This window comes from Crassostrea angulata, chromosome 8 (genome assembly GCF_025612915.1).
Source record: "Crassostrea angulata isolate pt1a10 chromosome 8, ASM2561291v2, whole genome shotgun sequence".
In the NCBI taxonomy this organism is placed as follows: domain Eukaryota; kingdom Metazoa; phylum Mollusca; class Bivalvia; order Ostreida; family Ostreidae; genus Magallana; species Magallana angulata.
Window position 1 is genome coordinate 16,918,742 of NC_069118.1, and position 144,179 is coordinate 17,062,920.

General features: G+C 33.2%; 4 protein-coding genes and 1 long non-coding RNA gene across 7 annotated transcripts; 1 reads left to right on the forward strand and 4 right to left on the reverse strand.

Moving 5' to 3' along the window:
- Window positions 1-11,736: 11,736 nt before the first annotated feature.
- LOC128161756 (uncharacterized) lies at window positions 11,737-24,470 on the reverse strand. 3 transcript variants are annotated; one of them, XM_052825146.1, is made up of 9 exons: window positions 24,304-24,470; window positions 21,430-21,499; window positions 18,343-18,398; window positions 18,074-18,235; window positions 17,883-17,990; window positions 17,698-17,808; window positions 13,780-13,894; window positions 13,541-13,640; window positions 11,737-12,951 (listed from the first exon to the last, which is right to left on the reverse strand). In XM_052825146.1, the coding sequence occupies exons 1-9, from the start codon at window positions 24,317-24,319 to the stop codon at window positions 12,586-12,588; spliced, it is 1,104 nt and encodes a 367-aa protein (XP_052681106.1). In that variant the 5' UTR covers window positions 24,320-24,470; the 3' UTR covers window positions 11,737-12,585. The 3 variants fall into 3 exon arrangements, with proteins under 3 accessions (XP_052681106.1, XP_052681107.1, XP_052681108.1); XM_052825147.1 differs by lacking the exon at window positions 21,430-21,499; XM_052825148.1 differs by lacking the exon at window positions 17,883-17,990.
- A 16,427-nt stretch (window positions 24,471-40,897) lies between these two features.
- Window positions 40,898-43,168, reverse strand: LOC128159128 (uncharacterized). The gene is made up of 3 exons (XR_008240119.1): window positions 43,125-43,168; window positions 42,327-42,401; window positions 40,898-41,026 (listed from the first exon to the last, which is right to left on the reverse strand). It is a non-coding gene; the product is annotated as an uncharacterized LOC128159128 (long non-coding RNA).
- Window positions 43,169-45,709: 2,541 nt separating this feature from the next.
- Window positions 45,710-48,262, forward strand: LOC128160731 (uncharacterized). Its single transcript, XM_052824076.1, has 6 exons — window positions 45,710-45,717; window positions 46,107-46,244; window positions 46,416-46,555; window positions 46,839-46,945; window positions 47,316-48,134; window positions 48,257-48,262. Exons 1-6 carry the CDS (start codon window positions 45,710-45,712, stop codon window positions 48,260-48,262), a joined length of 1,218 nt encoding a protein of 405 aa, XP_052680036.1.
- LOC128161649 (uncharacterized) lies at window positions 47,883-51,652 on the reverse strand. The gene is made up of 8 exons (XM_052824969.1): window positions 51,414-51,652; window positions 50,803-50,906; window positions 50,431-50,573; window positions 49,676-49,991; window positions 49,308-49,447; window positions 48,854-49,057; window positions 48,337-48,559; window positions 47,883-48,001 (listed from the first exon to the last, which is right to left on the reverse strand). The coding sequence occupies exons 1-7, from the start codon at window positions 51,585-51,587 to the stop codon at window positions 48,342-48,344; spliced, it is 1,299 nt and encodes a 432-aa protein (XP_052680929.1). The 5' UTR covers window positions 51,588-51,652; the 3' UTR covers window positions 47,883-48,001; window positions 48,337-48,341.
- Window positions 51,653-56,388: 4,736 nt separating this feature from the next.
- Window positions 56,389-111,691, reverse strand: LOC128159763 (uncharacterized). The gene is made up of 10 exons (XM_052822947.1): window positions 111,615-111,691; window positions 97,595-97,648; window positions 90,389-90,427; window positions 83,680-83,775; window positions 83,127-83,207; window positions 77,755-77,850; window positions 70,476-70,556; window positions 58,130-58,262; window positions 57,832-57,925; window positions 56,389-56,902 (listed from the first exon to the last, which is right to left on the reverse strand). Exons 1-10 carry the CDS (start codon window positions 111,637-111,639, stop codon window positions 56,633-56,635), a joined length of 969 nt encoding a protein of 322 aa, XP_052678907.1. The 5' UTR covers window positions 111,640-111,691; the 3' UTR covers window positions 56,389-56,632.
- Window positions 111,692-144,179: the final 32,488 nt, after the last annotated feature.

Genomic DNA, 144,179 nt, shown 5'->3' on the forward strand with positions numbered 1-144,179 from the left:
GATCAATATTGTCCCCAGTGATTTCAAATGAAGTATATTTTAGCTGATTGGCCAGATGATTGCTGCAGAGGGTGATAATCTTTGCTGTCAGTGATGTCAAGAGTATTCAAAACTGCAATCGCAGCTTTTGTCCTTTTGATTAGATACATGTCCTTTTCCTGTTGTACTTCTTTCAAAAGTGTTGATTCGATCAATTTCTGTTGAGCATCTAGTATGGCCTTCCGTTTCTTCTGAAATGCATCAGATCCAACACAAACACCCAGGCGAGAGAGCAGCTGCAGAGCCTGAAAGAAATACCCAATTTAAAGATGATGTCCCTTCATAACAATATTTTTGTCAACACACACACACACACATATATATATATATATATATATATATATATATATATATATATATATATATATATATATATATATATATATATATATATAATACCAGTATTACAATTCAAGGTGGCTCAATATACCTAAAAATAGTTTTTCCAATCAGCAGAAATATACTAAATTAGGAAAAATTATGCATAAGGATTATATTTGTTAAATACTAAGGCGAAAAAGTAAAACTTATGGGGAAAAACTATAATTTTCTAAAATCTCATTCCGAAATTAAGAACAAAAGTCTAAGGCAGATTTGAACTCAGGATCTCAGGCTCACACGCATGAAACTTTAACCACTAAGCTATCAACTATTAAATAAAAAACATTAAATACAAACCATTCCTTAAAGCAATTTGTGACGTTGTGTCATAAAAAGTTAGCATTGATGTAGTGAGCCACCTTAACTGTTTGAATATGTAATAAGGTATTCTAAAGACTGTACCTCATCTGTAGCACCACTGATGTCGAGTATCTGTCCTATGTTATGCTGTATTCTAGACATTGTCATGCAGGTGTACCAAAGAATTAATGAGCAAAGCATTTTAAGGGCAACATCACGTCCTTTCTTTAGTGCTTTATCCAAAAGAGTGTAAAGGGTTTGTTTGCATTTGCTCCTTATTTTCTGCAGCAGTCTTTTTGAATGATAATGTTACCATTTCAGCTGGGGTTTTCTTCTGTAGGATTGATTGATCCCTCTTTGTCATGCTTTTACATTCATTCCTTACAGAATTTGCAACATAATGCACTAGTTCACTGTTAAGATCTGGAATGTTGCATAACTTGTTTGCTATAGTTCTGAAACAGTCACCACGTACAGTGCTCACTATTACACTATACATCATGGCAGTTTAATAATCTTAGATCTCACCCTCTGCTCTTTTTCTGAACAAAAGCTGACCTGAAGTAATAAGAGTGCTTAGAATAATTGGGTATCCAAATCTCATCAGACACTGCTTATAATTCAATTTATTGGAATAATTCTACTAAAATAATTTTACAGAATAATAAAAAGTTTGATCCATTATTTGGCCTTATAAATATTCTAGCATGAACAGAAAACAATATCTTTCATAGATAGTATTATGTTGATGTACCAGTATGATTTCAAATTATAACTTTATGCATGTATGTACCTTTGCGTTATTTATAGTTCTTGCATATTCTGTTTCTTTGGTTGGTTAGACTCATTCCTCTCATAGCCAGCAGAAAACAAAATCTTCTTCAATTTGACTTCCTTGGAGTTGGGGTGTGCACAAGGATCTTTTTTATATTTCCTAGTGATGTTCTCCTGATTCCTTTTCCAGGTGTTGATTGGGACACATTTATACTGCTTGTCAATTGTTCATCTTTTCTTCAAATATGGTATTATATTGCTCCTTGCACTGCAAGTCAACATACAATATAAATAATGATAATGTTGGCATGAAACAATTATGTCAGCATACATCTAAGTTAACATGCAAGAATCTTCAATGCTGATAAGAATCTATAAAATATATTTGGTAATGCATGAACAAATGATTGCCTCATATTTCATTTAAATTATATGCTATGGCTCCTTTATGTATAAATGCAAGTTATATTGATGTTGACAGGCAAAACAATTCAGAAATAATTATTAGAAAGAATTAATTAAATAACCATGTTTTTATGTCACTCTTGTCAAATATTAAGATACACAACTGTATATAGGGGACATAACAATAGACAACTGTCATTAAAGTTATTGATTATTGAATACAGTTGGTGTTCCGTTACCAACTAAAAGAATTAAATAACATCAGAATTGGAATACTAATAATAATTAATATAAACGAAATCCCTATCTACCACACATACCACTACTTGTGCTGTGTATGTGCATGCATTATGCATGATGAGTTACCTTTGGTTATGAGTAGCATGTAAATATTAAAAAAAAATTGATTCTCATATATCTAATCATTAAACTTGTTGAATGTCAACAACTTGTACATTTTTCACATTTCCCGAAGACCCAAAATATATTCAAAGGTGAACCAATGCTGTAAACAAGAAGTTGTATATGAAAGTGGCATGAGAACAAAGTGGACGATATCATCATACCAGAAGCTATGTAGTCATCATTTTGAAATTGACCGGTGCCAGGACCCCAAATCAAGAAAATCGGGGAACAAAAACATACTGTAATTCATAAGATATTTTCTTTTATATATATATATATATATATATATATATATATATATATATATATATATATATATATATATATATAATCATCGAGGAATATATGCCTCAACATTACGTAGGCTTATGCATGCTTTTTAAACTTTATCTTGTACTTTTGTGCACTGTTTACAAGTCTTATGCATATAAAGAATAATCCAAGAAAACGGTATTGCCATAGCCCATGGCATAGGTGTTGATACAGTTCTAATATTAATTTTAAATTTCATGGATCATTGGTGTTTCTGAATTAATATATGGCATTGACGCTTGATGGTCAGTGCCAATTAATTCACTGTGGCATAATTATTCTTATCATCTTTTAAAAGAACTCAAATATTTAAATATAAGTATTTTGCATTTTATTTCGTTTTTTTTTCAGTAATAAAGAAACACCAAAGAGAAGGCGCCCAAATAGACTTATGATCAGATCATATGATAAGGTACATGAAGTATCAGCAACTGCATCTTCTATTTCTGAAAGTACAGGTAGTCAGTTTTGCATAATCAGCGGTAAGAGTCAATTATTTTATAGATCTTATTGTCACATTGCCATTGAAAAACATAGTTTTTATTTAAAGAGCCAATGTTAGTAGATTACTGCATATATTCTAGGGAATTAGAAATTAATCATAAATGGTTTTTTTTTATTTTCAGCTTCAGACGTCACTGCATCAGAGACTACCATTTTTTTTTCTCATTTCAAAATTTGTATTTTAAAAAAAATCGACTACTGTAGATTTCTGAAAAAATATATACAGAATATATATCTGTATAATTTTGCTTACTTACTCTAGCCATATATGTTTTAGGGTTATGTTATGGGATTAATCACTGACTCTATTAATTTAACAGGCATCAGAGATGAATGGTCATGATTATTTACGAACACTGTCTGAGAAGAAGAGTTTCCAGTATTTTGAAGATCTTAGTTTAAGTGACCATGATTATACTGAATTTTTCAATTCTGTTGTGAAAAACTCTAAGATTTACCAAGAAATGTGTTAAAAATCAGATCTTGAAGCAAAAAAAGCAGTTATTTATTTGTACACTGAATTGGATCTTGATGTTTGCAACTCATTGCATTATTCACTTATCTTCAACGAAAAGCTTCATTTATGCAGTTCTTCCATGGTGAAAGAACAAAATATGTCCACCCATTTAATCTGGATGGCTACGATGTGACAACTAAGTCTTCAAGAGGAAATCTACAGTGTTTTTGTATCGTTTACAGACAGGACATTTACTTGAAGAATGTAGTCTTCGCTTTGGTGTGAGCTCCAGTCAGTTCTAAGAAATTTTACAACCTGAATCAATCTCTTATCTATGGACCTAGAACTTTTATGTAAAAATGCAGAGATGTTGCAAGCAAGTTGCTTCAAACCATTTCCAAACTTAAGAATTATTTTGGACTGTACAGAACTGTTCAGTGAGACACCTCCAATGTAAAGTACTATAAACAGGCTCACAGCATTTATAAACATCATTCCACAATAATATTTCTAGTCGGGATCCATCCCTCAGGAGCATTGACATACATCTCTAAAGCTAATCCGGGAAAGTCGTTAGACAAACAGATCACAAAAGAAAGCCTGGACCTAATTGACTCCCTTATACCAGACTGAGGAAAAAAGAGTTATGGTGGACGGGCTTTACTATTGAAGAGGGTCTCCCCTGTGGTGTCAAATTAGTTATTCCTTCTTGCAAGGGTGCAAGCAGTCAACAACCTACCGCAAATGAGCTATCAAGGTCAGAGGTAATCTCCATGGTACGAGTTCATGTGGAACGATGTATGCGGATGATTAAATCTTTCCATATTCTAAGACAAGAACTCTATCGCAAGATGATGTATACGAGCAAATATTCAAAACCTATGCCTATCTTGTTAATTTACAGAATCCTTATTAAAAGTCTGCTGATTATGGTGTTTCTGAACTATACAAGAGGTACTGTGAGCAAGCTCACAATTGATACCCCCCCCCCCCCTCCGCGAAGAAAAAAAATCATAATGCGTGTATTTTTGCTATAAGTATAGAAAATATTGGATGAATCTATTTCACTGTCCATTTTCTATAAATAACAACTGCTCTATTTTTAAAAACTGTTAATGCTAATAGGAGTAAACAAACCAATTTCTATCCTTTAATTCCATTTTATTTTAAGTTACATGTATCTGTTAATGCATGAGGGCATTTGCATCCTTCCATAAACAACCATGACTCGAATCAAACGAAATCCACATGTCAAGCAGCCATTTAATATCTTAACATTTTGAATTATTGGTATACTGAGCCCGATTTTTTCCGAAAATTTTATCAACACATTTTTTTCCCAAAAACAATTTCATCGAAGCAGGCAATTTTCAGAGACACGGGGATGAAAATCTTAAAATAGTTTTATGTGGCCTGAGACAATCAAGCTTTGTGTCAAATTCTAGCTTCTTATATTTCCATTAATACACGACATGACGCAGACAGAATTTAGCATTTTTGAAACAATGACCTTGACCTTGCCCAAATGACCTTGGGTCAAGTTCATGATACACCCTTAGGTCATAAGCAATCTTTGTGTGAGGTAAAAACTTCCAATGTTTCTCCATAAGAAAGATATGGACCGGACTCGAATTTAGCATTTTTGAAACAATGACCTTGACCTTGCCCGAATAACCTTGGGTCAAGGTTATGACACACCCTTAGGTCATAAGCAATCTGTGTGAAGTAAGAACTTCCAATGTTTCTCCATCAGAAATATATGGACCGGACACGATTTTTGCATTTTTTCTGCCAGTGACCTTTACCTTGCCCGAATGACCTTGGGTCAAAGTCATGACACACCCTTAGGTCATTAGCAATCTTTGTGTGAAGTAAAAACTTCCAATGTTTCTCCATAAGAAAGATATGGACCGGACACGATTGCACAGACATACGGACGGACGGGCGGACGGACGGACAAGGTGATTCCTTTATACCCCCCAAACTTTGTTTGCGGGGTGAATAAAAATAATGCTGATACATAATTGAGATGCACATTGCAAGTTATGCAAGTTCAATTGTCATTATCACGTGTAGTGTATACACAAGTATGGAGTTGGAAAATAAATCTGCTAAATATACAACCATCAAGTTCTATTTGTGTGATGGTGTACTTGTGCCATGTATCATGTTTAACCGTAATTTAAATTTAATATTAATAAAATAAAAATGAATGAATTACTTTTTCTATTTATTTCAAAATATCAAATTCAAGTACATATAATTACAAAGTTGTTTAAAATCATGTTGTTATAAGGTTTGGGGAAATTTTCATAATTCAAAACTTCAAGAGCAAAGAAAACTTTAGAATTGATTTTCAAGGACACTGTGAATGTCTGACTTTTAAAAGATTATGTCACAGTTCCTTACAAAAGTAGGACAATACCACTGACAGTTTAGATCTTCATACTCGGTTGGATCATAGTACATGACCAATGATACCATTTTCTACATCCACAATTACACTCACATAAAATGCCCTTATACTCTTCTTCCTCCAAAGATCTTAAACAGTGCCCTTTTTTGATATACAAGTTTCCTCTGACTCATTAAGACAATCACTTATTTTGATTAGGTTTGGCCCTAGAAATGTCTCAAATACAGTATTTAAGTATATTTGTACCTCAACTTGAGTGTAATACTTTTTCTGGTTTCTGTTAAGTGACATCTTTTCACCCCATTTTTTCAAAAAGAGGTTGTTTTTTTTCAAAGTCATGATTTGGATTGCTTGCTGCTACTTAAACGGACATTTAATTTCTACAAGAGATTTTCCGCAACAATCGCAAGAAAGTACACTTTCTGGTGAGGCTCCAACATATCCAACACAATAAAGATATAATCCTGATTCTCTCACTTTTGTGTTTACATGACATTTTTTATGTCTTCCAGAGATTATCCCAGTGCTACCTTATTAAATTTGTTGCCATTCTCAGTAGGATGATTTGTCCAGAAGTGTTTTCAGTAGGCTGCTGATATTTGAAGTTTCCCCTGCTTTTAGACTTACCATGGCAATTTTAACAACGTGTGCATTATTTTTTAAAACGCGTATTATTATACCCCCTGCAAACGAAGTTTGGGGGGGGTATATAGGAATCACCTTGTCCGTCCGTCCGTCTGTCCGTCCGTCCGTCCGTCCGTCTGTCCGTCTGTCTGTTCGATTCGTGTCCAGTCCATATCTTTCTTTTGGAGAAACATTAGAAGTTCTTACTTCACACAAAGATTGCTTATGACATAAAAGTGTGTCATGACCTTGAACCAAGGTCATTCGGGCAAGGTCAAGGTCACTGGCAGATAAAGTGCAAAATTCGTGTCCGGTCCATATCTTTCTTATGGAGAAACGTTAGAAGTTCTTACTTCCCACAAAGAATGCTTATGACCTAAGGGTGTGTCATGACCTTGAAGCATGGTCATTCGGGCAAGGTCAAGGTCACCAACAGAAAAAGTGCAAAATTCGTGTCCGGTCCATATCTTTCTTATGGAGAAACATTGGCAGTTTTAACTTCACACAAAGATTGCTAATGACCTAAGGGTGTGTCATGACCTTAACCCAAGGTCATTCGGGCAAGGTCAAGGTCACTGACAGAAAAAATTGCAAAATTCGTGTCTGGTCCATATCTTTTTTATGGAGAAACATTGGAAGTTCTTACTTCACACAAAGATTGCTTATGACCTAAGGGTGTGTCATGACCTTGACCCAAGGTCATTTGGAAAGGGTCAAGGTCAATGGCAGAAAAAAGTGCAAAATTCTTGTCCAGTCCATATCTTTCTTATGGAGAAACATTGGAAGTTCTCAGTTCACTCAAAGATTGCTTATAAGCTATGGGTTTGTCATGACTTTGACCCAAGGTCATTTGGGCAAGGTCAAGGTCACTTGCAGAAAAGTATAAAACTCGTGTCCAGTCCATATCTTTCTAATGGACAAATATTGGAAGTTCTTAATTCACATCTAGAATGCTCATAACCTGAGAGTATGTCATGACCTTGACCAAAGGTCAATTGAGGAAGTTCAAGGTCATTGTGAAAAAAAAATCGGGCTCAGTATACCAATAATTCAAAATGTTTATATTAAGTGGCTGCTTGACATGTGGAATTTCGTTTGATTCGAGTCATGTTTGTTAACATAAGGATGCAAATGTCCTCATGCATTAACAGTTAACTTGAACTAAAATGGAATTTAAAGAATAGAAATTGGTTTGTGTACTCATATAAGCATTAACAGTTTTAAAAAATAGAGCAGTTGTTATTTATAGAAAATGGACGATGAAATAGATTCATCCAATATTTTCTATAATAGAAAAAATACATGAGTTATGATTTTTCTTAGCGGGGGGTATCAATTGTGAGCTTGCTCACAGTACCTCTAGTTTCTTTTCTAAAGTGTTTTTAAGTACAAATTCGATGTTTAACATCGGGAATCCTATCTTCAATTGCTTTTTACATGGGCATACACTAAACAGATCATTACGATCTTTTCGATATAAATTAAGGGAATGTTTAATTTATTAAAAAGCGCGGCTGCTTCGATGAAATCTATAGAACAAAAAACTAAATGCGTAAAATATTAAGCGAAGGTTTTATAAATTCCTGCCGGAGCTCATTTCTTTGATATTTATTCTAATAAAAGATGAACTCTAGATCTGTACATAGCAGCACTTTTAGAATCTACCAGAAAAGTAGGATTTAATTATCATTTAGATTTTTAATTCAAATAAGACTATACCCTTGAAATATTAAAATTTGTTAATGACCTCCATTCGTGAGAATAATCAACACATGGCACGTGCCTATCAATTCAGGGGACCACACTATGTGTCATACGAAGTAGCATTTTCTATACTTTTTCATTTAATATCACATTTATATCATGGTAAAAAAACTTGACATAAATATTTTGTAATAATAGATGCATTGTTTTATGCACGCTGATATTTTCATAGTAGGCCTTAACAGTGCTGCGTAGTTTATAATTTAATGATCAAGATCACAGTAGACACCAGTGAAACAGATATCTATTCTATGTAGTCTCCTTCTTGTGTCAAATCCGGTTTTAGTTTCACCAGAAGGAAGTAAGGGGTGTGCTGTGACCATGAACTACTTTTTTCAGTGAATATTTACGCCAAGTGGCTTCCGATCTCTAGCCTTTAAAAAGCTCATAACTCCAATGATGCATCATTGATGTATAATTGTTGATTAAAAATAACAGATAAATCATAAATTGCATCTAAAATCTTTTGATCAGTCAAGCCCTTTGCAGTAAAAAAATTATTATTACAAATATGGCATTTGCTGTTAGCAGTTGTTGATAAATTCGATCCAGATACATTTATTTCGCACACATTTTAAACAATTATACATTGTCACATGTACTAAAATGAAAAACTACAGTCTCATCAGCTATTACGGCCACCTTTCATCAGCGGCCACTCGCCATGAGCGGCCAGTTTCAATCCCACCGGTTCAGTTTTTCACTTTATTTTAACTGCTTTAAGCGGCCACCTGTCTTACGCGGCCAGTGGCCAGTGTTTTCAGGTCCCGTGGTTTCAACATACCTGTTTTGAACGGCCATTTTGTCTGTCTTGTCACATCACTTCTGACTCTGACATGTGACCCCGTATCGAAAGAAGCAACACTTTGACAGCTGATAATGAGTTAGTGACAAATAACTGAGTGTGTAATTTGAAGTCTGCTGAGATTTAATAAGATAATTGATTATAACACCTGTTTTGTGTTGTTTATATATCTACATGTACTTCTATACTTCATTATAAAGTTATTAAATGGCCAGTCTTGCGCTTAACATGTACAGCAATTTGCCGATAATAGGCACATTTTTTCTATTATACACCTCAATGGAATTTTGACACTTTTTAAGAGGTTAAACATTGGCTATCGTAGTTCAGTACATAGACTTTGTACGGAAACGCTACTTCTGATTGTTTACCGCATTTAATCAATTTACAATTATTGTTTGGGCGTATTTAGCAAAGTACTTGTTTATTCAGGAATCCGAGCTGTGCATTCACCATCTCCGTGTTCGCCGCCATTACAGATGCTTTTTAATAAATACGTGCAATAGAGGCAAAATGAATAAACTCGGTGGGGTTTTTTTCTTCATTAATTTGAAACCTGGAAGAAGAGGTCACCTATCTCCAGCGGCCAGTTTGTTATTGTTTCACAAGTGGCCGCTTAAAACAGGTGCGACTGTACGTGTTTTTCCATGACAGAATTATTATTGAATTGGAATTGCTGTCCTCATCAATAAGGGGTTGATGCATGCCATCCATTTACTCATTTATTAGCACTAGTATATACCATTATTATCATTATTAACATTGACTATTATCATATTGACAATCATTTTTGACACAAAGCTACCAAGGAGAACCTATTCGTTCCTTTGCAACGAGCTTGGCTATAGTTCCTTTTTCCTTTACGAAATATAACAGATATACACTTGTTAAAGAGTCATTACATATTAATAATCCTGAAAATATAGAGGTTCTTTATAGGTGCTAACACAATAAAATACAAATTCTTTACGGTGTGTTGCAATCTAATTTTGATCTATGATAAAATTGTTTTGTCAACTAGTTTTTCAACTACTTCATATATACTAACACACAAGCAATTATTAGCTCCATATTGTGTGTGGATGCTCTTTGAAATTTTATCTTAACAGTTTTTAAGAGTCACTCTATTTAAAATTGAGGGAAAAAAACCACACCATTATTATTGCTTTAGAACTACTTCAATTTTTTTAATTTCTAAGTAAACAAGGAAACATTGATAAAATAATGACTTAAAATGTTAGCCTTAATTTTAACGTGTCTGTATCCGAAAGACTGCTTTAGCTTACCCGAGGACTTAGGACTTATGATACGCATACATATTGTTGGAGAGCCACTGAAATATTAAAGAGACACTACAGCTATTTTTTTTTTCATCTCGGTCTTTCATTATTTAAACGCAGTTCAGTAAAAGAATAGAAGATTGTCATGCACTGACAGTTTGAATCTTTCTAATTCAATAATAACCTCGCAATTGTCTGTTGAAGTTGTTCCGGTAATATTTATAACATTGGTATCATATCGACTCAAACTTTATTTACACCACGTGGTTTTGAAAGACAGTGGTTGTCAATAGAATATTGGTAATTTATATTAATAGGTGGTGAAAATAATTCATCCACAGTGTCCTGCACATGGCAAATTAAACGTCTTTAACTGTAAGTATTAAGAAATGTCTTCACTTGGTACGACCTGGGAACGTTATTTTAAATGAGGCACCCGACGAAGAAGGGAAATAGATATACTCGGCGGAACTAGATGTTAAAATATTCTTAGAATAAAAAAATTGGATCGATGACGCATGTAGATTTATTATCTCTTTTCTGTTACAAGATATTCAATCTTGTGTTTTGTCTCCAAATCTTTTTATCCTTTTCAAGCCAAATCTGTGGAAATTCATCTGGTCTTTTCACCCTCTCGCTGAAAGCCACGCCGTAATAGTTTCCATCGATGTCCAACCGCCGTTGAACGAAAGGCTGGACTAGCAATATTTACTGTATGGACCGTCTAAAATTGTTTTTATAGCAAGAAATTAAAATTATTCAGATTTTACAAAGCGTAATTTTTGCAATGTTCATACTTTTAACTTTCCTTGAAATTTAATATAAGTTACGTGAAAATTGTCATTTCATTTGCCATAGGCGTCGGAACCGGGGGGCTAGGAGGGGCTTAGCCCCCCACTTTTTTTGCAAAGTTATACCTAACCATTAGAAACATAGGATAATAGAGGGTTCAGCCCCCCCCTACTTTTTCTCGCAGGAAAGAGTATTGTTCCTAAATTTACCTTGAAAGATTGAGAAGTTGGATTCCTAAATTTACCTTGAAAGATTGAGAAGTTGGATTCAGAAGCATACTAACCTCTCTCCCCCCCCCCCCTCCCCCCCCCCCCTCCCCCCACGGATTAGGAATTTAATGATTTTGGGAAGAAAAAAAATTGGGTAAGTATTCTTTTAGAAGTATAGGTATGTCGCTTTAAAATTGATATACGTACATAATCAAGCGTGTTACTCAAATATATACTAAAAAGCAACTGTTTCAAACTGATTTTTATTTGTTACAAAATAAGAAATATGCTTAACAAAAACATTGGGATATACTACACATGTAAAAACTCAAAATACAATTTTAAGGAAAATCAAAGTGCATGAGAATCGGTTTTCTTAGAAATTTAAATACATATACAAGCAATTTCAGGCAAACGTTACATTTAGTTTGATTAAAGTCGAAAAGTAAGAGATGCGCCCGGGTAGTGAAAATCAAAGTACTGAAGAACTGCGGGAGTTGATTTTGTCGATGTTTATTTATTTTAAAATCAATGATATGTTATTTTGCATGACAAGTACATGTAGTTTCTAATTTGAATTACGCACATTTTTATAATATGAATTTTTTGGACTTTTTCGTTAAGAATGTCGAGAAACCCACATATGAATCATGTTTAATAATATTTAAAGATAAAATTAATTCACTCAAACTATGTATCAGTAATAGAAATATTTCTCAAAAATTGTATGGATCCAAGCAATATTGAACTCTAGTCTCGTTCAACCAAACGCTCGGCTGACACCGTAAATCTCCGACAAGGATTTACGGAGACAGCCGATCGTCGAGTTGAGCGAGACCATATTGAACTCTGGCGTAGGAATACATACGACTACAAAAAATATTTAAATAGTTCGTACCATTTAAAATCTGACTATTTTCAAGGTATCTATAAATACGTTTCCTTGAAAAACAATGCTTTAGCATACATTACATCGAATTTATCAATTATTTTCAAGAACTAAGTCTTGTCAGCAGCAATGATTTGTGCTGAGGTCCAAACACTGTTTCACTTTCGGTTTGTCTGAGTGACTGCATAGGAGAGTTGATTAAAATCAACTCCCAAAAATTGACTTCATTTTATTCTTTGGCCAGAACAAAATAACTCGCACTGTTGTCATTATGATTGCCTTCAACTTCAACCAAATGAAATTCGCTCGTTTCAATTGTTGAATAGGCTTCATTTCTAACTGGTTCGGGGCCAGTTTTATTCATGTTTGTTACAGTTGAGTAAGCTCCGGTTTCTTCAATTGCAAGTTTACCATACTGATCAGGTTCTATCTCTTGTTGACCGTTCAGGGGCACTGCATGATCATAGTAGTTACTTCTGTCCTTTACATCATAATCTTCTCGGAGGTGATGGTAGATTTCGGGATTATTTGTTGAAACACTGGACTTTGTTTCATCTTTTGTGATTGGCAAAACATACGATATCTTTGGACTTTGCTGAAAAAAAATCCACACATTTCTTTTTTTTTATAATTTCTTTTTTTTTTTTATAATGTGAAAAATGAATCTGTCGATAACAACTTATTATAAAGAAAAACTATTATAAAAAAATACTTATTTCACAACGCAATCCAATAAATTATATCACATTTTTAATTCACTGACGCAAAATCCTTTAGCACTTATGTTTTTAAAACGTTGTGGATTCCTTAAAAACGTGACAAAACACTTTGATCTTATGTACATGTATTTTGTTTACGTTATAAGGTTCGAATTCCATAATAAAAATGGTGATATAAAATGTATTCATTTCACTTAATAGTTATGAATAATATTTTTTTTCTAAGCCGTCTTTCATGTTTTGAGTTCGTAAATTCGATGCTCCAGTCCGTCGCTTTCATATTAATCATGATTATAAATTTGTTCGTTAATGTTAATTTTTTCTAGCTATTAAACCAAGCTGATCAAAAATGCTAAATTAATTAACTTCAACACTATGATCGATCTAAGGTTTTGATTAGACAGCATAATAAGAAGTAAATTTATGTGTTACTGTAAGTTATAAGTTATATTGTTTAATACTTACAGGTTCATTCTCTATTTCATTGTACGTCTCTCCTGCAGTCGGCCTGATAGATGCTTGTGTCGCATTTAACTCATAAAAAACATTGGAAAGGGCTCGTCCTCTACAATAAAAAAGTATTGTGCATGTATTTATGTTAGATTGCCCGTTTATATTCTAACACTATAAGTGACTCTTGCTGATCTGCATCAAAATAATAGGCATAGTTAGATATAGTTTTGTGGTTTTATGGCAGATATTACTTGTTAGATGTTGTCCATCGTTTATGTAGGAAAAACGAAATAGACCCAGTCGTAAATACTCCGATGAACAGTCCAATAAATGCTGCCCCTGCGAATAATCCGTTTGATGGACATTCTGTTGAATATATCGTAGATGTGTGTAATATTTTATATTGAAATTTTCATCACGTGTTCTTAATGAAATTTTTTCATCTAAATTATTTATAAATATATACTGATATATCATAAATTCTTAACCATTTTTTTGTTGGGGGGGGGGGATTTATGTTTTGCAACTTGAATGGTCTTGTATACTTTAATGAACTCATTAAAGTATGCTTGATATGTCATATATCAATTAATATTTTATTCGTCTTTATCATAGAATTTTATAGAACTTTCTTGCGTCACGTTATTTATCGTCGTAACCAAAACGCTGAGGGAAAATGTTATATAAAACGTTACTATCCTTACTTTCATGTTCTTCATAATGAATGTTAATTAGCTACAAAAAGTTTTGATGGCGGCAAAGAAAACCGTTACCTATAAAGACAAGGAAGGAAGAGTTTCTTTTGTTTATATATCATGACTAAGTACACTAGAAGAAAGCAGTACCAATATTTCAAAGCAAAAAAATATGATAAAGAATGTTTTATTTGATGCTTCTTAATCTATGTATCGTGTATGCTGGATTTTTGAGAAATCCTTTATTTTTTGTCATAACCGCAACTTTCATGCATCGCAACGTAAAACAATGTTGTGGTCATGAAAAGTTTACTCATGCTAGGTAATATAAATATTTCTTGTTACAGAATAATAACTACAAAATATATTTTCAAAGATCCATAATTTTCATATATAGATCATCAATTGTTGTTCACCCCCCCCCCCCCTCCTGCAAGAAAGAGGGGTCGTATTGCTTTGCTGCTGTTTGTCTGTCGGTCGGTCGGTCCGCCAACAGCTTACGTGCATTTTCTTTGCAGAGTTTGCATATATTAGAATGAATTTATCATTATTATATCTAGTTTGGATACAATCGAGCCATTTTCGACAGAGGTATGCCCCTTGGACGTAGGAAATGTTCAATTATTCGGTGTTTCCGTACTTTTTCTTTGTAGAGCTTGAACATATTGAAATGAAATTTGTATACACATTTATCACAATAATAAAGGTCAACTTTGATTTTTGGTACGATCGAACTATTGTCGATAGATTTATGCCCCCTTGGACGTAAAAAAAAATTGTTGAATTATTTGCAGTTTCCTTCATTTTTTTTTTGTAGAGTTCCACATATCAAAATGAAATTTGATATACAGATTCATCATAATAATATTTAGGTCAAGTTTGGTTTGGATACGATCACACCATCTTCGGCAATGTTATCATCCTTGGACGTAGAAAATGTCTAATTATTTTAGTTTCCGTTCATTTTGTTCGCAAACGCTGAACATATTGAAATGAAATTTAATATACAAATTGATCATTGTATTATCAATCATCGATCGTACCCACACTTGCTTTTGGTTACGATCGGGTCATTTTTGACAGAGTTTTGCCCTTTCGACTTAAAACAAATTCCAATTGATAAATCTGATATACAGTTTGTTTTCTTTGCAGAGGCTGCATATATTGAAATGAAATTCAGTATACAGATTTATTTAAATAATATCTAGGCCAAGTTTGATTTGGGGTACGATCGTACCATTTTTGACAATTTCGCCTTACGGACGTAGGAAATTATTCTTTTTGCAATTTCCGTTCACTTTATTTGCAGACGTGGCACATATTAAATTGAAATTTGGTATACAGATTTTAGTACGATCGAACCATTTTCGACAGAGTAATTATCCTTGGAAGTAGAAAATGTCGTATTATTTTCAGTTTTCGCGTTCATTTTCTTTGCAAACGTTGCACATATTGAAATGAAATTTGATATTCAAATTTATCATAATAATATCGAGGTCAAGTGTGATTTTTGGTACGATCGAGCCATTTTCGGCAATGTTATTATCCTTGGACGTAGAAAATGTCTAATTATCTGCTATTTCCGTTCATTTTCTTTGCAAACGATGAACATATTGATATAAACTTTAATATGCAAATTGATCATAGTATTATCAATTCTCGATCGTACCCAAACTTGATTTTGGTTACGATCGGGCTATTTTTGACAGAGTTTTGCCCCTTCGACTTGAAGCAAATTCCAATTATTTGCAGTTTACGTTCGTTATCTTTGCAGAAGCTGCATATATTGAAATGAAACTCAGTATACAGATTTATTTAAATAATATCTAGGCCAAGTTTGATTTGGAGTACGATAGAGCCATTTTTGACAGTTTCGCCTTATGGACGTAGCGAATTTTTTTTTTTTTTTTGCAATTTCCGTTCACTTTATTTGCAGATGTTGCACATATTAAATTGAAATTTGGTATACAGATTTTAGTACGATCGAACCATTTTCAACAGAGTTATTATCCTTGGACGTAGAAAATGTCTAATTATTTTCATTTTTTGCGTTCATTGTCTTTGCAAACGTTGCACATATTGAAATGAAATTTGATATACAAATTTATCATAATAATATCGAGGTCAAGTTTGATTTTTGGTACGATCGAGCCATTTTCGGCAATGTTATCATCCATGGACGTAGAAAATGTCTAATTATCTGCTATTTCCGTTCATTTTTCTTTGCAAACGCTGAACATATTGAAATGAAATTTAATATACAAATTGATCATAGTATTATCTATTATCGATCGTACCCAGACTTGATTTTGGGTACGATCGGGCCATTTTGACAGAGTTTTGCCCCTTCGACTTAAAACAACTTCCAATTATTTGCAGTTTACGTTTTGAGAGAAAATCTATCTCCCGATGTGGTAATGGTACATATAGACTTCTATGAAAATTACAACTGCAAATATGGTAGTGAGATTCATAGTATGCTTTTTGGCAGATTTCTTAACACACAGGTGTAGCCTATGCAAGGGGGAGGACATCATTACTCTAGCACTTTGGTCTCTGATTGTCTCTAAAACGGCCCTCCGATATTTGGGCACATTTACACCCAATTTTGGATTATTTTTCGTCAAGAAACAGACAAAACTGTAATATATTTAAAAACCACTCAATTTAGGCACAAACGGAACTTTAATTTGCTTGCAAGTAAATATTTGACTTTTGCTTTTTTCTTGAGGAGGTTCTCAATGGGAACGGTGCAGCAGATGGTATTGAAGCGGTCGGCTGACAGATTTGTAAATGAAGGTTGAGACGTGACGGAAACAGATGATCTTATTGCGGTATTGGAGTCTAGAGGAACATCAATCAAACTACTAAAAATTACAGAGGAACAAGTGAAGTATATAGAAAATGAACTTCCCATAACTTTAAAACTTATTACGAACAAAATGCAGATTTATCAGGTATTCACAAAATTATTTTTTTCCGTTATGTATTAATGATATCAAAGATTGCATTCAATCAGACCATACTGTCTTTTGTGCTCATCCATCCTCCTGCATGTGTTTCATGCCAGGCACCTATTCTTTTCGAAGACAGGTTGGCCTTTAATATATTTTCTAACTGTCTTGGTTTGATTTATTGATTGTTTCCTAATTTACAAAATACATTATCGAACAATTCTTCTGCTAATATGAATGATAATACATTTTGATCACAATTACTTTTATTCTGACAGATGCATGCTTTGAGATTCAGAATAAGGTTGCAATTTCTCTCTAATCAGTTGACACGGATGAAGAAGGGAACATTTACAGCACTATCCGGGAGCACAGCACTATCCGGGAGCTTCGGCGTGTTGTTGCGTTGGACGAAAGCCTGGACAGCACATATCGTGATTTCAGTTTAACATAATGATGATTCAGGTTTAAAATTTATTGATGACAAACTTTAATATTAAAAAGTAAATATTTTACTTGCCACAAACCATACTTGCTTCGGAAACTCTTTCCTTGCTTACTGTTGTAATTAATGTAGTTTCTTGCAAATTTGTTGCATGGGATGTCAATACTGTTGTAATACTGGTCTCCTCTGAAATGTAAGTTGATAGGCTGTTATATTGTCTGTTATAAATTTTGATATTTGCCGTGTCACATTTGTTATACCTGCAGTCTCCTTCGTTACATTTTGAGACGCATTACTTGATGTGGATGTTGATTCTGGCTTAGCTGTTTGCTGTGATGTGTTTTGCAGTGATGACAAACTGTTATTATCTGCGATTTAATGTCAATTATTAGCAAACAGGACACATATATTTTATTATCCAATATATGAAGATGAGGAAAGTGATACTTACTGCAACAACCCGCTGTATTTATTCGACAGGTGATACTTTGAATTATTTTCTTTGTTGAAACTGAATATTGAAAAGTGTTATTATCTACCATAATGAATATAACAACGCCATTTGAGTTGCCGGCGGTAGTTTCCTTTACTTCGCAAACGATGCCACATGAATCTGTAAAATTTTAAATCTGTATTATATCCGTATTTTTATGGATGTGCATGTACTGTTTAAATGCTAATGTTGAAATGAAATCAAATATATATACATAATACACGTACCAAGTTTGCTCGCATTGTGATTGGAGCGATTTAAAGCCTCTTGAATGATCAACATTCTGAAATGATATATGAACCGAAGGATCAACGTGTATTTCTGATCACCTGTTGTCCGTCTGTCTGTCCTTACGTCTGCCAGTATAAACCTTTTTACATTTTTTACTTTTTCTCTAGAAGAGATGACCAAATTTAACTAAACTTGGTGCAAAAATCCTTATGGGAAGCGGGTTCTAAATTGTTAAAAAATGTAAGCATTCTTAGATAGTTTAGATTCAAATCGGACTAATACTTGGGTCATACGAGGGGAACAAAGTTCAACATTAGAATATATAGGAAGAATATTTTAAAATCATCAAATTTACTACAATGCTACATTTTTTAAAATTACTATACAAGCATCCTCATAGAGTGTAGATTCAAAATTGTTCAAACCGTGACCCCGGACAAATACTGGCGCCCTAAGAGGGGTTCGAAGTTTAAAATAGAAATACATGTATAGAGAGAAAATGTAAGCATCATTAGATAGTGTAGATTCAAACCTGTTTAAACCGTGACCTATTGACTAATTTTGACGCCCGAAGATGGACTCAAATTTAACATAGAGCATAAAGGGAAACTGTTTTTAAATATATTCTGTCAAAGAACTACAATAAATGTACTACCGTTTGTTAGATTGTAGTATCGAAAATTCAAATGACTTCGCATTGTTCCAAACTTGGATAGTCAGACATCTTACGCATTTTTTTTTATCTCATTCAAAAATTAGCTCCTGTCCTAGGAGGAAACACTCTAAATTCAAAGAGGAATTCGGGAATTGTTTCGCTTTAGGCATGTTTTCACGTGAACATTCAGGGAATGATTGAGGTGACACCTGCTAAACAAAATGTCCAAGAGATAAAGCGATATCGTTCTACATCGACAGGCAGGTTAATTTCAGCATCCAAAAAGAAAAGAATTGGCAGTAGGTGAAAATGATTTACAACATTCAATACATGATGTTGTTGAAGAAGTGTTTCATTTATATATTTTGTTCAATATAAAGTACCTTAATATTTTATAACAAAACCTGCATCTTTCTTATTTATCTATTTCATACAATTATTTTGTTTGGCTTTTAGGTATGTTACACAATGGTATAGAAAAAAGAAAGGTGTCCAAGGACTGCGAACGATCGCATTGTCTAGCCGCCTAACTAAAAGTCATTTTTTGAAAGTTGTCTAATCAAAGTTATTTTTTTTATTATAATGTAAACATTTATAATTATATATTTTCATTAAACATAAATGATTTGGTCAAACAAAGAGAGATAACTTTGTATTTTGGGTTAAACTAGCTCATTTCATAATAGAAAATAACGGAAAATGGGAATGTTTTTTTTTAAATATCCCCCCCCCCCCCCCGTGATACAAAAATTCCTTTTGAGGGGATATAATCATTTAGCATATTTTTACCAAAGGGTTTGTTGTTTCAAGGGGGAACATATGTCCACAGACCAAAATACATTAAAAAAAAAGAATTTTGCTTTGTAAATTTTCAAAAACTAATTAACAGATATGAATTAATATGAAATTTTACTTTAATATATATCTTAAATATGTTATTATTAAGTTTTTATGCACATATTGGCCGCTAAATAATATTTTCCTCACTCATTGAGACCGATTTCAATGAAATTTATTTAGACCCCCTGTTAGCAAAACGTTTGTTTAAAAATGAATAATTTGATTACAAATTTTATTTTGATATAAATTGATTAAGATTTTATTATACTTTTTAGTAAAAAAACTTAGTTTTTGAATATCTGACAGAAATTCCGAAATATTTCGATGTAAAATGTAGGCGGGAAACGGGCGTCAGCGTTCGCAGTTCTTTATTGTCGACAGTGAGCGTACCATCCTGTTCCAAAGCAAAACTCAAGAAAGGAGAAAAAGAAATGCGTCAAGCTGTTGAACATATAGCTTGTTCCAGCTGTGCTGATGCTGCTGACAGAGGAAAAGATCTCACAAAGTAATTTGAAAATAAAACATTCTTAAAAAATCATGTAAAAAATTGAAAGTGCTTCTGATACTTGACTCAAGTAAATGTTACACGAAATAAGATATATAAGAGACATTAACAAAATAGTAGAATTGTCCAGACAAGATCATATATTAATTATACATTTTGTATTTCAGAAAAGTATCTGCATCGTTTGATGGTGGCTGGCAAAAGTGTGGATCTGGGAAATCCTAAAGTAGCCTATATGGTTAATAAGAATACTGCTCTTATAATTTATTGTGTAAAATAAAATAATCTGTTTATTAGGATGTAGAAATTTTCCTTATGTTTATTGTATACATGTACAATCACTACTAGTAGTAATAGGCGTATAATGGGGAATCACCTTCACTGATTTATTTCCTTTTTTCAGGCTATACTGCAGTGCTTTCATTGGGCATAAAACTAGAAAATGATTTGTATTTTCAACGAGGAATAAATATGTAAAAAGTATGACGTGTGTTTCAGCACAAGTCGGTTAGTTTGAGCACATAGAAAAAGTAGTGACCTAGATTATTCAAACGCTTAGTTGACCTCTTGACCCATAATGATGTTATGCAGAAATAACAGTGGATTGCGCAAACAGTGTTATTTATATTATATATAAGGGAAAACATTTGCAAGTGTGTGTATATATGTGTGTGTGTATATATATATATATATATATATATATATATATATATATATATATATATATATATATATATATATATATATATATAAAAAATAAAAAATAACAGAAATCCGATTCAAAACTCCCAAAAACAGATTCTGTTATTTTTTATTATTTAATACCTGTGTGGATTAACTTTACTCATTTTGGATTTTATATATATATATATATATATATATATATATATATATATATATATATATATATATATATATATATATATATATATATTCTTAAATCCTATATATATTATATATATATATATGTAGAGAGAGGGAGAGAGAGAGAGAGAGAGGTCTATATTGAATTATTGAAAGGGAGTGAAATATATCAATATAATTATAATTTGTGCCAACCTGTAAACACAGTAATATACTTACTCATTCTCACATGTACATGTGATCGAAAAAGTAATCCGTTCGACAAAAACCAAAAGGACAAAAGGAAGACCTATGAAAGAATTTTGAAAGATATTTTATTCAATTTGACAATTTAAAATATTGATTAAGTCATGAAATCACTTAAATATTAAACCCATTTCTTTATATTTTAAATTAATTATATTTATACCCCCGTTCCGAAGGAGGAGGGGGTATACTGTTTTATCCTTGTGTGTATTTCTGTGTACTTGTCTGTCCGTTCGTCCTTTTGTCTGTCCGTAGCAAACATTTCTTTTGCATTTTTCTCAGCAACGATAGATTGCAGATGCTTGAAATTTTGATACACTCTATGTTTAGGCATGCCAGATTGTATGATACATTTTTGTACAAATTGGACGTTAACTTCCTGTTAAATGACGTCTTTGGGGTTTCTAGCCTAAAATTTCAAACAAATTTTCGTCAAAGACTTCTCAGCAACTATTTATCGCAGATGCTTTAAATTTTGACACACTATATGTTTAGGCGTGCCATATCGTAGCTTGTATTTTTTTTTTCTAATCGGACGTCAGCTTTCTGTTAAATTCTTACTTTGTTATTTTTAGCCTAAATTTTTGAACAAATTTTCGTCCCCTCTCCCGTATATGTTTGATTTGTTAATTATCATTGAGAACGACCAAACCTCGGAATATTCAGCAACTTTGCGTTTGCTGAACTCATGGCGAAACACAGTGAGAAAAACGGTATTCAATTTGATGAGAAGAATAAATATCTGAACAAAAATACATTAAATGAGTTGAATTAAAAGTTTCACATCTTTAATCCAATAAATTAATCAGTAAATTTCGGAGTTAGACTTTCTAATCACATGCATTTACAAAAAAAAATATTTGTCTGAGAATTTCCCTCTTTTGAATTTAAAACTTTAACAATTATTGAGTTTGTCAAAGCAACTCTTCTTAATTGTTGAATAGATTTTCAAACATAAAATTCTTTTACTATTAAAATGTACAAGTACATTAAGCTTTTAGGAAAAATAGTATTGTATTTAATTTGGTAAACTAGATGCTTGCGATAAAAAGGTAATTTTTTAAGAATTATATATATATATATATATATATATATATATATATATATATATATATATATATATATATATATATATATATAGTCCCTACAATATCATCAGAACTCTTAACCTTTGGGTCATTCATAATTTAGCAGAGGCATTTTTGCTCCCAGTTCTAGTAATGCTAGTAACATGTTCTCATGTGTTTGCTAAAGAAGAATATTTTTATGCACCATTTTTTTTACAGTCGTTACCCAAATTGTATGGCTCATGAGATTAAAGATCAAGAATATCACAATCAATAATCCCCTTACGCATTGATGCTTCATGCCAAGTTTGGTCAAAAACTTGATCTGTTAGATGAATGTTTTTGAACGTAGAAAGTTTACGGACGAACAACTGCACAGAATGACAACAGACGCGATCAGAAAATCGCATTCGTGCTTTGAACTATGGTGGGCTATTAACGATATAAAACAAATTATCTATATTCGGCATTTATTAGAAAATATGATTCTCGCGCACCCATCCCCACGCACAATGCACAATGGAAAATCATTGTAAACACAATCATGATAAGTTATTACAAAATAGTACTACACAGGAATTTTCTTCAACAGGTCATTTTTTCATATACCCTACACGGACAAGACATTTATTTTACGGAGTTACTTAAGTATTCTACATCACAATGAGTAATTATTCAACGTAGAAATTTTACCCTGGTGAATATTATGCTTTCTTGTCGTTAAACGGCATTTTCTGCTTATAATTTTCAAATACAGAAGGCCACATGAGAATTTGAAACTAAGTATATGTCTTTTTTCTACGAAACTGGTAATTACATTACATATACTAGAAATAACATGCACTTTGTTAAAATATCTCCTTAAGAATTCATAAAGTGGTAATAAGATGCCGGCATTCAGAATCCATTAAGCATACAAGGTCGGGGATAACAATAGAATCATGTCTCTGAAAAAGTGCATACGCATTTGCAATCTCTGGTGCTCCTAGATTTGCTGTTTATGATTTAGGCAAGGAAGTATAATACCCCGTACATGTAGGCATACGTGTGTATTCTTTTACTCAAATTTTCAAGTAAAAGAGATCGGCAATATGATTGGTACAACTTTGCCACGCTAGCAATCAATACAATATGTAAACTTAGTCACATCACGTCTATATCATAATATCAATAATATATATATGGTGTTATTCGGCTTGGTAAAGGTGAGGTGAATATTGTACTTCGAGACTAACTAAATCATCAGATTGATTTTAAAAAAACAGCAATACTTGTTTAAATATATTATTTAGAGAGGAATTGATACAGACGTAGTTAATGAGCGAACAAGGCGTTATAAGCCATTGCCGAATACATTGAGAGAAGCGATATTTCATTGGACAAGAGGAATAATGAAAACCAATCACAGCTGATATGGCATGCCCAAACAAATAGTGTTTTAAAATTTCAAGCATCTGCGATAAATAGTGGCTGAGAAATCTTTGACGAAAATTTGATCGAAAATTTATGCTAAAAATAAACAAAGTCGTCATTTACTAGGAAGTTGACGTCCGATTGGTACAAAAATATATCCCACGATATGGCATTCTAAACAAATAGTATGTTACGATTTCAAGCATCTGCGATAAAAAGTTGCTGAGAAAAATGCGACAGACATTTTTGTTACGGACGAACAGACAGACAGAAGGACAGACATAAAGACAGACAAACAGACACACAAGGGTAAAACATTATACCCCCTTCTCCTTCGGAGCGGGGGTATAAAAACAATGAACCATACCTTTTATCAATATCATTTTATCGGTTTCACTTTCAGCTGAACGGTTCACGGTTTTGACTGTAATGGTTCCCTCTTTACAATAAACTTCATATTTTCTTTCTTCACACCTTTCTACTCAGGTATCCAAATGATCAATATACTCGTGATTTGATCATAAGGAATGTAAACAGGCAATAAGTACCTTGTAAAGTTAAGATTGCAATTTAATATAATGACAACTAACTGAATACAACAAGGAAACTTTGTGTTTACGTGCTTATTGACTTTTAAAAGGTTATTTTTTGTAAGTGAACACAAAATATAAACGTCCTTGTGTTTGCCTTGGGTCACGATGTTGATCACATGCTCGTCTAAATGTATGGCATTTTTATATATTCAATGAATCATGTGTTGTTAGCAATTACATTTTAGTGTCCGCGTCCTTTTTATGTAATTCAAATGTGTCCATGTATTTATGACGATTAACTATAATTAGTTTCTCCATTATCAAAATCACGCCTGAAGTTGTTACACAATTTATTTTTTTTAAACTTTCATGTTAAATACTGAAATCTGATCGGTTTAGACGCAGTTGATAATTCGTTCTATTACCCTCAGCGTTAGCAACGCACTGAGCAACAGGTAACAAAACGAATTGTAACATGCGCGTAAATTATGCGCGTACAGTTCGCTGTAGAATCCACGTCATTTCTACATAAAAGCAATATAAAAATTCTCTAAAATTAAGACATACATGTAGTATAATAAAATAAATAGTGCCTGTTTGGGAGGACACAGTTGAAATTGACACCCCGAGGAAACCATTGTCAAACTCCGCTTTGTGTCGATTGACAATGGTTTCCTCGGGGTGTCAATTTCAACTGTTACCCTCCTAAACAGGCATTATTTATATAATATGAAAAACTGTTGTTAAATATAGATTGATATTTGATAAAAGGAAAAGGTATGAAAGCTCTCGACGTTTTAAACAGTGGTATACCTTGAATACCTTAAAGCTGCATCATCACGATTTCGGTCAAATTTTTTTTTTTATTTTATTGTTTACAATTATAAGGTAATGCTTTTTTAATGGTGTACCAGAATTTTTTGAGCCAATCGTAGAGTTATAAACAAGATACAGAGCTCACAATTCTTTGTTAAGCAAATAAGGCTCGTACCATGTTTTTGTATACATGGTTCAATATATATTATGGTAAAATTTCTTTTCCAGCTGCTTATTCGTTTTGAACGTAATTAAACAGTTCCTAACGTGTGTCATATTCATTTTAGATCTAAACCTGGACTTTTCTTATCAATATTTAAAATGACTGTCATTAGAAACATGATCTTAGCTTTGTTTAAAAAACAAAGAATTGCGTTATGTATCTAGCTTAAAACTCTACGACTGACACTCAAAATTTGATTGATCATTAAAAATGCTTCACTGAATTGAAAACATAAAACTGGAAAAAAACATTTGACCCTGTAAGACTAGTTATTTGGAGCTTATCAAGTTTGTTTTTATATAAATGCAAATTACAGATTAACAGCGTTAAAATATTAAACTCATAACAAATTGTTGCGTTATAAATAATATAAATAGATTCCTTCTTTGCACACACATACACACAAAAGAAAATAAGCCAAAAAATGCTTGTCTACCATGAATCCAAAAATATATATACATGTATATATCTAAAAAAAAAATGTGTTTGATAATGTAGTAGTTAACGAAAGATTGATTTTTAGCTCAACTTATGGACTCAGCTGACTTTTCCAATAATATAATTATTGCGATCCGTTTTGTCTTTGTCTTTCGTCCTGCGTTAACATTTGAACATATTGAGCTTCTTCTCTGAAACTACAAGGATTGTCTTGAGGTTATCTTACGGTGTGTAGCATCTATAGGGAAATTGAAACAAAAATTGTAAAATTGATATTATTAACCTCGTCCCCAAGTTGGAAACAGATTATAGGTAGAAAAACTGTAAAATTGGTGCAAAAACAAACAAATCTTCGTCTCTACTAGTGTACATTCAGCAGAAAAACTAAGATAACCTTGAATGCCTCTAACAAATTATAAAGTTCATGCCCCCTGGGTAAAAAGCGAAACCCATAGGTACAAGATCCGGGCTATATGGGGTGTTGGCGTGGGGTACTGCAAGAAAAAATATCAGTTCTTCCATCTTTAAACGCCTGTTATTCTAATTGTAAACGTTTTTGTTCTGAAAAGATAGCAGCATGTAAGAACCTTATAGTCTCCAGCGGAGATTTTCCTGCGTGCACACAAAATTAATTGAAGGCCCGGTGCTCCAAGATATCCATTGACGTCAACTTATTTGACTCATTTTTCTAGCCTTGTTCATTTAAATTCGGCGATAAAATAGTCAGAAATTCTTTAATTTAATTGAAACCTTTACAAAATGACCATCATAAATCATTATGATGTCATATGAAATATCGTTTATTTTTATGCGCTTAAACGGTACATTTTCTAATAATGAAAAATGCGTACAAATTATAAAAAATAATCTGACATGCTCCGTGAAGCATATCTTATCAAAATAATTAAGCTGTATATTTTTATGGTGCATTTAAAACATACAAATCTTAAGATACATGTATTTCTTAGAAAGTACGTCAAGTTTAAATCTGAAAAGTTTTGCTGGTATCATGCTAATAGTCCGCTCACAATCGAACTTTTCTAACAATCCTCGTAAACACAAAAATGTTGAACTAATCATATTATTGAACTTTACAAATAGTACTCAACCGATCGGTGATGGTTTGTTGCTGCAGATCGATAAACTTTAATGCACTTTGATCACACAACGCGCAAAGACGGACTTAGACGAAAGTTCACAGTTAATAATGAGCTAACTTTAAACCATATAGTTCACAATTGAGTTCTGCACGATCACTGGCTGTATTATCGGCCCAAACGCCTTTAAATTTTACTCTTTAACGATCAATATTCTGTTATTGAATTCTAGAAAAAATGGTCATAAAATCAGTGAGTTGACAGTTTTCATGCATAGTTTTCTTTAGGTCTATGTAACCCAGCCACCGGGGCAGACATATTTGGAAAAAATGAATTTTTTATTAGCACAAATGTTTTTTCTTCAAATTTTAAGCAGTTTCTAAAAAATACAAATTGTCGTAACCAATCTATTATAAATATATAAATCTACAAACTTGCTCTACTTACTATGAGAACATGAATTCTTTTATTTATGTCATACAAACGTAAAGCATATAAAATGTACCAATACACTAAGTAATGATAATTTCCAAGTTAAAAGTTGTTTAAATAATTTTTTAAATACTTGTTCATGCATCACAAGTCAAGTAAATTGTGAATAAAAACCCACAATAAAAACAACGGGCGTATTCCTTGATCCAATACTCGCCATTGTTATAAGGTCGGCTTAAACTGTTAAACCCGTTATATCTTTTGTTTTCATTAACAAAACAAATATTTGAAGGCTTAACAAATAGTATTTTCTTGTTAATGTCTTAATGCATATTGAAATATATTTAACAACTATTGTCAACATAAATATTTTCTTATTCAGAATTTCAATAGATATATGTATATATTTGCTGCTCTGTTTCACAAATCATTTTTAAACAACGATTTAGTTATGTCATCTTTTGCTTGCAACGGGATGTGTGTCAGAGTAATAAAAGAAAACGGTACCTCTTCAAGTCATTTACAAGAAGGGGGAAATATCAGAGTTTTCTTAAAAGCCGGTGTCGACCTAAATTACTGTCATCTGGTAGACAATTAAGCCTATAAGGGCAAGAAATTAATTTAATATCCCAATCTTTTTATGAGTGATTCCTATTTATACCCCGTTCCCGTCCTCTAAGTAAACGTTCCCGCGCGCACCCCTTCCACTACATCACTGCATCACCACGTACATGTATATAAAATGTATCTGACAGGCACGTAGCATCAATTTTGAAAGTGAGGGGGGGGGGGCAGACTCAGACCCAAAAAATCTTGACAAGAGAAAAAGATAAAAAAGAATAAAAGGGGGCAATAAGGCAATTTCCCACAATCTTCAAAATCCTAATCCTTGCGGGGGGTGGGGGGGGGGGGATGGCGTAGTATATCTACATGTATAACTTCCATTTCTCTCATTATCCACTCCATTTTTTTCATACTTCCAAAAAAGTGGGGGGGGGGGGGGCAACTCCCTGATAATTCAAGTTTTACTATGTAAATTAAAGAAAATTATTTACTTTGACAAAAATTAGGGGGGGGGGGGTAGGCCCCCCCCCCCCCCTGATGCTATGTGTCTGTGACTGTGCATCCGCGACACTGTATCAGTACGTGTCCATGTCGCTGTGTAACCTCTTACTGTGATTAACTCGTCCGTGTCGGACTCTCCTTCATTCAGGGTTTTTGGCTATCCGGAACACCCATGCGAATGTTATTGTCATTTAGATTTTAGACCACGTGATTTTATTTTACCCTTTCAGTTTCGCAGTAAATATCGTGCCTCATGTTTACAAGAAATGAGGTACTTGTAGTCAAATATAAATTCTAGAGGTTTATTGATTTTAAAATTTATCTTCATTAATTGGTGGATAAAATGTGTTCTAGAAATAAATGTGACAATACAAAACTAGTTTTTGTCTGCTGTTGCAACAATTAAAATGCTTAGTAGAGATCCCCCTGAGGATTAATTTTCGATACACGCCTGACCTAGTAAAAGCATCAATAGTGAAACAGACTATAAACTATTTTATGCCGAATGTTCCTTGAAAATGTCTTTTATGCAAAACAGACGCCCATTATTTTTTAAAAACCATGGTATTGCTCACCACAAGTATCAAACCTGGCTATGATTTTATTTAGCAACCCAATGTTTATATATTCAACCACTCTACACGTGGTTGAACACGAACGATAACTCTGAATATTAACGTTTAATATAGATAAACGCTAGGTGGAGAAATAAGACATACATCTTAAAAAAATTTCATGTTTTAACATAAATCAAAGTAGGATTTGATATGAAAAACGACCAGTACTTGGGTATTTTGAGAATATTTTCCAAACACTTATACGTCCGCTCTAAAGAATCTGGGGGAATAAGCCGATGCAAATACCCACGACCTTCTCATACCTCTAATAAGAAGTAATAAACGTACGAGTTAACTGGGCATTTAAACGGTGGACAGTATTGTCCAAATGAAAATGTCCAAGAAGGCGTAACTGTGCTTAAATTTTATAGTATTTACATATACTTTAAACTGGCAAATTTGAAATGACAATCACGTACTCATTTAAAGAGTTTAAATACAAACATGTTGATTACTTTCTAAAAATATTTTACTATTTACCTCAGTCATCATATACAACCCCTAACGCAGGGGAGTCGACAAAGAGTATGGGGGAGTCGATTCCACCATTTGTAGTAGTCGATTTTTTCCGCTTCGGAACACCTTTTGTAGGTATTTAAAACAAGTCCCCCCCCCCCCCCAAAAAAAAAAAATGAATGGCGTCGGAATCAAATTGAAGGTGGGGGGGGGGGGGGCTAGACTTGTACAAAATATTGTCAAGCAAAAAAAGGTCTTTGGTATCTATAAATTTGCAAAAAAAAGTAAGCGCCCCATCCCCCCCCCCCGGTTCCGACGCCTATGATATATACTACACGGAAGACAGCGGTAGTCAAACCACTAACGTATAACAAGGGGACTTGTTATTCGTCACTGGTCATACTTTGTGTTGGTCATTGGTCCGAGTGGTCTATGTGTCTTCTGATACAACTACTATGCTTTTTCTTTCACAACAAAACACGCATTTGTAATGTGATTTTCCTGCCGATACAATTGGAAGTGAAATACTTGCCTAGTTTATCGTTGAATTTTCATTAGGCGCAGACTGTACGTTTGACTTAGCTTGTATTCTACATTTTGAGCACAATTACATGCTTTTGTCCAGCGTATGTCCCTGTTGTGTTAACAAGACTCTCAAGGATTCAGAGATGGAACGTTTTATCTTGCCATTTAATAGTTTCTTGCATGCACAACAACCATCTGTTTACAATATGAAATCGTGCAATCTTAAAGAGAATAACATACATTTCATATTTTATAAAAGTAGTAGCAAACGCATATCAAGTAATTTCATTTTATTATTAATTTTTTTAATTATTAAGAAAATAAAAGAAAAAATACATTTTAACAATGTATATTATTAAGTTTAAAAAGAAAATTAAATTTTAACAATGTAAACAAAAAGATAAACAAAAAAACTCAAAACAAAAAAACTCAAAACGCGTACGATTCGAACACCAGCTTTTACAGTGACGTTTGTTCAAAGAACTCCTCGCTTACCACTACACTACCGATTTGCCTGTTTAGAGGGTATAATATAGCTGATTGTATTGTTATCAGTATTACGCAAACAACTGGACTTAGCCATTTAAAGACCAATCTTAAAAATAAAAAGAAGAAAACTTACTTTTTACCATAGAGTGGGTTTTCGTACCATTTTTTGGAAAATCGAAAAAGATAGACGTTAGTATGTGTTATCAATATTCGTTCTTTAAAAAATGGTACGATGACCCACTCTATGAAAAATTATAATTTGAACATCCGATTTCTATATCATTTTGTTGCCAAATTAGCATATAACTATTTTGTTGTCTTAATAACAATTAAATGTGAAGTTATTTTTCGTGGGTTATGGCAGTACTGAATGTATATGATTACATATGTTTAATACATGTAACAAAAGTGAAATTTGTTAGGAAAAAAAATATTAGTTTTTTTAATGGACCTATGTGGTTTTTTGCCTCGGCTTATTCCCCCTCGGCTTCTTTCGCAGGAACTGAACAGATCTCAGTGAAGTCTCGTGAACTTTCATTCGAGCACCTTTGGACTTATTACATACTTAGCAACGATTAAGAAAACATTCCGAACACATTCGCAGGGGTGCGGAATGTCGATCTAACATTAGTTCAACGCCTACATTCCACTGTCTAGAGATTTGGTTACTTAAGGTAGCTCGCGGGTTTACTGCTTGTGAAAAAACCTACCCTGAAAATTTGTCCGTTTGATCGATAAGTTTCAGCGTTTTATTTCTTAAATTCATTTGAGATTCGTCTGCATGGTAATAATGTTATCGTGATTCAAACACAGTGTCGCTGATAAGATCATACAACACCATTTCAATGAAATATAAAGTAAAATGCATATCTTAATCGAAAACCGCATTTCAAAACTATGCTCCAAACTCTTAATTTTACTCTACATAATAATAGAAGACATAATTTTGAAATAATTCATAAAAAATAATCAATATGTGTTTTCAGTCATTTTTTCGCATAACAACTTTAAAGATTTAAAAGATTTCACAAAAACCTATATTTTCATCACAACGTAAGCCCGACGTCATCAATTTCTTATGTCCGAGATTCAAAAATGAAAATGCGCTGGTTGACAAGACTAGCTGATTAACACATCAGAACATGCAAATATAAATAACATTATTATGAATGTTTTCGAATGCATAAATACAATTAATGTAAGGTTGTGAAGAGACGAAACATAGCTACTTTTCTTTGCATGAAACTCAATGAGTCAATGAAGTAATCTGTATTGAAACCATTGAATAGATGAGTCATTGGTTGTCTTAGAACATACACTGAAAGCATCATAAACAAAAATGTCCACCCCATATTGTACCAATTCTGAATTCCACTTTGGTATTGCAGTTGGAGTTATTTGACAGGCAGTTTGTAGATGGGTATTGCACATTTGTTTTGCAAAAGAAAAGGTTTGTAATATAATGGAATATATGGAGGAAAGGATAAAAAAATCGAAAACTTACACTGATAAATAATTAAGGGTAAATTATACAACTGAAAATTGATGGTGGCTATCTTTGAGTAAATGTTTTGTACAATTACGTAGGAGTTGACGAAAAATTATGTCATTGAATTTTATATATATTTTTTATTTGCACTTCATAAAAATTTAAAACCGCGAAATTGTAAAAGCAGTCTGCCTTCGTAATTTTTCTTTTGAAAAACAATCTGTTTTCTTTTAATTTTAAAGCGTTGTTTCATTGTCATTGTAATTCGATGATAATGTAATTGTCCCACTGTATTTTGTTTGGCACAATTACGGTAGCAGTCATAGATTTTCCACATTCTGTATTGTCTTCTCTGCTGTTGTTAACAACACTTGTCAAGTTTACATGCCCGTCCTTTCCGGCCCTGGAAGATGGCACCGATTTTGCATGATCGTAAGATTCATTCATATCTTCCTTGTCTGATTCATACAAATGATTGTACGTTCCTTCCTTTAAAGGTACATTTACACTCTCTGATCGTCCCATTTGTTGAAGTTGGATGAACTAGATAAGATAATCATAAGGATTTAATGACCGAGCACATATTCAAAAACATTTGATTTTCAATTTGCAACTAACTCGAGCGTTAATAACTTATACATTTTCAGCTTTTCCGATAATCTACCAGAAAGATTTTGACTGATTTTTTTTTTTTACATTTGATAACGGGGGAAGAAAAACCTAAATAGTAACACTTATGATTTCCATCCCAAAAACCATGGCTTTCAAATCACATGCAACAGTCATTTAAATCACACCAACATGACATGAAAACAACTACTTTGATATCTCGAACATCGCAGGAGTGACGGAAAATAACGTGTGTAACAAATATATAAGTATGTAGAAAAATGGAATAAAAGAGACGCCATGTTGCCGTCTAGCTTTGTACTCGCGGATCGTTGTCTACAGAAATTAAAACGACAATCACCAGAGGCAAACTTGTATTGTAATCAAAAGCAAAACAAATGGTCATCATGAGCTAGGATGATATGAGGTTTCTATTGGAATAACTTGCTTCTACTTTCCTTTCCTTTTACGACTTACACGTAGATGCACTTTTTATTCACGTTCTTTAAAAGTACATTGTTTTTAACGTTTCATTATTTAGATTGTCAATTGCGATGCATTTCTTTAAAACTTGTGATACAGTCCCTGAAACGTTCTACTTTCCCACGTGAACGTTGAGCGCACTCAGAGCGTACGGTGAGCGAACGGTGAGCGCACGCTGAAACAGAAATTGGTGAACGCTAATGAACGGTAAACGCAGAGCGCAAACGGAGCGCAAAGTGAACAGTGAAAGCACGGTGAATGATTTGTGAACGCAAGATGAACGATCTATTCGGAGTGCTTTGGGGGTTATCCTTACATTGTATTTCGTCGGTAATCAGGAAAAGATAGCTAATGAACTAAATGTACAGTACTGTTATCGTGAAAGTTGACAAAAAAAATCCTATCCTATCGAATATCCTACAAATAATATTTATAATAGTATATGTTATACAATAACATTTATGTTTTGGAATATCAGTTAAATAAAACCAACTTTAAGACAATAATAATGTTTTCAACGAATAATCCAGTAATGTATTAATAAAAATGCCCATAGAACCGAAAATACCTGTGCATCGGAAATATTAAATCGTACGCAGAGCGTACACAATTACGTAAATAAACAAATTAGCGATTATATTTTGTTTTTATTAGATATATGTATTATAACCAAAAAAAGAGATTGCGGACTTTTATTTATTGTTTAAACATTTACATCAATTTTTTCCCTAAACATGTTATAATGAATTCAGTTTAACGGCAATCGGCTGATTCGTCAAGTTCGGCGAAATATGTAAACACGATACGGGAAATTATAATTACTTTTATTATAAACCATTTCAAAAGCATCGCATCTATAGATTGTTTGTATTTATTGTTAACCTATAAATTTACACGCATATATAGTCAGCTTATATTTCTTAAATTGATCCGTTCAGATTATTGCCGAGCATGGATCGTTTGTGATCGGACATCGAAGAAATTATATGAATCGTGAAAAGTACACTAGAACAACACCCGTTTCTTATTTATAATTGTGTCTATAATTTATCGCTCTATGAAGTCATAAAAACAACAAAAATACGGACCTGCTCAAGAATGTATACTTTAAATTTTACGAATAAAATTCTTATTAAAATTATCTTTTATGAGTAATATAAGTTTCCTCAAACCTTTACGAACGGGTTCTTTCATAATTTTGCTGTGAATCGCAAAGACCGATCCTTTCATTTTGGAGTTCCGAATAAGAAAGAAAAGACGACTGAACGATAAGTGAACACAGAACGAACGGTGAACGTTTTGTGAACGCAGAGTGCGCGGTGAGCGCTTTGTGAACGGTGAGCCCGAACACAGCGGAGCGGAGAGCGCATGTGAACGCACGAAAAAATAGGTAAATAGAACGTTTCAGGGACTGTAATCTTTAGTAATGATATATTCCGAAACTAACGTTTCATCACAAGATGAATCTGTGCCGTTCATCTCAATTGAAAGGTGACTGAACAGTAACTGAAAAGTGACTGAATGGCATTACGCTACCATTCAGTCACCTTTCCAGATCATTCAGTTATCATTTAGTTGACTGAAAGGCATAGCTCCATCCTGTGCATAAATTAAGTTGTAAATGGCAACACATTTCTTGAAAACTTGTGATAATCTTAAGTACTGATACTTTGAAACTCATATGATCTAGATGTTTTAAAGTATAAATGATCACTGATAGTTAGAAAAAATTCATATCATACAGAAAGTATACAACCCATATGGAAAAAAATGTAGAAAACGTATCGTATCGCACACGAAACGTATCCAATCGTACAAGAAGAAGCGTATCGTATGGCATGAAGAGGGGCCGTACCTTTTGAGAAATGTAACGTACCAATCACAAAGCGTTACATGCAAGAAACCTATCGTAACGAACAAACCGTAAAGCTTTCGAGCAGTTTCCGAGAAACGTACATCTGGTGCATTGTAATTTTTTATCACAATACTATTTAAGACATGTTGAATGAGTGTGTGTTAGTAATAAGATAAACAAAATTGAAATGTATCATACTGCTTGGTCGTAAATTTTACTCTAGACATTTCCATTATCTCCGGGCCGTAAATTTTCTTGAAGGGTTTCATCACTTTTAGGTTTGGAATCCGAGTTTCTAAATCTGAAATAAATGTCCGCGTATTATTCATAAAGAATACATTCACACTTCGATCACATTGCCAAGAAATTAACGTACATTAACTTGTTCTTTAAAAGCTTTTACTTATTAGCATTGTTAACGTACAAATCTAATCAAAACTTAAACCATCGCAAAAATTGTCAATTTTAAATGTAATGTATTCAAGCTATATTATATGTACCTGTTTTGGGGGTCAATACGTGTCTGACAGAAGCAGAGAAACACAATCATTGTAATGACAGATCCAAACACTGCTCCCCCAAGTACTGCTCCAATGATAACTCCAGTAGAAAAAAATGCATACAATAAACACTTTTTGAAAATAACGTCAATTGAAAAATACTCAGTGTATGCGTAGAACTAGAAGATTGAGCGAAAAGAACAAACAATGTTTTAAATTAACGTGCGAGTACCGTACCCATTAATGCCGATCGCTTAAAAATAACGAATGAATCCGCTATTTATTCGTTGTTGGTGAATTACGAAACATGATTATTGATCAACACATTTTTTGGAAGACACTTGAAGTTGAGAAGAAGGAAAAATTTTGCTTAACATTTCAGAACTGACTAACAAAAAGGTAAGCCTATGACACCGTATCCATCAATATTCTCGCGAAGGCACATGTCACTGAATGTACAACTTGTAATCCACTTTGATAAAAGGGACATATTGTGCTGAGGTCTAAATTCAAAGTATAATTACCTCCTTGCAATAATATTTGACCAAAACATTCAAGATAATACTTCTTTAAAATAATGTTCACCGAAGAACACCAACCGTATGCTTGCTTGCGAGACGTCATTTGTTCCCCTACCGGAAGCGGATCAAAGATATTACCCCCACATCTGCTTTGAAATTTAAAGGAGTTTTGTTTGTAAACCTCACCTATATTTGTTATTTTTTTATTTAACAACACTAAAATTTACAATCTAAATAAAACATTTAACACTTTCAATGCATTTATATTCTTTTTAATCAGTACGGCGGAAAAACTTTTTAACAGCTGGATTCCCCGTAAAAATTATAACTGCTGGCGTTCCAGTGTTTGCCAGAACCTTGCAAATGTAAGACATTCATTGTCATACCTGGACGGCGCCTGCAGCGATCCTTTTGTCGCAAGTCGTGTAAAGCACATGTTCTTCTGGTTGTTTGTTTTTTCTGTGCATGCAGTCGCAGGGACTTTGAAAAAAAATATTTTAAAATCTTTAAAACTGCATTTATGAAAAATTCTTTATTCTAAAATATTTCAATTGTCTTGCATTGTGAGATCCTTTAAACATTTAGGGTTATTTGCCCATAATTACTGAATAATGACGAAAAGACATGAGAGGCAGTAATGGGTGCTCGACTTTCTGTTTCTCGAATGTCATGGACAGGGTTTATTTTAAGTCAAAAGTAATTAGTTTTAGATGGCTTTTGAAATACTAAACTTTACTCAAATTATATGAATAAACAATGCAGAAATCTACATAGAAAATTTTTTAAGAGAGTTGTATATTAAAAAAATGTGTATCTTTCGGCAATAATGGGTACTCGCACGTTATCATTTTTATTTTCATTTTTATCTTTTGAATGCGATAGACTGATCTTTATACAAGGTGTATACGTCACTTAAAAAAAAGTAAACGTTAAAGACCGAGTCTTACCAAGTTGATTATCCACACGGACGTCAATTAAAGATAGTAAGGAAGCAGGTCATTTCTACAAACTTATAGCACTACATAGAGAATCTATTAACAGATAGCAGGAGAACATGCTGATCAGAGAACTACAAAATCTTAAGGCTCATTAAGAAATGTAATTGATGTTCCTTTTCCAAATTTTTATTCTGGAAGTTATAAGCACCTAAAAATGCATGTACCTCACGATTTAGCGGAAGGTTCTTGTTTGACGCTGTTTGGTTTCGTGTTTATTTAATATGGTTTTTTTTTTTACAGAAAATCGACAATTGGCTTGTCTACAACAATGCTTTCTTTTCCGGTAAAAACTTGAACCATCTTGGAACTAGACAACATTGAGATAATGACCATCTCAAAAGGGCCATGTATATAGTATGAACCAGATTGGATCAAGGGGAGAAAAGATATGCCACGGACAAGGATTTTATATATAATTTTGCTACGACCTTACATCTAGAAACATGCCTCAAGGTCACTTCATAACTTTTAACCGAAGGCACTCTGTGAGTACAGTATGAGCTAAATTAGGCCAAGGGTAGAGAAGATATACTCTCTCGTGATCTTGGACGGACGGAGGTGCGGAAAGACGGACAAACAGACTGATCACTATAGGGCGCCCGCAGACCGGGGCACTTACAGTACCCGCAACGTTATTTTTTACAAGATAAAAGATAGGATAGGATTCACGCACGATAGGATAGCATTAACGCACGATAGAACGGTATACACGCATGAAAGGATAGGATTAACGCACGATAGAACAGTATACATGCACGATATGATAGGATTGATACACGATAGGAAAGGATAAACGATGTTCATGATAAACGTATGATCGCTTTAAACGATATTTACGAACAAACTGATAATTGCAGAATGTGATTTACGTGGAATTTCTTTTTAGTAACAATTGCCGAATTGTTAATCATCGCTGCATCATTTATAGAATGTATAAAAATGTATATAAAATTTATGAGCTTTAATGATCAATAAATTTTCTGTAATGTTTAAATTGTTTTCATTACCGAACACCCTAGCCGATCTCCGCGAATATTTCAGCCCGAGATTAAATCACTCGGAAAATAGCGGACTTAATTATATAAATCCAACTCTTGTATAAAGTAAATATAAAATCTATCATAAGTACATTTCTTTCTGTATAAGAAAATGATGCATTAAAAACGAATTATTACAGACAAGTTAAATAAATATTTACGCAGATACACATTCCGCGTACGATTTGTTAACATTGTTTCATTACCACACACCCTAGCTGATTGCCGAAAACATTTCAGCCTGAAATAAAATATCACACGAAAAATAACGGGTTCAAAATACAACTCGGGTTCTAATTAAATATAAATTATATCATAAATAGTTTTGTTTCTGTAAAATATTATATTGCATAAAAGTTCATGTTTACGCAGGAATACACTCTGCGTACGATTTAATATATTCGATATACAGGTAAATATGTTACATTGTTCATAAGAACTTCGTTTTTCATTTTCAATGTTAATAGATATGATTTACATATAATAATGGTTAATTTTGATCTAAAAAATTAAAAAATAGTATCCGGACGGAATGTTGGATAGGATTTTACCAATCTTGTTCGATAAATATTCGTATACGGCGCACCGAACGAGTTGCAACTTAGCAATAAATTTACTTGCTTATGAAAAGGCACGAAACGATTAACACGATAGGATAAACGGAAGAATTGTTGAAATTAAACGATAAACCCGATAGGATTAACGCACGATAGGATAGGATTAACGCACGATAGAACAGTATACACGCACGATAGGATAGAATTAACGCACGATAGAATAGTATTCACGCACGATACGATAGGATTGATACACGATACGATAGGATAGGATTGTAAAAAATAACGTTGCGGGTACTGTATAAAAAACAGATCCATAAAAAATGAATACAATAAAAACCATTGCTTATCTGATGCATTTTCAAATATAAGACGTATTAGGACAGGAACTGACACAGTTTTATCGTTGTATGTGTACATGTACCTGGTTTAGGAAGTTTAGAATCAGTCTTGCGTAATACACCAGATGCAATTTGTCCAATCCCGAGCGAATCATCGTCTTTTTTCCCCTCTTTCTATTCTCAAGTTTATTATACCTGCTGTAAAACAAAGAGAAAAAGTGTTGAGTAAATTTAATATAACATTTTAATTATATATCCTACTTTATACATTGATCGTAATGTGTACTTGTTTTTATTAATAATCATTATAAGCTTTAATATTGTGGTAATAAGCTGAACAGAAAGCGGAACCGACATGTACATATAATAAGTTTTTTTAACGAATATGTACAGAACGTATGTGATGAACAAGAACAAGATGTACTGTAACAATGCACTCATTGACACAAAATTGTAATTAACATGTATTTACCTTTACAAAGACTATTGAGCAAATATTAGTATTGTTCAGTGTTACCTTTTATATACTTATTGCTATCGTTGTCTAGGATTAAATTTGCTGTACAGCAATAAGCTGACAAACAATTTTATAAATGAATACATTAGCCCCCATTGCCATTGTTATAAAGAGTTGTATTTGCATGCAGCACTGCAAAAAAGCTGACAAAAAAAATAATAAATAATCGCAACATCACAATTCTTTGACAATAGATCTGTTGTTATATATATGTAAACTATTAAATGGTTACATGTAATATACTTTCACCTTTCTTAAAAATAAACAGCAAGTAAATGATTAAAGCACCCTTTGTTGTATTTAAGGCAGCTAATAAACATTTACTTGTATTTTACAGAAGATGTTAACTTGTACGTACGGACATTCTATACAATTATATTTACATTCCATATATTTTTGTATGTTGAGTGTGTGGAAAGCTGTTAAAGATTAACCCTAATTATACAGACAAGGTACTCAAATGTTAAAATGACAAGATTGATTATGATGCAACCAACATTGAACACTGTAAAATTCAACGTCACAATCGGAAATCAAACTTCACCCTTATGGCAGTTACAATACCTCTTCGAATAATTTGAATTGATCCTTAGGATAAAGTAGACATCCTAATGTATAAATCACATTTGCAGACAAGACAATAAGTTAAAAAATTAGATATTATCGGATGTAACATTTAATTTAAATTCACTTAATGCTGCAATAAGTTATACTTTTTTTTTTACTTTTTCAAAAAACTAATTTTTGATAAGGATTCATCGATCCGATTAGTGCACAGGTTCATACCATTGCGAATGATTTCATTAGGCAGTTGGACGCCCAAAAGTTCATAGATTACCATCATAACTTAGAAAATTTGATATGAAAAAAACTTTAAAAACGTCATATTGGAACACAGAGTGCATCTTCAGCCTACTGTTAGGCACATGTAGTCATATAATAGATCATTCATTTTTATTTCATGCAGATTGCGTACTTGCACAAAATGCGCAGTGATTTCTTCATAACTTGATTAATAATATCAAAAAATATTCATCTTTTCTCGCTGAACTCAGTTTCGGGCAACTGTTTTAAAAATTCCAAGGATAAGGTATTGTTCTCTGTGTAATATTTTGGTATAGCCGGAGGTTCCTTTCTGACACTGTTGGTTTTTGTGTTTTTTGCTTTTAAAAGAAACGTCGGCTATTGGCCTGTTTACAGCAATTCTTTATTTTCGCAAAGTCCTGTTAAATATTGAATCCATCCAGAAATAAATGAGAGAAATCCTAACAGAAATGAATACAATAAAGATCATTACTTATCTGATGCATTTTCAAATATCAGACATGTGCAAGGACACATGTACTAGGATAATATTGCCGTTGCAAGAATACATATACTTGAAGTTTAGAATCAGTCTTGCGAAATACATGGTATGGAAAATTTGCAATTCCGGGAGAACCTGCCATTTCTTTTTAGACCTCACCCCTTTTTCTTCTCAATTTTGTTATACCTGTTGTAAAACAAAGGGAAAAATTGTTAAGTAAATTTGATAAAAAAAAACAACAAAACAACATTTTCGCATTTATACAATTTTATTTAACCCTTACAGAGACTATTCAGCGAAAATTTGTTTTGTTCAGTGTTACCTTTAATATATACGTTGCTATTGTTGTCATGGATTGTATTTGCTACACAGCAATAAGATGAAGTTTGATAAATGATTACATCACAATTAACAACAACCTACATTGTTCAGCATCGTATTTGCAGCGCTGCAGAAAGCTGACACCAAACAATGATAGATAGTCACAACATCACAATACTTTGACAACAGATCTGTTGTTATATATATATATATAAACTAATTTCACACTTCAATTGTTAATAAAATTTCATCTTTTAAAAACATAAATAGCAACAATAATTAGTGCACCTTTAACCGTACATAAGGCCGCTGGTGAACATCTACCTGTATTTGGTACAGGGGGTGTTAACTTTTACTTATTTGAAACGCGAGACAATGATTTAAGGGGATTTCTTGACAAAAAGTGACAGCAATGGCGATTTAGAATTGATATTTTCAGTAGATAATCTCAATTATGAAGATATTTTTGAAAATAAAAAGTATCAGACTCTCAGACAAACTACAGATCATATTTCATTTCTTTGATTCGAATGAAATAAAAAGAATGTTGACCCAAGTTTTTTGATTATATATTGTGCATAGGTATTAAAGTGTATTCAATTAAAGAAAGCTCATCAAAGTCAAAAGTTTTAGTTTCCGAAAAAGTTTCTAAAATGTGAACATGTGCAAATGCAATCTATATTTAAAGTTTTGTATGAAAAAAAATGGTTAAAGTTGTGTTTCAAACACAATAAAACTGGTAAGTTTACACGATGACATCGAGTCAGTACATGATTAAATCTACGATTACATCATCTGATCAGCCACTTGCCATCTACAAAATGAAATTCAGATTAAAGTAAATTGATGGGTTTTTTTTTTTTATATCTAATGGGACTTCTGATTTCAATAAGTAATCTGTGATGCTCTTTTATAGATGTATGCATATGCTCTTGTTTTGTACACTTGCTCAGTATAGTGTGATATACGCAGGGTATTTATTTGAATGCGATAGGAAACAAACATAAAATCGCCCTATTTTATTCAGAATAAATTAAAAAAGATATTTGATTTTATTTGAGAGATCAAATTCAGATAGTAAAAAATCATCATTTTACTGTTGTCATGGCCAGGAAAATAAAATTAAAAACTAAAAACATTTTAATATTTTTTTAAGATTACTTACAAGAAGCAGGGACCTGTTGGCTAGACCCATGACTTTCGTTGATTAGGAAATGAATAACCAAACAAAGTGCTTTGACTGCAAAAAATTACATAATTCCTATTGACATTTTTAAACGAATATTTACGGCAATCATCTTTCAACTAATGAGGAGAAACGGATTTGTAAATACACAAGTCGAATTTATCTCATCGTGGGCAATTCACTGGATATCTGACATAGGCATAGGAGACCTAAATACTAATTCATACAGTCTCGGATTACATGGAATTTTTTTTAATTTTCTAATCCAAAAAAAAAAAATGGGTATAAAGATAAAGAACTACAATTATTTTTGATTAAAGGTTAGAATGCAATTTTAATACATGTAGTATGAAAACATGCCGCTTTTATTTTTGCAATGTGTTATTATTAATGCGATTTGTAAGATTTCTTTTGTAATGACCTCAATTGCTCATGAGAACTTCTAAATGTTTCGAAACATCACATAATTCCAATGCTTATATAAAGGGCATATAAAGTGCCATGCAAAATTACACATTTTTGAGTTTGAAATAAATAATAATCAATAAAATCAATTCCCGCCAGTACTTTGATTTACATTATGTTCATGAAACCTTTCTAAATTTTCTGCGAGTTCGAATCAACATATTCTTCGAAATAAGTGATTTGATAGTATGAACTCCATTTCTTAAACGACCTAATGCTCGTTATAACCACAGGCAATTTTTCACAACTTACATGAATTATTATTTAAAAAAAAGCACTTATTTAATAGAAAGAACTACGTGTCAAACTTACAAGCGTTGGGTGCCATTCCACAAGTTGTTGTTGTTCTATTTGGCAGTATAAAATCAATATTTATATTTGATTAAAGCAGGGTTACATCATAGTTTTAATCATAATATCTGTATGCCATTAATTGTGTTTATCTCGCCAAAACCTTTCCTTCCTGCTTTTTGAATCGTGATTTTTACAAGAGGCACAACATTTATCTCAAGCTTAGTGTTATAAGGCGATTTTAAATTGTATAATTCTCACCCACTGTACGACTTAAACAGCGGAATAACGATTTCGATTAACATACACAAGGCAAATGAATTTATAAGTAAAACCAGATAGTATTCCGGGCAAGCGCGGGAAATATTACTATACATATTAATGTCTTAATTTAAAGGTATAGATTCTGAAACGCAAATATGAAATCACCACGTTTATATTTATTGTATTAATTTTTTAGTCATTTGCTAAGTGCTTGTTTTTTGTATACCTTGAATTATTTCTAATGTAATTTATTTTCCAAAAGAAAGGGCCGGTAAAGCTCGAAAAAGCACTTCAAATGTAATAAAATCACTAGATGATAGACCTTTATACAAAATGGAGTCGCTTTCCGTTAAAATCAAAAGACTAGATAGCCTAAATATGTCTCTTCTTTGGTATATTTAGGTTAATTTATATCATTGAATTTAATTAAATCTAGCTAACATCTCAAATTATAATAAGATGTTTTGTATTTAAATCAAGTTTCGAAATGGGTGTTGTCATGGATACCTACGCAATACACTTGCTGTTTTTTTTTTTTTTGTTTTTTTTTTAAATGATGATTGCCTTAACATCTGCTAAAATTCTTTATTATTACATGTAACTCAAAACCTATCCCTGACTTTTTTGGGACAATATTTATCTTTTTTTATACAACGATAAATTGTTTGTTATGGTATGTCGAAAGAGAATCAAATGATACATGTATGATATGTGATTTTAATGCTATGCTTTCAATCAAACTTAATTTACTAAACTAAATTAAACATTTCTTTTATACATTGAGTAAGAATATTAAATACTGTGTCAATACATTTTCATCATCATTAATTGTTCATTCTAAAATTACTAAATATGTTCCTTAACTAAATATAATCTATACGAGTCTTTTTCTTCTAAATCAAATGGTCTTGCTCTCGTGGTCAGTATAAAGTAATTGCAGTAGCAGGTCGAACAATTCATTGTTCTCAAATTTCCTATCATTATCTTTAAGACCACAAATATATACATCATAAATATATACATTGTGACAGCAGATCTGCATTATATAAAAAATAAAGATATATTTTGAAATTTTTAACTGAATTCTACTTATTTATTTTAAGATAAGATTGTCCATCATTCAAAATTCACTCCTACCCCCGCTGCAAGTTTAGATCTGCAGATGCATAATTTATTTCTTTGTTTTGTTATTGATGTTTCACGGAATTTTACAATATATCATTACTGAACATAGAGAGTCCCGAGAGTTTTCGGATGGCGAAAGTACAGAGTTATCTTTTCCTGGGCGAAGAGATTGATTGTCTGCAGCAGACAGCAGTTTTAATGAGATAAAAACGCTTTTTACCGAGTTTATTAGGAAAATTTCAATATATACGTGTTTTTTGACAACATTTGCAACATTGTGTGGGAGGATTTGCTTAATTTTTGTGAAGTAAGTTGTTTTTTGCCCCCCCCCCCCCCCCCAATCACAAAGCTGTACTTACATGTCAAAATTAAAAGAAATAATTGCGATAGAGGGTTTTTTTTTTCTCAAAATAACCAATAACCAATATTATAATTTTTTTTTAAATATCAAGAATTAAGAACTCATGGTTTATTTGTGCACACAACCACCTTGCTAAAGACCCGTTGACTTATTGTAATATTGAGTTAGAAATGCTCAGTTAAGTCTGTCTTGTTCAATAGCAATAAATGAAATGATAATTTTTCACTTAGATAAAAAGTTTACGAAATAGTTTCATACATTACCTAATCGCTTATACAATACTTATGACAATTATAATCATTTTTTCGGAGTTGATTTTAATCAACTCTCCTATACAGTTACTCAGACAACCGAAAGTGAAACAGTGTTTTGGCCTCAGCACAAATCATTGCTGCTGACAAGACTTAGTTCTTGAAATTAATTGATAAATTCGATGTAATGTATGCCAAAGCATTGTTTTTGCAAGGAAACTTATTTATAAATACATTGAAATAGTCAGATTTTAAATGGTACGGACAATTTAAATATTTTTTGTAGTCGTATGTATTCCTACGCCAGATTTCAATATAGTCTCGTTCAACTCAACGCACGGCTGTCTCCGTAAATCCTTGTCGAAGATTTACAGTGTCAGCCGAGCGTTTGGTTGAACGAGACTAGAGTTCAATATAGGGTCTGTAAGTCTCGTTTACTTTCACTTTCGTTTTCCAACTTCCGGGTACATCAGCGTTCGTAGCAACATTCCTGTGCAATGGTGTATTGTTTCGCAATCGGTTGTACGCATCGCACTGGCGGAAAGCAGACATGCAGTTTGTTTAGATTCCCAACTGATGTTAGGGAAAGGAAGAAATGGATAGATATGTGCAGGTAAGTCATAAAAACTACAAATAAAACGCATCATTGTCTTTATATTCAGTGCTATTTAGAGGTCACGAAAAAAAGATGCATTAAAACAATTTTTCGTCAAATCGTGAGTGTATTTAAAGAAATTTAAGACGGATATGTTCAGGTCAAACGTTTCTATAAACCTAGCATTTGATTTGCATACTTTTATCTGGCAATGTTGAGATTAAAAACCCCTTCCCACAATTTCCCACCAATGCAGTAATGCCATGTTATTCTGGACCTTTTACTTTCCCCTCAAAATAAAACCAGTTCTAATTTTCAATATCACATGCCTTCAGTATTGTATTGAATTCAAAATATAGTTTTATTGATATTTAAAACAAATAACTAATACTGAGCTCGTTTTTCAGACGAGCAGACAGAGAGTACAGCAATAATGACAGGTTGTGCAGCTGTCATTTCAAAGATGGGAAGAAAGAATTTGGACCTACCATTTTTGCATATAGCAAAAATGTTGGGTATTTTCCAGAGGTGTACACACCTAAAAGGTAATAAAGTGAAGAAGAAGGACTGCATGATAAACATTGATTTATTATTGCATTCAAGATAATTGCAGTTTACACCAGTTTTTAAGAATAAAATGTACTATATGATTCAAACAAAGTTATATATATGAAAGTAAAATGTTAAATATTTCTCTGATTTATTAAATTTTCTAGAAAGAAAGTGGACAGTGTATCCTCCATTTCCCACCAGATGCCAAGTGATTCAGCTTCAGGGTCAGATGTTGGACATAATCCCGCTCTGGATCACAATTACTGTGACCATCATGATGACACACAAGATCATTCACATGAGGGTAATTAAAAATAGCTATAAACATAATTATGATCTTATATTAATAAACATCATTAAAAAATATATTGATGGTTTAATTCACAAACAACTGAATTTTTATTGACAACACTCTGCAACAGAAAATAGACTGATCAGAAAAACTTCACTTTTTTAAACTAAACCAATGAATACTAAAATGTTTTTAATTACAATCAATTATAAATGAAAAATTAAAATGTATGAGAGGATCAACTAAAAATATTTTTGTATCAAAATGAGTGAATCTTATGAATTGCACATTACAGTGTCCATCTTAAAGAATCAGATCGCAAGTCTCCAAGAAGAAATTGAAAATATGAAAATACAAACACCCAAAATGTCAATCAAAGATATAATAAATGACACTGAGAAGGTAAGTTACATAAATGGAGTCATGGACATTTAAAATTTTAAATGCTTCATTTTGTAGAATTATAATTGTTAAACTTAAATGCTTGTGCATAATGAAATACTTGTTATACTAGAAAAAGAAAATAAATAAAAAATGACAGTGCATACTAAATTGTGTTTGTTGTATATGTAAGTACATTTTAATGTGGCTTTGACACTGACAAGAAAAATGTAACAATAATGAAATGTATAAGCTTTAACATATAAAGAAGTGGCCTTTAACAAATAATATGAAATGTACACAACATAATAAATTGGATACAGGTGGTCAGGACATACAGTTATCAACACTGACAATGGCCCGTAAAATAAAAGACTTAATTTGTTTGTAGATGTTGCTCTACACCTCATTCCCAGCTGATGTGTTTCAAGTTGTTGTCAGTATGCTCTACAGAATGGCACCGTTTAACTATTACTCTGGTTGGGCTGTGACCTGTTTTTCCATTGAGGACCAATTGTTAATAACATTAATGAAGCTGCGGCTTAATTATCGTGACTTGGACTTGTCGGTACGATTTGCAACAAGCAGGGCAACTGTGTCAAATATCATTAACACTTATGTTTCAGTCTTGCATGAAATCTTCTTTGACAGCATTCTTAAGGAAAAAGGTATTCCAAGTCAGATTAAGTGCAAAGGATCAATGCCCAAGTCCTTTGAAGAGTTCGCGTCAGCTCGAATAGCTATGGATGCTACCGAGATTATTCAAGATGTGCCATCTGACATGAACTCACAGTCCTTGTCTTACAGTAGTTATAAGAGCAGACATACTGTCAAGGCAGTTACATGTGTTTCACCCAATGGTGCACTTGTGTTCTCATCTGACTTGTACCCTGGTTCAACTTCAGATGCAGCCATCGTTGATCACTGTGGAGTGTTGCAGCAGCTAAAAGCCGGAGATCTCATATTAGCCGATAAAGGTTTCAACATCTACGACAAACTTCCTTCTGGTGTCTCCTTGAATATTCCACCATTTCTTTCACAAAAAGCACACTTCACCAAAGAGGAGGCAGCATTATGCTACAAGATAGGAAAAGCCAGGATTCATGTCGAGAGAGCAAATGAGCGCATCAAAAACTATGAGAATCTTAATCACATTCCAGCTCAGTATCGACACATGTCTACTAAAATATTTCAGTTATGCTGTTGTCTCGTAAACATTCAGGCACCACTTCTCAAGGAAATTTCAGATAAATACGAAATTTAAATAATTATGCTATTAAAGATATTAGAAATGTTTCAACTTGACAAGTAGTATTGTTCTTTTATTTACAGATGTAAAGAAAAACCAAATTCTTTATTAATAACTAAGAATGTTCATCATATGATCTTATCGCATCAGTGATATAACTAACCTAATTTACTTCAGTGATTCCAAAAACACCATAAAATAAAAGTCTATCATGGCAGAAATGTTTGGGGCCCACATCTTGTCTTTTACAATTCTTACAATCTGCATGTCTTTGGTTGTCCATATCACTAAATCGCAACACTCTGTACCAGTCAGGTGAAGCTGGCCCTGGATTTGATGCCAGTAATCATGTGTTGTCTTTAACGACAAACTTCCATTGTTATCAACTGAAAATACACACATATAGATGTATATATATATATATATATATAAGTAAATTTAATTTTGGTCAAAGATAAAGAAGTTTATCAAATTAAGAATTTTAATATTTGTCTTGCATGTACTACTTTCATACTGATTTTGGTGTAGTTGATGCAATTCATTACAACTTAATTCAATAAGCAACATATGCCATTACATTAACATTTTCATGCATTCTCTCCTTACTTTATAATATTATGTGATGCAAAAAAGATAACAAAGTGTGCATACGATAAGATTTGTATAAATTATCTAACTACCCAAGAAAAAATCTTTGACGGAGGAGCACGCCTCCATTATGGTCTTGTCCTTAGCTGTAAATGGGCACTTGACCTCTATGATAGTCGGTAGAGTTGCTGGTTGGTCGTTCTGCTGAAGGTGGACAATGTCAGTTTTACGAAAATCTCCTTGGACAAAGCCATCAGGTGATGCACCCAAAACACCTGATTCGTGAAGCCAAATTCCTGAAGTACACAAGTAGTAGTATGTACACAAATGAAAAAAAAAAGTTTAACAGCCTAAACAAAGTAAAATTATTAATATCTGTAATTTGACTTCGAATAGTGATAATATTGACATTAAAGCTGTGCTAATTGCAGAAATAAAACATTCTCATTTCATGTTTAGTCTCTTAAGATAATCACAATCATCACATCACATATAAAACAAAAGTGGTTCCCATCTTGTGATAGAGCACAATAACACAAAACTTGCCTGTCTGCAAAACGGTGACTGCACCAGCTTTACAATATTCCTCAACACCCACTTTCTCATGCGTGATACCCCACTGAATAGGAGCTCTTCTTTCCAAATTATAGGCACTTAAGATTCGTTTCTTAAGGGACTCTGTCAATCTACAAAAGAAGAATCAGATCTTACAATTCACTGTTTCAAAATCAGTCATACATTTACCTTTCAAAGTCAAATTATATAATGCTACAATGCTATAGAAATAAAATAACATACATGGCACCTGATCATACTTGTGTACAGTATAAATGTTATAAAATCACACTGTATTTAAAAAATATATTTTGTTGACATTTTAAAATATTTTTTGGGAGTGTTGGGGTGTTAAATACCTCTTTCGTCTAATCGCTCCAATAATTTGTCCAAAGTTAGACGCAGTAAATCGAAGCTTCCTTACAGCTGCCCACAAAGAGTTTTCTCTCTGACCAGTTGATGCGAATGCTGCCTCCATTATCTTCTCTGGAGAGAGAATAAGATGTTTTCGAAGCCATGTTCTACTGTCTTCAGCATTAGTGTACCCCTCACTCATCAGTAAGTCCTCAATCAAAGGTACTGGACTTTCCTCAGACTTTGGCTCCTCAGAAAGAATCCAATGTAAAGCTACAATGCATTTTGTTTTATATATATTAGTATTGATAAAAGCAGTGGTGAATACTATTTTACATATGGATTTTTTTTTTCAATTTCTTAATTTGGACACCTGGATTTTTGAATAATAATCAGGTAAATGACAATAGATACCAAGTTACTTCAAAGTTAGACATTATCAAGATAAACAATATTCAAAACAAAACCAGCAAACTGCAACATCAACAATAACATAGAATTGGAAACTGAAACAAATAAATAAAAGTAATCTCCAATGCACAGAATGGCAACCTGTGAAGCGCCCCAATTGTCCCAGCTGATGATACAAAAATGATCTGTCTTCGTCTGTTACTTTTTTTTTCAATGCTCTAAACAATTTAGCATTAAAAATATATATTCTTATATAATATATATATGGTTATTAACTTTGTTAACTCTCTCTCTCTCTCTCTCTCTCTCTCTCTCTCTCTCTCTCTCTCTCTCTCTCTCTCGTTAGCTAGCAGTTTATTTATAAATACATACTTGTACTCCTGTTGCTTTGGTGGATACAGGTCAGACATAGTAACAGTAGATTTCGGTGGTGCTGACTTTGGATGCTTCAGCCAACTACATTTAACGTCGGTTTTGCTCGCTCTTTTATAACTGTAAATGAATATAAACTTTTCTCTATCAAGATAAATATGAACGGAACACATCATTCTTATGTATACTGAATGGTTTGTAAAATACTTTCAATTCTTTTTAAAAATGACAAGTTTTAATATTAAAACATATTTTTAGCTTTCACTGTACATACCTTAAATCCATTTTCGTAATTAAATAAAACATGTTTACTAAAATAATGGGTTGATATTTTTAAAAGTAAACATACCCAAACAAAAGTGCTGCAGCAATATGATGGCACTTGTATTGTCCCATCGGGCACTGGCAGGTTGCATCTTTTACCACTCCTGTATCTTCATTATCCAAAAATATCTACAAATTCCAAATTAAAATTAATGCTTGTAATGTGTCTCTGGATATTCTTTGCAACATTTTTTCATTCATTATTTGTTAAAATGGTTTTTAAAGCATATGCAACTCAAGGGCCTTTGTGAATAAACACATTTAACATGCGCAGATCCAGATTTTTTTTCCAGGGGGGGGATCCGACAATTTAGCTTGACAGAAGGGTCTGAGGCATATTTATTATGTAAATTTTAATTTGCAGGTGGAGTCTAGGCACCCCCTCTCCCCATCTGGATCCGCGCATGATCATTCACGAGAAACCTGTATTACATGTACCTCACCCCCCCCCCCCCCCCTCTTTCCCGTCGCTTTTTCGAGAGCACACCTACGCAAACCCACACGCCTTTATAAAATGCATTGGTTTGTTTATTTTTCAATAGGTACAACACTCTCGCTAAACAAAAGTGTGCTCTTTGGATTATCTTCGCCATCAGAAAAGTTCTAGAAAAGTGAAGAATGTTGACATGACATTACCTGTACTTTGTACGACGTGTCCCTCATAGAGGCCTGCACACATGCAGTAATAACGCGCAGTTCGTCGACAACAAATCGTAGAACTCTCCCGCTCTCCACCGCAGCCTCGCTCTTCCTTGTCAACTTAGTATGCCCCTCAACGTAATTCACCCAATACAAAACTGAAAGCGCCATTCTCAACCATGTACCCGGAAGTTGTCTTTCACGCGAATTCTCGCTAGTCACGTGACGAGACTTACAGACCCTATTGCTTGGATCCATACAATTTTCGAGAAATATTTCTATTACTGATACATAGTTTCATTGAATTAATTTTATCTTTAAATATTATTTAACATGATTCATATGGGGGTTTCTCGACATTCTTGTCGAAAAAGTACAAAAATTCATATTATAAAAATGTGCATAATTCATCTTCATACATGTAAATTAGAAACTGCATATACTTGTCATTCAAAATAACATATCATTGATTTTAAAATAAATAAACATCGACAAAATCAACTCCCGTCAGTTCTTCAGTACTTTGATTTTGTAATGATAACATGTGTTCTTTTTCTCTTTTTTTTTAAATTTATTTTTTGCATAAAAATTGGTATTGATATCAATGATTTGTTTTATGCAGCATATATTAGTTAGATATATTGCTAAAAGGGAAAATATGTATGCTTCATGGAATGAAAATGTGATTTATTGTTACATGTAATTTTTAAACAAAAAAAAAACCGTAAATAAGGGGAATGGGTACTGTTCGTCTGAGGATTTAGAGAAAATGTCTTATACCATGTTAATTAAATACCCACTCGAGCAAGTGACTATGCTAAATTCACTTGCCCTATTGTCCCACCAAATTCTAATAGTGATATAATAAAAACAAACACTACTTTCTATTCAAGCGAAATCATGAGTTGTGTTAAAAACCCCTTGCCCTCAGATACTGATTTTGTATTTGTCCGATTGAAAAATACACTAGCTCCAGGCGTCGGGCAATGGGATTTTTCAGCCCCTGCAGACTCAGAGTAAGCGGTCTTTAAGGGGCAAAAGTTTTGTCTTTTCGGTGAAATCAGGGTATTTGTATAGCATAGGTTAAGGTTTTAGAGAAAGTTAAAAATTCATGTGGACACCAGTTAAGTATTTTCCTTCAAGATAGACAACTGAATGTCTAGTTAAGTAAAACTTGTGTAGTGGTTGAAAAACTATTCCAGTCTTGATTTAATTTCATAGCAACATTTTACCGAATAACCACGGTCATGACATTTACGTCATTTGGAAATGACCCAAGCTTCTTTTATCGTAGGTTCACACAGTTACAACCAATGTAAATTTTCAGTCAAACATAACAATGAGCTCATCATTAAAGCAAAAACTGTTTAATAATTTTCGCAAAAACAAACACGACTGAATACAATACGACATACAAAAAAAATTACAGTCAAGTGAAAGTTATAAAATACATTTAAGCACATTAGAGGTGACATGAATTCATACACCATTTGGTCGCAATATTACTCTCGATCGCTCCTCAACTGCCACTGGGGTATATATACCGGTCGAGAAATTTAATGTCGGTTGCTTTCCGATTGAGGCATTCAAATTGCATGACTTCTAAATGGTTGAACTACACACTGTAAAATAACCTGTTTGTAAAAAAAAAAAACTAGAGGTACTGTGAGCAACATCACAATTGATACCCCCCGCTAAGAAAAAATCATAACTCATGTATTTTTTCTATTATAGAAAATATTGGATGAATCTTTTTCACCGTCCATTTTCTATAAATAACAACTGCTCTATTTTTTAAAACTGTTAATGCTTATATGAATACACAAACCAATTTCTATTCTTTAAATTCCATATAGGGTCTGTAAGTCTCGTTTACTTTCACTTTCGTTTTCCAACTTCCGGGTACATCAGCGTTCGTAGTAACATTCCTGTGCAATGGTGTATTGTTTCGCAATCGGTTGTACGCATCGCACTGGCGGAAAGCAGACATGCAGTTTGTTTAGATTCCCAACTGATGTTAGGGAAAGGAAGAAATGGATAGATAGGTGCAGGTAAGTCATAAAAACTACAAATAAAACGCATCATTGTCTTTATATTCAGTGCTATTTAGAGGTCACAAAAAAGATACGTTAAAACAATTTTTCGTCAAATCGTGAGTGTAATTAAAGAAATTTAAGACGAATATGTTCAGGCCAAACGTTTCTATAAATCTAGCATTTGATTTGCATACTTTTATCTGGCAATATTGAGATTAAAAACCCCTTCCAATGCAGTAATGCCATGTTATTCTGGACCTTTTACTTTCCCCTCAAAATAAAACCAGTTCTAATTTTCAATATCACATGCTTTCAGTATTGTATTGAATTCAAAATATAGTTTTATTGATTTTTTAAACAAACAAATAATACTGAGCTCGTTTTAATAATGACAGGTTGTGCAGCTGTCATTTCAAAGATGGGAAGAGAGAATTTGGACCTACCATTTTTGCATATAGCAAAAATGTGGGGTATTTTCCGGAGGTGTACACACCTAAAAGGTAATAAAGTGAAGTAGAAGGACTCCATAAAAAACATTGATTTATTATTGCATTCAAGATAATTACAGTTTACACCAATTTTTATGAATAAAATGTACTATATGATTCAAACAAAGTTATATATATGAAAGTAAAATGTTAAATATTTCTCTGATTTATTAAATTTTCTAGAAAGAAAGTTGACAGTGTATCCTCCATTTCCCACCAGATGCCAAGTGATTCAGCTTCAGGGTCAGATGTTGGACATAATCCCGCTCTGGATCACAATTACTGTGACCATCATGATGACACACAAGATCATTCACATGAGGGTAATTAAAAATAGTTATAAACATCATTATGATCTTACATTAAAAAACATCATTAAAAAATATATTGATGGTTTAATTCACAAGCAACTGAATTTTTATTGACAACCCTCTGCAACAGAAAATAGACTGATCAGAAAAACTTCACTTTTTTAAATTAAACCAATGAATACTAAAATGTTTTTAATTACAATGAATCATAAATGAAAAATTAAATGTATGAGAGGATCAACTAAAAATATTTTTGTATCAAAATGAGTGAATCTTATGAATTGCACTTTACAGTGTCCGTCTTAAAGAATCAGATCGCGAAATTGAAAATATGAAAATACAAACACCCAAAATGTCAATCAAAGATATAATAAATGACACTGAGAAGGTAAGTTACATAAATGGAGTCATGGACATTTAAAATTTTAAATGCTTCATTTTGTAGAATTAAAATTGTTAAACTTAAATGCATGTGCATAATAAACAAGATATCTGTTAGCCAATGCTCACTAGTGATACCCCCGCTCTGATGTGAATATGCAAAATAAGCAAAGTCGACATTTAACAGAAAACTGGCATCCGATTGGTACAGAAATATATCCCACAATATGGCATGCCTAAGCAAATAGTGTGTTAAAATTTCAAGCATCTGCGATAAATAGATGCTGAGAAATCTTTGATGAAAATTTGTTTGAAAATTTTGGCTAAAATAAACAAAGTACTCATTTAACAGGAAGATGACGTCCGATTGGTACAAAAATATATCCCACGATATGGCATGCTTAAACAAACACTGTGTAAAAATTCAAGCATTTCCGATAAATAGCTGCTGAGAAATCTTTGATGAAAATTTGTTTGAAAATTTTGGCAAAAAATAAACAAAGTCATTATTTAACAGGAAGTTGACGTCCGATTGATACAGAAATATATCCCACATAAATCCCTTCGGAGCGGGGGTATAAATACTTGTTACACTAGAAAAAGAAAATTAATAATAAATGACAGTGCATACTAAATTGTGTTTGTTGTATATGTAAGTACATTTTAATGTGGCTTTGACACTGACAAGAAAAATGTAACAATAATGAAATGTATAAGCTTTAACATATAAAGAAGTAACCTTTAACAAATTATATGAAATGTACACAACATAATAAATTGGATACAGGTGGTCAGGACATAAAGTTATCAACACTGACAATGGCCCATAAAATAAAAGACTTAATTTGTTTGTAGATGTTGATCTACACCTCATTCCCAGCTGATGTGTTTCAAGTTGTTGTCAGTATGCTCTACAGAATGGCACCGTTTAACTATTAAGACATGGACCAGACACGAATTTTGCACTTCTTCTGTCGGTGACCTTGACCTAGCCCAAATGACCTTGAGTCAAGGTCATGACACATCCTTAGGTCATAAGTAATCTTTGTGTGAAGTAAGAACTTCCAAAGTTTCTCCGTAAGAAAGACATGGACCGAACACGAATCGAACAGACAGACGGACGGACGGACGGACGGACAAGGCGATTCCTATATACCCCCCCAAACTTCGTTTGTGGGGGGTATAAATATAAAGAATTCTACAATCAATGAAACATTAAAGTGGGTTTATTCTTTGAAAACAATATAAAAGTATCCGCCTTATCTTGCACATCCGCCTCCGCATGCACACCACACAGGTGTGGCTTTCATATAGAGAGCATAACGTCTGCACCTTATTGTAGACCCGGTCGCACTTCATCCAACATTCCAACTATATCCAGTAGATATATTATTAATAGTAAATCCAAGAATATAACAACGTAACATAGGTTTCTACAAAAACACTCTTCTTAAGTCCATGTTGTCACTGCAAGATCTGCTATAACGTGTGGTTTGCATCTCCGATGTTATATCAATAAGACGCAGGGAAACGTTCTACAATGATTGAGGAATTTTGAAATATGGGTGCCGAGTTCTGTCTGTTTTGTTTCATGCGGCGCTTTTGAGCTGAAAGAAAATTGTCCAGCCCTTAGTACACCTGATTAAGCTTCTTTTTTTTTACTGCTTTTCGTATAAATACGTGCTATCATTAAGCCTCGCTGCGCTCGGTATAAATCAATATGCACAATTATTAATTCATCATATCTCCAAGTTGTTCTTCAGCTGACGAAGGTTGTGTTGTTTAAAAAAATGATGATAACTAAAAATGATCTATACAATTATGTGAGAGTTGATGAGTAATTATCTTATTGAATTTCAAAACATGTTATTTTATTTGCACTTGATGACCTGCATGATGGATATATCAGAAAGCTGAGATAATTAAGAAACAATTTGCCTCCAGTATTTTCCTTTTGCAAAATAACCACATTTTCTTTTGATTTCAAAATAATTATATTGTCACTGCGGTTCGATGATAAAGTAATTGTCGTTCTGTATTTTACTAGGCGCATCATCGGTAGCAATTGTCTGGACTTCTCTGTTGTTGTTACCAACTCTTGTCAAGACTCCATATCCGACCTCTCTGACACAGGCAGATGGCACTGGTCTTGCGTGATCATAGGATTCATTCATATCCTCCTTGTCCGATTCATGCAAATGGCTGTACGTTTCTTCTCTTGTGGATACATGTGCACTCTCTGTTCGTCGCATTGGTTGAATTCTGATGATCTAGATATGATAATCATAAGGATAATTCTGTTTTAGCACAACAAATACATTAATTTTGAGTTGATGTGTAACAATCTTGAGCGTTAATAATTTCAACATTTTCACAACTTCTTCTAAGAGAAGACCAGAAAGATCCTGACTAGGTTGAATTCACCATTTGTTTCTACGGGAAGGGACACCTATAGGGTAACATTTTCGATCCCAAAGGCCATGGCTTTAAAATGATACGTAACAGTCGTTTTAATCAAATTTTTTGATATTCCGAACGTCGCGGAATTTTTAGAAAAATAGCTTGTAACAAACTTGATAAGTGTTTGTTTTGTCGAGAAGATAACGTGTAAATGATAGAAAAATAGAATTTAAGAGACGTCATATTGCCGTCTAACATTTGGGCTCGTTGTCTGCAGAAAATTAAAAGGCAATCACGTTTGGCTAATGAAGAGAAAAAAAAACCAAACAACTATTAGAGATGGTTTGAGTTGATGTTTTTTGGTAGACATTTCATCTAGATATCCTTTTCTTTCACGATTTTCATGTAGATGCACTGAAAATACCTGTCTTAATCTTGATGTGAAATCTCAGTAATCAAAAGTTTAAAAACTATGGATTTGACTACCTTTATTGCCCAGCATACATATTAATCCCTTTTCTTATTGCCATATAAATGGAATGTTTATATTTTATAATTACTTTAGTCTTGATATACTTTTAATCTTGTTATATAGCAACACAATAGCCCCTAAATATATCGAAGATATTTATTCCGAAATATTTTCTTTATTAGCTGGTGCTTTAGCTGTGCTTACTGTTACAACTTTCAACGCACCTGTACGTACCATCAAAAACTCATATCACCACACTGTATTAAAGTATATGAATAGTGTGTAAGAAAGAAGCTTTTAGACAAAACTAATTGAAATATATCTTACTGCTTGGTCGTTGATTTCATTGTAGACAGTCTCATCAACTGGTGGTAAACTCTCTTGAAGGTTTTCATCACTTCGAGGTTTGCAATCCGAATTTCTAAATCCAAATACGAGTTTCCGTATTAGTTATTAAAAAAATGAAAATTTCTACATTGTTCTTCTTTGTCGACTAAATTAACGCACAATGGTTTGTTCTTCAAAACGTTATGCTTATTAGCAATTATGTATCTTCAAATCTAATCAACATCTAATCACGGCGAAAATTGTCACTTTTAAATGTTATGTATTCAAGTTATATTACCTGGTTTTGGGGAAAAGAAATGCGCGACGGAAGCAGAGAAACACAATCATTGTTATGACTGATCCAAACACTGTTCCCCCAACTACTGCTCCAACGATACCTCCGGTACAGGAAACTGCATACGATTTACAATCTACAATAATGTATGGGAAAATTGCACATTGTATGCATTTCATTTGATTATTGCACAAAAGAATATAAAAATGTTTTAGATAAACGCAAAAATGATGTAGTAAATAAAGTATTGAAATGTTTTTCAAAAATAAATCAATTATCAAACTCTAATTTCAAACGAACTTGAACTACCCCAAAGAGTGCTTGAAATCCTGGAAATACATACATCTTTTTATTTGATAAGAATCAATATGTCCGAATCTTATTATTGCAGAATAATAATTACAATCCAAATTGATATGTTAACTTTCCCCATCATAATTTCATAATATATTATTTAGCGTTCATTTCAAATATTATTTTTCAATTTTTATTTCGATCTTTCCATGCGATAGGGTGTTTTAATACTCACTGTATACGTCATTTAAAAGTAACGTAATCGTTTAAGAACTGGTCTGACATAGTAGAATACCCACACGGATGACACTTAAAGATATAAGGAAGCAGGCCACCTCTACAAACTTATATTACTGCAGATTGAATCTTTTAACTGATAATTGCATGCCAGAAGCACATGTTTATCAGAGAACTAAAAACTCTTAAGGGTCATTTAATAATGAAACTGATGATACTTCCCTTTCCAGATTTTCGTTCTACAAGTTATAACACAGTAAGCACATGAAAGTACATGTACTTTTATATTGGTCACTTCCAAAAACATTTCTGTTGTCTTCATCTATATTAAGAGCTTTGTTAAAACTTCCATCAAGCAGTTTTTTTTTACTATTGGTTTTAAAAAAAAACTTAAAATAAAAATACTCAATTCACTACTGTCACAATAACTCTGATCAGCAAAAATGTTGGTAAGGTGCAAAAGTCTTAACTCAGTGGTGAATCCCTTCCGCCAAACGTTAAAGTCGATAAATCAGTTTAGGGAAGGCTATCATAAAGTAAAATTATATTTACATGATTGTTTTACATATGAGCCTACTTTTTGGTTATTAGTGTCATGAATATTTGAAAAATTTATTTTATTACATGTATTATTAGAATTATTTTAACACGAGCTTGGACTTTCGGTAGGAGGTGACTATGTTTTTTGCGCAGCAAAACAAGCTGTAAAATACTAAGCAATATTCATAGACTGGCGAAATCTGAACGCTTTTTTCAGTAAACAAAATTTTATTCCACATTAATTTTTACTTGGAAAATACAAAACAAAATAAGTTCGGAAAAGGTACAGGATCCCGTATTCATATCATGATTTATCTTTTCTTCGGTGGAAGGCATTGTGGAGATTCTACAATTAAAAAAAAACAAGTTCTTAGCATCTACGACTGAGATATTTCATAGGCGTTAGTGAACAAGAAGTCTATATTCCTGTGTTGATTAAGCGAACAAATAAATTAGGGCATTGCCAGACCGTTGTTATTCTAATAAAAATAAAATAAAATGACCTATTATTATATTTAATAATCGATTCTTACTGGTTTGATTTTGATATAGCTGCAGCTCTGTAGCACCCAGTCTGAAAAAAGAGAATGCACGACATAGGAGGTAGTTTTTACGTGTTAAAAACTAGCGATTTACGAAGCACAAAAATATTCTCTAGTTTTGGTTGATTAACCTTATTTTTACACAAATTCTGTGAAGAAAATTTACTACTGATATTGTTGCTTTACTTCCCTCGGACTTATTTTGAAACGAATTTTTATACGGAATGTGTACGAAAATAAGATTAATCAGCACATAATATAGTATTATTATAATATAGTATTACTGGTGTCTAGCCAGGAGCTACATGTATAAGCAGGCTCTCTCTCTCTCTCTCTCTCTCTCTCTCTCTCTCTCATGCAAACGTAAAATTTTCAAATATTTAAATTAAGTGTCTTACCATATATTCGCGGAATTTCAGTGCAACTAGTGAATTGTCTTCCAGCAGTCTCCTCGCTGGATTTGTTGAAGAAGGCTTTCTTGCCATGGGAGATTTGGGGGCGGGGGGGTGAGGGTGTTAGCTCTGTCGTACTCTGCTATACTGTTTTCTAATAGGGCGGATACTCCGCGGGGACTTTTCTTTAAAATGCTTCTCAAGCTTCGCTAAATCAACTTTAACTGCAGCCGATTTAGGAACCACTCCTTGTACCGGTCGTATAAGATATTTATTTTTGTTGCTATTTATGAGGTGGGTTCTTACTCTTTGTGAAAAGGACTGGGATGCACTGTTCTTTGCTTTTAGTCTCATTTCATATTCGTCTCTTTTATGTGACAATTCACGTTCAAGCTTTTTTTAGAGTATCGGCAGCGGAATCCACAATCAATTTTTTAACGTGATGTCTGTTCAAATCCCCACATTGTTCAGAGGTAACGCATTTGTCGATTCGACATTGTCGAATATTGTGATCCAATCGCAAATGACAGTTCGAACACTGTTTCCCATGGCCCTGAACAACTGCACAATACCTATCCGTGAGTTCTCTCACGCGCTCCTTGGCAGACTGCACTTGTACCTCCAACTGGTTAATTTCCCCTCAATGTATTGAAGGGAATGATCAACGGGGGATTTATAATTGGATAAGTCAAACATACTTTGTTCAGAATCTGGTGACAATGTTGGGAAATCCAAGCCCTTTCTCGCTTGCGGTCCCGGATCTTGCTCAACATTTACGCACTTAGAATTAGACCTGTCGTCTGATAGTTCAACTTTGTTTCCGGCTGGCGAAGAAGCCTCGGTTACTTTAAGGTGAACAACGGCGCAATCACAAATCTGAATCGACCTTACTTGTCGGATGAATTTCTTGAAATTGGTTTCCATCATATCTATAAAGTCATTTTCATCATCCTTGTGCATAATGTGCAAGACCGGCATCCGTCCCAGGTATCTTGTCTGTGACTGAATAAGTCCTTCTAGGCCAACATACCCAAGGGATAGTAGTTCACGCAATTAAATTCAAATTATGGTGCATTTTTTCTCTCCGTAATAATCATGATGTAGCTTAAAATCAATCTCTCAGTAATCATCGGAGACAATTTTTGAAAACAACATTTTCTATCTTGACTGATCTCCAGGGCCGATCAAAATGTTTTGCGCGCTAAAAGTCCGTTGAAGTTGCGCGCTTGATATCACTAACCAATCAAATTTCACTTGACATATACACGAGCAAAAATACACGCAGATTTCCAATGATAGATGTGAGTACATAAATGTGTTTTGCAACGTATGTACAGTTAATTGATTTACTTTAGTAAATTATGTTTAGAGAAATATATCGATCTAATTTTCATAATGAAATTAAAGCCCGAAAATTGTAGTTAGCATTCTGTCCACCCCCCCCCCCGAAAAACAAAAAAACTAGCACTGATTCCCTTTGGTTACGTACAGATCGTCAACATGGTCTTATCACGAATGAAATATATGATGTTTAATCAATGATTTAATTTAAATAGAAGAGGGTCACTCCTATCCCCCCCTCCCCTTTCATGCAAACTAAATACCCCAAGAATCATTTGATAGTAGAATCCTTCGCTACGAATTTCGATTTGGGATTTTTTCTTATTAATTTATTAACTGTGACTGCGTAGACTTTGCAGTGCTAGAGAATTCGTCTAGAACTGCATCCGTCGTGTGCAGTACGAACGGGGTGAGGGAATGTTGACGTCGAGGGTATAAGGTATAAAGTTCTGGCGCGTTGTAGGCCGTAAGGTAAAACGAAGGGTATGTTTTCCGTATTCCCGTAAGTCCACCAGCATACAGTTTGAGAGAAATTAAACAACCAATTTATGCAGGATTCCACATTAATTGGACGAGACTCAACGACGGCAACATTACGAAAATATAATAGACAGACATGTTACAAACAAGTCGGATATGGCCAGTTGTGGCCTCCGGACTCAAGACTCTGGGTGAGTTGGACGTGGCCGAGGCTGGCCACCGTACTCCAGACTGCCGATTGACAATTGTACATAAGTACAATGACATGAGTGAAAGGCTCACAGATATAAAATAATTAAATAAACTCAATAAGTCTTTCATGTCCAAGACATGAAAAACTAATAATTGTACAATGTTGTTTTAAAGGATCGGCAGTTCTTGAGACTCTGTCTCATTGAAATCAAACATATATCGAGTCCGAAAAGTGTCAATCGCTAATTAAACAAGCATTCTGAGAGTATTGCATAAGCAATACACGTCCCCTACCTGTTTGTATTATTCTATGAAAGCTTCCAAGCACACAACTATTTCAGAGCTATTGTAAAATGTAAACGAGATATCATGCTTTAATCAGAGAAAAAAAAACAGAGGAAATTAAAACTACATGGTTGATATAGAAATTAAATACAAAATAGGTGAAGTAATACTCTTTATTTCATCTCCTGTAATTTCGCCAAGTTTATTCTGTATTCGCTGGTAAAAATTTGTGAAAACAATGCACTGTTATACACAATATCATTTCTTACCGTCTTCTGTACCCCAAATCAAACCAAACAGTTAAACAGCCCAACCCGACAACGAACCCGATTGTAATAATACAAAAAAAACCTGCCGATTAAATTTACAACACAATGTTTAACACTATTTTACAGAATTTATTTTTTTGTTAGATATGATAAAAGGAATGGTACAAGTAACGCACTATATTATTACTGACTACATACTGGCCTCCAATCTCTCACCAGAGGGCGTATTACGCTGCGCTACAACACCTCTGTTAACGTCTAAATGCCAAGAATCTTGGCAAAACCCATTCTCAATCATGATATTATAAATTATAGTTTTATATGTATTCAGTCTACATTTCGATGTTAAAGCCTCGCTAAAAATATTGAAATAAAAAGATTTTTATTGGTAAATCACGGTAACAAACAAAGAACTATTTCTCGGAGTAATACTCCATTACCAATGTTTTCGTGGCACTACTTTTTAGACGTTAACAGAGGTATAAGTGGAGCGAAGCTGGAACGATAACTCTGGGTAGAGATTGACTGGCCTCGTTTATTCAATACACTCCGAACCCGATAACGAACCCGAACATTAAAAAATTGGAATATAAAAAATTAATTTTCTCGAAAATATGTCAATCAGACGCTACAAAAGTGTAAACTTGATCTGTAGTTTGACATTTTGAAGCTGTTCAGCAAGTTTCATATTATTCCTCAAATGCATAAAGAAAAAAAGTGTGGAAAACTGAAGTGGGACAGACAGACGGACTGATGGACGGACGGACAGACGGACGGACGGACGGACAGACGGACTGACGGACGCAGAGGAAAGCTATAGTCCCCTCCGATGAAACCGGTAGGGGACTAACAAGCATTCTGAGAGTATTACATAAGCAATACCGGTTTGTGGAAATTGTGAAAATGCACTGTTATGAAGAATATCGAACCCGAACTTTAAAAAATTTGAATATTAATAAAATAATTTTCTCGAAATTGTCAACCAGACGATAAAAAAGTGTGAACTTGATCTGTAGTTTGACATTTTGAAGCTGTTCAGCAAATTTCATATCATTCCTCAAACGCATAAAGGAAAAAAGTGTGGAAAACTAAAGTGGGACAGACAGACGGACTGACAGACGCAGAGGAAAGCTGTAGTCCCCGTCGCTGAAAACCGGTAGGGGACTTATAAGTCACTTTGTATGAACTAAACCATGAGCAAATATTACAAGACATGTTGAATTTAAAAAGTGAAGTCCAAAAAACAGATTTAATTGAACAGTGGATTTTGCACGGTGATTATTCTATTATTGTGTTTTTGCTGATGGATATTTGTTTGTTTATGTTTAATCAAATAAATATCTTCAGTTGATGGAAGATTTGAGGGTAATTACATATACCCACCACCCCCCCCCCCCCCGAAATAGTAAATTATCTTAGAAAGAAAATTCGGGTAGTCCAAACTGCAAAGCAAATGAAGTTATTTATATATTGTACATAGATCCATAAATGCTTTACATATACACGTAGTCTATAGATCTAATAGATGAAATTAATCATAAATTATAATGATGTAGCGCGTAGATTGGTGTCTGTTTAAAAAAATAGATATATATATTTATAAAAAGGACGTAGCATAAGGCCAGCATTTTATTTGAAATGTAGATATAAAAGCATAATGTTATCGGTATGAATGCCCCTACCGTTCAAGGAGTCTTTTTTAATCTATTTTTTTTTCTTTTAGAACTGCATGTACCGTCTATTTTTAAATGGAATCCTTAAGCAAACAAGGGAGATTGAATATTAATGGAAATTAATGGTGATGTGCGATTTGGTAATGGTGGTGTTTCAGTGGTAGATCTCAAATTTCCCCAATGGTTTAGGCGCAAATTTGGCAAAAGAGTATAAAATTTCAAAATCGATTCTTTCAAATATCTAGACGAAATATAATGAAAACTTTTCCATTTCTCCTCGTAAACCAATAAACACAAAAGATTGGAAGATGAACACAAAAGATTGGAAGATCGTGAATTTATAAAACCAAAGACCATCTATTCATCTTCAAACAGTTCGAGATGAATTGCGCAAACATTCCAACACTATTACAAGCATTATTATTTCAACGACTCCCAATTCAATTCGAAAAGATCTGTCAATGACATTTAAAAAAAAAGGGTCTCTACAACAAAAAGAGATTAACTTTACTAAATCTTCAATATACCCAAGAATTTTTGAATTATGTTTTTAACAAAGATCCCCTTCAGGCTGAAATTCATGGACGAAATGGGAATAAGACTTGTGGACGGGCAAACAACTTACGGTCATTCTGTATAAGGTTCAAAGTTCGTAGAAATGACCCGATACAGCAGAACGTCTAATTATACAGTTAACTTATTAGTAGGGTGTTAAATATGTTAATATTTTTGGTGGACCATTAGGCGCCACCAAATACTTTGATTTTGTGGGTGAAGCGGCAGATAGCTTCACAGACGATGGGTGGGGGTGGGGGGGGGGGGGGGGCTATCCGAGTGGATGACGTGCCAGTGGTAGATAAAGCCCCTATACACCACCATGACAGGAATTTAAGAAACTGGCTTGCCACAATTGGAGCAGAATACCTGTTTCTACCAACTTATTCCCCGGATCTTAACACAGCAGAACAATGTTTTCGAGAACTGAAAAAAATGCTTAAAAATGACCGGTGCAGATTGAGATTTAGCGACAACTTTTAAATGACTGTACTTGAAGCATTCCGGGAAATCACTATTTCTGAAACACTCATTTTTTCACGCAACTGAGTGTGTACATACCGGATAAAATCCGATTTCAATAAATTTTCATGTTTTTGTCTTCTGTTTTTGTTTTGTTGTTGATTTTTTTTACAGAAAGGGTATTCCGAGTGAAATATACAGCAATAGCATGAAGTCAGGCAAGTGTCGTTGCGTTCACTGTATTTATATCTATTAGCCAACGACTGAACAGTTAACCACGAGTAAGTCCCGCCTCGATCAAATCGGAGTTTGTCACGTAATGCCGACAGTCCAAGCTCGTGTTTAATTGGTTCTATCATAAATCCAGCAACTTCCAGTGCAGCTATCTATTCTTAACTTCCAAAGGTCCTGATGGTTTGTTAACTTATTTCTATCGTATTGTACTTTACATCTATCTTTACCCTAGGCTACTGGTCTTTTCAGTCATTCATATAACATGGCTTTTAGGAGAGGAAAAAATAATCTTTTTTTTTTCAAATGAACCCCTAATTCTTGCCGCTAGCGAAGCAAACCATGATCTCGCATAGTAATATAGTAGTAGTAACTTAGGATCTATCTATATATAGCTATCTGTTATCCATATAGGAATTCTTATTCACGTATCTAGATAAAATATCTGAAAATCTCAAAAAACCCTCATTAAATCGCAAGTGGCCTTACATTTGTGCGGAAGCTCATTGGTGCCAGGTGACAAAAAATATTCGGCGGCTGCAAAACACTTATTTGGTGGTGGAAGTTTATTTGGAAATTGATGAGAATAGTGTTATCTTCTACAATAAGAGATTGTCAATATTGATGCCAAACTCAATTTTCTTGCAAAAAAGGCCTTTGGATGGGTTGACTGGCCCAAGGGATATACAGCTTTAGGTCAAAACAATATCGAGTGTGTTACTAATTGTTTTTTTAATAATTATTTGCACATCATAATTATTTGTTACAAGCAAACATGGTTAATATTTTAGATATGATGGTATATCGCATCAATATTCGAGATATTATTGCATTTAAGAAAAAAACCAAGAGGCCCATGGGCCACATCGCTCCACTGAAACAACCTCCACTGAATCCTTGTAACATTCTATTTCATAGCATATGCTATTTCTATTTTAAACTTGGAACTCCTTTCTGGGGCCCCAGTATTGGTCCGTGTTTTATGGTTGGCTTTAACAATTTAGAAACTACATCTTAGGATGCTTGCATAGTAGTCTCACAAACTGTAGCTTTATAGTTATCGAAAAGGAATTTTTTAAACATTTCCATAAAATATACTTCTATGTTAAACTTTGAACACCTCTTGAGGCCCCAGTATTTTTTTTTTATAATTTTCATTATTTAAAGATGCTTGCATAGTAATCTCACTAATTGAAACATTGTAGTTCTAAAGAAGAAGATTCAAAAGACATTTTTTCTATATATTTTAAACTTTGAACCCAACCTCGGGCCCTTTTTTTTGTCACTATACTGACTGTTTCGCAATTCTCTCCCTTTTAAAAAAAGTTACGCCCTTTTTTGACACTTTAGAATTAGCTTCCCATTAAGATGATTTGTACTTAATTTGGTTAAATTTGGTTCAGTGGTTTTAGAGCAGACGACAAAAATGTGAAAAGTTTACAGACGGACAACAAGTGATTAGTAAAGCTCACTTGAACCTTCTGTTCAGGTGAGCTAAAAACGAAACAGGATGACATGGATAACATATTAGTATATCTATATAAAGTTGTCGTTTGTCTGTATGAGTTGTAAAAGATTGTTTATGACCAGATGATGTGTCATGATTGTAATGACATTTGGGCAAGTTCAAGGTCAATGAAAGGAAAATTGCATAATAAGGGACCTATTACTTTTTTTAAAAGAACATTGGAAGCTCCCACTTCACACAAGGGTTGTTTATGACCTGAGAGCTGGAAATTCTATAAGTTATAGATCAAGGTCAAATCCGAATTCTCTGAAATCATCATATTGTCCATTATTAAAGCGGGGCCCTTATTTTTGAGACATTCACAATCTCAATGTTGTCTAGTATTTATTTATTATTTATTTATTTTATTTATTACAAAATTTAAACCATGTGAATTTTTGTGTTTTTTTGTGTGTTTTTTTTATAGCTCTAAATCAAAATGAAAAATTGAGTATTTAAATGTACATGCATTATCTTGATAATTACTTTTCTATATCATTTCAAGAACAACAAGTCACCAGCCACTTTAATTCAAATATATCCACCAATATCCTAAAAATGAAGCTCATATTCTCAAAATATTATCTTTATTTACTTTCATTTTTTAGGGGTACGACTGCATTAAACTACTTTAGTAACTAAACATCTTTTTTTGAATAATGTTTAATGAAGATAAAACTATGTGACATGTGTTAAAGTTAGAACATCCAGAACAGTTTTCCCATCTCGAGGTAATTAGGATCTATGGATGAATGTTAATTCTAAGCAAATGGAAAAAGTGAATATAAATATAATTACATGTAACATTATTTGAATACACTTATGCTTCAATGAATAATAGAACATTCTTTTCATTTTTTCAAAGAATTGATTTTTTGTTTCGGATTCATTAATCCAATAAGTGCATAAGCTCACACCATTTCAGGTGCGAGGTATTGTATAGAGATCAGTTGAATTCCCAAAAGTGTGAATATTCCCATCGTTACATAGAGTAGTTGATTTAAGAATTCAAAAAATGTAAAGCATATTGAAATACGGGTATGATCTTGATTTGCAGCTTAAACCGACTGCATATACAGAAGTTCATTTATATTTATTTTATGCAAATTGTACACGCGCACAAATTGTGCAGTCCTGTCGTTTTAACTTGAATGATAATATAAAAAATACTAGATACGATCTCGTTACGAGTAACGAGTAGGTCTTCCGTTCAATTTTTAAACGATATGATTAAAATATCAATGTAATTTCAGATAACCACTCCATTTCAGATATTGTATACGATCGTCAATATCCTTTAAAATGCTTAACAAAGAGTTTTGCTTTATCACATACAGCACATTTAAGATTTAAGTTTTGGTCCCCTTGAATCCAAGATTACGTCATCAATGGGTTTGGAAATGAGTTTTACAAACTTATATTGTTACGATCAACAACTTTGTTTCTATAATGCATTACAAAATTTTGACATATTTTAAGTTATTTGTAATAGAGTTTTCGAGTGTCTTGACCCTTAATTTAAGGGGCCAGCCCCTTTTTCTTGAGTTCATTCAAAAAGTTTAACTAATACTAACAATTTTTGTTCTTACACTTATGTAGAATTGTTGTTCATATTTTAGATACAAATGATTAAATATTTAAGGGGCCAGCCCTCTAGATCCTTAATGGAAACAGACTTTGGTGTTTTGATTAATGGAATTGGTTAGAATCATCAATGCGAACATTTTCTCTTCTACAATACTTAACAAAATATGTCTCCTTTTCTAGATATATTGCGTCAATGTTTAAGTACTTTGGCCCCTAAAAATCCCTAATTACGTAATAAATGGGCGTGACAATGATTTTACCTGATTTATATTGTTACGATCAACAACGTTGCTTCTATAATGCATTACAAAAATTTGATAGTTTTTAAGGTATTTGTAATAGAGTTTACGAGTGTCTTGACCCCCTAATTTAAGGGGCCAGCCCTTTTTTTCTTGAGTTCATTCGAAAGGTTTCACTAATACTAACAATTTTTGTTCTTACACTTATGTAGAATTGTTGTTCATATTTTAGATACAAATGATTGAATATTTTAGGGGTCAGCTTCTAGATCCTTAATGGGGACAGACTTTTGTGTTTTGATTAATGGAACTGATTAGAATCATCAATGCAAACATTTTCTCTTCTATAAAGCATTACAAAATATGTCTCCTTTTCTAGATATATTGCGTTAAAGTTTAAGAACTTTGGCCCCTAAACTCCCTAATTACGTGATAAATGGGCGTGGCAATGATTTTACCTGATATATATTGTTACGGTCAACAACTTTGCTTCTATAATGCATTACAAAATCTTTATTGTCTTTAAGTTATTTGTATTATAGTTTACAAGTGTCTTGGCCCCTAAAAAAAGGGGCCAGCCCCTTTTTGTTGAATTTGTTGGAAAGAACTTTTGATTATCTACCACTTTTGTTATATATATGTTAACAAAATATTAACTGATAAAAAGATACAGATCAAAGCGTATGAAAATTTTGATTCAAAATTCGTATCCAATTTTCGAGCCCTGGCGAGCTCCTAAAGTTTGCGCCACTGGCATAAAAAAACTGCATTGTGCACAACTTCAATCTATGGTCTACCTATCCTGAAAATTTTATATTCATATCTCTGATAGTCTCTGAGTTTATGTCTGCACAAAATTGGTCGTAAAAATTTACAAAATCGGCCGTAAATCGGAACCGGAAGTGACGATTTCAAAATTTCAAAAAACTTCTAGAATTATGACCACTGGCAATCATCTGTGAAAAAATGGTCGAAATCGGCCGAATAGTTTTCGAGATATCGCGTGCACAAAATTTGGGGAAAAAAATAATAATAATAAGAAACAGTACGAAAACTATAAGGTCTTCCGTTGGAAACGGAAGACCTTAATAATTTATCTCTCCTTGCTAGACTCAGTTTTGGGCAACTATTTCGAAGATTTTAAAGAAAGTGTATTGTTATCTGTGTGATTCTTTGTTTAGCGAAAGGTTCTCTCTCGATGCTGTTCGGTTTTGTGTTTAACTTTTTAAAGTCTGCTTTAAAAAGAAACATCGGCAATTAGCCTGTCTAGTGCAAGGCCTTTTTTCGCGAAGTCCGGTTAAAAATTGAACCCATCCCAGAATAATGAGATCATAGCAAAAATGAATGCTACAAATATCATTGGTTATTTGATGTACTTGCAAATACATGTATCAGACATGTGAAAGGACATGACAGTACTAGCGTTGCAAGAGTACATGTTCCTGTTCCTGTTCCTGTTTTAAGAATTTTAGACTAAGTATTGCGAAATGCACCAGATGAAATTTGTATTATTTCGAACGAACCTTTGTCATTTTCTTTCTGATCCATCTTTTTTTGCTCAATTTTATTCCCTTTTTGGCCCCCGTTTTTCTGGTCAAACATATCTGTTAAGTAAATTTAATAAGGCATTTAAATACCTTTCCGCATTTTTGCATGAATTGATCGTAATGCATATCTTATTATTATAAGCTTACATTAATATTGAGGTAATTAACTAAAACAGTACTTATTACTTAATTAAAGTTGTTTCACAAATATGTATACTTTGGAATCATTTAAATTCATGGGGGCAAATTTTCGTGGATTGTGATTTTTTTGTTTATTCGCATGGATGTAATTTCATGGATGCGTAGGTTTTCAGTTTCAATAATAATAATTTTTTTTTTTTTTTTTTGCGCATGCTCGTCATGTAAGGCGGTCGGGATTTCTTTAGAGGGGTGCCTACTTCTGCCGAAAAAACCAAATTTTAATGCATTAATCGAACCAAAAGAAGTGAAAATCATGTTGAGAGATTTATCTAATGACTATGTGGTGATTCTATGGTGATTTTGTGATAAACAAAACCTCTGGAGTTTAATTTTTCAACAAACTGAAGGTTCCTTTGTCCGGCCAAGGCGCGGTGAGTTAAACTCATACTAACATTCCAATGTCTAACCTACAAAACAATAACATAAGCACAAAAAAGAGAGCACTACGGGACAGTATGGATTCCACTGATGGAAAAGAAAACGGCGGTCCAGAAGGATACCAACTTAATGAGATTATGTCAGGCATATCCAATATTCAAAACACTCTTGCAAATTTCATGTTGAGACTAGACAGTCAAGGTCGTCAAATGGACGAACTCGCAAAAGAAGTCCAGGGTCGAGATGGCATTCAAGAGCGTCTAGAGCTAGTTCAAGAACAAGCTAATGATACTGTTTATTCGGTAACTGAAATAAATAATTCACAAGAAATTATGTCCAGAGAGATTAGCCGCCTCAAAGACTATGTCATTAAACTAGAATTTAGGGTTAATGTACAAGAGAAACAAATTCTTGAATTAAAATCTCGTTCAATGGAAAATAATGTGATAATAAGTGGGCTCGATGAAAAACCAAACGAAAATCTGGCAAGCGCCGTAAGGGATGCTTTTATGCAGGAACTGGATCTAGGCGTGGAAGAAGTTGATTCGTTCCATATTCTCAACCTTTTTAGACTGGGAGAAAAAGACCCTACGCACAAGAGGAAATATCCAAGACCCATCTGTATCCAGTTTGGATATAAAACTCACAAAGACAAAGTAATGAGTAGAGTGAGGGTCTTAAAAGAAAAGAAATCCCATATCCGATTGGCTGTCCAACAACCCGAAGAAATACGCGAAAAAAGGAAACGTCTGTACGATATCCAAAAAAAGTACTCAGCCAAAAATGTAGAAACAAAAATAAAAGGAGACAAGCTGATTTTCACCAAAAGTGGAAATGTTTATCGGGACAAAACAGGAACTAGACCAACAGCCGAGGAAGTCATCTCAGGTGACCAGGTGAAGATAACGGTAAACAAGGGCAAACACATTGAAGACAACCAAAACCGGTTCGAGTCGCACGCCACGGCAGTGAATTCGTACAAACAGGTCAAAGAGTCGCTGATCGAAATACTCAGGCTGCCAACAATATCCAGCGCAAGTCACAATGTGTACGCCTACCGGTTCGCAGGCAGTGATGGTATGGTACATGAGGGTTCTGAAGATGACGGCGAGCATGGGGCGGGGAGAACTCTGCTTAGCGCCATGAACGACAACGGAATCCAGAACGCGCTGATTGTGGTCTCCAGATGGTTCGGAAACAAAATCGGTATGCGTCGCTTCACCCATATCGTTGATGCGGGCTTGAGCGCCGGGAAAAACATAAATCCGTCCTAGCCAAAATGTGTTGACGTTGAATGCAAGTGCGTAAGCACTCCTACATACATGTATTTACCATGCTTACATGCGAGTTTTTCTCTTCGACATTCCGTTCACTGATGTAATCATATTTTACGTGCTTTGGATTAATTGATTAATTCTTCAACTGATTGAAATTGTATTTATCTATTCATATATATACTTTTTTTGTATTTATCTACATGTATTAATTTTCTGAAACATGTTTTTGATTTTTCAAAACATTCCGGAATTTAATGAGCTACTTTTTATCTACCCGTGAATTAATTTACTCATAATAGAGATACTCATTTTTTGTATTTCCGAATTTACTAACCATGCTTCTGATGTTTTTTTTTTTTCTTCTTTTTTTTTAAACAAAATTACAGTCCGGAAATTTTTTGGTTTCTGGGCTTATTCGGTTTTGTATTCCGGAAGTATTTGTATCGGTTCTATTCTATTTTTACCGCATACATACCAACATCCGGTTTGATTTGCTCTAACGAGGTATGATTTCTACCTTATTTTTTTTTTATCCATTTCTATTTGTTTATTAAACCTTACATATTCAGCCACTAGTCCTTAGGTGGTAGGAAATGCATTCTCCTTTTCCGAGTTAATTATTGACTGTGCTTTTTTTTTACACTATTACTAGATTGATAGGTTGCAGGATTGTAAATTTGCACTAGCGTTTGCATAGGATAATATTTTATACAATGCAGCCTGTCTCCCTTAAATATATTCTTACTAAAATAGGAGGGAATGTATTTGATACTTCCTGTCCGTTTCCATAAAATGTATTATTTTTCAAACTTTTTTTTAACTCTACCTGAACATAACTTTAACATATACAGGTTTATCGGCAGCTGTATAGCATGCCAATGTTTACAAATGATAAACAATACCAATTCATGCGCCGAATCAACACCTTTGCTATGTCATAGCACTTTTTTCTCTTCTATACACTATATATCTCTTTTAACTGTCTTCTGCAGGGGTAAAGTATTATTAAATAATCCTAATGGACAACAAAGCACTTAAAGAAAACAAGTTAAAAATACTATCAGTAAATTGCCAAGGGCTTAATGACTTCCATAAGAGGAAAGATGTTTTCAGAAATCTTAAAATTAAAAACCACAATATTTATTTCTTGCAAGATACACATTTTAGTGAAAAAGATGAAATGTTGATACAATCTCAATGGGGAACTAAATCTTTCTTTAACTCATTCAGAACAAACTCTAGAGGGGTGGCAATTCTTTTAAATAACAATTTTGAATGTAAAGTACATAACATAGATAAAGATGATAGTGGTAATTATCTTATATTAGACACTACTGTTGAAAATATGCACCTTTTACTGGTAAATATATATGGCCCAAATTCAGATACACCAAATTTTTACTCAGAATTAAAGAATAAAATTGACTCTTATCTTAATACACAACATATTATAATTGGAGGTGATTTCAATTTAGTAATGAATAAAGACTTAGACTCTATGAATTATAAACATCTGAATAACCCAAAAGCAAGAATAGAAGTTTTGAAATTAATGGAGACATTTAATCTTGTGGACATATTTCGGGAAAATAATGCAAATTTAAAAAGATACACATGGAGAAGGAAAAGTCCTATAAAACAAGCCAGATTAGATTTTTTCCTTATATCTGACACTCTAACAAATAGAGTACCACATGTTAAATTTGAAAATAGCTATCGTTCAGATCATTCCCCAGTAATTCTTGAATTTAAAGTAAATGAATTTATGAATGGGAAAGGCTTTTGGAAATTCAACAATTCCCTATTAGTTGATACAATATATATTAACTCTATAAAAAAAATAATTAGGGAAGTAAAAAGACAATATGTTTGTCCTATATACAATATAGATAATTTAGATAATATAAGAAATGAAGATATCCAATTTATAATTGATGATCAACTTTTTATAGATATTCTTCTTACTGAAATAAGGGGTAAATCCATTTCATACTCTGCTTTTAAGAAAAAAAAATCCAATGAAAGAGAAAAGGAATTAGTAAATGAGATTACATGTCTTGAGCAGAACTTCACGGAAAACTCCTTAGATTTATTATCAAACAAACAAGATGAGCTTCTCAACATAAGAAAAAATAAATTAAAAGGTCAATGTATCAGGTCAAAGTCTAAATGGATTGACGAGGGAGAAAAGCCGTCCAAATATTTCATTAACCTAGAGACTAGGAACTACATAAGTAAACAAATACCAAATATTGAAAAAGATGATGGGTCGGTTATTTTCGATCAAATGAAAATATTAAAAGAAACTAAATCTTTTTATGAACACTTGTATAAGAAAAGAGAAATTATAAATGAAGAAAGTTTCCATGAAAAGTTAAATAAAATTAAGTGTCCTAAACTTAATAGAGAAGAATCAAATACCCTTGAAGGTCCTTTAACTGATACAGAAATTCTGAATTTCCTTAAGAAAATGAAAAATGAAAAAAGTCCTGGCCCTGATGGTTTTACAAGTGAGTTCTTTAAATTCTTCTGGAGAGACTTAGGAATATTTATCACAAGAGCAATTAACCACTCTTTTCAAATAGGAAACTTTTCAGAAATAAATAAACTAGGTGTTATTACATGCATTCCCAAATCTGGAAAACCTAAACAATTTCTGAAAAATTGGCGTCCCATTACTTTACTAAATGTTATTTACAAGCTAGCTTCAGGAAGCTTAGCTGAACGCATGAAAACTATTCTAGATAAATTGATAAATAATGATCAGACTGGATTTTTGAAGGGAAGATTTATTGGGGAAAATATAAGACTTATATATGACCTTATGTATTATACAGAGCATTACAACATACCCGGCCTTTTAATGTTAATTGATTTCGAAAAGGCTTTTGACACCATCTCATGGAGTTTTATCTCAAAAACACTAGACTTTTTTAATTTTGGACCCTCCTTCAAAAATTGGATAAAAACATTCTATAACGGAATTAAGGCATGTGTGATTCAAAATGGTATAATTTCAGAATACTTTTATCCAGAAAGGGGCTGTAGACAAGGTGACCCAATATCTCCATATCTCTTTCTTCTCTGCGCTGAGATTTTAGGAATATTAATAAGAAATGAAAAAGACATCAAAGGTATAATTATTGATGGAGAAGAATACAAAATATCTCAATATGCAGACGACACATCAATTATAATGGATGGTACACCACAATCATATGATGGCATTCTTAGGGTTTTAGACTTTTTCGCACAAGTATCAGGCTTAAAAATAAATTTTACAAAAACAAAAATGGTTTGGATTGGTAGCAAAAAATTTTCAAAGGATGTATTTCATCATTCACGATGGAAACTTAGTTGGAACAATTTAAATTTTGAGCTTCTAGGTATCAAATTTTCAGTTAAATTAGATGAAATGGAAGAATTAAATTATTTACCAAAATTGTCTGAAATTAGAAGATTGATAAATCAGTGGAAGTTAAGAAAATTAACACCAATTGGTCGAATTACGATAATCAAGACACTAATAATACCAAAGCTAAATCATTTGATACTAGCATTACCCAACCCAAAAACTGAATACCTAAAAACTTTTGAACATGATATTTTTCATTTCCTATGGGGCTGTAAAGTTCATAAAGTAAAGAAAAGTACAATTATACAAGATTATAATCATGGGGGTCTCAAAATGGTTGATTATGGAAATTTTATCACAGCACTCAAAGCTACTTGGATGAGAAGGCTAATTAAAACTGATACAAAATGGGTAAAGCTTTTAGAATCAATTTTGAAAATTAGTATCTCTGAAATATGGAGAAATGGTCCTAATTATTCGTACCTTCTATGTAAAAAATTAGAAAATTCTTTTTGGAAAGAAGTGCTCCTCAGCTGGTTAAAAATAATTGAACAAACGCCACTTAGTAGACCACAAATTATAAATGATAATATATGGCACAATCCCCAAATCACCATAGACAATAAATCAATATTTATCAAAAGTTATGTTAATAAAGGATTTATTTTTGTTAGTGATCTGCTTAATATAGATGGAACATTTAGAAACTTTGATGAATTGAAACACATTAATCCAAAGACAAATTTCATAGAGTATGCAAGTTTAAGAACTGCAGTTACAACCAGACTACATACACAAGATATACACTTACCAAACCTACAGAACACATTACAATATGGACCAATTGTCCCTAATCATATTCTATTGTTTATTAATACTTGTAAAGGTTGTAAACCCATGTACAACATACTATTAGACAAAAAAAAAGATATATGTACATCGATATCAAAATGGAGAGAAAAGGGTTATAACTATTCACAAACTTCTTGGAGTAGAATTTTTGAACTCCCTTTTAAGTGTACACAGGAATCAAAACTACATTGGCTGCAATATCAAATACTTCATAGGATTGTCCCTACAAATAAATATCTTTTTAATATAAAAAAAGCAGAATCTGCTGTTTGCACCTTTTGTAAAAAAGATGAAGAAAGTATTGGTCATTTATTTTATGAATGTAATATAGTAAAAGAATTGTGGTGTGATGTTGAAGAGTGGATTTTTACACAGTTTGAAATCTCGATTACATCTGATATTCAATCAGTTCTTTTTGGAAAATACAAAAATAAAGAAAGTTATAAATTTTTTAACCTGATAGCTCTTATTGTGAAGCAATATATTTTTTCATGTAAATATAAAAGTAATCCGACACCAAATATACATGCCTTGAAAAAGGTCATAACAGAAAGAATCTTAACTGAAAAATATTTGCTGTTGAAAAGATGTAATTATAAGGAATACGAAAGCCACTGGCAGAATATCTGTGAAAAATTGTAGTTATAGAGATAAGTTTGTTTTTTTTGATTGATGTGAACCCTCATATCATTTCATTTGTTTCCAGTATAGCATAGTCTATACTTGTATTGTAATCCACCTGCATAATCTCTATCTCTCTCTCTCTCTCTCTCTCTCTCTCTCTCTCTCTCTCTCTCTCTCTCTCTCTCTCAAAATCAGCTTCACTTCATATGAAATATACAAAATTGTACTATTAAGTAGAAATAGTATAAAGACTATGTAATATGTTTATAAAAATGTTACAATCAGTATTATGTTACATATGTACATGTGTTGTGAAATGAAAAACCCAATAAAAAAAAAAAAAAAAAAAAAAAAAAAAAAAAGATAGCAAACTCTTTCAAAATTTGTTTCCATCAGGGATGTAAATTCGTGGGGGAAGGTTACCAACGAGGAATACAAGGAAAATTGAGCCACGGCGAATTTTAATGATTCCACTTTTTATATGATCAACAAGTACAAGCTGAACTATACTAATGTACTCTTTGAAGCAAATAAACATTTTACAAAAATGTAGTAAACATTTATTTACCTTTACAAAGACTTATCTGCAAACATATGTTAGGGTCGCCTCTTTTTGGTCCATAGCTATTGTTATTAAGGATTGTAGTTGATGCACGGCAAAAACCTGACAAACAATTTGATACATGAATACACCCCAATGTATCAAATATCCCTATTGCCATTATTTCCAATGTTTAAACATGTATTTGCAGCATAGCAATAAGGTGACGACAAAAACTATTAAATGAGTACATCACAATATTTTAACTTAGGCAGCTGGTTATCATCTACATGTGTTTGTTACAGAAGATGTTAACTTCTACAGACATTATATACAACTAGTAGGCTAATTGTTCTCGAACAATTAGAGGTCTTTCAACCTTAATATTTTTACTTAATTGCTATATTGCTCTTTAAGGTATACAAAAACATATTATACCTATTATACATGTTGTACTATAAAATGGGAAAACCACTAAGCCATAAAATGATTAATGATTTTTAAAGAGATTTTTTTTATTTTCAAGCCATTTCTTTAAGAATTCCATGTTGTATATATATCGTACACATTTATTAAATTACTTTTCTGATTTTATTTTACCACTTACTGTGAACAAAACTGAGCCTAGTGAATATTCTTAACACAATCATATAAACAATAAACCTAACAATAGAAGAGAGTGTTCTAGAGGCTAGTTGTCTTTGTACAAAATGTATGGGTTCACTGTAAAAACAAGTTTCACTTGAGTAACCACAGGACTTGATGTGATACCTGGCTGACACAATTGAATACCTTATTGCGCAATCCAGCAAGCTTTTGAAACCCTTTCTATAATTCTGTATTTCAAAACATGAAAATCCATTAATTAACAGCTTTCCAAATGACCTTGACCTTTGACCTTTATGTTATTTTGTTCGGTCAGGGTAGACGCCTCTATTCCAGGTAGTCCGAAGTCTCTGTGATAGATAGTAAAAACGTTTGAAGTGATTTTATCAAAGTTCAAAACTTTCAGGGGCAATAACTGCAAGAAGCGGGCCTCAGATCCTTTTGGTATGAATAGATTGAAAAACCCTCTAACTGTACTGAAGACATTGGTAAAAGTTCTAAGTCTCTATCTCCTATGGTTTCAATGGAGTAGCGATAACAAGTATTTAGTATAAAAGGGGCAATAACTCTGTAGTTATTCTAAAGTGTGAGCCAAGGGGTTATTTTTTAAAATATCTTACGGTGTCCTACTACATCCATGAAAAAGTTTTTCTTTAGCACCCTAAACAAAAGAGATCTAAAAACTTGTTAATTAACAGATTTCAAGATGACCTTGACCTTTGACCTTTATGTCATTTATTCGGCCAATGTAGACGCGTCCATCCCAAGTAATCCGAAGTCTCTACGATAAGTAATAAAAAGTTGGAAGTGATTTTATGGAAATTAAAATACTTTCAGGGGCAATAACTACTGGAAGGGGGCCTCAGATCCTTTCGGTATGATAAATTGGAAAACCCTCTAATTGTACTTAAGTCATTGGTAAAAGTTCCAGGTCTCTATTTCTTATGGCTTCAGAGGAGTAGAGATAACAAGCATTTCCTTCTCAAAGGGCAGTAACTCTGTAAGTTCTGGAAGTTTTTTGACGCAGGGTCAATTGGTACCATAACTTTAAATGAGCAATTACATAAAGTTTGAATTGTCTTGATAACCCTAATAAGAACAAGAGGCCCATGGGCCACATCGCTCACCTGAGCAACAATGGCGAACTACATTGACTTAACACACTTTACGGTCGGAGCGACCTATCTTCCATTATTTTCTATTTTTTCCTATCTCCACAATGTGAAGATTTCCACCAAGTAATTTCATAATTATATTTTATTATATGATACTTTTTTTATTTAGATATAAAGTGTTCAATTGAAAATATATGCTATGACTTTATTTATAAGCATTCAAATGCATTTTGCATGCTATTTTAAGGAAAAATTCTACATATTATAGCTCAAAAAATAGCCTGGTAATAAACCTTGAATTTTTGGGAATTAACAGGTTTAAATGTTTATAAATAAGGAATAATTTATCAAGGAAAATTATATGAAATTGAGGAACGTCTCGTGTGTCCTTAAATAATTAAGAACAGTAAAATTTCATATTTAGCAAAGTTAAGTACCATGATAATTTTCTGACCTAAAACTCCATATTTTATAAAGGGGTAGGGGTGAAAGTATATTGTGATATATTAATTATATATAACACCGGTATATTATTTCCTACAGTTTTGTGCACATATGTGAACAGTATTAGCTCATTTAAGATTAAAAAAAATCATACATTTCCTAAGACTTATATCAGTTAAAAAATCAGCACCCATTGAGGGCCTACCTTATTGTGTGTAATCATAATTTGAACATTTTTAATCTACACAATTTAAGGATGCCAACATTTTATTTCATTAATATGTTGTCTTAGAGACCATGCAATGCATATTTATTTTATATGATGAAAATACTGGAAAAGGTAGTTACCATTTACCTGCAATATTTCTTGTTTGGCCGGTATATTGGTTAAAGAAAAAAAATATCGAACTTAAATTAGTGTAATTTTCATTTTCCACATCTAAGTGAATATTTTTAGTGTGTTTATTTAAGATGCCAAGCTCTATGAATATACCATGCAGATGAGATACATTTCATTTTCACAGCTGATATCTCATATGGAAAGTTAACAAAGATTGACAGACCATAGGCGTCGGAACCGGGGGGGGGGCTAGGGGGGGGGGGGCTTAGCCCCCCCCCACCCCCCACTTTTTTTGCAAAGTTATACCTAACTATTAGAAACATAGCATGATAATGGGTTCAGCCCCCACTTTTTTTCGCTGGAAAGATTATTGTTCTAACATTTACCTTGAAAGATTGAGAAGTTGGATTCAGAAGCATACTAGCACCCCCCCCCCCCCCCCCCCCACGGATATGATTTTGGAAGAAAAAAAATTGGGTAAGTCAGTTTTTTCTTTTGGAAGTATAGGTATATAGGTATACTCCTTTATATCCTTACTCACTTGATCAATGAAAACATTTGACTGGAAAATGTTGTCACATGATGTGTTAAAAAGCTATATAATTTAATGCATTGTCAGGCATACAGGTATCAGTTCTGTTCTAAGGCCCATTAATTATTTCACATTCCATCAAAAAACAACAAACGGCTACAAACCAAGAAAATTTTCTGCTGCAATATTTTTTTTAAAATAATGATAATGCACGGATATCCTCATAATTATAATGTGTCAGAACTGTTTAAAAGAATTTTTTATTTACTCGTTTGAAAAATACCAAAATTGTTGCAGATTTCAAATAATTTATCAAATAAGAAAGGACCCCAGAAAGTAGTTATAGCACATTGTCCTTTTGATTTTTCTGTACACAAGTATATAATGTTTAGCAAGACAATTCCAATGATCAACAAACATTTCAGCGTCAGTCGTAGAATGATAGGCAACTTTTAAAAACTTATCCAATTTGTTTAATTTCATTTTTTTAATGCATTCATACATTATATAGATAAAATGTTTTGTAATTGAGTTAGCCAGGTGACAAAAAATGCACTGTGTATTTTGAAGTAATTAGTCCTACCCTAAAAAGAACATTTTTTTTTACACTTTAGAATTAGCTTCCCATTAAGATGATTTGTACTTAATTTGGTTAAATTTGGTTCAGTGGTTTTAGAGCAGACGACAAAAATGTGAAAAGTTTACAGACGGACAACAAGTGATTAGTAAAGCTCACTTGAACCTTCTGGTCAGGTGAGCTAAAAACGAAACAGGATGACATGGATAACATATTAGTATATCTATATAAAGTTGTCGTTTGTCTGTATGAGTTGTAAAAGATTGTTTATGACCAGATGATGTGTCATGATTGTAATGACATTTGGGCAAGTTCAAGGTCAATGAAAGGAAAATTGCATAATAAGGGATCTATTACTTTTTTAAAAAGAACATTGGAAGCTCCCACTTCACACAAGGGTTGTTTATGACCTGAGAGCTGGAAATTCTATAAGTTATAGATCAAGGTCAAATCCGAATTCTCTGAAATCATCATATTGTCCATTATTAAAGCGGGGCCCTTAACTTTGAGACATTCACAATCTCAATGTTGTCTAGTATTTATTTATTATTTATTTATTTTATTTATTACAAAATTTAAACCATGTGAATTTTTGTGTTTTTTTGTGCGTTTTTTTTATAGCTGTAAATCAAAATGAAAAATTGAGTATTTAAATGTACATGCATTATCTTGATAATTACTTTTCTATATCATTTCAAGAACAACAAGTCACCAGCCACTTTAATTCAAATATATCCACCAATATCCTAAAAATGAAGCTCATATTCTCAATATATTATCTTTATTTACTTTCATTTTTTAGGGGTACGACTGCATTAAACTACTTTAGTAACTAAACATCTTTTTTTGAATAATGTTTAATGAAGATAAAACCATGTGACATGTGTTTAAGTTAGAACATCCAGAACAGTTTTCCCATCTCGAGGTAATTAGGATCTATGGATGAATGTTAATTCTAAGCAAATGGAAAAAGTGAATATAAATATAATTACATGTAACATTATTTGAATACACTTATGCTTCAATGAATAATAGAACATTCTTTTCATTTTTTCAAAGAATTGATTTTTTGTTTCGGATTCATTAATCCAATAAGTGCATAAGCTCACACCATTTCAGGTGCGAGGTATTGTATAGAGATCAGTTGAATTCCCAAAAGTGTGAATATTCCCATCGTTACATAGAGTAGTTGATTTAAGAATTCAAAAAATGTAAAGCATATTGAAATACGGGTATGATCTTGATTTGCAGCTTAAACCGACTGCATATACAGAAGTTCATTTATATTTATTTTATGCAAATTGTACACGCGCACAAATTGTGCAGTCCTGTCGTTTTAACTTGAATGATAATATAAAAAATATAATTTATCTCTCCTTGCTAGACTCAGTTTTGGGCAACTATTTCGAAGATTTTAAAGAAAGTGTATTGTTATCTGTGTGATTCTTTGTTTAGCGAAAGGTTCTCTCTCGATGCTGTTCGGTTTTGTGTTTAACTTTTTAAAGTCTGCTTTAAAAAGAAACATCGGCAATTAGCCTGTCTAGTGCAAGGCCTTTTTTCGCGAAGTCCGGTTAAAAATTGAACCCATCTCAGAATAATGAGATCATAGCAAAAATGAATGCTACAAATATCATTGGTTATTTGATGTACTTGCAAATACATGTATCAGACATGTGAAAGGACATGACAGTACTAGCGTTGCAAGAGTACATGTTCCTGTTTTAAGAATTTTAGACTAAGTATTGCGAAATGCACCAGATGAAATTTGTATTATTTCGAACGAACCTTTGTCATTTTCTTTCTGATCCATCTTTTTTTGCTCAATTTTATTCCCTTTTTGGCCCCCGTTTTTCTGGTCAAACATATCTGTTAAGTAAATTTAATAAGGCATTTAAATACCTTTCCGCATTTTTGCATTTATTGATCGTAATGCATATCTTATTATTATAAGCTTACATTAATATTGAGGTAATTAACTTAAACAGTACTTATTAATTAATTAAAGTTGTTTCACAAATATGTATACTTTGGAATCATTTAAATTCATGGGGGCAAATTTTCGTGGATTGTGATTTTTTTGTTTATTCGCATGGATGTAATTTCATGGATGCGTAGGTTTTCAGTTTCAATAAGATAGCAAACTCTTTCAAAATTTGTTTTCATCAGGGATGTAAATTCGTGGGGGAGGGTTACCAACGAGGAAGACAAGGAAAATTGAGCCACGGCGAATTTTAATGATTCCACTTTTTATATGATCAACAAATACAAGCTGAACTATACTAATGTACTCTTTGAAGCAAATAAACATTTTACAAAAATGTAGTAAACATTTATTTACCTTTACAAAGACTTATCTGCAAACATATGTTAGGGTCGCCTCTTTTTGGTCCATAGCTATTGTTATTAAGGATTGTAGTTGATGCACGGCAAAAACCTGACAAACAATTTGATACATGAATACACCCCAATGTATCAAATATCCCTATTGCCATTATTTCCAATGTTTGTACATGTATTTGCAGCATAGCAATAAGGTGACGACAAAAACTATTAAATGAGTACATCACAATATTTTAACTTAGGCAGCTGGTTATCATCTACATGTGTTTGTTACAGAAGATGTTAACTTCTACAGACATTATATACAACTAGTATAGGCTAATTGTTCTCGAACAATTAGAGGTCTTTCAACCTTAATATTTTTACTTAATTGCTAGATTGCTCTTTAAGGTATACAAAAAAATATTATACCTATTATACATGTTGTACTATAAAATGGGAAAACCACTAAGCCATAAAATGATTAATGATTTTTAAAGAGATTTTTTTTATTTTCAAGCCATTTCTTTAAGAATTCCATGTTGTAAATATATCGTACACATTTATTAAATTACTTTTCTGATTTTATTTTACCACTTACTGTGAACAAAACTGAGCCTAGTGAATATTCTTAACACAATCATATAAACAATAAACCTAACAATAGAAGAGAGTGTTCTAGAGGCTAGTTGTCTTTGTACAAAATGTATGGGTTCACTGTAAAAACAAGTTTCACTTGAGTAACCACAGGACTTGATGTGATACCTGGCTGACACAATTGAATACCTTATTGCGCAATCCAGCAAGCTTTTGAAACCCTTTCTATAATTCTGTATTTCAAAACATGAAAATCCATTAATTAACAGCTTTCCAAATGACCTTGACCTTTGACCTTTATGTTATTTTGTTCGGTCAGGGTAGACGCCTCTATTCCAGGTAGTCCGAAGTCTCTGTGATAGATAGTAAAAACGTTTGAAGTGATTTTATCAAAGTTCAAAACTTTCAGGGGCAATAACTGCAAGAAGCGGGCCTCAGATCCTTTTGGTATGAATAGATTGAAAAACCCTCTAACTGTACTGAAGACATTGGTAAAAGTTCTAAGTCTCTATCTCCTATGGTTTCAATGGAGTAGCGATAACAAGTATTTAGTATAAAAGGGGCAATAACTCTGTAGTTATTCTAAAGTGTGAGCCAAGGGGTTATTTTTTAAAATATCTTACGGTGTCCTACTACATCCATGAAAAAGTTTTTCTTTAGCACCCTAAACAAAAGAGATCTAAAAACTTGTTAATTAACAGATTTCAAGATGACCTTGACCTTTGACCTTTATGTCATTTATTCGGCCAATGTAGACGCGTCCATCCCAAGTAATCCGAAGTCTCTATGATAAGTAATAAAAAGTTGGAAGTGATTTTATGGAAATTAAAATACTTTCAGGGGCAATAACTACTGGAAGGGGGCCTCAGATCCTTTCGGTATGATAAATTGGAAAACCCTCTAATTGTACTTAAGTCATTGGTAAAAGTTCCAGGTCTCTATTTCTTATGGCTTCAGAGGAGTAGAGATAACAAGCATTTCCTTCTCAAAGGGCAGTAACTCTGTAAGTTCTGGAAGCTTTTTGACGCAGGGTCAATTGGTACCATAACTTTAAATGAGCAATTACATAATGTTTGAATTGTCTTGATAACCCTAATAAGAACAAGAGGCCCATGGGCCACATCGCTCACCTGAGCAACAATGGCGAACTACATTGACTTAACACACTTTACGGTCGGAGCGACCTATCTTCCATTATTTTCTATTTTTTCCTATCTCCACAATGTGAAGATTTCCACCAAGTAATTTCATAATTATATTTTATTATATGATACTTTTTTTATTTAGATATAAAGTGTTCAATTGAAAATATATGCTATGACTTTATTTATAAGCATTCAAATGCATTTTGCATGCTATTTTAAGGAAAAATTCTACATATTATAGCTCAAAAAATAGCCTGGTAATAAACCTTGAATTTTTGGGAATTAACAGGTTTAAATGTTTATAAATAAGGAATAATTTATCAAGGAAAATTATATGAAATTGAGGAACGTCTCGTGTGTCCTTAAATAATTAAGAACAGTAAAATTTCATATTTAGCAAAGTTAAGTACCATGATAATTTTCTGACCTAAAACTCCATATTTTATAAAGGGGTAGGGGTGAAAGTATATTGTGATATATTAATTATATATAACACCGGTATATTATTTCCTACAGTTTTGTGCACATATGTGAACAGTATTAGCTCATTTAAGATAAAAAAAAATCATACATTTCCTAAGACTTATATCAGTTAAAAAATCAGCACCCATTGAGGGCCTACCTTATTGTGTGTAATCATAATTTGAACATTTTGAATCTACACAATTAAAGGATGCCAACATTTTATTTCATTAATATGTTGTCTTAGAGACCATGCAATGCATATTTATTTTATATGATGAAAATACTGGAAAAGGTAGTTACCATTTACCTGCAATATTTCTTGTTTGGCCGGTATATTGGTTAAAGAAAAAAAATATCGAACTTAAATTAGTGTAATTTTCATTTTCCACATCTAAGTGAATATTTTTAGTGTGTTTATTTAAGATGCCAAGCTCTATATTTATACCATGCAGATGAACTACATTTCATTTTCACAGCTGATATCTCATATGTGAAAGTTAACAAAGATTGACGGACCATAGGCGTCGGAACCGGGGGGCTACGGGGGGGGGGGGGGGGCTTAGCCCCCCCCCCACCCCCCACTTTTTTTGCAAAGTTATACCTAACTATTAGAAACATAGCATGATAATGGGTTCAGCCCCCACTTTTTTTCGCTGGAAAGATTATTGTTCTAACATTTACCTTGAAAGATTGAGAAGTTGGATTCAGAAGCATACTAGCACCCCCCCCCCCCCCCCCCCCCCCCACGGATTTTGGAAGAAAAAAAATTGGGTAAGTCAGTTTTTTCTTTTGGAAGTATAGGTATATAGGTATACTCCTTTATATCCTTACTCACTTGATCAATGAAAACATTTGACTGGAAAATGTTGTCACATGATGTGTTAAAAAGCTATATAATTTAATGCATTGTCGGGCATACAGGTATCAGTTCTGTTCTAAGGCCCATTAATTATTTCATATTCCATCAAAAAACAACAAACGGCTACAAACCAAGAAAATTTTCTGCTGCAATATTTTCTTTAAAATAATGATAATGCACGGATATCCTCATAATTATAATGTGTCAGAACTGTTTAAAAGAATTTTTTATTTACTCGTTTGAAAAATACCAAAATTGTTGCAGATTTCAAATAATTTATCAAATAAGAAAGGACCCCAGAAAGTAGTTATAGCACATCGTCCTTTTGATTTTTCTGTACACAAGTATATAATGTTTAGCAAGACAATTCCAATGATCAACAAACATTTCAGCGTCAGTCGTAGAATGATAGGCAACTTTTAAAAACTTATCCAATTTGTTTAATTTCATTTTTTTAATGCATTCATACATTATATAGATGAAATGTTTTGTAATTGAGTTAGCCAGGTGACAAAAAATGCACTGTGTATTTTGAAGTAATTAGTCCTACCCTATGACCCAATTACAACAGTTTTTAGTTTTGAAGATAACTGTAAACAAACGGTTTTGCATTAATTTGGCAGAGTTATTAAATAATTACAAGTTACCTTCTAACTGTAGTATCGATCAACAAGAAATGTAATGATTATCGATTGTAATTTTCAATGCACGGTTTATGTGTTTGCATCACCCGTATTTATAACCTCTAAAGATAAGACAGTCGCGGGTGATTAATCACAACAGCGTTTAACTGAGACTGTGAAAACGTCTTTTCAAATTCATAAACATCTTTTTATTGTCTTTGGATTTAATTTACACGATTATGAACTCGGAATACATGGCTACTTTAAATTCTCTTTCGGAAGAAATTCCGGCGAAGTTACCGATCAAAAATCGATTATTTCAACCAAAGTCGCTCCCGTGTTTGATCTTTGTTGACACAATTAGAAATTAATAAACAATCAGCTGCCTATTTACCGAAGTCTACGTTCCAAATACAAGGCGATTGTTTCCCAAGTTAAAAAGCAAAATGAAACGAAAAAATCAAAACAAGCTAAAACCACCCTCACAAGTGAAAATGACAACGCGTTAAAATATTTAACCCCAATTTACTTCACAATAATCGGCACCAATGTTATTTCCATGTTTCATAGATTATATTCGCACGTGAACTGTTGCACAACAAACTGTCAGCTTCAAACAAAGAACCTCGTTTTCGAGATGCGGTAGACTGGCGATGCATGTCATAAGACCAGTCTATCGCAATGAATTGCCAGTCTACGATATATGGAATAACGAGCCATTCTTTATTAGTATTTTCGCAATTATCTCAAATTTGGAACAGAATTCGCCTATAATTTTTGCAATTTATATTTTCCTTTCCCTAAGGATGATTTATGCTAAATTACGTTAGGATTAATTCAGTAGTTCTTGAGAAGACGATTTTCTAAAATGCACCCCCCTTTTTTTACAGTTTCGAGGTTTTCTCCGCTTTGAATACAATATGGCCTTTTATTTTTGCAATTTATATTCACCTTCTTATAAGGATGATTTGTGCCAATTTGGTTAAATTTGGCCAAGTGATTTAGAGAAGATCAAAATGTAAAAAGTTTACAGACGGACAGACAGACGGACGGACAGACGGACGGACGGACGGACGGACGACGGACAACGGGTGATCAGAAAAGCTCACTTGAGCTTTCAGCTCAGGTGAGCTAAAAAAAAAGTGACTCCGAGGTAAATAGAAAAAAAAGAATAAGAAGAAAAATAAGAATAAAAAACATAAAGAAAACAAGAGGTATTTTACCTCAAAGGTGGAAAGACCTTATTATATTTACATTTCACATATTTTTCAAATGACTTTAAATAACATTGTTATTAACAAATATCGACTTTGATATCCATGTTTTGTTTATTTGAGGAAGAGATGCTACGATGAAGGTAGATTAATATTGAAACAGAGGATATTCGGACAATTTTTTTTTAATTTTCTTAAAACTTTCCGTAGCAATGTAAATGCAAAAATTAAATTTCTATGTGCTTTTTCATATAATTTTACATATTTAATGGTATTATCTCGTGTATAATTTTATATCACAGGCTGGCACGTATGGCTCGTATGGTATACGAGGTAAGAAGGACTCTCTAAACGGAAAACATCATCAGTTAAGTTTCTGGATAATCTATTATTGGTTTACCAATTTTGTTCATAATAAATTAAACAGACATAAATATGTCAAATAACTTCTCAAGGGGCCTCACTTACAAAAACGAATTTAGGTTGTAGTCAACTTCTATGATAAGCACGCAAAATACATGCTTACAAAATCATAATTGTGTTGTTGTTTTTTTTAAACTTTGGACAATGATTACCTGGGAGAAGTATAAAATATTTCTACCAACAAACATGGCCAGAAGACTCTTCGCAAGCCCTGCATTTTTTTTTACAGTAAATACGCATGCGTAATAGTATAGAAGGCTGAAACCCGTTACATATGGCGATGTATATACTGATAGGTTATACCTAAGTACAAATTTCAATGAAATAATTAGATTTATTTTACGGAGAAATTTGTAATTTTCTGAAAGTTTATACATTTATGAGTAGTACAAAAATACCGATCCCGATCAGAAATTTTGTTCAAGTCGGTCTTACATAAGATGCACCGTACTGTCTCTTTAAGCAAGACATTAATTTGTCTTGCAGCTGCCAGAAATTAAGTGTATGGCCGCCACATATATACATGTAACTGGCGACCGCAAGATAAAGTATTTATCTCACTTGGCAAAAACGGGCTTCCGTACATTTTCACTACTCTTTGTTGCATTCGAGGAATTATATCATAGTTCAACGGTTTTAACGAAACGGTGTTAAATTGATCGAAGTCACTATCGTTTTTGAGGCATGTAGAAATCACCTTGTCGGTCAGTCTGTCTGTCTGTGCAATCGTGTTTTTTATGAAGCAAGATTGGAATCCATTACTTTACACAGATTGTTTATGACCTGTGTCATACATGTAAATGTTGTCGTTATTGGTGCAAGTTTATGGTCACTGAAGGGGAAAGTGCATAATTCGTGTCCAGTCTATTACTTTTTTATGTAGGAACACTTTACACAAAGATTGCTTATGAACTGAGAATGTGTCTTGATTTGACCCAAGATCATTCGTGCATGTTCAAGGTCACTATGAAAAAACATGCATAGTTTTCGTCATATGTATTGGTTAGGATGTGCGACTTTGGAACTTCCTATTTAACATAGAGATTGATTATTACCTGAGAATGTGTCATGATTTTGACCAGAGGTATTTGTATAGGTTCAAAGTCACTTTAAAAATGCATAAATTATGTCAAGGCCACATCTTTTGAAATATGCTTACAAGTTAAAACTTCAAAAAACAAATTCCTGTAATTTGGCCTGCTTGGTTTTAAGCTTAAGTCATTTATGCGAGTTAAACGTCACTCTAAGAAAAATGGTGCACTGTTTTCCAATCGAGAATAATTTGAGTCATATTTCCTTAGCGTGGAGGATCATTTGTGAGATTGCTCACAGTTCCTATAGTTATTCTTTTCTTTTAACAATAAAAAACTGAGAAAATTCTCATTTGACAAGGTGTACTTACAGTTTTCCTGTTTAAACTCAAAACACCAACAGTTCTTTTCTAGAATAAATAGAAATGTTTGTTTAATTGTAACAGTATATCTAAATCATACAAATACGATATCTACTGAAATATATTGAAAGTTTTATTTATCTATTTCAGAAAATGAAAACATAGGCATTTTTTTTTTTGTAAACATTTTATTTACTGTAAATAAACATGAAATGATTTCGATGTAAATGCACCGTTTTTCAAATACTTTTCTATATTATTTTAAAAACACCAAGTGACCAGCCATTTTTATTCAAATATATCCAAAATAATCCTAATATTTAAATTCATATTCTCAAAATATCTTTCTTTACTTCGATCTACTATGGGCAATGCTGCATTGAACAACAACATCAGTATTGGCTTTTAGTGGATTATACTGTTTGTACGAAGAAACTATACAAACAGCTTTCCTTCTACGAACAATAAATTGGGTAATAAAGATAAAACCATGTGACACGTGTTTACGTCATAAAATTCAAAAAAGTAAACTATTAAATAGGCTCTGTGTATGGATGTAAATTCTAATTAAAATTAATAACGTGTTTAACGAGGCCAGGTCTAATTTTTTCTGCCCTAGATTTTTTAATGAAATTTTTTACATAAATTTCTACTGATATAATTATTGTTTTAAGGAAAAAAAATCAGAAATTTACCACACCGTTTGTTCAAGGGGTCATCTCAAAGTTTGTTTATCTTTAACATGGGACCCTATGGGATTTTGCCTGAAATGTATCAATTTTGCACGTTTTTTACATTTTTTTTAAACTTCTGCCCTAGGGATTTCTTTTTCTGTTCTACATATTAAAGTTATTGCTTAAAGACATCAAATGGTCAAATAAAAAAACCCTTTTACCTCCTGGTTTGATCCAGGGGTCTTATCAAAGTTATTTTTTGCATGCCTAATTTCCAAGTTTGCCAGATAATGGCTATTTTTTGATTTGACAAAGACGGAAATGGTAATCTATAAGGTATTATTAAAACATTCAGACACATTTCAGTAATAAATAAATATATAACATCGCATATTAAGGGTTATTAATATAAAATACATGGTTACTGTCTTGAAATATAGAAATTAAGCTATATTTAGGCGGATAAAGAAAACGTGACAGAGGGCTAGGCTTGCTGAACCCCCTTCACGTATTCGAACCGAGCCCAAATATAGCTTATACTTCGAGACATTTATGTTTATTCCACAATATAATATCAATTTTACGCATCAATCGAGCTAATTTCAACAAATTTTGCTGAATATCTGCAGTTGAAACTATTACGCCATGGCGTCAACAAAGCAAAAATATGACGTCACAATACCAATGAAACGCTGCGCGAAAGCGTGCGTACTCGTTCTGTACTCGGCCTCGTTAAGAATAACAACAAGCAACATATAATTTGATTGCACTCATACTGCAATCAGTAACACATGTAGCAGCAATCTTTTCATATATATTTTTTATATCTGATTTTATGTTGCAGATTCATTGACCAAATGAGTGTACAAGGTTCACACCACTTCTGGTGCGAGCGAGTGCATACAGATCAGTTGAAATCCCAGTGCAAAGGTCCACATCAAAGCATAGAGTAGTTGATATTGAAATACGATTAAAACAAGAGATGTTTGTGAAACACTTATGCCCCCCCCCCCCTTGGAAACATCCACAAAGAAAATGAACGTAAGCTGCAAATAATTGGAATTTTAAAAAGTCATAAAAAGGGCATAACTTTGTCGAAAATTGCACATTTGTACCCAATATCGAACTTGAACTAGATATTATCGAAAATAATCTGTATACCAAATTTCATTTAAATATGTGCAACTTCTGCGAAGAAAATGAGCGAAAACTGCAAATAACTAGCATTTTTCTATGTCCAATGGGCTCAACGCTGTCGAAAATTGCTCTATCATACCCAAAATCAAACCTGACCTAGATATTATGTATACCAAATTTCATTTTAATATGTTCATCCTCTGCTAAGAAAATGAGCGGAAACTGTTGGTGGACCGACCAACAGACAGACGGACAGACAGAAAGCAGCAAAGCAATATGCCCTCCCTTCTTCGAAGGGGGGAGGGGGGCATTAAAATGAAACGCATATTGAAATATGTGCATGATTTCGATTTGCAGCTTAAACCCACTGCTACGATTAGTAGTTGATTTATTTTTATATCATGCAAATTGGGTACTTGCACAAAATGTGCAGTCAGGTCGTTATTACTTGAATGATAATACAAAAAATAATTTATCTTTCCTCGCTTAACTCAGCTTTGGGGAACTATGTCTAAGATTTTTAAGATAAGGTATTGTTCTTTGCGTGATTTTTTTTTTTTTTTGTTTAGCATAAGGTTGTTCTGATTTGTGCTTATTATAATTAGTTTTTTAGATCACATGCGTCACTCACGTGACCTTTTGTAGGGCACCTGAGTCACTCAGGTGACCTAATGCAATTGGTCTTCGTCCGTCGTCGTGCGTTAACAATTTTACATTTGTAACTTCTTCTTGAAAACTACAAGGCCAATTGTTACCATTTTTGGTGTGAAACCTTTCTATGGTAAGAGAAATCTAAGTTGTGTAAGTCATGGCTCTACTACCCCCAGGACGCCACGGGCGGGGTCAAATATGCAAAAAACAGCCAAATTTTCAATTATCTTTTTTCTACTCCCACACCAGTGAGGAAAAAACTGAATGTATGGTTACATGTATGAAGTCATGAAGCCCTCTACTAAAATTGTGAAATGGATGGCCCCTGGGTCAGGGGGGGGGGGCGCAATATGGCCATTTAATAAAAATGTATTAGATAGTAGAAAATCTTCTTCTCTACTCCCATATGTATTTGATGAAAAACTAAATGCATGGTTTTGATGTCCATGTAGTCTTCTACCTAAATTATGAAATTCATTACCCATGGGACAGGTCTTTAGGCCCTAGGGCGGGGTCAACTTATCCATATGGTGAAAATGTATTAAATCTTAGAAAATCGTCTTATTTACTCCCACACATTTCTGTGGGGAAAAAAATGAATGAGTCGGACGTGGCCGAGGCTGGCCGCCGTACATGTACTCCAGAATCGTACATAACTATATATAAGAATCTGAACAATGAGTATAAATTGACAGGTGATGACATAAGTAAGCTGAGTGAAAGGTTCACAGATATACAATAATTAAATACACTCAATGAGTCTTTCATGTCAAAAATATGAAAAACTAATAATTGTACAACGTTGTTTTAAGAGATAAGCAGTTCTTGAGACATGACACTCTGTCTCATTGAAATCAAACATATAAAAGTGTCAATCACTAATTGAATAAGTAACTTTGTATGAACTAAACCATGAGAAAATACTACAAGACATGTTGAATTTAAAAAGTGATGTCCAAAAAAAGTTATAATTGAACAGTGAATTTTGCACGGTGATTATTGTGTTTTTGCTGATGGATATTTGCTTGTTTATTTTTAATCAAATAAATATCTTAAGTTGATGAAAGATTTGAGGGTAGTTACATGTAACCCCCCCCCCCCCAAAATCGTATATCATCTTAGAAAGAAAATTCGGGTAGTCCAAACCGCAAAGTATAAATGAAGTTATCAATATATTGTACATAGATCCATAAATGCTTTACATATACACGTAGTCTATAGATCTAATAGATGAAATTAATCATAAATTATAATGATGTAGCGCGTAGATTGGTGTTGGTTTAAAAAATAGATATATATATATTTATAAGATGACGTACCATAAGGCCAGCATTTTATTTGAAAAGAAGATAGGTATACATGTTTATAAAAGCATAATTTTATCGTTATGAATGCCCCTACCGTTCAAGGAGTCTTTTTAATTTTAATCTATTTTTTTCTTCTTGTAGAACTGCATGTACAGTCTATTTTTAAATGGAATCCTTAAGCAAACAAGGGAGATTAAAAATTAATGGAAAATCTCTTTCTAATGCGGTGATATGCTACTTGTTAATGGTGGTGCTTCAGTGGTAGATCTCAAATTTCCCCGTGGTTTAGGCGCAAATTTGGCAAAAGAGTATAAAATTTCAAAATCGACTGTTTCAAATATCTGGACGAAATATAATGAAAACTTTTCCATTTCTCCTCGTAAACCAATGAACACAAAAGATTGGAAGATCGTGAATTTATCAAGGCATTAAAACGAAAGACCTTCTATTCAGCTTCAAACAATTCGAGATGAATTGCGCAAACATTCCAACACGATTACAAGCAGTATTATTTCAACAATTAGCCATACAATTCGAAAAGATCTGTCAATGACATACAAAAAAATTTGTCTCTACAACAAAAAAAGATTCACTTTACAAAATCTTCAGTATACCCAAGAATTTTTGAATTATGTTTTTAACAAAGATCCCTTCATGCTGAAATTCATGGAGGAAATGGGAATAAAACTCAACTTACGGTCATTCTGTAAAAGGTTCAAAGTTCGTAGAAATGACACGATACAGCAGAACTTCTAATTATACGGTTACTTATTAGTAGGGTGTTAAATATTTTAATAATTTTGGTGGACCATTAGGCACCACCAAATACTTTGATTTTGTGGGTAAAGCGGCAGATAGCTTCACAGACGATGGGTGGGGGGGGGCTATCCGAGTGGGTGACGTGCCAGTGGTAGATAATGCCCCTATACACCACCATGCCGCTGACAGGATTTTAAGAAACTTGCTTACCACAATTGGAGCAGAATACCTGTTCCTACCAACTTATTCCCCGGATCTTAACACAGCAGAACAATGTTTTCGAAAAGTAAAAACTTTGCTTAAAAATGACCGGTAGAGAGTGAAAATTAGTGACAACTTTAAAATGGCTGTACTTGAAGCATTCGGGGAAATCACTATTTCTGAAACACTGTCATTTTTTTTGCACGCAACTGAGTGTGTACATACTGGATAAAATCTGATTTCAATAAATATTCATAAGTTTGTCTTCTGTTTTTGTTTTTTTGTTGATTTTTTTTAACACAAATGGTATTCCGAGTGTGATTGTAGTAAAATGAAGTAAGAGTTTATCTTTTTGAAACATCCAATCGTGAATGAAAAGTCTGACCTGATTTTGTGACGCTGTTTGAAATGAAATATACAAGAATATCATGAAGTCGGACAAGTGTCGTTGCGTTCAATGTATTCATATCTATTAGCCAACGACTGAACAGTTAACCACGAGTCAGTCCCGCCTCGATCAAATCGGAATTTATCACGTAATGCCGAAAGTCCAAGCTCGTGTTAAATTGGTTCGATCATCAATCCAGTAACTCCAGCTATCTATTCTTTACTTCCAAAGGTCCTGTTGGTTAGTTAGCTTATTTCTATCGTATTGTACTTAACATTTATCTTTACCCTAGGCTACTGGTCTTTTCAGTCATTCATATAAAATGACGTTTAGGAGAGAAAAAAATAATCTTTTTTTCAAGTGAACCCCTAATTCTTGCCGCTAGCGAAGCAGACCATGATCTCGCATAGTTATATAGTAGTAGTAACTTTAGATCTATCTATATATGGCTATCTATTTATGTATTTATCCATATAGGCATCCATATTCACGTAACTAGATAAAATATCTGAAAATCTCAAAAAACCCTCGTTAAATCGCAAGTGCGGAAGCTCGTTGGTGCCAGGTGACAAAAAATATTCGGCGGCTGCCAAACACTTATTTGGTGGTGGGAGTTTATTTGGAAATTGACAAGAACAGTGTTATCTCCTACAATAAGAGATTGTCGATATTGATGCCAAACTCAATTTTCTTGCTAAAAAGGCATTTGCATGGGTTAACTGACCCATGGGTTATACAGCTTTTTGGTCAAAACAATATCGAGTGTGTTACTAATTGGTTTTATTTTTATAATTATTTGCATATCATAATCATTTGTTACAAGCAAAGATGGTTTTCATTTTAGATATGATGGTATATCGCATCAATATTCGAGATATTATTGCAGTTAAGAAAGAAAACAAGAGGCTCATGGGGCACATCGCTCCACTGAAACAAACTCCACTGAATCCTTGTAACATTCTATTTCGTAGCGTATGCTATTTCTATTTTTAACTTGGAAACCCTTTATTGGGCCCCAGTATTGATCCGTGTTTTATGGTTGGCTTTATCTATCTTAGGATGCTTGCATAGTAGTCTCACTGTAGATTTGTACATGTAGTTATCGAAAAGGAATTTTTTAAACATTTCCTTAAAATATATTTCTATGTTAAACTTTGAACACCTCTTGAGGCCCCAGTATTAGTCCGGTGGTCACAGCTTTATTGATTTATAATTTACACTGTTTAAGGATGCTTGCATAGTAATATCACAAATTGAAACATTGTAGTTCTAAAGAAGAAGATTTTAAAATATTTTTTCTATATATTTTAAACTTGGAACCCCACCTCGGGCCCTATTTATGCCACTTTACCCACAGTTTTGCAAGTATCTCCCTTTTAAAAAAGGTTACGCCCTTTTTTAACACTTTAAAATTCCCTTCCCATAAGGATGATTTGTACTAAGTTTGGTTAAATTTGGTTCAGTGGTTTTAGAGCAGACGACAAAAATGTGAAAAGTTTACAAACGGACGGACAACAAGTGATCAGTAAAGCTCATTTGAACCTTCTGAAACGAATCAGGATGAGGTTGATAACACATACGTATATCTATATAAAGTTGTCGTTTGTCTTTATAAGTTGTAAAAGATTGTTTATGACCAGATGATGTCTCATGATTGTAATGACATTTGGGCAAGTTCAAGGTCACTGAAAGGAAAAATGCATAATAAGGGACCCTTTACTTTTTTAGAAGAACATTGGAAGTTCCCACTTCACACAAGGGTTGTTTATGACCAGAGAGTGTGTCATGATTTTGACCCAATGTCATTTAAATAAGTTCAAGGTCACTGGAAGAATACATATTCCCATGTAATGAAAAAAGTTTAGAAGCTTAAACTTAACACAAAATCTGTTTGTGATACGAGAATAAATGTCTTAACCTTGAGCTTTAGTTATTTTTTCAAGTTCAAGGTCACTATTTTCCATTAATGAATTATTTGAGTTATTATAGTTCTTTGCGGGGCAAATCATTTGTGCGCTTGCTTAAAGTTCCTCTTGTCATTATCTCTTTTCACAACGAAACCCTTTCAGAAAATTATCCTTTGATCTGGTGTACTTACTTTGTCTTTTATTGCAGTTTTCATCTGTCAACTCAACATTCCAGCACTTCCTGTCTAAGAATGAAATATATGTTTAATTGTTATGTGTATCTAAGAGTACCATACAAATACAGTAATGTACTAAAATAAATTGATAATTAGGGCCCTGCTCTGCGGGCGCCCTAAATTGATCATTTTGTCCGTCGGACATTGCTTGTCCGGAGCATATCGTCTCTCCCCTTGGCCTAATCTAGCTTATACTTCACCGAAAGGGTGCATTAGGGTAAATGGTGTGCAGTGAACTTGAACCATGTTTCTAGGTCTACGGTTTAAGTAATAACAGAATTATATATAAAATCATTTCCCGGGCCATATCTTCTCTCCCTTTGGTCCAATCTGACTCATTCTTCACTCATAGAGTGTTATGGTCATAGATTGAGCTGTGACCTTGAGGTCTGGGTCACATCAGTCTAATAAAAATCATATAGAGCATATATACTTGCCACTTAGCCCTATTTGGCTCATGATTCACATAATCAGAGTTTTTGACTAAAATGTGGAGTGACCTTAACCTTGAACCAATTATCAAGGTCGAGTATGAAGGTCATAACACAATTCTCTTCCACATCATATCGTCCCTCTCTTTGCTCCGATCAGGCTCATACTTTACCCAAATGGTGCCTTTGATCAAAGGATATGCAGTGACCTATGGAGGTTTGTAAGTCAGGTGTCAAGGTCATACCAGATTACACAAAATTCCTATTCAAGAGGATATATATATATGTATTGGAAAATTATTTGTTATGGTATATCTATATATTTTATATGTATTTATTATATTTATTCGAGGACGAATTAAAATTTTGCCGGGGGTATGTGGTAGAACAGATTTATTATTATCTATTTAATATATATTTATTCGTTTTGAATTTTCTATTTTCGTTTTGTGCAGTATATTCTTAAATATTATTCATCTAAAGTTTTATTGCGCGCGTATCGTTCTTTAATTTCATTGGTTCATTATTATTCAATAAATTTGATTCTCCATTAGTATAAGTAACCATTCAAACTAAGTAAAATTGGGCAGAATTTCATTTTAAACGACGTCGGACAATCCATGTACTTGTGGTAGGTTGATATTATATTTAGTTATATATTTCTTTACTACCATGATAGTGATTAGGGCATATTATTTTATTTGCAAGGTTTATACTTTTTCGTATTTTTGCAGTTAATCTTGCCATTGTATTTTATGAAACTTGTTTGTTAGTTCTAACATTAAATTGCTGCAAAACATGTTTTACCATATAAATGAATACTGAGGTAACGGTTGCTTTTTATCAACGAATTATCGAAATTCAAACATATTGAATGTACATGTAAAATTGTATTTTGTCTAATGTATTTTTCTTTGTTTATAGGTCAATGCTTTAAAACGTTTAATAAATCTGTTAAACAAAACGGCTGTCTTTTGGATTTCCTTACTGCTCGGTTACATATACTTTTCACTTAGCCCTATTTGGCTAATACTTTACTTAAAGCTGACATGAATTCATAAATACCCTTTTATCTTCGACTACCGCCATATTAGTTGTCGATTTCTATTGTTTCAAAGAATAAATATATTTTGTAGTTCAAGCATTTGGAAGTCCGTGCAACCTGAATGCCTCGATCGGAAAGCAACCGACCGTAACTTTCTTAACCGGAATATATACCCCAGTGGCAGTAGAGGAGCGATCGAAAGTAATATGGCGACCAAATGCTTTTATGAATTCATGTCAGCTTTAAACAGAGATTTTTGGTTTATGACGTGCAGTGACCTTGAACCAATTCAATGTGAAGGTCAAATCGGATCTCTTTACAATCTTTTTTATACCATAGATTATTTCCATTTTCTTAATCTTGCTCATTATGAAAAAGAATGCTGTGTGTAAGAGGTAATGAGATTGAATTAGAAGTTCTATGCTAGTTGGGAATTCTATAGGTTATAGATCAATGTCAAAGCAGAATTCTCTGAAGTTCTATTCATCTCATTGTCCATTATTAAAGCGGGACCCTAATCTTTGAGACATTCACTATCTCAATGTTGTCTAGATTTATTAAGGTCTTCCGTTTCCAACGGAAGACCTTACTATTATTCTGAAAAATTTTCAAATTTCTTATTAAGGTCTTCCGTTTTCCAACGGAAGACCTTATTGTTTTCGTTCGGTTTCTTTTTCCCTATTATTAAGGTCTTCCGTTTTCCAACGGAAGACCTTATTGTTTTCGTTCGGTTTCTTTTTCCCTATTATTATTATTTTTTTTCTTACAAAATTTGTGCAGGCGATTTCTCGAAAATGGCTCAGCCGATTTTCGTGAAACTTTCAGATCTAATAGATATTAATCTGAACTTAATATACATTTTTTTATTTTGATGACGTCATTTCCGTTCTTGAGAAAATGACGTTTTAACGATTTTCAGAGGGTCGGCTTGTCCAGGGATCTCCTCCTAAACGGTAAAAGATATCGAGTTCAAACTTTCAGGGATTGTAGACAAGAGATTGTAGATGTGCTCTTTGGCGTTCATATTTGTCATGCTCAAAAGGCGTTTAAGCTCGCCTGGTCCCGAAAATTGAGACTAAAAAAACGTCGTAATTTTCATTGGTTTTCTTAGTTTGTCTCTTTTCTGAAAAATATTTTGTTAACACTTGTAATGCAAAAAAGATTTATATTTACAAGACCTTTCATTTGATATCAAGAAAAAGGGACTGGCCCCTCAAATTAAGGGACAAAAGGGCTCTAAAGTCTTTCATCTGTAGCCCTTTACTGAGTGATATTTTGTGAACAGTTATAGAAGCAAATATGTTTATTTTACAGTTTTGTATCCAATAAAAGTAATGATTTTATCGTGTGTTACGTAATTAGGGGTTTTCAAGGGCCAAAAGTCCAGAATTTTGATCACCCATATCTCAGAAAGGAAAAATATTTTGAAATAAAGTATAGAAGTAAAGATTCTCAAAATGATGTACTAAATAATATGCAATTTTCAAAATTTCGTTAAATGGCCCCTATAAGGAGTTATGGGATCGGCCCCTAAAACGTTCTTTCCTATATTTCTCAAGAACGGTAACAAATTTCTAAACACTTGTAGAAAAAAATGTGTTGAAATTTAAATGACCTTTTATTTGATATCAAGAAAAAGGGGCTGGCCCCTCAAATTAAGGGACCAAAGGGCTCTAAAGTCTTTCATCTGTAGCCCTTTACTGAGGGATATTTTGTGAACAGTTATAGAAGCAAATATGTTTATCTTACAGTTATTTATCCAAGCAATGTAATGATTTTATCGTGTGTTACGTAATTAGGGGTTTTTTAGGGGCCAAAAGTCCAGAATTTTGATCACCCATATCTCAAAAAGGAAATATATTTTGAAATGCAGTATAGAAGTAAAGATAGTCAAAATGATGTACTAAATAATATGCAATTTTCAAAATTTTGTTAAATGACCCCTATAAGGAGTTAAGGGATCGGCCCCTAAAACGTTCTTTCCTATATATCTCAAGAACGGTAACAAATCTCTGAACACTTGTTAAACAAAATGTGTTAAAATTTAAATGACCTTTTATTTGATATCAAGAAAAAGGGGCTGGCCCCTCAAATTAGGGGACCAAAGAGCTCTAAAGTCTTTCATCTGTAGCTCTTTACTGAGGGATATTTTGTGAAAGGCTATAGAAGCAAATATGTTTATCTTACAATTATGTATCCAAGCAATGTAATGTCATGTGTTATGTAATGAAGGTTTTTTAGGGGTCAAGAGTCCAAAACTATGACCACCTATATCTCAAAAGAAAAAATATTTTGAAATGCAGTATAGAAGAAAAGATGCTAAAAATGATGTACTTAAAAACATGCAATCTTCAAAATTTGGTTCAGCGGCTCCAATAAGGAGATAAGGGACCGGCCCCTAAAACTTTTTCTTCTAAGATATCTCAAGAACAGTGGCGAATTCTAAACACTTGTTGAACAATGCTCTTACACCTGTAACAAAATAGTATCTGGCCCCCTAGAATGTAGACCCTGCTTTTTTATTCTAAATCATGTTTAGCTGTTAAATAGCAAAATCAAGATAGAACAAATTCTAAAATCAGACGGAAGACCTCCTCGTTGCTCGCAACGAGATCGTGTCTAGTTATTTTTTTTTTTCTTACAAAATTTGTGCAGGCGATTTCTCGAAAATGGCTCAGCCGATTTTCGTGAAACTTTCAGATCTAATAGATATTAATCTGATCTTAATATACATTTTTTTATTTTGATGACGTCATTTCCGTTCTTGAGAAAATGACGTTTTAACGATTTTCAGAGGGTCGGCTTGTCCAGGGATCTCCTCCTAAACGGTAAAAGATATCGAGTTCAAACTTTCAGGGATTGTAGACAAGAGATTGTAGATGTGCTATTTGGCGTTCATATTTGTCATGCTCAAAAGGTGTTTAAGCTCGCCTGGTCCCGAAAATTGAGACTAAAAAAACGTCGTAATTTTCATTGGTTTTCTTAGTTTGTCTCTTTTCTGAAAAATATTTTGTTAACACTTGTAATGCAAAAAAGATTTATATTTACAAGACCTTTCATTTGATATCAAGAAAAAGGGACTGGCCCCTCAAATTAGGGGACCAAAGGGCTCTAAAGTCTTTCATCTGTAGCCCTTTACTGAGTGATATTTTGTGAACAGTTATAGAAGCAAATATGTTTATTTTACAGTTTTGTATCCAATAAAAGTAATGATTTTATCGTGTGTTACGTAATTAGGGGTTTTTAAGGGCCAAAAGTCCAGAATTTTGATCACCCATATCTCAGAAAGGAAAAATATTTTGAAATAAAGTATAGAAGTAAAGATTCTCAAAATGATGTACTAAATAATATGCAATTTTCAAAATTTCGTTAAATGGCCCCTATAAGGAGTTATGGGATCGGCCCCTAAAACGTTCTTTCCTATATTTCTCAAGAACGGTAACAAATTTCTAAACACTTGTTGAACAAAATGAGTTGAGATTTAAAAGACCTTTTATTTGATATCAAGAAAAAGGGGCTGGCCCCTCAAATTAGGGGACCAAAGGGCTCTAAAGTCTTTTATATGTAGCCCTTTACTGAGGGATATTTTGTGAACAGTTATAGAGGCAAATATGTTTATCTCACAGTTATTTATCCAAGCAATATAATGATTTTATCGCGTGTTACGTAATTAGGGGTTTTTAGGGGCCAAAAGTCCAGAATTTTGATCACCCATATCTCAGAAAGGAAAAATATTTTGAAATAAAGTATAGAAGTAAAGATTCTCAAAATGATGTACTAAATAATATGCAATTTTCAAAATTTCGTTAAATGGCCCCTATAAGGAGTTATTGGATCGGCTCCTAAAACGTTCTTTCTTATATTTCTCAAGAACGGTAACAAATTTCTAAACACTTGTTGAACAAAATGAGTTGAGATTTAAATGACCTTTTATTTGATATCAAGAAAAAGGGGCTGGCCCCTTAAATTAAGGGACCAAAGGGCTCTAAAGTCTTTCATCTGTAGCCCTTTACTGAGGGATATTTTGTGAACAGTTATAGAAGCAAATATGTTTATCTCACAGTTATTTATCCAAGCAATGTAATGATTTTATCGTGTGTTACGTAATTAGGGGTTTTTTAAGGGGCCAAAAGTCCAGAATTTTGATCACCCATATCTCAAAAAGGAAATATATTTTGAAATGCAGTATAGAAGTAAAGATAGTCAAAATGATGTACTAAATAATATGCAATTTTCAAAATTTCGTTAAATGGCCCCTATAAGGAGTTATGGGATCGGCCCCTAAAACGTTTTTTCCTATATATCTCAAGAACGGTAACAAATCTCTCACTTGTTAAACAAAATGTGTTGAAATTTAAATGACCTTTTATTTGATATCAAGAAAAAGGGGCTGGCCCCTCAAATTAAGGGACCAAAGAGCTCTAAAGTCTTTCATTTGTAGCTCTTTACTGAGGGATATTTTGTGAAAGGCTATATAAGCAAATATGTTTATCTTACAATTATGTATCCAAGCAATGTAATGTCATGTGTTATGTAATGAAGGTTTTTTAGGGGTCAAGAGTCCAAAACTATGACCACCTATATCTCAAAAGAAAAAATATTTTGAAATGCAGTATAGAAGAAAAGATACTAAAAATGATGTACTTAACAACATGCAATCTTCAAAATTTGGTTCAGCGGCTCCAATAAGGAGATAAGGGACTGGCCCCTAAAACTTTTTCCTCTAAGATATCTCAAGAACAGTGGCGAATTCTAAACACTTGTTGAACAAAGCGCTTACACCTGTAACAAAATAGTATCTGGCCCCCTAGAATGTAGACCCTGCTTTTTTATTCTAAATCATGTTTAGCTGTTAAATAGCAAAATCAAGATAGAACAAATTCTAAAATCAGACGGAAGACCTCCTCGTTGCTCGCAACGAGATCGTGTCTAGTTATTTTTTTTTTTTCTTCTAGACGCCAACTTTGATCCTTAATATCTCGCTCGTTTGTTCACCGATTGTTTTGAAATTTTCAGGACTGATAACATGCCGCGTGATGTTGTCGTTGCATATTTTAGTTGAGGAAAATCCCCATCCGGTTTTGAGTTATTCCCCTTTTAGTAAAATTTAACGACTTCTTTTGTCCAGGGGGGATTAGCTATAACGATGACTGGTAGAGTCTCAAAGATGGGCTGGTTTGGACGCTAATACATTGAATTTGTGCGAGATATATTTTATTTATTATTTAAATGCAAATAAAAGGGGTGGTATAGATGTTGAAACAAAGGTACGAAAAAAATTCAAAAAAATTCGCGTATTTTCCGTGTTAGTTTTCTACCTGATAAAAATTTGTTATAACATGTAATTTAAAAGATCTTGGTCTTACCAAGACCTTTCATTCGGTATACAGAAAAAGGGGCTGGCCCCTATAATTAGGGAGTTAGATGCGTCAAAAGTTTCTTGTCAATAACTTGTAAAGGAATAAAAATTTCTAATGCATTATTGAAGCAAAGTTGTAAAGAAATTAATTTTGAATCCTTCCGTGGTATTCAATTTAATGTTTTCGTAATTTATAGCCAGTATTTGCAGAAACAATTGTTGTCAGTTCGGTCCATTTTTGTGGGGGTGCGCACGTTTAGGAGGTTATGAAAGGGCTTTTTGTAATGCACTAACTGATACATGCAGCGCGCAAAAATAATTCTACATAAAATTCCCAAATGTTTTTATTCATATGTACATATTCATTTCATAAAGATGAACGTCTTTGACCTTATTTTTGTTGTTTGTTTCATAACTGTGCCCCTTTCTATATTTAGATGCATTACGAGACTCAGGTAACTGATCGATAGAAGAGTCGCTAGCTGTATTCAGGCCGTCGCCTTGACGACAGTGCATATGCTTGTAGAGCTGGACGTACACATGTTTAACGCCCCACTGTGTTACTGTAACAGAGACATTTTGAATTGTTTCAGTACTGGGAGATGTGTTAATAAAATGGTTCGAATGCATGGTAATTAAACTCAACTTTTCTACAGTACGTATACACGGCCGTCATATAAAGCACAATGTGTATTACTGACATGACAAATGTACGCTGGCAATTTAAACGAACGCGGGATTGCTCCCGATAGAACATTTCTTTTAAAGCAAAACAAAATACTGATTTCCGATGGATATAATATTATCATCGTGGAGATGATTTTAAAAAGTGAACTTAATATTCGTATACGATAATATTTGAATCCAAAGCCGCTATTTTTAAGTAACGGTTATTAGGGATATTAATTATGACTTGCCCCGCGTTTCACGTTTTTTACTTGCAATGCATCTACAAACGAAAATACCAAACAACCTTCGGCAGCAATTTATAAATTATTTATTACATACTAGTACACAATATTAAAGAGATAATTAAATAAATTGTGCTTTATAATTGTACTCGCTATCTTCCGTGGAAATAATGGCATGGAAAAAATGTTGTTCAATGTTCATCAAAAACGATGTAGCCTTAGCAATCGAAAAAAATTAACAAACTGTATATTGATAGATTGACACATTAACAAACATTCAGACCCGCAATGTATTTTTTGCAAGTTCTATAAAATGTAGACTCAATAAGTGAATTTTTCCGTTTGGGGTATTTTGAATCACATGTGAACGCTATGTGTACATGTACATATAGATTAATAGCCATATAGATAAACACTTTCAGTGTTGAATTTTTAAAAGATATTTTGTACATGCAAAGCAATGCAATACAAGGGCTATTAAATTCGAACAATGTACATACGGTAGGGATCGAACTGATACTGGTTCTGCTTGTTCTACAAACAGTGAATAAAATGCGAAGTATTAGGGTGTTATTTTTTAAACAAATAAGTATTGCTCTCTTAAAACCTTGCATTACTAAACAAAGTATTTCATCGGAAGCATTATTAGTTACCTTAGCTGCATATATGTAGCTCTCCGTCTGGAAAAATTGAGTACCATCCGAAATTTTTCATACAAGGGCTGTACAGACTTGCAGCTAACATTTCCTTAGAATTTCCCGCTGTTCATAAATTCATTAAAAGACGTGCAGATTCAAGTTGTTATATGTCGTTTGATATGGGATTTATGATGTCTATTTATATTATTTTAATTAAGGACAGACGAGACGTTCCTCAATTTTATATAATTTTCCTTGATATTTCATTCCTTATTTATTAACATTTAAACCTGTTAATTCCAAAAAATTTAGAGTACATTACCAGGCTCGTTTTGGAGCTAGAATATTTCGAACTTTCCTTAAAATAGCACGCAAAATGCATTTGAATGCTAATAAGTCATACTCTATATTTTAATTTGAACACTTTATATCCAAACCAAAAAAATCATATTACCTAAAAATTTAATTATGAAATAGCAAAGTGGAAATCTTAATTCACATTGTGGAGATAGGAAAAAATGGAAGATACATGAAGGTCGCGTCTGACCTTAATATTATACAAGCAATAGCTTTCCAAAAAGCTTGCCTGACTACCCAAATTTATTCAATGGAAGCATGCATGTATCAATTAGGCTATCTTATAAGAAATTAAATTTAATTATCGCTGCGGATCATAAATTATTAAAATGAACGTGCAGAGTTTAGAAGCAATTTCAATCTTTTTCTTCGATCGAGTGCATGTACCTGTATATCACTGGAAATTAAATCATTTCATTATTTTAAATCATTTTAGGAATGTACATGTATCGAATAATCTCAAACAGCCAAATTGAAAATTGAATTTGTTATATATTAGATGCAAAATCAAAGACATTTTGTTATTTCTAACCATATAGGAAAGGATATTCAAACACGTACATGTAGCATCGTTATTTGAAAGTGTGTGTGTGGGGGGGGGGGGGGAGGGGGGGGGTAGGGGGTAGGTGAGCAGCTTTATCCAAAAAAAATCGTGACAAGGAATTTAAATTATGGGGAATTTTGAAAATCCTAATCCGTAGGTGGGAGGGGGTATTTACATTTTAACTTCAATTTAATTCAATTAGAATTACTTTATTTTTTGGTTCCATTTATTACATGCTCCGACAAAAGTGAAAGATCCATGATATCTCTATTTATTATATGACCAGTTAAGAAAATAGAGTGGGTAAGACCATCTACACATCATGTGCTCTTGCCTTACTTGGACTCGCCCACTAATCGGCGAGCCAAAATTATGAATGAGACGTATTATGGCGCGAAGTCTTTCTTTACCATTCACGCAACAGCTGAGATCTCAGATAGATCCATCGGCATAGATCCATTGGGAGGGTGTCAACTAATAACTACATATATTATACTTTGGATTGAATGTTTTAGAAGAAATCTATCCAATTAACATACACACTTAATTGACTAGCAATTGTTTGATGTACAGTTACATTTGTACACGCGAGTGAAACCCTTTTCCAGATGAATGAAATCGCCAAATTGATCGAAAATCGGGTCACACGTACCCCACTTCGGCGAATTACTTGTACGTAGCCCCTCCAGTAAATATTCCAATTATATGAATTTGTATTTGTTTTAATTAATCCAAACTGATGATTCTTTGTTAATGATGATAATCCAACACCAACTATTACTTACATTGTACTACTTAGACAATGTGTATCATCTTGTTGCAATGACACCTCCCTCTTTTTTTTTTGACCTTTCAAATATGGCAATCTATTTTTAAATCAGGATTACACACGTGCAATGTGAAAAGCCCTTTTAATTGAACAATCTTGCTCATTGTTGCTTATTACATCCCATATAACGTTTTCATCAATTATGAATATAAATGTTGACACATTAAAGATGCATCGTCAGGCAATTATTAATTCAAGCTTGTGGGTGCCCCCCCCCTCCTCCCACCACACTTTTTCTCACAGCAACTAATTTTTCCGGATTAGGATTTTGAAGATTTTGGGAAAGTCTTTTTTTTTTTTTTTTTTTTTTTTTGCTTGTCAAGATTTTTTGGATGAGTCTGCCCCCCCCCCCCTTTCAAAAAGGATGCTACGTGCCTGCATAAAGATAACAACATTCAAGGGCCTTCCGTCATTTTCAAGCCATGATAAACATGATAAAAAGGACTCTCAAAATAAAAAAATAGACGCAAAGTAAACTGCATTCACGGCATATGTTCACATGGTATTCCTATTCTATTCCTATTTTGGACTCGTCCACTTTAACTACGAAAAAATTAATGAATGAGACATTCTGATTCTGGCGCGGAGTCTTGTAAATGAAATTTCCATTGATCTGAATGGATTTTTCCGTGAGGGTCGGGGTAGGTATAAAAACAAATTTAATCGTTCAAAGTTTTGAATTGTTAACAACGAAATATCAGATCGAATGTTTTAGAACGATTTATAAATCCAAAATACAGTCATTTTTAATCGGTTGACGCGTGAGCATATGTATTAAGTAGGCGGGCATCCTTACACCCTATTAATTGAAGACAAATGAAATCGCGTCCAGCAGAACTCCCTGGCATTTTAGTGTATGTTATTATAAATTTATGATTTTGTTTGTTAATAACAATTCAACATCAATCATTAATTAACAATGTACACTCTAGTACGCTAATACACAATTTTGTTGCGATGACCCCCCCCCCCCCCCATTATACCTATTTTTAAATCAGGATTACACACGTGCTTGCATGTGCAGAAGACAATCTGGAACTTAACTGATAACTATATCATCTCTTTGGAAATTTATTTCTCCGTAAGCAAAAACGTGTAGTAACTGATACATGCAATTGTGAAAACCATAGAGGAATGCATGATCTGCGCATAATAACTAACTGCTTGATACAATATTTCTTTTTTCCAACATGTTTTAAGTCAATAATAATATGAAAATATATGCTTGACTTCATAACGGAAATTGATCCAGATAAATATAATTATCAAAAATAAACCTAAAAAACAAACTACACTTCCATCCTTCACCCACAATATTGCCTTTTCGATATTTGTCATCGTGGTAGATCCGTGTAACAATCTATTAAGTAGGTGCTTGCACGACATAGAACCGGCCCTTGCTGACCAACGTTTTCATTAACACATATAAAGGAAAAAAAATATTTAGATTTTTTCTTGGATTTATTTTGATGTAAATAAAAAAGAGAAATAATTAGTTCTACAATATATATGCGATGTAAATCTTTTTTCCATGCAATATTTCGTATAAAACAACGAAGAGTAGTATCTTGAAACTTCATTCAAAATTTTATTAGACCTTTAAATTGTAAAATGCTAACATTGAAAATTGTGCCCGATTCCTTTTGTTTTTAAGGTAAATCTTTATTGTTTAAAAAAAACTGATTCTTTGAGACAAAATAAATTGACATAATCAGTTTGACATTCTCTAAGTGCAGTTCTGTAGCTCTTAGTCTGAAAAAGAATCGGATGGACGACCTAGGACCCAGATCGTCCATCCAAATTTCTTGAATGTTGCCATTTCTTTCGTACGCGGACGCATGTTGGCCGAATACTCACCGAGACTAAATGGTTCGTATTTTAAGTTTTAACTGCGTTTAAAGGTAATATTGGAATTCCGATAATTTTGAAAATGATTAATTAAATAAAAAGGGTTAAAATTACCGTTAAATTACCGGCATCGGTCTTCCCCATGCGCGAATCTAGAAGAGTAGGGTGAGGGTTCCAGATCCAACCCTAACCCCCGCAAAATTTCTTTCCATTACATGTACAATATAAAATTACAAAAATATGCCTCGGACATCCCCAGGCAAACTCAAATAACCGTCAGACACTCAACCCCCACCCCAGGAAAATTTTTCTTATCCGCGCGTGCCCCTCCCCCCCCCCCAAAAAAAACAAAATTATTCTTCAGAACCTGTAAAATTTCGAGGATCTCCGCATACATTCTAAAAGATTCATTGGTCCTTGCTTTCGATTAAAAATGCGAGTAAAATGTTTGGTCTTTTTACGTTCATACCGGGCATACCCACTGTGTGATTATAATCGTCGTCCATATTCTGTGTATATTGAGTCAATTATGATGATTAGATAAGTTTCTCAAAATAAAATGCACATGCAAAAAAACAACATGCGGCGAATCAAACTTCAGACAACTTTGAAAGATCTGTATTTGCTTATATACATGTACTTTGTTTCTTTTACACAGTGTTTACACATCTAATATTGCACCATGGTCAGGTATCAATTTTTGTATTACGTCACAAGTATGACGCAGCTACGACGGAAGACCTAATCGTTGCTTGCAACGAGCTCGTCTCTAGTTTATAATTTACTTATTTTATTTATTACAAAATTGAAATCATGTGCATTTTTCTTTGTGTTTTTTTTAATAGCTGTAGATCAAAATGAAAAATTGTGTATTTAAATGTACATGCATTATCTTAATAATAACTTTTCTATATTTTTTTCAAAAACAAGTCGCCAGCCACTTTAATTCAAATATATCCACCATTATCTTTATAATGAAACTCATATTCTCAAAATATTATCTTTATTTACTTTCATATTATAGGGGTACGAATACATTAAACTACTTTAGTATCTAAACATTTTTTTCAAAAATGTTTAATGAAGATAAAACCATGTGACATGTGTTTAAGTTATGACACCCAGAACAGTTTTCCCATCTCGAGGTAATTAGGCTCTATGGATGAATGTAAATTCTAAGAAAATTGAAAAAGTGACTACAAATATAATTACATGTTACATCATTTGAATACACTTATAAATCAATGAATAATAGAACATTCTTTTCATTTTTTCAAAGAATTGATTTTTTGATTCGGATTCATTAATCCAATGAGTGCATAGGCTCACATCATTTCAGGTGCAAGCTATTGTATAGAGATCAGTTGAATTCCAAAAGTGTGAATATCCCCATCATTACATACAGTAGTTGATTTAAAAAATAAACTTTCAAAAAATGTAAAGCATATTGAAATACGGGTATGATCTTGATTTGCAGCTAAAACCTACTGCATATACAGAAGTTCATATATATTTATTTTATGCAAATTGTGCACTTGCGCACAAATTGTGCAGTCCTGTCGTTTTAACTTGAATGATAATACAAAAAATATAATTTATCTCACCTTGCTAGACTCAGTTTTCGGCAACTATTTCGAAGATTTTAAAGAAAGTGTATTGTTATCTGTGTGATTCTTTGTTTAGCGAAAGGTTCTCTCTCGATGCTGTTCGGTTTTGTGTTTAACTTTTTGAAGTCTGCTTTAAAAAGAAACATCGGCAATTGGCCTGTCTAGTGCAAGGCCTTTTTTCGCGAAGTCCGGTTAAAAATTGAACCCATCCCAGAATAATGAGATCATAACAAAAATGAATGCTACAAATATCATTGGTTATTTGATGTACTTGCAAATACATGTATCAGACATGTGAAAGGACATGACACTACTACCGTTGCAAGAGTACATGTTCCTGTTTAAAGAAGATTAGAATCAGTCTTGCGAAATACACCAGATGAAATTTGTAAGATTTAGAACGAACCTTTGTCATTTCCTTTTTGATCCATATTTTTTTGCTCAATTTTATTCCCTTTTTGGTCCCCGTTTTTCTGGCCAATTGTATCTGTTAAGTAAATTTGATAAGGCATTTAAATACCTTTTGCATTTATGCATGAATTGATCGTAATGCATATCTTATTATTATAAGCTTACATTAATATTGAGGTTATAAACTAAAACAGTACTTATTCAAAGTTGTTTCACAAATGTGTAATAAATTCAATTTTCGTGGATTGTGAATTTTCTGCTTATTCGTAGGGATGTAATTTCATGACTGCGTCGGTTTTCAGTTTCAATAAGATAACAAACTCTTTAAAAATTTGTTTTCATCAGGGATGTAAATTCGTGGGGAAGGTAGGTTACCAACGACGAATGCAAGGAAAATTGAGCCACGGCGAATTTTAGTGATTCCACTTTATATATGATCAACAAGTACAAGCTGAACTATAGAAATGTACTCTTTGAAGCAAATAAACATTTTACAAAAATGTAGTAAACATTTATTTACCTTTACAAAGATTAATCCGCAAACATATATTAGGGTCGCCTCTTTTTTGTTCATAGCTATTGTAATTAACGATTGTAGTTGATGCACAGCAAAAACCTGACAAAAAATTTGATACATGAATACACCACAATATAACAAGTATTCCCATTGCTATTGTTTCCAATGTTTGTATTTGCAGCATAACAATAAGGTGACGACAAAAACTATTAAATGAGTACATCACAATATTTTAACTTAGGCAGCTGGTTATCATCTACATGTATTTGTTACAGAAAATGTTAACTTCTACGGACATGATATACAATTATATTTACATTTCACATATTTTATACAAGTAAAGTAAGTGGACAGCAACTGCAGATCTAGATATATCACAATAATACACACAGGTTACTCAAAGGTTAAGTAATTAGTTTTATTGTGACATCACTACCGTTGAACAGGCTTAAAGTGCGACTCCACAAGTGAAAATGAAAAAAAGCATGCTTGTGGCTCTACCAGGATAATACAGGAATTAAAGATATCATGCACATTTGCAGAAAAGTAAAGAAGTTTTAATAAAATGTAAATATTTGCATTAAATCCTTATTTGTTTTAAAGATACAGTTTCCAAAATGGAACGGTATATGTAAACAAATTTTGGTAATGCGCTAACGCACGTTACTCAATCTGTGTGCTCACACCGTTGAAGTGATAAGACTGTATCAAAGAACACACGGCGGGTGTGACCGGTCAGCAGAGGATGCTCACTACTCCTGGGCACCTGATCCTACCTCTATCTATTTGAAGGCCCGTGTTGCTCTGCTTTGAATTTGTATTTCGTTTTATGGATTTTTGAAATGGTTCACGGTTTGTTATTGTCATTTTTTTCATCTTTCAAAAAATAAGAAATTAATGATTAAATGTAACACCAAATACCTTTGAAGAGTTTTATTCCATTTTCATTGATGTCATTAATTGACAATTATTATAAAAATTAGTGTTTCAAAAAACGACAACAATACTATATGTTTCATGATTATATCCTTATTTAAAACCCATGACAGTACATATAATGATGATACTGGGATTTTTTTGACAAAAGTGACAGCATAAGCGATTTAAAGTGATATTTCCAGTAGATAATTTGAATTATTAATATAATTCTACAAGTGAAAAGTATTAAACTTTCAGAAAAACCACACATCATATCTTTATTATATATTGATCATAACAATTGAAAATTACCAAATTTAAGACAACTTAAAGTCAATAGTCTTAGTTTCCGTGAAAAGGATTTTTTGAAATAAAATGTGTACATGTGAATGTGCAAATGGTTCTACATGTATAAATTTGTGTTTTAGATTAACAATACTTCCTTCCGTATGGTTTACACGCACATGTAGTATGAACGCTCTGTAGCATTGCAAATGAAAACACAATAAAACTGGTAAATTTACACGATGACATGCGGTTATACTCTGTCCCAAAATATCCTCGATTCTCATTTTGCTTTATTACTCGATATATATTTATAAATGCCTCAGGGTTCGAACGTTGTTCATTTAAAGGTGTGAAAAATTTCCAAGATTTCTCAGTTGAAGCGCCCCCGTTAGCTCATCAGTTTTCAATACACTGTTAAAAAATGCGATGTCTACTGGGATTTGGCATTGCAGCAAGCCCGGGTGATAACGTTGAAAAACTGCGCGAGGTATTCCGAGTGATTTCCAAATGGAGAAAAGATGTAAACATTCTTCATTATAAATCTTCCTAAGAAATCTGTTTTCGTTCCCGGGAATTTTTTCGAGTGAAAATGGTAATGTGTCAATGAAGATTTCTATTAAAATTTCCCCTTCCATCGATTTCAATTGCACTTCTTTCACCGGTATGTGTATTTTTATTAAAAATCGTTCAAATGTGCTGCATAAATATCTTGGGACAGACTTTAGTACATAATTAAATCTACGATAACAGTCCTAGAGCGTTTAATCACATAATCAGCGAAAAGGCATATACCAAAAAAATATTAATTGAAGTATAAATAATAATATTTTCTTGTATCTATCGTGACTACAGATCAATAAGTATCATGTGATGTTTATTTGTGTATAGATATTTGTATAAGCTGTTGTGCTGTACACACATCCATGATAATGTAACATTAGCAGTGCATTTAATGAATATAAAACAAACATAAAATCGTGCTATCTGTTTCAGAAAAAAAGGAATTTTTTTTTTAATTCTTATTTAATAGATTAAGTTTAGAATCTAAAAAATATTTGTCCTCATTAGTTTATTGTTAATCGCCATGGTCAGGGGAAACAATAAGAACTCAAAGCTAAAAACTTTTATTTGTAAGACTACTTACGATAAACAGTAACCGGTTCGCTATACCCAGGACTTTCGTCGATTAGGAAATGAACAAGAAACCAAAGTGCTTTGACTGAAAAGAAATCACATAATTCCTATTTTAATTTTTAAACGAATGTTTCCACCAATCATATTTTAACTAATGATAAAAACCAAAGGAGAATGTAATTTTATTATGTAAGCCGAATTTAGCTGGTCGTTGGAAACCCACTGGAAGTCAGACATATTCATAGACACCGTAGACCTATTCTTTGATAGTTATATTTTCGTGAAATATGAAAATATTGTTTATTTTCCAATTCAAAAATGATAACGATGAACTACAATGGTAGAGTTTAGAATACAATGTTAATAAAATGAAAACATGCCGCTTTTATTATAATTGCATTAAATTTGTTTATATGCGATTGGTTAGATGTTTTTCTCAAGCCGACTCAAATGACCCCGATTGTTAATGAGAACTGCTAATGATTCGAAACATCACATATTTCTAATTCAGATATAAGGGAAATATACGCTTAAATTTACATATGGCTACAGCTATACAATATACCACATGCCATCATTTAGAAGCATACAGTCACGCATTTTATTGTATGAAAAATATTGAACGAACATGTTAAGAAAAGCTTTGTTCTAATGATCCTGCACTCCCCTTGTATTTTATATTTTATAACAAAACGTCGAAAACGTAGATAAAATTCAATTGAGAATAAACTGACTCACATGTATGTTTGTCTTACTTAAACGTAGCGTGGGAATAGGGCATCAACCTGCAGATCCCGACTTCGAGTAAGACAGGAATGTTTGTGTAATATCTAGAAAATTATGTTTCCCCAAAATAGTATTTTTCATGCAATTTCAAATTGAACAAGTTAAAAAAGGATATCATTTAAAACACGCAATGAACTCGGTTATAACGAAGCTCTAGAAACCGGTAGATTTTCTTCATTATACAGGTAATTTGTAAAAATTGAATGACAAATTCGGTAAAAAAAAATATAGCAAATTTCAATTTTTCTTCCACATGTAGATGACTATCATTTGTGCTTAGTTTTTTTTTTTACATTAAATAATAAAACTTATTTGAAAACCAAACATGATCGGATTGTATCTTACACATATGGATTTATTAAATAGTAAATTCAATAAATCAATTATGTAATTAGTATTTCTTACTTTAAACACTGTATACTTTTAGTTCGTTGTAAAAGTGCTTAAAGTTCGGTATTTTTTGCCTCTACAGGATTTCAAATCAACTCGATTTATACGTAATAAGTTTGTTGTAACCGCAAGATTTTAAAAGGCTATGCGCGGCTTCAAAAACGTTGCTTATTTGCTCGGCCAAGTTTTACTTAAGACATTTTTTCATAAAAAGGTAGAGGGTCCTTTCTATGGAAGATGGACAGATAAGTTAAACTATTCTTGTTTTTATAAGTACCTTGTTGTCATATTTTTTGCTACATTAGAAAATTATGTATTCTTAAATTGTGTGTAGGAGTTAGGAGTGTTTCCTTTTCATAATTATATATTTATTTATTACATATTTTGTTTGTATAATGTTTGATATTTGCTTTGTTTAAACTTTGTTGTTGTTGTACATCTACCCTGAAAAAAATCAATCATATCAATATAAATTATCACGTTTAATGTATCCATAATTTATTTAACTAGTAAAAACAAATTGTGTTACTCTTTATAAAACTGAAATAGACAGGGCCGTGACATTGAATTTCCTTCTACACATCACGATATTAGATTAACCTAACAGCGAACATGGCTTTTGGGATTTATTTTAATAAACTCTCCTATGCAGTTACTCTGTCTATGTAGAACGTTGTTTCGACCTAAGCACAATCGTCCCCGCTGACAAAACGTAGTACTTGGCAACAATTGATAAATTCGATGCATTCAGAAGCATTGTTTTCTTTGGAAACTAATTTATGAATACCTTTAAAATAGTCGGATTTTAAATGGTACGACCAATTATGATATTTGTTTTAGTCGTGTGTATACCTACGCCAGAGTACAATAAGACGACTGGTTCACTGTCATTGATAACCAAAACGCCATTTCTACTATTTCTACAGCGGTAGCGTTTGGAATCAAGGGGAGAATATCCTAACTTAAGATAAAACTAGTACTGACGTAAACTACACTTCAATATTATTATTTGTTTGAATACAATTTTCGAGAAATATTTAAATTGCTGTTACATAATGCATCGAAGCGTTCAATAGCGTTCATTTTATCTCTTAATATTACAAAATATGCTTCATAAGCTAGGGGTATTTCGTCTATAGCTCGAATTCTTGTCCGAAATGCCCGATAATTCATATTAGATAAAAAAAATGTATTATTTAAATACAGATAAGATAAGAAAATACTTTCCATGCGAAATTACATATTTCTGATTTTAAATTAAAAAATCAATAATTAAACTCAGTATTTTGTGTTTTCTAAACTTTAATGTAGCAAGAATCTCATATTTTATACCCTTGTATTCTATAATGCGCTGATGATTAGACTTAACTACAAAACTACAAAAGTTATGTCCCTTGATCGCCATGTTTGGTGAAAAACTCAGTGATTTCTCAAAATGGCTTTTGCATGGAAAGTATTTTCTTATCTTATCCGTACTTGAATAATAAATTTATTTTAGAGGTTCGTAACTTTGTCATAAATAATCCGTTCCTGTTGTATTTTAATAGCAAAATGATGGGGCAACCCACACATAGAAGGAATGAATTCAATTCAAGTAGATTTTATCACAGGACGCAACGTTAACGTTTGATTGCATGGAAATGGGGACAGTTGGGGTTTTCCCTTTTTACCCTTTGGGTTGACCCAGCAAAGAGAAACCACTTTTGAAAGTGTGCAGTGGTCTATTTAATAATGAAGGCTCACTTTTCAAAGCTATTAATAATATCATATTATCTGAATCGCACTGCTCTGCATTTACCTGTACCTGATGTTTATAAAACTTTCTATATTTTCTATAATTCAAATCGACAAATTCTTCTAGATATTAACAGATTTAATTCATTTCTTTAACAACTTATATTCTCTAAAACGGTTATAAAATAGAAAAGAAAAATACTTGTAAAACTTACAAGCTTTAGGTGCCATGCCACAAGTTGTAGTAGTTCTACTTGGCTGTATGAAATAACTATTTGTATTTGTCGAAAGCAATGCAATGTTACATCATAGTGTAAACCATATATTTGTGCAGATTTGTATACTTCGTCCGATCCTTTCCTTCCTGCTTTTCGAATCGTGCCGTTTTAAGAAAAGGCGACACATTTATCTCGAGCTGAGTGTTTGAAACCAATGTTATTTCCTATGATACACACCCGTTGTACTACTAAGACAGTGAATAAAGGATTGTGTATGTTTAGCATACACGAGGCAACATGATGATTTAATGAGCTTAATTCTGAAAGACAAATATGTAGTCGTCACGTTTATATTTTGACAGTGTATATTTAGTTCTTAGTTACGTGCTCGTTTTGTAGACAATTTTGTGATCTCATGAAGTTTTTAAGGTCACCAAAGTCACTCAGGGGACCTTATGCAATTGGTCTTCGTCCGTCGTCGTGAGTCGTCCGTCGTGCGTTTAATTTCTTTACATTTTTAACTTCTTGATAAACTCAAAGCCACTTCCTGCCATTTTTAGTGTAACGCTTTCTATGCTAAGAGAAATCTAAATTGTGATATCCATGGATTGAACACCCCCTCCCCCCCGGGTCTCATAGTATATATATATATATATATATATATATATATATATATATATATATATATATATATATATATATATATATATATATATATATATATATATATATATAAAGCACTAAAAATGGCTAACGACACGAACAATAGAAATTGTCAAATTTTCGGGACAACCAGTCCCTTCTTCAGGACCAAAAAATAAATTACATGAGTACAAAACAAAGAAAACAAAATCTAAAGCTACTACTAAACTACTTAAGAAACTATAAAAAAAAAAACAGCTACATTATAAACATTTGTTCACATTCTTAAAGGTGTTGCTACTGTCGCCGATCGCTCTAAAGTAATCAATCGACTGCCAACTTCACGCCTGATTAAGTTAATTAGCTAATTAAAATTGGTGTCCGACTTATCTAATTAAAATTTGAACCCCCGTTGTTAACTCGTACGGCACTTAGGATATAGACTCGAATTTTGATTAAAAAGAGATAAAATTCAATGAAAATAAATAAATAAAATTAAAAAAAAAATAATAATAATAAAAATAAAAATGATTTACAAATAAAAGGTAGTAAAGAAACTAATAAATGAATGGAAGAGGCGCAGTTGACAGATTTCATGAAATTACTATGTGGGTGTCAGGTGATGTATGGCTATGAGACGTTCATTTTAGTGAAGTCCATTTGTTTGTTCATGCCATCAGGTCTGAATGATTTGAGTCTGTGCATCCAGAACTTCTCATTGCTCTTCCTCTCCGCGTCTGTCCAATGAGGATTATGGTCAATAACCAGTACTGTCATGTCTTTCCATTTGTGGCCACTGTTTTTTTTTTATAGTTTCTTAAGTAGTTTAGTAGTAGCTTTAGATTTTGTTTTCTTTGTTTTGTACTCATGTAATTTATTTTTTAGTCCTGAAGAAGGGACTGGTTGTCCCGAAAATTTGACAATTTCTATTGTTCGTGTCGTTAGCCATTTTTAGTGCTTTTTATATTCAGTTTACTGGCTTAGTATCTATATATTAGATCCGACACTTTAAAGATGCCTAGTGTTGTTGATTCTATTCAGTGCTTTATATATATATATATATATATAAATGCATGGTAAATGCATGGTAATGATATCCACAAAATCCTCTACCTAAATTGTGAAATTCATGGTCCCTGGGTCAGTGGTTCAGGCATTTTGGCGGGATCAATATGGCCACATATTGAAAATGTATGATTTGATTATTTAATATTTTCTCTATACTACATGTACATGTATCACAGTCGTAGGAGATGTCCCGATGTTAAATTGTGAAATTTCCTGCCCAGGCCATGGGACAGAATTTGAGGTTTTTTTAGGAGGCGGGGGGGGGGGGGGGGGGGGGGCTGGCGCTGATGAATAATGCCATATAATACATGTACTTTTACTTAGGATAATTGCTGTATGTAATCAATTTACAATTTTAACTTTATCTTTAAAATTTCAAGATAAATTATCACTTGGCAATATTTTATTAAATTTGTGTTGAGAATATCTCTAATATTCTGTCTGAATTTCGTGTGCATAATAAATTAAAGTGAACATTTCAAAAAAGAAGACTGTTAAAGGCCTGTAGGTCTTTTATTTTCAAATGTTCACAATGGTTTCTCGAGCTAAGGTATAGATAATCCAAGATTCCTCTGACTACTGAACCCTACCCTCTCTCCTTCATTTTCATGATTGAATGTTTTTCAAACATCAAATAATAAAAGTAGGGTAACATTTAGAGGAGTTCCAGATAAGGGTTTAGACTTCAAAATGAAACTAAAAATGCTAACCTGAGATTCTCTGACATGTCAATCTAATGGCTATGATACTCAGATGACCGTCAAAGCCTGTGGGCCTCTTGTTTATTTTCTGTCCCCAAGAAGGGACGGGTTATTCCAATACTTTGTTATTTTATTGTTTTTGTCGTTGGTTACATTCAGTACGTTCTATATCTCAAGTTTAATCATTCATGCAGATTCAACAGAGACGACTCAACTATAGAACATTGAGATGGTGACCATCTCAAAGGTCCCTGCTTAAATAATGGACAATAGAATGAAATGCCTTTCAGAGAATTTTTCTTTGACCTTCACCTATCACTTAAAAAATTTTTCTAGCGGGCATAAAACATAATCAATCTAAATACCCTTACATACAGGCATTTATGTTCAACCTAATCAAGATTAAGCAAAGTGGAAATAATCTATGGTCTAAAACTGATTATAAAAATATCCGCTATGACCTTCACATACACTTCGTTCAAATTATAAAGTCACTGCACACCATTAATCAAAACGCTCTGTTAATGTGAAGTAAGAGTCAAAAAGGGCCAAGTGGAAAGTATGTATATGCTATTAAAAGAATTCTGCGTGATCCAATACAACCTTGACCCTTGAACTACAAACATCATGCAAGATCACTACACACCCTTTGATTGTAGGCACTCTGCGAGCGAAGTATGAGCCAGATTGGACCAAAGGGAAAAATGATATGCTCTGAGCAAGGATTTTTCATATAATTCTGCTATGACCTTCACATTGACTTTGAAACTGGGTTCAAGATCACTGCACACCCTTTACACAAAAGCTCTATTTATGTGAAAAAGAGTCAAATAGGGTTAAGCGGAGAGTATATATGCTCTGAAAAAAAAAATTTTGCATGATCAAATATCACCTTGACCCTTGCCTTCAAACTTTATTTAAAGTCAATGCAAACCCTTTGAACATAGGCACTTTGTAGGTGAAGTTTGAACCAGATTGGCCAAGGGGAGAGAAGATATGCTCCGGACGAGGATTTTTCATATAATTCTGTTATGACCTTCAACTTCGACCCGGAAACTTGGTTCAAGGTCACTACACGCTCTTTACCCAAAGGCACTATGTGGGTGAAGTATGAGCCAGATTGGGCCAAGAGGAGAGAAGATATGCTCCGGACTAGAGATCTCGCACGGACAGACGGACAGACTGATCACTATAGGGCACCCTCAGAGCGGGGCCCTAACAAGATATCTGTGAGCCAATGCTCACTAGTAATACCCCCGCTCAATGTGAATATGCAAAATGAGCGAACTCGACATCTAGCAGGAAGTTGACAATTTGATTACAAGTCTGTTTGGCTACGAGTCAGTTCGATAACCAGTTGAATGTAATTCTCCCATACTTCTTAAACGAGGTTCTATGTTCAAAGCAGCCATGACGTATGACAAACGGATCGATCTGACAAAAATGAATTTGTTTGTTGTGCAACAGTTCGCGTGCGAATAAAATCTTTGAAACATGCAAAATACATTGGTGCCGAATTTGTGAAGTAAATTGAGGTTAAATATTTCACATATGGCGGTGGTGTTAGCTTGCTTTGATTTTCGTTTCGTTTTCATTATTTATGATTTGTAACCTGGGGACTATCGCCTATATTTTGTAATTTTTACGTATAAAATCAAACGGATCACGAATTTATGTTGTGTTCAACAACAACAATAAATAAAATTCATGTTCATTTCTGCTATTGCATTGCATTCATTTTTCATTTTGCACTGAAAAAAAAGAGGACACGAATAGAAAATCCTCTTTCTTAATAGAAACAGTTTTGTGCTCTTTATTTGTTATAGTGCATATGTTTATTGTTTACATTTTTTATTTACTAACCATATTTGAGTATTAAGCTTCGAATTATAAGCAAGATACAAAGCTTTGCTCACCATTCTATATTTGTATACAGATCTGAGGTCATTCTTTTTTCACCATTTTAAATGCTGAATAAGAAATACCAAATTAAAAATCTTAATCTGAATGTAATAAACTCATGTGAACAATAAATGACTCAAACCTAGCAGAATTGTGAGCTTGTTATCTTGCTTATAATTCTACGATTGACGCTGAAATATTGGCTGATCATTAGAAATGTCTCGGTAAACATTAAATACTTGTACAAAAAAATAAAGGATGATCGATATGCTGTAACTACTCTCTGGGACCCCCTCTTCATAGAATGAATAATATGAAACCTAAGTTAATTTTGATAGTTTTTCAGACACAAGTAAATATAAACGACACCGTTCAAACACTTTCCATAGTTATGACACATTTCTGTTACGGGGATAAAGGCATCATCGCTATTCTTAAGAAAATATTACAGCGGAAAATCATCGATCCTGGTTTGTAGCCATTTGTTGTTTTTGAATGAAAAAATTACAATAAAAAACTGTGAACCATCCCTAAAATCCATAAAACGAAATACAAATTCAAAGCAGGGCAACACGGACCTCCAAATAGATATAGGTAGGATCATGTGCCTAGGAGGAGTGAGCATCCTCTGCTGACCAGTCACACCTTGTCGTAATCGGGGGATAAGAATCAGAAAAGTCCGTTGATTAATTAATTATGGTATAACAATTAGTATGAAAATCGTCATTCAGCATGCGACCCGTGAAAGATTGTATTTGCTGACAAGGTCGTTGTATCGACCATAGAACTTACGAAAAGATTACTTCAAGAGAGACTGTTGATAGTTCTGTTTTATCAACTTGTTTGTCAGTAGCGTTCTTCGTCTTAGAAACTGTTCATACGAAGAGTATGCCCTTGCGTATCGAATCAACTGAGAGACAAAAACACCATAGGCAGGCGATGAATGTCTATTGCTACATAAGTAACGAAAGTTAACTAGAGAAAATTTTAAGTCACTGCGTTTATCATTATATAAATAGTGCCTGTTTTGGAGGGTAACTGTTGAAATTGACACCCCTCGAAAACTATTGTCATCCTCTGCGAAGCGGAGGTTGACAGTGGTTTTCGAGGGGTGTCAATTTCAACAGTTACCCTCCCAAACAGGCATTATTTGTTTTGATATACTGAATGTCTTAACGAAAATTTTACTGCTTTTATACAGAAATGAAGCTGCGAACCCTACGCGCATAATTGTTTCGATTTGTTTTGTTACCCGTTGACAAGTGTGTTGCAAACGAAGCGGGTAATGTTACCAACTGCGTCTAAACCTATTAAATTGTAGTATTTAACTAAAAATATAATTAAAAGTTTTGTTGTTAGGTTACCATCAATGTCCATGTCCAGTAAAATAATTAAATATGAAACAGATGACGCAGACTCTGTGGTATCTTTTATTTCAAGTTCACTGGGATAAATCGTGTACACGTAAGTATGGAAATAACAATTAATAATACGTCGTCGATATACCTGACTGTTGAGTTGTAGGCCACAGCGAGTGATTTATTTTTTCACGTACAAGTTTTTGGATAAACTCTGCTTCATAAGAATACAAAAATAGATCTGCTAACAATGGATCACAATAGGTACCCATTGGAAATCCAACAGATTGTTGAAAGACTTCATTTCAAAAAACTAATTAGATGTGGTCTATAAGAAACTCAAGCATCTTTTTAATGTCAATTTCAGAGTACTTGTGTGTGCAATAAGAATGGTTTTCAACAAAATAATTTTTTAGATTTCCAATGACAAGGTAAACATTTTTACGACTTCCATTTTTCTTTACGAAACAACTGTCGATGATATCAAAATGCCTAGATTTTAATTTGTGATAGGGAATGTTTGTATAAAGCGTTGAAAAATCGTACTTTTTGATGCTAAAAATTTGAGCAAGATTTTGTGATCTCAAAGTATCTTATAATTCTTTAGAGTTTTTAATATCCAAATCTGATTCACACCACTTCTGGAGTATATTGTTGTGCAGTACTCTTAAAGTTTCTCCTTCACTACTGTAAGAATTTCAGTAAGGAGTAAAGAGAGAGGTTTGGAAGAACATTAACTGGAGCCTGCTATATATCTCTGTCTGTAAGGATTTTTGTGAAGCTTTTGAATCCAGTACAAATAAGGTAAATCAAATTTATTTTGTGTATTGGGGATATTAAAGATATCCATTACAGATTTATGATTTTGACGTATTTCCTGCTTGGAATAAAGATGAATATAACGGGTGGGCCTTAGTAAAATAGAGTGATATGTCTGGCAATTCATTGATTTTTATAGCTCTTTAACATGGCACGTTACAACAATTTTCATTCCAGTGTATTCATCAATCATGTGTGAGTAAGGTTATAAAAGTCACACGAGTTTACGCCAGGTGAACATCAGTCGTTTAATTATAATAGGGGGAAGACACATTAAATTTTTGAATGTTTTAAATTTGAGGAATTGAGCGCATTGAGGTACAATTTTCTTCTTCACATCCATAGGAATTTTTAAAATAAAATACAATAACTATTATAATATATAGTTTTTTAAATACGATAACTAGTTAGCAGGTAATTAGAAAGAAAATGAACCTATATGCATTCATATATTTTGATCGTTTTATAAAGTGTGTGTGTGTGGGGGGGGGGGGGGGGGGGGCGAAAATATAGGGAATTGGAAGTAAACAGTGTTACCCTACCAAAAGTTTAGTTTTATTTCTTGCGTAGGATTTTCTTATTCTCTGTAAAAATCGTATTGCATAAAGGTACATGTACAATGTCAAATATCATGTAAATGCAAAATTAAGTGTAAAATACAATAATTTTTGTTATTCTACCGAAGGGCAATATGGCAAAATATATTTTGAACGCCCATTTAAAGTCATTGTTGCTCAGCTGAGCGATGCTGCCCCATGGGCCTCTTGTTTAGTATCCACATCTGATTGACAACGCTTCTGGGGTATATTGTGTACAATACTCTTGAAGTTTCTCCTTCACTACTATAAGAATTTTAGTAAAGAGTAAAGAGAGAAGGTTTGGTAGAACATTTACTGGAACCTGCTATATATCTCTGTTTGTAAGGATTTTTGTGAAGCATAGTAATCCAGTACAAATAAGGTAAATCTAATTAATTTTGTGTATTGGGGATATTAAAGATATCCAAAACCGATTTATGATTTTGAAGTATTTTCTGCTTGAAAATTAAAGGTTGCCATGGGTTTAAGTAGGATTCCATGTGTTGAATTAAAACATAGTTCTTTGAAAATGCTATTAATATAATGTGCCTTACAAACAAAGACAACGTTGTTACCTGCCTTATCAGTAGGAACCAGTACATACTGATTGTGAAATCTATCTAGTTCTTTTCTCACTTCTACTTTTTTGAAAACAGAAGGATAGAATGTTTTCATATGGCCTCTCAGACGTTAAATGCGAGATCTTAATATACATCTGATGCTTTTAACGAACTCTGACAAGGTATCAAGGTCTTCTTTTTCAGATTTTGCCCACCGCTTTACGTAATCTTCAACAGAATTCATGATATATATATATATATATATATATATATATATATATATATATATATATATATATATATATATATATATATATATATATATATATATATAAAATTACGACGCCATATGAAGGAGCTAGGCTCCCAAAATGTTGGTCCTTTCATAATAAGTGATCTCAGGTCTTCGTTGTTAACTAAATTATCATCATCAGTAATTACGTGTTCGGCAGGACTATAGTTGTAGGGTGAAGATGAACATGAACACGTTGGAGTATTACCTTTCAGATGTTTTATAGGTCTGGTAGAGTTTGTTTGTAATTGAAGAGTTTGGGAGGAATGGTTGAAGTATAACTGTAGGAAATGCAAAGGGTTGACTTTATCTTGAAATATTAACTGCATCGAATCATTTGCTGGCATACTGCAGTCTGGAAAAAACGCGGTGCATGAGCAGTATTTTCTGTTTGTATGTTTAAAAAGCCGGTGATAAGCAATATCCTTAATCATGGATCCGAGTATGTATTCCGGTGTAGAAAAATAAAAAAGCGGCTTTTCCTTGACTTTTTCAGTAAGATTGTTTAACTCTTTTAAAGGGACAGAGTAAAGTTTGCTGAGAATGTTATGGAGACCCAATTGTTGTACAATGTATAATTGGCTTGTTATACTGATGTCCATGACTACGACTACGTCTCTGGGTGTTGTTAAAAAGTCCCATTACATTAACATTAGTATACTGTGTTAGAAACAAAATACAAGGTCATGTAAGGAAGAGTTATGAAACTGCACTAAGTCTTGTAAACAATTTACCCCCCCCCCCCCCCCCCCCCCCCCCACAAAGGAAAAAAAGTTGTACTTACATGTATCAATTCAAACAAATCATTGTTAGAGAATTACAAAATTATAAAAAAAAAAAAATCTTAAAAATGAAGAATTAAAAACCCATGGTTTTTATGCTTGCATACAATCCCCTAGGCCTGCTTAAACACGTTGATGTATTGTAATATTGAGTTAGATATACGCAGTCAACCCTGTCTTGTTTAAGCCTTACATGTTTAGCATTAAATAAAGCAGAGACAATTTTTCTTTAAGATAAAAAGTTTACAAAATAATGTCATATCTTTACCTAATTGCTATTACAATACTAATTGCAACAATTGTTTTTGTTGTATTAATATAATATTCTTTTTTCATTTTTCTTATAATTTTCGCTTAAGAATTTTGTATTGATATTAATGTTGTTTTGTTTTATGCTAGATGCCATAGTTAAAAACAAAAACAAAACATACACAAAAAGGATAATATGTATGCTTCATGAAATAAAATTGTAATTTATTGTTACATGTAATTTTTAAACAATTAAAAGGACAGAAATGAAGGCATTGGTACCGTAAGTCTGAGGATTTATAGACAACGTTTAATGCAAATTGCCAGATTAATTACCACTCGAGCAAGTGCCTATGCAAAATTCACTTGCCCTATTGCCCCACCATGTTTTTTATTGTGGTAAAATTTAAAACAATTTTCATAAACAATGTTGTGTACTTGTTTATTTCATTTTTCATATACTTTATAAAATGTGTATATCATATGAACTTCACTGGTATGATGGAACTTTAACAATTCCTTACGGAAAAAGTTAGCATCTGTTGAAAAACGAATTGTTCTTGGCGCTACTAACTGCAGGAATTTCTCTGCACATGCTGCAGTACACGTTTCAAAGTCATATTTTACCCAATGCCACGTTTTTTTCGAACGTTTTGACGTAACAGCGTCTTTTGGTTATTGTTCGTATTCAGTTTGTTTTGCTGCCGTTCTTTCTTTGTTGTTACATGTATTGTAAATTGACTGATGACCGGATTTTTTCTTTGATTTTGTAGCAAAATTGTCCATCGTAGAGCTGTACTAGTCATAATCGCACCACATCTCAAGTGTACATATATGCACGCTTTTCCAGCGCTTGACCTTTATCTTTTACAGAGATTTTTATGAATAAAGTTAAATCATAATAATAATAAATTGTTGATTCGTACGAGAAAAAAAAAATTCTGTGTCAGTGTACCCAAGAGTTGTGTTTGAAAAAATCACTTGCCATTGGGTACTGATATTTTATTTGTCCGATTGAAAAATGCACTAGCTCCGGGCGTCGTACAATGGGATTTTTCAGCCCCTGCAGTCTCAGAGTAAGCAGTATTTACAGGACCACATTTATATCTTCTCGGCCAAATCAGGGTATTCATATAGCATATGTTTAGCTTTTAGAGAAACTTACAAATTCATTTGGACATCCTCCTTTTGGACGACGGACAATTGAATGTCTAGTCATTTTTTCGGGATGTTTTTAATTTTTTTATACCAAAACTTAAATGCTGTAAAGGGTAATAGAGAAACTTGTGTAGTGGTTGAAAAACTGTTTCAGTCTTGATTTTATTTCATATCACTATTTCAACGAATAACGACAGACATGGCATTTATGTCATTTGGAAGTAGCCAAAGTTTCTTTTATTGTGGGTTCACACAGTTACATACAATGTAGATTGTCAGTCATACACAACAATAAGCTCATCAACAGGAACTCATTCATTATTAACGCAAAAAAACCACAACTTAATACAATATGACATTAAAAAACAAACAAATTCAAGTTACAACTAGTGGGTATTGTTTTTTTTATACAAAAAAACACATGTCTCCCCTTTTCCCCAAGGATTGTAATATGGGGCAAATTTAAAAAGTGAAAAAAAATGAAGTCAGCTATATGTTAGATATTATCCATATATGATACAGTTTAGAAAATGAATTAACTTGAGACACAAGATTGGTCAAGGTCAAAAATTATGGAGGCGTGCACTCCTTCTCAATACCATCTACCTATGTTCCAAGTTTGAAGCCTTAATGTCAAAAGGTATCCAAGTTACCACCCAGACAAAATTTAATTATTTTTTCTCAAGTTGACCTTGAGTAAAACAAGGTCAAGGTCAAATATTAATCAATAGTACACCTCAGTGTATTATAATTGTTCTTTGTGTAAAGTTTGAAGTCCTTCTGTCAAAGAATATTTAGGAGGTGAACAATGAAGTTTTTTTCTAATTTGACCTTGAAATAATTTTTTAGGTCAAGGTCAAAAATTTTGGTAAGGTTGAACTGGACTATATACCATCTATGTATGATACAAATTAAAAGATTGTATGATTAAGGAGTCTTGTGTTATGGTCCGGACTATATTTTTTATAAAACGCTTGACCTTGAAGAAGATAATAGGTCAAGGTCAAAAATTTTGATGGCGTGCACTTCTTCTCAATACCATCTACCTATGTTCCAAGTTTGAAGTCTTAATGTCAAAAGGTATCTAAGTTACCACCCAGACAAAACTTAATTATTTTTTCTCAAGTTGACCTTGAGTAAAACAAGGTCAAGGTCAAATATTTATCAATAGTACACATCAGTGTATTATAATTGTTCTTTGTGTAAAGTTTGAAGTCCTTCTGTCAAAGAATATTTAGGAAGTGAACAATGAAGTTTTTTCTGATTTGACCTTGAAATAAAATTTTAAGGTCAAGGTCAAAATTTGTGGTAAGGTTCAACTGGACAATATACCATCTATCTATGATACAAGTTAAAAGTTTGTATGTTTAAGGAATCTTGTGTTATAGTCCAAACTCTATTTTTTATAAAATGCTTGACCTTGAAAAAGAAAATAGGTCAAGGTCAAACATTTTGGTGGCGTGCACTCCTTCTCAATACCATCTACCTATGTTTTAAGTTTGAAGTCTTAATGTCAAAAGGTATTTAAGTTACGGCTTGGACAAATTTGGATGAAGAAGAATAAGAATAAGAAGAATAAGAAGAACAAGAGCAAAGCTCGTTGCAAAGCAACGAGTGGGTTTTCCGCTAATGTCGAAAGCAACGCTAGAAGTACGTCTAAGAAGCAGAGTTCTTTATCTAGTAACAAAGAAACCTAAGTACAAAAAGATAAAAAAAATCGAATGATTCTTGGTACAACTTAACATAATCCGAATGTTTTTAAGTACGACTTAACCAAAATCCCTTAATCATTTCAAGAACGACTTAACAAAAAAAAACCAGTGTGTTTAAGTACGACTTAACAAATTTGACTTCATTTTAGGTACAAGTTTACTTTACTTTGAACTAACATCTTTTTTCTTAACCCAGAATGCAAAATTAAAATTTACGTAAAAAATCAATTTTGTTTAAAACATAATTCTGAGCAACTTTTTCTCTTCACTGCTTTTCAAAGGGTTGACCTTTCGTACTGTGTGCTCGTTGCGTCATTAATTGTCAGAAACTTATCGATGTAAAGTTTACTTTACTGTACCTCTGTGAATATTTTCTATGTAAAATTACTATGAACCAGACAATATTGAAATGGTGAACATTTCAAAGGGCCCCGCTTATGTAATTTCAGAGAATTCTGCTTTGACCTTGAGCTATAACTTGAAATTTTTCCAGCTGGCATAGAACTTTTAATTCAATTTCATTCCCCCTAACATACATGCATTTTTGTTCAATCTGACCAAGATTAAGCATATTTGGAAAATAATCTACTGTCTAAAACTAATTTTAAAAAGATCTGCTATGACCTTCCAGGGCTCTACATTAACTTTTTTTCCTACTTGTCCATTCGGACAAATGACCAAAACATTTACTTGTCCAAACTTCAACTTCACTTGTCCGAAAAATTTTCAATATTAAAGATCAAATATTGTCAACTTGAGAACTACAGTACTCTATTACTAAAATAAAATCATTTATTGATTAATACTCTAGCTATAATTAATAACCTGACTTTTTAAATGGAAACTTAAAGTGTCTTTCCTATAATTATGTACATGTATTTGTTCTATATAACATTAAACATGATTTGTCAGCTGTAGCTTTGTCATGGCAAATTACAAGACATCTTAAATTTAGCATCAGGTTTAAAAATACATGTAACTGTTATATTGATTTCTCAGCTGTTTTTTAAACTAAACATGGAATGTCATCATAGTCTATCAATGATGAATGAAACCTAAAATAAGTTACATTTCTTTCCATAATCCTTTATCTTTGCTACCTTTTCTTCCTTTCTTTTTCTTAACATATGTGTTTGGTACTTTGTAAGAACTAAGATCCACACCTTGAAAGTTGTTTGAAATTAGTGAACTTCAATCCCGATCAAGAGTAACTCAATTGCATTGCAATTTGATGTCGGGATCGAAATTCAAAATAACTAATCGATAAACTTATAACGAGACTACAGATAAACTTATCACAAAACTTTCTTTTCTTTTTTAAATGTTGGAGACTTCTTACTATAAAAAATGCACTTGTCCAGTCGGACAAGTGGCCAGCAATATTCACTTGTCCGCATATTTTTTTAACTGGTACCGGACAAGCGGACAAGCGTTAATGTCGAGCCCTGCCTTCACATTGACAGACTTGGTTCAAGGTCACTGCACGCCATTAACCAATAAACTCTGTAAAGGTAAAATATTAGCCAAATTGGGGCTAAAAGGAGAGTATATCTATGCTCTTAAAATATGGATTTTAGTGTGATCTGATATGACCTTGACTCTTCATCTACAAATATCATTCGAGGTCATTGCATATATTTTGATCAAAGGCATCATGTGGGTGAAGTATGAGGCTGAATGGAGCAAAGGGAGAGAAGATATACTCCGGACAAGGATTTGTAAAAATATAATTCTGCTATGACCTTCACAGTTTCTTTTCACTGAAAATAGGTTCAAGGTCACTACACACCCTTTCACCCTTTACTCAAACGCTCTGCTTATGTGAAGTCTGAGCCAAATAAGGGTTAGTAGAAATTATATATGCTCTCAAAAAAGGATTTTTGCATGATCCGATATGATCTTCACCCTTTACCTAGAAATTTCATGCAAGGTCACTGCACATCGTTTAACCATAGAGACACTCTGTGAGTATTAGCCAGATTGGACCAAAGGGAAAAAAGATATGCCCCATACAAGGATTTTATATATATAATTCTGCTATGACCTTAACCTTATACCTAAAAACATGGTTCAAGGTCACTGCACATCCTTCAACCAAAGGAACCCTGTGGATGAGGTATGAGCCAGATTGGGCCAAGGGGAGAGAAGCTATGCTCCTGTCAAGCCATCTCGGATGGACAGACGGACAAATTGATCACTAGAAGGCGCCCGCATAAACATGCCTTTTTATCTAATTTAAAATAGTATCCATGCTATCTGCCCATGGTGAATAGTCATCAATATTTACAATATTTAACCAAAAAATAGCATTTAAAAATATTTGAAAAGGTAAAAATTGTAAAAACCCCAGCGGGATTCGAACTCATGACTTACAGGTTCCTAGTAACCCTCTAACCCACTGTGCTAAGGAGTTATGTGACCATTTTAGAAAAGAAACTACATGTACTTATATAATTACACTTTATTTTATTGTTTATTTCGATAAACAATACGTCACAACATGGAAGTGTCCCATATCACCTTAAACTCGGAACACCTCTGACCTAATAAGATCGCATCATTAAATACAAACAAGGTATTATTTTATTTCGGAATAATTATTTTCCCCGGAATTCACCTTTTTCCTGATGGAATATTGTAATTGGCCCTAATAGCCTTAGTTACATGAAAAAAAATATAAATCCATGAGATAGTGTGATTTTAGCAGTGGCAGGGGTAATGGAGAAAAATACATGATTTTCTATGCTCTGAATTTATATACCAGTATTTATCTTATTTATTTGTTTTAATTTATTCTATTTATTTGTTTTGTAATTGTTTGTTTGTTCTTTATTTGATAAATTTTCATTTGTATAAATCATATTTGTACGACAAATCTCCTAACATCTTCCGGTAGAAAAGGGGGGGGGGGTGGGGGTGGGTTAGTTTTTCACTGAAAAACTAACCCCCTTAGTTTTTCAGTGAAAAGCTAACCCCCCCCCCCCCCCCCCCATTCGCGTAAAATCCAGCTGCCTTTCAATTTAGACATTAATATTTGATCTGTAATACGTAAATCATCTCCACAAGCTGTAAATTCGCCACTTTAACATCGTAGATGTTGACTGGAAGCAACACTGCACTCCTCAAATCTAAACTTACAATGAAACGAAGTGAGTAACCTTTGTATGCAACAATTCTTGGCTAAAACGCGATGGCTACGATCGAGACGTACATAATCCAAACTGCGGTCGCGGCAATTAAAATTCACCGAATTCCGAGTTACAATAAAACATCATAGCTATAAGCTTGACGTTATTTACATGACAAGTTCCAACAAGCACTGCATCCATTGCCACAGAAGATTTACCGATCCGCGTCACTTCCGTGTTCGTGACGTCATATATTCTGTTTGCACTGAGGGTTGAAATTCATCGGCGGATCATGAATTAAGCCTGAAATATCTACGAACTTAAAATTGGATACATCTTATCAGTCCCTGGCGACATGAAAATAAATATAATTTCAGCGGGGTTTACATGCTAAGTGTTTACACATTACTTAAGTAGAAATACTAACGTAACAAGTCTGTTTTCTCATATTTTACAGGTACATGTACTCTAACAGTACGGTAACGTTTTATAAATAACGTATATATCTTGAACAGGTATTTATATGTGTTGTTCAAGTTGTATTCATTAATTTGATTTTTAATTACCATATTATTTCAGTTTCTGCATGTGATTACAGTACAAGCAGTACGTTTTTTTTTACTATACTTTACATGTATAATAGGCATCTCTAACATTATTTAGGAATGATGGACGTTTTGAATGCATGTTTTTTCTTTAGTCAAACTACACAAATAAGCAGTGGTGTGTAGACATGAATAAACGTCTCTCTGTATTTAACCTGTTGGGTTCATCATTTCTTTTAAAAAAATTCCATAATAATCAATATTATTTTAATATCTACTGACAATACTTGAAATACCACGTTTCTAATATAATGCATTCTTGACGCAGTACGTTGAATCACATAATGCATTAGCGTGATCGTAATATTCATTCATTTTAATTTTATATTTGTAACATGCAGATATTAAAATTATATTGGAAAAAAACCCACAATGATTTCTATGGAAGTCTGCGATGTACGTTGTTATGAGTTGTGATAGAATTATGGGCTCATTGTAAATCTTCATTTTAATATTCCTTTTTTTTTTAATTTATATAGCTGGAGACATTTCCCATCACCTAAGTAAGATGCTGCGTCAGTGGTCTGGCAGAAACTAAAGAGTTCTCTTCAAAATACTAATTCAAAGTTTTGAAGTTTCAGGATCCGCCCATGAATATTTCTGCCAACTAAAGTGTCGATTTTAGTGTGCAAGTCTTCCAAAACTTCTTCCAACTGACGTATAGCCTACTGTTACGTCACGAAGCTAGAACTGGAGATGTTCAGAGGCATTTGCGAGCACCGGTTGCAGGCAGAGAGAGTGAGAGAGAGAGAGAGAGAGAGAGAGAGAGAGAGAGAGAGAGAGAGAGAGAATATTAAATGATTTTTATGCATGCATACATTTATTTTCAGAACTATGATAAAGCATGTTAAACGGCATATATATGTACATACATGTGAATGCATGAAACATACGTACATGACTGAAGAAGATTGAATAATATTAAAGATCACCGGTTGCAGGCAGAGAGAGAGAGAGAGAGAGAGAGAGAGAGAGAGAGAGAGAGAGAATATTAAATGATTTTTATGCATGCATACATTTATTTTCAGAACTATGATAAAGCATGTTAAACGGCATATATATGTACATACATGTGAATGCATGAAACATTCGTACATGACTGAAGATTGAATATTAAATAAAAATTAAATTCACAGGAAACAGATTCGTTGAAAAGGAAAACGCTAGTTGAATTTGGACCCTAAAATAAGTACGTGTATTATGTGCTATGTAGATTCTTAAAAAAGATGAATTTTTACTGGATCTTTCATAAAAAAGAAATCAATCACTTTTAGGTTTATAGTCTTAACATGCTTTTAATAGATTTCAATCCCGTAAACTGCAAATACGCATAAAATCAGATTTCATTTCCATGACATTGTGTGATAAGTGTCATACCGGTCTGACTGTAGCAAATGAGTGATTACCCCCCACCCCACCCCCCCACCCCCTTCTTGTCTATAATTAAAAAAAGAATACATTTTTGCCATTCAAAGACACTTAAAACACCTTACACAATAATCGAAGTTTTTTTTATCCGGGTACTGTTGAAGTCCCTGCATGGGAATGCAAAATCTTCTTGTGAATTTTTTCTATTTAAAAAACAACAACAAAACAAAACATAAGCTTTCATTGAGATTCTTACCTAGACCATCGGTGGGCAACACTTACAACAAGATTTAAATAACGTATTTTTTATTTATGTTCTACCACACTGAGCTGACCTTTTAGGGAAAAAACCTGTCATATTTTATTGTTATACTTTCATGTTAAATACTGAAATCTAATTGGTCAAGACGCAGTTAATAATATTTACTATTACCCTCAGCGTTAGCAACGCACTTGGCAACGGGTAACATTAAAAAATGTTACATGCGCGAAAATTATGCGCGTACGGTTCGCTGTAGAATTCACGTTATTCCTATATAAAAGCAGTAAAATTTTCAGTTTTTAGTTGTCAATTTCAACTGTTACCCTCCCAAACAGGCACTATTTATATAATAACGTATATTTTTACTTATACTCTTCAAATCTAGTGACATGACTGCATGGAGCAGGGATCCAAAGCAGGCAAATATACCAGGATAAGCAGCTCAAACACAGTAGAAAGCAAATTTAAGGCGTCGGAAACGTCGGGGGGGGGGGGTGGTCAAGCCAGCCCCCTCCCCCCAACTTTTCTCGTAGCAAACATCATTTTTCTTTAATTTACATATTAAAAAAAATGAAGTATCACGAAGTTGCCCCCCCCCCTTTCCAATTTTTTGGGGGAGTATCTATTAGAATTTGAAATGAAAATAAGGAAATTTAAGAGTGATATTGAAGATTGAAGGTATCGGTACCCCTACCCCCCCCCCCCTCCCTCCACACACACACATGTCATGATTTGGGGAATTTGCCTTTTTTTCCGTTTTGCTTGTCAAGATTTTTGATGATATTCTAGCCCCCTCCCTTTAAATTTGCTTCCGACGCCACTGGAAAGTGACGTGTTGGGATTATTGAATAAGGTAAGAATCCTCTTCACCTGTGGGAAAAGTTTTGCATGTAAACCCAAATTTTTATATTTTATAGAGATTATCAATATGAAATGCAATTTCGATGCACTGTAATTAAAGGCATTTTGTCTAAACTCCTTTATTTGTTAAATCGGTATAAGCTGCAGGTCTGTAGCTTCCGGTCTAAAAACAATTCGGTTGGAGGATCGGAATTTTAAGACCGAAAGTTACAGACCTTCAGATATGTATACCAGTATCACATTGTACCACTGAGGAAAAAAACATTAATTCCACTTTCATCAGTCGGGAACTAGGCTTCGGATTTTATTGGGTTTGATAGAAATACCTTATTTTTCCCAGTGATACATAAAAATGAAATTATATCATGTGTTTGATTGACAGATAAAGGTCTACCCATTTATTTTTTTAGGGGGGGGGGGTATCAACTGTTTAAAATTTATTAAAAGCGGTTTTATACAAGTCTTATAATTATTTTAATAAGATTGATGGTTAAAAAAAGGTCCCTGCTATATTCCAAACACGGGACTTGTGGGTCAGAAGTTACATGTATATATCCATTGTGCTACATAGATGACTGCTAAACTAACCGATAGATGCCGAGTTGAATTTAGGGCGTTTCCTCCCGGGACAGGAGCTGATTTTTTATGAGATTAAACAAAAATGTATATGTCTGACTATCCCAGTTTTGTAACAATGCGAGGTCATTTGAATTTTTGATGTTGTTTCTGGAGGAAAGGGGGGGGGGGGAGACCGGGCTTGATTTCAAACGCATGTGTAACTTAAATACAAAGTCTAATAGTATACATGTACCTTGCGGGGTGTACGTGTTTTTTGCTGCTAGTAAATGAAAAGTTGACAAATGGCAAACCGGCAAACATCCGAAATCTTGACCAAAAAAAAAACAACAAAAAAACAAAACAAAACAAAAACATCAAAAAAGGAAAATAAATAAAGCTTTTTATCCTATTACAACTACAACAACTTTTCTCGCCATTGTCTTTTGTGGTTTAAAACAGGTGCATCTGGAGTGAACGCTCAATTGTTTTATATATATTAAACATTACACCCAATTTAATTATTCCGATCGGGACTTTTCATTTAGTAATAGAAATTACACCATATTTTAATTTGTGCGACCTAATAAATTCCCAAAGATGAGCAGCTTCAAAACATATTAAATTTTCTTTTCAAAACAAACGTATGAGCTACTAAAGCTTTATTTACTGGTAATACAGGCTATGGAACTTGGTGCACGAGTTGGTAAACAACTCCATCGTCATCGTAACATGGCTGCCTTTTCATTCCAGATACTTATGGATCGCATTGTTTTCTTTTACAATAATTTTTTGAAATTAAGTACAATGAGCTGAGCTATATTTTTTTAAGCAGAATTAATTTACTGCATTTATTCACTTGTGCTTTACGCACGTCTGTTTAGAGAAAATTTGGACGACACAGACTTCGATGTAGAACGTACAGCTGTTAGATTGGACTGATTCATTTCCGTATAAAATCGCGTCATACAGACATTAAGAACAATAGGTTATACCAATTAAGATCAGTTCTGACAATTTATTAATTCCTGTGTATTAATTTCCTTCCTGTGTATAGTGATTAGCAGCGTTAAGCCCCCCACCTCACCTGAGATTTTCTACCCGGTAAAAATGCAACATAATCGCACCTTCGAAGGCCTGTACAAGTATTACGAAGGATCATGCTGTCCGTCAATGTAAGGAAAATTCTTATATAGTGTACACGAATACTGAGACTATGGATAGGAAAGCGCACCTGTCTTTATATGCACGCACAACAAAATTATATATATATTCTTTAAATTTTGATCATGTAACTTGATCAACTTGAGCGTGCACAGATTAATGTTTGAATGCGTACGTATAACGCAGGTTCATCTAAATGTATTTCTTATTGGGGCGGTGAATTTGATCGATAAAGGAGGTGGGGGGGGGGGGGGGGTTAAACACAGATCGCTGCTATAAAATTTATTCTAAAAAAAATGGCAAAATTATTGGGGCGGCGTAACGTTAACACATAATAATTAAACTGAGAAATTCAATGAACAATCTACCGATGAGGAAGAAGTCCGCAGTATCCTTTCGATATAAAAACTCCCATGCATACGGTTTATCGCACAGATACGTACACATCACCAGTGTACACATAAATAGATATGTAAAGTAGTTGGTGATGCAAAACTGACATGCAATGCTGACATCATTATCAGGTGGAAAGAGAAGAGCATGATGGTGTGTTCGACGAAGACCCAAATTGAATCCTCGGTCCTTTCTGAACTTTAAGGATCCGCTCCAGTCGTCAAAAATCCCAAGATGGCTTTATGTTTATGTGATTTATTTATATACAGCCCTTTAAAGGTGTGCAGAATTAATCTTTCCGATGAGACTGTTATCTAAATTGTACATGCAATTATTGGTTATTCAGCTATATACCAGTATCTAATAATACACATATATTTATGTATTAGTAAAGTTATGTATATACTAATGTTTGAATGGTTGTCAATGATAGAGCTCTCTAAATAATACAATCCTGGTTTTCTTAAAAGATTAGAAAAAAGCTAACTTTTACATCAAGTCCCCTCTCATATTTGACATTAGAGAGGCAATTTAAGCTGCATATCTGGAAGAAAATAAAATACTTTTGTAGAAGTAAAATAAAATAGAGGATTGATTGGCTGCATGGGTTCGAAGAATTGACTCCCATTATTTTTAGGGGGGGGGGGGGGTGTGGGGGGTCTGAAAGTGAGCTCTCGTGCTTTTTGCCTGCATGGCGCAATTGGCCTGACGTCTAGACATCAGGCATATTTAAGGTTTGAAAGTTGCATTCTCCAAAACGGTGCAGACAATGTGAGCTAGGAATATTAATATTTTACGTAAGAAAGATTAATATTTATCATATGGCATATAATTAGCAACAATTAGTATTCAAGTAAACGGGAGGTTCACCATATATAAGTGTCATCCTGGTGGAAGGGGGGGGGGGGTGTCACCGCTACAAATTGTTGCCTATTGTGCACCCCTGCGAATGTGTTCGGAATGTTTTCTCTATCGTTGTTAAGTATATAATAAATCCAGAGGTTCTCGAATGAAAGTTCACGGGACTTCACCGATATTTGTTCAGTTCCTTTGAAATTTCGAGCGGAAGTATATGTGTTCGGATAATATTCTCAAAATACGTAAGTTCTGGTCGTTTTTCATATCATATCCTACTTTGATTTATGTTAAAACATGAATATCTTTCAAGATATGGGGTTTTTTTTCACAACCTAGCGGTTATTCAAATTAAACGATGATATTCAGAATAGAGTTATCGGTCGTGTTGAACCACGTGTAGAGTGGTTGAAAATATAAACATTAGCCTTTAGGTTACTTAAAAAAATCATAGCCATGTTTGATGCTTGTTGTGTGCAATACCATGTTTTTAAAAAAAAATAATGGGTGTCTGTTTTGCATAAGAACTAAGTATATCAAGACATTTTCAAGAAACATTCTGCATAAAATAGTATATTATGTTTCACTATTGATGCCTTACTAGGTCAGGCGCGGATGGAAAAAAAAACCCTTAGGGGGGGGGGGGGGTCTCTACTAAGCATGTTAAATGTTGCAACAGCAGAAAAAACTATTGCTTTTTTTATTGTCACATTTATTTCTAGAATATATTTTATCCACCAATTAATGGAGATAAAGTTTAAAATCAATAAACCTCGAGATTTTATATTTGATAACAAGTCCCTACTGAAGGCTATAAACAAGAGGCACGATTTTTACTGCGAAAATGAAAGGGTCAATTAAAAACAGGTGGTCTAAAATTTAAATGACAATAACATTCACAGGGATGTTGTATATTATGGTAGAATGTAAGTACGTAGCTGGGCGGAGTTAAGACATTGCCGCTCGTGATTTGAATGAGAGAGAGAGAGAGAGAGAGTGAATTGAGTAAATTATAAGTGGTGCCGATGAAGGAATAATCATTAGTTATAAACTTGCAAACAAATTAATTAAGGTCTGTTTATAAAAATTACATATATATCCTCTATTGGTATAACTTTAAAGCGTTTTAAAGAACTATTGTGAAAATTTCTTTGGCCGCGCGCCGTCGTACATGTACATGGATAAGAATGACGTAGCTAACCAACTAAATTTCCTAGCATGGAGTCCGAGAATATGGACATTAAATATTTTGAAATGCGAACGAATGATCACTTATGAACATGATGAATTTAGGTGTTGTGTAAAGGAAAGGCAACGCAGGTGGATGCTTAGTGGAAAAGTAAAACAATGGCGGACAAATTCGTCCTCAGGTAAAGAATGTTTCAGACTGAGTAACCATGAAGAAAGTTTTATACAAAGTAAATTTACAACCTATGTTTAATTCCAGGAAGATTCGGCAAACTTTGATTAGAGTACTAACGGTAACACTTGTAATAAAAACAGTTTCTTAAATATTCGTAGTCTTCGATGTTTGACATTACCTCCTCACATTATCTATATATAGACATCGTTGTCTTCAAAGTTTCATAAATTAAAAAAGATATACTAGACCTTGATTTGTCACTTTATAACTATTGTTGACAGATAGTTCGCTAATCTGCCTCATCTAGGCTATAATTTACTCCATTAACCAGTTAACTCTCTCTCTCTCTCTCTCTCTCTCTCTCTCTCTCTCTCAAGTTAAGGTCTCAACTCCGCCCAGCCACGATCTGATTGGACAAAGGTCAGTCAAAACATTACGTAGAAACTTTTGTGGAGTTCGCTACTATTAAACGCTTCAATGTAGTTTGCTGTATCATTATCAACAAAAAATAATCAGTTCGGATTAAAATAAATATATATTCCTAAAGCTGGAATATTTTCTGGAGGAACTGATTCGCTGAAGCGGGGCTTGTCCCGATTTTTTGATCAATTGTTTAATATCATTAATTATGAAAAAAAACTAATTTACATGTACGTGTCATACTAAATGTACATTAAACAATAACTAGTAGTGTGCATCACTATTTTAATTCATACAATTGACTCAAAAAATTCAAAATTCTGTTTCAATACTTAACCAAATGGCCATTTGCGCCCTCTTATTGTCCCATCTTCTTTCTTTGAACCCCCCCCCCCCCCCCCATAGATCCATTGATGGGCTCATTGATGAGTTCATTCAAGGCATCGATGATCTAATCCTTTCGGTGAAAGGCAGAGGGTGAAGGTACATGTTAATGGAAGTTCGCGCCATAATAAATTAATATCACATTAGTGGACGAGTCCAAATTGGGATCGTGAGAATACCGCATGTACCCATGTAGCTTTATTTGAAAACAAAAAAAAAATCCTATGGTTGGAAATAACAAAAATGGCCTTTGGTTTTGCATCTTTATTTAGCAAATAAAATTTAAATTTTGTCTGTTTTCTCTTCTGCTGTCAAGCCTACAATTTTTTGATACATGAACAATCCTAAAATAATTTGAAATAATAAAATTCTAAAAATCTATGTTTGTTTATTCACCAATTAAAGGGTCATCAAGGGGCATACACATTCAACAACAATATAATCATGATTATAATAAATAGCGGTTGAAATATGTGGAAAGAATGCCCAGATCCACATTACAAGCTTATAGTCAAATTATTGTACTGTATATTTTCGCCCTTATTCAGTTGCAAACGGTTTCGCCCCGTCTTGAAATCGCCCGCCCAAAGTTATGCTTTAAAAAGAGACTAAGATATTTTGAGACATTTGAATTCGCCTAGTCTTAAATTCGCCCGCTGACAACGGGGGCGAAATGGGCGAAAATAAAACGGGGCGAATATTTCCATATATTGTAGTACGTTCACTAGATGAAAAAAATAAATGTATTTAAATTGATTCTTGATTATACACGTTCCATTTATGAATTGATGAACAGCAGCGAAAATTAAAAAATATATATTTTTTAAAAGATAGCCTAATTTGTACATCTTTCCTATGAAACAATTTTCATTTGTCAGGCAAGCTTTTTGGAAAGCTACATGTATTACTTGTTTAAAAAATAATTGGTTTTTTTAATGGCATTCTCCCTCCCTCCCCCCCTCTCTCTCTCTCTCTCTCTCTCTCTCTCATTCTCTGTGCAAGCAGTGTCCATAATATTTATGTTTTCTGTAATTTTAATTCAGTCGATCTTCTTTCATGTTCACTGTAGCTTTATATAAAGTTTATGAGGAACGTAAAGTATCTAAAACCCTTGGCTAGCAAAGATTATCTTCCTCGTGCATGGGGGAATCACAGTCATTATTATAATTCTGAAAATAAATGTACACACGCATAAAAATCATTGACTCTCTCTCTCTCTCTCTCTCTCTCTCTCTCTCTCTCTCTCTCTCTCTCTCTCTCTCTGCAACCGGTGATCTTTAATATTATTCAATCTTCTTCAGTCATGTACGTATGTTTCATGCATTCACATGTATGTACATATATATGCCGTTTAACATGCTTTATCATAGTTCTGAAAATAAATGTATGCATGCATAAAAATCATTTAATATTCTCTCTCTCTCTCTCTCTCTCTCTCTCTCTCTCTGCCTGCAACCGGTGCTCGCAATGCCTCTGAACATCTCCAGTTCTAGCTTCGTGACGTAACAGTAGGCTATACGTCAGTTTGAAGAAGTTTTGGAAGACTTGCACACTAAAATCGACACTTTAGTTGGCAGAAATATTCATGGGCGGATCCTGAAACTTCAAAACTTTGAATTAGTATTTTGAAGAGAACTCTTTAGTTTCTGCCAGACCACTGACGCAGCATCTTACTTAGGTGATGGGAAATGTCTCCAGCTATATAAATTTAAAAAAAAAGGAATATTAAAATGAAGATTTACAATGAGCCCATAATTCTATCACAACTCATAACAACGTACATCGCAGACTTCCATAGAATTATTGTGGGTTTTTTTCCAATATAATTTTAATATCTGCATGTTACAAATATAAAATTAAAATGAACGAATATTACGATCACGCTAATGCATTGTGTGATTCAACGTACTGCGTCAAGAATGCATTATATTAGAAACGTGGTATTTCAAGTATTGTCAGTAGATATTAAAATAATATTGATTATTATGGAATTTTTTTAAAAGAAATGATGAACCCAACAGGTTAAATACAGAGAGACGTTTATTCATGTCTACACACCACTGCTTATTTGTGTAGTTTGACTAAAGAAGAAACATGCATTCAAAACGTCCATCATTCCTAAATAATGTTAGAGATGCCTATTATACATGTAAAGTATAGTAAAAAAAACCGTACTGCTTGTACTGTAATCACATGCAGAAACTGAAATAATATGGTAATTAAAAAATCAAATTAATGAATACAACTTGAACAACACATATAAATACCTGTTCAAGATATATACGTTATTTATATACCGTACTGTTAGAGTACATGTACCTGTAAAATATGAGAAAATATACTTGTTACGTTAGTATTTCTACTTAAACACTTAGCATGTAAACCCCGCTGAAATTATATTTATTTTCATGTCGCCAGGGACTGATAAGATGTATCCAATTTTAAGTTCGTAGATATTTCAGGCTTAATTCATGATCCGCCGATCAATTTCAACTCTCGGTGCAAACAGAATATATGACGTCACGAACACGGAAGTGACGCGGATCGGTAAATCTTCTGTGGCAATGGATGCAGTGCTTGTTGGAACTTGTCATGTAAATAACGTCAAGCTTATAGCTATGATGTTTTATTGTAACTCGGAATTCGGTGAATTTCTTAACTGCCGCGACCGCAGTTTGGATTATGTACGTCTCGATCGTAGCCATCGCGTTTTAGCCAAGCATTGTCGCATACAAAGGCTACTTCACTTCGTTTCATTGTAAGTTTAGATTTGAGGAGTGCAGTGTTGCTTCCAGTCAACATCTACGATGTTATAGTGGCGAATTTACAGCTTGTAGAGATGATTTACGTATTACAGATCAAATATTAATGTCTAAATTGAAAAGCAGCTGGATTTTTTACGCGAATGGAGGGGGGGGGGGGGGTTAGCTTTTCACTGAAAAACTAAGGGGGGTAGTTTTTCAGTGAAAAACTAACCCCCCCCCCCCTTTTCTACCGGAAGATGTTAGGAGATTTGTCGTACAAATATGATTTATACAAATGAAAATTTATCAAATAAAGAACAAACAAACAATTACAAAACAAATAAATAGAAAGAATTAAAACAAATAAATAAGATAAATACTGGTAATATAAATTCAGAGCATAGAAAATCATGTATTTTTCTCCATTACCCCTGCCACTGCTAAAATCACACTATCTCATGGATTTATATTTTTTTCATTTAACTAAGGCTATTAGGGCCAATTAAAATATTCCATCAGGAAAAAGGTGAATTCCGAGGAAAATAATTATTCCGAAATAAAATAATACCTTGTTTACAAAGTTTGATTTAACTCTAATTTGTTTATCATCAAGAAATTCTGCATCGCTGACAAATAAAGTTTTCTTCTGTAT

Excerpts from the sequence above, each read along its gene's own strand:
- LOC128161649 (XM_052824969.1), bottom strand. The coding sequence starts at position 51,587 with ATGGCGCTTTCAGTTTTGTATTGGGTGAATTACGTTGAGGGGCATACT. Across the intron at positions 50,574-50,802 it reads GCTGCAGCACTTTTGTTTGG|TTATAAAAGAGCGAGCAAAA; the intron begins GTATGTTTACTT and ends ATTCATTTACAG. Across the intron at positions 48,560-48,853 it reads CGTCAAAGATTTTTTCTTGG|TTGATAACAATGGAAGTTTG; the intron begins GTAGTTAGATAA and ends GTGTATTTTCAG.
- LOC128161756 (XM_052825146.1), bottom strand. Across the intron at positions 17,809-17,882 it reads TGTAACGAAGGAGACTGCAG|AGGAGACCAGTATTACAACA; the intron begins GTATAACAAATG and ends CTTACATTTCAG. Across the intron at positions 13,641-13,779 it reads CGATGGACAACATCTAACAA|AGGACGAGCCCTTTCCAATG; the intron begins GTAATATCTGCC and ends TTTTTATTGTAG.
- LOC128160731 (XM_052824076.1), top strand. Across the intron at positions 46,245-46,415 it reads GAGGTGTACACACCTAAAAG|AAAGAAAGTGGACAGTGTAT; the intron begins GTAATAAAGTGA and ends TAAATTTTCTAG. Across the intron at positions 46,946-47,315 it reads TAATAAATGACACTGAGAAG|ATGTTGCTCTACACCTCATT; the intron begins GTAAGTTACATA and ends ATTTGTTTGTAG.
- LOC128159763 (XM_052822947.1), bottom strand. The coding sequence starts at position 111,639 with ATGGATCAAAAAGGAAATGACAAAG. Across the intron at positions 83,776-90,388 it reads TGAGTTTAAACAGGAAAACT|GTTTTTGCCGTGCATCAACT; the intron begins GTAAGTACACCT and ends ATTGTTTGTCAG. Across the intron at positions 83,208-83,679 it reads GCAGATAAGTCTTTGTAAAG|ATATGTTTGACCAGAAAAAC; the intron begins GTAAATAAATGT and ends TTTACTTAACAG.